The 144,179-nt window shown below is 32.9% G+C and overlaps 6 protein-coding genes, 1 long non-coding RNA gene and 3 pseudogenes across 10 annotated transcripts; 2 read left to right on the plus strand and 8 right to left on the minus strand.

Annotated features, from left to right (window-relative positions):
- The first annotated feature begins 1,863 nt into the window (after positions 1–1,863).
- On the plus strand, positions 1,864–17,671 carry LOC101250422 (uncharacterized). 2 transcript variants are annotated; one of them, XM_069286722.1, is made up of 5 exons: positions 1,864–1,999; positions 2,475–2,534; positions 3,819–4,346; positions 14,752–14,832; positions 17,263–17,671. In XM_069286722.1, the coding sequence occupies exons 1-5, from the start codon at positions 1,886–1,888 to the stop codon at positions 17,290–17,292; spliced, it is 813 nt and encodes a 270-aa protein (XP_069142823.1). In that variant the 5' UTR covers positions 1,864–1,885; the 3' UTR covers positions 17,293–17,671. The 2 variants fall into 2 exon arrangements, with proteins under 2 accessions (XP_069142823.1, XP_004243064.3); XM_004243016.4 differs by lacking the exon at positions 17,263–17,671 and having other exon boundaries at positions 14,752–15,886.
- Positions 16,115–16,996, minus strand: LOC109120657 (flower-specific defensin-like; annotated as a pseudogene).
- Positions 17,672–22,449: 4,778 nt separating the features above from the next.
- On the minus strand, positions 22,450–23,390 carry LOC101254607 (defensin-like protein). Its single transcript, XM_019214778.3, has 2 exons — positions 23,254–23,390; positions 22,450–22,886 (listed from the first exon to the last, which is right to left on the minus strand). Exons 1-2 carry the CDS (start codon positions 23,315–23,317, stop codon positions 22,669–22,671), a joined length of 282 nt encoding a protein of 93 aa, XP_019070323.1. The 5' UTR covers positions 23,318–23,390; the 3' UTR covers positions 22,450–22,668.
- A 24,794-nt stretch (positions 23,391–48,184) lies between these two features.
- Positions 48,185–59,652, plus strand: LOC101254913 (uncharacterized). Of its 2 annotated transcripts, none has more exons than XM_004242836.5 (4): positions 48,185–48,248; positions 48,726–48,785; positions 50,061–50,540; positions 58,435–59,652. In XM_004242836.5, the coding sequence occupies exons 1-4, from the start codon at positions 48,213–48,215 to the stop codon at positions 59,461–59,463; spliced, it is 1,605 nt and encodes a 534-aa protein (XP_004242884.1). In that variant the 5' UTR covers positions 48,185–48,212; the 3' UTR covers positions 59,464–59,652. The 2 variants fall into 2 exon arrangements, with proteins under 2 accessions (XP_004242884.1, XP_025887686.1); XM_026031901.2 differs by having other exon boundaries at positions 48,231–48,248; positions 50,170–50,540.
- A 6,863-nt stretch (positions 59,653–66,515) lies between these two features.
- Positions 66,516–67,455, minus strand: LOC101255212 (defensin-like protein). Its single transcript, XM_019214779.3, has 2 exons — positions 67,319–67,455; positions 66,516–66,952 (listed from the first exon to the last, which is right to left on the minus strand). The coding sequence occupies exons 1-2, from the start codon at positions 67,380–67,382 to the stop codon at positions 66,735–66,737; spliced, it is 282 nt and encodes a 93-aa protein (XP_019070324.1). The 5' UTR covers positions 67,383–67,455; the 3' UTR covers positions 66,516–66,734.
- A 2,862-nt stretch (positions 67,456–70,317) lies between these two features.
- Positions 70,318–71,079, minus strand: LOC101251302 (E3 ubiquitin-protein ligase RING1-like). Its single transcript, XM_004243019.1, has one exon. It carries the CDS (start codon positions 71,077–71,079, stop codon positions 70,318–70,320), a length of 762 nt encoding a protein of 253 aa, XP_004243067.1.
- Positions 71,080–87,889: 16,810 nt separating this feature from the next.
- On the minus strand, positions 87,890–88,790 carry LOC101255507 (defensin-like protein; annotated as a pseudogene).
- Positions 88,791–91,740: 2,950 nt separating this feature from the next.
- Positions 91,741–96,368, minus strand: LOC109120735 (uncharacterized). 2 transcript variants are annotated; one of them, XR_002028146.3, is made up of 4 exons: positions 96,127–96,368; positions 95,548–95,651; positions 93,465–93,551; positions 91,741–91,871 (listed from the first exon to the last, which is right to left on the minus strand). It is a non-coding gene; the product is annotated as an uncharacterized lncRNA (long non-coding RNA). The 2 variants fall into 2 exon arrangements; XR_002028147.3 differs by lacking the exon at positions 91,741–91,871 and adding an exon at positions 92,049–93,027.
- A 5,361-nt stretch (positions 96,369–101,729) lies between these two features.
- On the minus strand, positions 101,730–102,451 carry LOC101255807 (flower-specific defensin-like; annotated as a pseudogene).
- Positions 102,452–120,955: 18,504 nt separating this feature from the next.
- Positions 120,956–121,429, minus strand: LOC104648267 (E3 ubiquitin-protein ligase RING1-like). Its single transcript, XM_010325198.2, has one exon. It carries the CDS (start codon positions 121,427–121,429, stop codon positions 120,956–120,958), a length of 474 nt encoding a protein of 157 aa, XP_010323500.1.
- Between the last annotated feature and the right edge of the window lie 22,750 nt (positions 121,430–144,179).

Raw genomic sequence — 144,179 nt, forward strand, 5'->3', positions numbered from 1 at the left:
CACCCCCTCCATAAAAATTATGTTTATTTATTTCAAAATTTTCTTTTTACCTCATCCAGCGCTACGTCGCCCGTCCACCCCCCCCCCCCCCCCAAAAAAAATAACTTTATTTTTTTAAAAATTTAATTTTTCACCCCGATCCCCGACCCCACCACCACAACCACGCACCCCACTCCACCCCCCAAAAAATTGAGTTTGTTTCTAATGTACAAGTACCCCCTCAACCTATGCCCGAAATCTCAGAGACACACTTATACTATACTAAGGTCCTATTACACCTAAACTTATTTTATTAATAATTTTCTACCCTTTTCGACCTAACTGGCACTATCTTGTGGACCCAACGTTGGTTGACTTTTTCTTTCAAACTAGTGTAAGTTGGCCGAAAAGGTGTAAAAAATGACTTATAAAATAAGTTCAGGGGGGTAATAGGACTTTAGTATAGTATAAATGTGTCTCTGTGATTTCGGGCATAAGTTGAGGGGGGGATACTTATGCATTTTCCCTAAAAACTATATTCAACTTCAAATTCTTTTTTTCACCCTCAACTACCCCCCCCCCCCCCCAGAAAATCATTTTCGAAAAATATTTTCTACTCACCAACCAAACATGAAAAAATAAGTCAAAAATCTACTTGTTTTCGAGGAAAACATTGTCGTTCATACCAAACATAACCTATAAGAACACTCCAAAGAACTTAATTAGTTCGTAAGATCGCTCTACTAAGAAATATGGCATTAGCTACATATTTTATTTATAATTCTCATCTAGTTCGTTGTTAAATAGCTCTTAGCTATATATATGGATATAGATATAAATTGCATGTTTTTTTTTTGGGGTGGGGGGGGGGAGGGGCGGTGAACGTCCAAGGATAACCTGCGGCTACTATACCTTTTGCCACAGTGTCTGCCCTTTGGGTGAGCACTTGTGTACATTAGATAAATCCCCAATTGTGTAAAAGCTGGCAAACCACACAGGAAATATGAATTGCACCTGTATACAAGCCTAATGTGTTGGCTCTACTCAAAAGATATGGGGTTGAATTTGTAGAATATATCGTACCCTATTCTTTTGAGTTAATAACTTTGATGGTTACTTAACTATCAATTGATTTCACAGAAAGTCACTCAACTTTTATTTTCAACTCAAAAGTCACTCAACTATGATTTCTTTGCACAGAATGTCACTCAACTTTTATTTTCAACTCAAAAGTCACTCAACTATGACTTCTTTGTATAGAAAGTCACTCAAACTATTTAATTGTTTTTCATTAAAATTTTAGTCACATGAAATATTAGTTATTAACAAAAATTTTAATGACCCGGCCATTCAATCCAACCCGCTAAAAATATAATATTAAATACTTTATTTTACCATTAATTCCCTAAATCATTCCCCATTGAACATTTTATTTTACCATTAATTCTCTAAAAGAATGTGGGAGACAAGGGAGAATGATTTAGGGAATTAATGGTAAAATAAAATGTCCAATATTTTATTTTTAGCCGGTCGGGTTAAATGGAGAGGTTCATTAAATGGATATAGATATTTGATTCTTAAAATTTTAGTTAATAATTAAAATTTCATGTCGCTAAATTTTAATGAAAAAATAATTAGATAGGTTGAGTGAATTTCTGTGCAAAGAAGTCATAGTTAAGTGACTTTTGAGTTGAAAATGAAAGTTGCGTGACTTTCTACGCAAAAATATTATATTTGAGTGACTTTTGAGGTGAAAATGAAAATTGAGTGACTTTCTATGAAAATAATTGATATTGAGTGGCCATCAACGTTATTAACTACCATTAGTTTTATATAATGCATGAATAGTAAAAAGATTTTTTCAGTTTGAATAGTAAACAAATCTAAGAGTTCTATGATCTAATAAATGCATGTACAAGAGTACTTTCTATTTATGGTATCAAATCATTCATCTACTTTTTCCTCCTCATATTACTCTATCAGAATGTTTCTATCAATAATTTCTCCCTTCCATAAAATTGTAAGTACTTCTTTCTCCCTTCAAATACAGATAATAATTTTTTATACCTTGTACATATAGGGATCTCATGGTTTTGGCAAAACTATAAACAAGAAAATATTAGCAGTATAAGTAGAGTGTTTTTGTTTAATTAATTGACATTTTTATCTATTTATGCATTTGATACATATTGAAAGTGTTTTTAAATCAAAATCAATTAAAAATTGATCAGCTTTACGTATGTTTATATGATTTATAAGAATATTTTGTTTGATTTAACTTTTTAGCGTTATCTAATATTCCTTTTCTTTAGGTAATTTTTATAGTATATCATTTTTTTCATCATTCACACTTCTTAAATGCAAAATATACTTTGAAATGTATATCATTAATATGTTTATAAGGATATTTTAATAGAAAATAAATATTTATCAATATCTTTTTATCAACTACTAATCGTTTATTATCGTTTCAACACATGTATTTATATATGTAGGGCTATGGATCAACTTTTGTCAAGCAATCCATAACAAGAAGGGCCACTCCTGAGCAACTGGTTGATTGCTATTTTCCCTCTTTTATATTATTTTAGTGTTTCATATATTCTTGAGTTAAAAGTTTATGAATTTGAAAAACCTATTATAACGGAACCCAAGTCATAAATGAGGATCCACTTAAAATTCATGCCCACCTCAACTGATTGTCCATCTAAAAAAAATTATTATTTTTATTAATATAAAATTTTCTATCAATTATTCAAATGCCTTGTTCATTTTCTCTTTTATTCTCTTTTTTAAATTTTTTATTCTTAATTACAATATCCGGGACTCAAACTTGAATTGAACTCACATGTTTATATATTCTTTCAATTTGTATTATTTCTATAGTGGGATGAGGCTGGGATAAGAGAATAATTATTTTTATTCTTTTATTTTGAATTTTAGGTACACACAAAAGAAAAATGCAATATTCATACATATTTGCCTAATCATGTTTCTTTGAATGAACTAATTAGTTCTATTTGAATGCATCATTATTTTTCTCCTTTTTTTCTCTTTTGTTTGTCATAAATTGAAAAAAAAAATTAATGGTGAAAAAGATCCAAATAGAAAAAAAAACTAAAGAGATAAGAAGTGCGGGGAGGGGGTGGGGTGGGGGGCTTTAGAGAGTAGATGCCTAACCTCATTTAATTTTAATCTACAATAAATTCAAAATAAAGTCAATTATGTAAGTTTATATATTGAGTAACTTCAAATTAATTTAATGGAAAATGACCTAAAACGACCTGAAACAATGAGATTTGGTACAATATTGAAGTATAATCCTTAGACATAAAGGTATTTTTGAGTCAAAAGGTGAACGACAAGGATATTTTAAGACTGAAAGGTGAATGGAGGATGATATTGTACCAATTCAAATACTTGAGAGGTATTTTAAGCCCTTCTCCAATTAAACAAATGAAAGATTGTAGAATGAGAGAAACATCTAATTTCACAATTCTAACACACTCTACTCTCTACAATTTGAAGATTATTTCAAATACACTTTCAAGAAAAAGGAAGAAACTCATGTTATATCTTTTAATCAAATTATTTTATTTATTTTTACATAATAATAATTGACTGTTAGGGTGTGCTTGGTATGAATGAAAATATTTTCCAATTCTTCTATTTTTGGAAATTTGTTCCAAATCAACTTATTTTTCTCATTAAGATAAACACTTTTCAAAACTCTCCTCATACCTTAAATTAGATTCTTTTTTTTACTCTACCCCATACCTCCACCATCCCCATACAAAAATAAAATAAAATTTTTAAATATTATGAAAAACATTTCACAGGAGCATGATAGTTTGATCATGGGACCAAGAGAGCAGGAAGGAACAACCCTATCAGATCAAGATGAAGTCAAAAGAAAAGAAACTAAAGAACTCCCACCTTTAGTGAATGCCATAAAAACATCAGTCAAGAAAAATTCAGCACCTTTCCATTTTCAAGGTCACAAAAGAGGCATGACTGCACCATCTTCACTAGTCGATGTTATCGGTATTGGTCCATTTCTTCATGATGCAACTGAGCTCCCAGAGCTTGATAGATATGGTTATCCAACTGGTCCTTTATTAGAAGCACAAAAAATGGCTGCTGACCTCTTTGGTGCATCTCAAACATGGTTCATAGTTTGTGGGACAACTTGTGGAATTTTAGCAGCAATTATGTCAACTTGTTCACCTGGTGATACCTTAATCCTTGCAAGAAACTCACATGTTTCAGCCACTTCAGCAATGGTACTTTGTGGTGCTTTACCAAAGTACATTCTTCCTGAATATAATCTTCAATGGGATACTGCTGGAGGTGTTACCCCCTCACAGGTAATTACTTGTTCAACCTTCTACAAGTTTAGATGTATGTTTGTGCACACTAAAAATTGTAGGACATAGATATCATATTAGACAAAGTTGAAGGAAACTTTTAGAGAAAAACTCTAACGCACGAAAGAAATATGAAAGAAGTGAAGAATTTCCTAAATGTTGCAGCCTCCTAATTATAGATGTGGCGTGCTTCACACCGATAACCAGGACTCAACATACACGTCTCCATAAACTCCCTAGGATTCTTGAACTCTGTGCTCTGATACCAAGTTTGTCACACCCCGAGCCTACACCCTAGACGTGACCGACGCTCAATGACCATTGTTGGCCTCGAGTGGACCCTTTTCCTGACTTTCTTAACTCAGTGGAAGACTTAAACATAAAAAATATAGCTCGAAGATATATATATAAGTACTTAGCCCAAATAGAAACTCAAGTCTTTGAATAATGTTTCGAAAAATAGTGTAAAGACAACTGAACTACTAACTGTTTACGAAGCCTCTAAAATGACTAAGATGGATGTTGGGACAAATTTCACAACATCCAAATGTATTAACTAGAAAATAATAAAAGATGTCCTCCGGAATGCAAGGAGACTCACCCACTGACTATGGATTGCTCAACTGGATTAACGGTGCGCTAGATGTTGATTCTCGTTATGTGCGCCTGCATTATGATACGATGCAGGCCAATTGGCATCAAAACATTGAATATAAAAGTATGCCAGTTGGAATGCTAAAACAACTTATGCTTGAAAAGAGTAAGAAGCAACACTTACCTTGGATCTTCTCAGCTCATGAATAACATAACTCAATATTACTGACTCTTTTCAAAATAAAGCAATTCAAAAGCAAGTGAAATATAAACAAAAGGTGTTTAAAAACATGTTGTAAACTTTGAATGTATACAAAGATACAAAAAACTCTAATATGTATGTAAAAATACAAATAAACGGATGTATATATTTATAAATACATTAAACTTCTGTGGGAGTTTCTCTAAGCCAAAACTATGACTTAAGAGCTATAGTGATGATACAACAATCTACCTCATGCTGCCACCACATCCTATACCCGACCAAAGGTATTAGACCTGAACTGCCTAATGGATCCAGTAGTCTACTATGAAAATGGTTCATCTAAAAAGTATGACCCTCTACACATGGTGGCTACATGATTTTATTGGGAGATGTGAGTTATCTGAACTCATGCTCGTCCGTAATTTGACGCTCAATACTACTCCCAAAATATACTTGCTCTTATGTTATTAAAACTTACTACTTATGTGATTTGAGATTAGCGCTAAAAAACTTAGCTAAAAGTTTATCTTGGGAGTCTTAGTTACTCTGCTTGCGTCATTTAATAAGCTATACTCTTTTTTGAAAACTACCCCGAAGGATTTTTGGAAATCTCAATTTCCATTCTTTTTAAAGGTGAAAACATTTCATACTCTTGTGAAATAGAAAAGACTTCACTATACTCGGAACTGAACTCAAACTCAAGTCTTGAAATGACATTAATTTTTTTTAATAGACTTATGAAACTTGAAATGAACTTATTGTTCTTATCTTTAATATTTACTCAATTTGATCTTTAAGTCTTAAAATAAGTTTAAAATTATTTGTAAAAGACTTCTTGAAAGGACTCTAAGAACTTTCTAGACGTGGCTCTAAACCTTCCTTGAATTTGAGGTTATGGATTCAAGGTTGTAATTCATGTTTCTTGATGATTTCTATATGATTAGAAGTCATTTAGAGCAGTTAGAATCATTAGGAAGTATTAAAACACTTTAGAGAGGCTTAATTGTCCATTCTCCAAGCCCTAACGTGAATTCTCATTTTTCTAAACTAAATGAAGTCTTGTTTTTACCCCAATTTAATACCTAAAACAAATTAATTAAATTAGGTAGGAAAAATACAACTTTGCCATTCCTAAATCCGGATTGGACTTTTCTTGATCCATAGCCCAACTTCTGAAAGCCATAACTCACTCATACGGTATCAAAATCACGCAAACTCGGCGGCGTTAAAATGGTTATTCTAAGGACTTTCCAACCATATATTTAACTACTCCTAAATCATCATGATCTAGGAGTTACAGTAGTTTTGAAAATGATCGAAACTCACTTTTCTAACTAGGATAAATTTTCGAGATTTTCTTATTCTTTTCAAAAATAAGTATTTTCAGTTTGTATACTCTTTCCTATTTCTTTCTAGTTGCGAGGTGTTACAATATCTCCCCTTGGGAACATTCATCCTCGAATGAAATTATCCATACTAGACTAAGGGTAGTAATTTGAAGTTCAAACACTAAACAAGAAATTGCTACAATAACATGCTCACACATAACTAGATAGTACTGTCTGCATTTTCTCTGGATTTAAAGAGATGTGGATGTCTCTTATTCATGTCCTCTTCAGCTTCCCAAAAATATTCTTCAACAAATTGGTTCCTCCAAAGGACCTTGACTGATGCTACCTCTTTTGTTCTAAACTTGCAAACTTAGCGATCTAAGATCTCAACCGGAATCTATTTATAAGATAAACTATCATTGTTTCTAATACTTTCAATTGGAATTATCAATGAAGGATCACCCATGCACTTCTTCGGCATAGAGATGTGAAACACCGGATGAACTTCTGTTAACTCTTGTGGTAGCTCCAACTCATAAACTACATTGTCAATCATCTTGACTATGCGATAAGGTCCAATATACCGAGGACTGAGTTTCCGCTTCTTATAAAATCGTATAACATTTTCCATGGGTGAAACTTTTAGATACAACCAATGATCTACTTCGAACTCTAACGGCCTCCTCCTAACACCAAGGTAGGATTTTGACGACTTCTTGCCGTTTTCAATCTCTCCGTAATCACCTTCACCTTCTCCATAACTTGGTGAATAAATCTGTTCTTATCAACCCTGCTTCACCAACTTCAAACCATCGAATAGGATATTTGCATCTTCTCCCATAAAGAGTTTCATAAGGAGCCATTTGGATGCTAGAGTGGTATATTTTGTAAGCAAACTCAATGAGAGGTAGGTAATCATCCCAACTCCTTATTAAATCGATCACGCATGACCTTAATTATCTTCTAATGTCTGAATTGTACGCTCTATTTTTCTATCAGTGTGAGGATTAAAGACAGTACTTAAGTTCACCTTTGAATCCAAACCTTTCTGAAAGGGTTTCCAAAATTGTGCAGTAAATTATGCACCGCTATGTGAAATTTTGGAGACCGGAACTCCATGAAGTCTTACCACCTCTTGAATATACAATTTAGCATAATCCTCTGCCGAATGAGTAGTCTTTATGGAAAGAAGTGGGTTGATTTTGTCATTTTATCGACAATCACCCAAATAGAATCATTCTGCCTACAAGATCTGGGTAAACCTGTGATGAAATCCATATTAATCATCTCCCACTTCTATTTTGGAAGTTCTATATTCTGAGCCAAACATCTAGGCCTTTGGTGCTCTATTTTAACTTGTTGGCAATTCGAGCACTTGGCAACAAATTCAGCAATGGCGTTCTTCATACAGCTCCTCCAATATACTTCTGTCTAATCGTAGTACATCTTTGTGGAACCAGGTTAAATGAAATATCTGGAGTTATGAGTTTCCTTCATGATACTCTCTTGAAGTCCATCCATCATAGGTGCACACAATATACCTTGATATCTCAATGCACCATCTCCCATTTGTTTAAAATCCTACACTCTTTGCTCATGATCATTTGCCTTCAATTCAAGCAAAATGGGATCTTGCTTTTGCTTCTCTTTCACTTCTGGCACTTATGATGACTCAACCCTATTTGTCACCACTATTCCTCCTTTTGTGGAATCCATGAGTCGGACTCGTAAGCGTGAAAGTCTATGTACATCTTTTGCTAGTTCTTTCTTCTTCTCTTCAAGATGGGCGGTACTACCCATAGGCAACTTGCTTAAGGCATCAGCAACCACAGTAGTCATACCTGGGTGGTAAAGAATACTCATGTCATAATCCTCGGGCAATTCTAACCACCTACTTTGTGTAAGATTAAGCTCTCTCTAAGTGAACACATATTGTAGGCTTTTATGACCAGTGAATACATAAGCATGAACACCATACAAATAGTGATGCCATATCTTCAAGGCGAAAACTACAACAGCCAAATCTAAGTCATAGGTTGGGTAATTCTTCTCATGAACTTTCAACTGCCTAGAGGCATACGCTATAACTTTGTCATTCCTCATTAACACAGGACCCAAACCTACTCTAGATGCATGAAAATACACCAAAAAACCTTGAGTACCTTCTGGTAAAGTCAAAACTAGTACATTAGTCAACCTCTCCTTCAACTGTTGAAAGATTTTCTCACAAGATTCAGACCATTTAAAATTCATTGTTCTTTGAGTCAACTTTGTTAATGGAGACGAAATAAACGAAAAAAACCTTCTACAAATCTCTTATAGTAGCCAGCCAAGCCCAAAAAATTCCTAATATTAGTTGGAGATGTGGATCTAGGCCAATTCTGTACTACCTAAATTTTCTGGGTATCCACTCTAATACTAGCACCTAAAAATATATAACCCAAGAAGGCCACAGACTCAAGCCAAAATTCACACTTGGAGAACTTGGCATACAATTCTCTATCCTTCAAGGTCTGGAGAACTATCTTGAGGTGACTAGCATAATCTTCTTCATTCATTGAATAGATTAATATGTCATCGATTAAGATGATAACAAACATATCAAAATAAGGTTTGAAGAATCTATTCATAATGTCCATGAATGCCGCTAGTGCATTGGTCAACCTAAAGGACATGACCAACAACTCATAATGCCTATATCTAGTTCTGAAAGTTGTCTTTTGAATGTCACATTCCCTAACTTTCAACTGATGGTAGTCTAATTTGAGGTCAATCTTTGAAAAACAAGAAGCACCGTGACATTGATAGAAAATATCATCAATATTTGGAAGAGGATATTTATTCTTGATGGTAACCTGGTTCAATTAACGGTAATCTATACACATTCTAAGGGAACCATATTTCTTTCTCACAAACAAGACCAGTGCGCCCCTAAGGTGAGACACTTGGTCGAATAAAACCCTTATCTAACAGATCTTTCAACTTTTCTTCAATTCTTATAACTCTGTTGTAGCCATCTAATATGGCAGGATAGAGATAGAACGAGTATCTAGAAGAATATTTATACCAAAGTCTATCTCTCTCAAGAGGGTCTTCAACAAGATTATCTTGAAAGACTTCTGAAAACTGTTTTACTACTGGAACTGTCTAGGAGGAATCTCAACACTAGAGCCATTAACTCGAACTAAGTGATAGACACACCTTTTAGAAACTAACTTCCTCACCTGAAGGTACGAAATTGAACGACCCTTAGGCACTGCTGAAGTGATTTTCCACTCTAAGACAGACTCATTTTGGAAACTGAAACTTGACTACTCGAGTTATACAATCAACTGAGGAATAACAAGCTGTAAGCAATCCCGACCAAGAATGACATCAAAGTCTATCATGTCTAACTCAATTAAATCAGCCATGGTACTTTTGTGATTAACGGGAACGGGACAACCAGGATAGACTCTTTCTGATAGAATGGACTCACCAACAGGTGTGAAATACTAAATGGTTCACTAAGTTTCTTAGGAATAATATCAAAGTTCATGGCAACATATGGAGTTACAAAAGATAAACTCGCTCCTGGGTCTAGCAATTCATATACAGTAAAGTCAAAGATTTTAATCATACCAGTGACAACATCTGGCGAATTATCATGCTCTTGGTGGTTGTTGAGAGCATACAAGAAGTTTGTTCCCCTGCTAGTACCAAAAGTAGCTCCTCAAGGTGCATCCCTGTCTGGTGGAGCATCTAATGAAGATTGGGCTCTATTTCCCTACTACCATTTTCTTGCTTATTCTTTTGACACTCTCTCCTGAAATGCCCGATATGACCGCACTTGAAACAACTAGTGGAGTCCTCATGACAAACACCAGAGTGGTTGCACTTGAAACAACCAGTGGAGTCCTCACGACAAACACCAGAGTGGTTTCTACCACACTTTTGTACTCAGGAGGCTTACTACCCCCTTGCACCACACTACCCTGTGAATATTCAGGTTTAACCATGGAATTTTGACGATAGTACTCACCCTTGTTCTTAGGTGTAGGTGCACTAGCAGATGATGGAGCGGGACCTTTTGGTTTCTGTCGAAAGGATGACCGTTTGACATTACTCTTCTGCTTGCCGAACTCATTCCATGTTTTAGCTCTCTTATTCTTGAACTCCTCTCTGTTCATTTTCTTTTTCTTTCTATACCTGATGCACATAGATCATCAACCTTGAAATGTCCATGTCCCGAACAAGCATTACTGCCCGAAACTCTTTCCTAGAAGAACGACATAATCCAGTAACACACAAACTCATTCTACTCCTCATGTCCTTAACCATTTACGGAGCATAACAAGATAGTTGGGTGAACTTTAACCCATACTCATGAACACTGAGAGAATCCTACTTAAGTGTGAGGAAATCACGTACCTTTTCCTCTTTCAATTCTTTGGGAAAGAAACTCCCCAAGAAGGCCTTCTCAAAACAAGTCCAACTCGTAGGTGGTGCATTTGCATCTCTGCCATCTTTCCACTGATCAAACGGAATTCTAGCAACACCTTTGAGTTGTTAAACAGATAGTTCAACTCTCTCGGTGTCAGCAACATGCATCACTTCAAACACCTTTTACAGTTCCTTAGTGAAGTTCTCTAGATCCTCACCAGTGCTCAAACCAGTGAAACTTGGGGGATTCATCCTCAAGAACTCACGAATCCTTAAAGTGTCCGCCCCTTCTTGTCAAACTCCTCTTTCCTGAACAACCTAATTTGCCACACCCTGACTCAGCATCTTAATTGCCTCTCTAAATTCGGCATTAGTGACTTCTCCTTGGGGTTGCACTTCAGGTGCGTTGGGTACCCTTGTTCCTCAACATTCCTTCTAACTGGACGACCTCTTGTTGCTCTTCGTGAAGGCATAGTTATTTGAACACACATGCAAGCACAAAATAGAGAGAAACTTTTAGACATAAACTCTAACGTATGAAAGGAATATGAAAGAAGTAAAGAATTTCCTAAATATTGCAGCCTCCTAATTAAAGAGGTGGTGCGCTTCACACCGATAACCAGGACTCTACAGACATGACTTCATAGACTCATTAGGACTCTTGAACTCTTTTCTCTAATACCAAGTTTGTCACCCCTCGAGCCTACACCTTGGGCGTGGACGATACTTAATGACCATTCCAGGACTTGAGCGGACCCTTGGACTGGCTTACTTAACTCAACGGAAGTCTTAAACATAAGAAATATAGCTAAAAATATATATATAAGTACATAGCTCAAATGGAACTCAAGTCTTTGAACAATGTTTGAAATAATAGTGTAAAGAAAACTGAACTACTAACTGACTATGAATCCTCTAAAAAGACTAAGATGGATGTTGGGACGAACCCCACAACATCCAAATGAATTAACTAGAGAGCAATAAAAGACGTCCTCTGAAATACAATGAGGCTCACTGACTAACTTTGGATTGCTCAACTGGATCAACGGTGCGCTAGATGCCAGTCCTCGTTACCTGCTCTGCATCATGATACGATGCAGGCTAACAGATATTAATACATTGAATGTACAAGTATGAGAGTTGGATGCTAAAACAACTTAAGCTTGAAAAGAGTAAGAAGCAATACTTATCTTGTCTCTGCTCAACTCATGAATAACATACCTCAATAATATTGACTCATTTCAATACAAAGCAATTTAAAAGCAAGTGCGATATAAAGAAAAGTTTTCTAAAAGCATGTTGTAAACTCTGAATGTATACAAGGATACAAATAACTCTGGATGTATGTAAAAATAGAAATAAACTAATGTATATATAAATACATATAACTTCTATGTGAGTTTCTCTAACCGATAACCATCACTTAAGAGTTATAGTGATGATACAACGATTTACCTAACGCTTTCAGTGCATCCTATACCCGGCCAAAGGTATAAGACCTGAATTGCCTAATGGATCCAATAGTCTACTATGAAAAGAGTTCATCTGAAAAGTATGTCCATTTTCTACCCATGGTGGCTACATGGTTTTATGGAGATATGAGTTTTTTGAACTCATGATCGTCCCCAATTCGATGCTCAATACTACTCCCTAAATATACTGGCTCTTATGTTATTATAACATACTTCTTCTGTGATATGAGATTAGTACTAAAAACATAGCTTAAAAGCTATTTTGGTAAGCTTTCCCTGCTTGCTTCATTTAAAAAACTATTACTCTTTTTGGAAAACTAGAGAAAAGGATCTTTGGACATCTCAATTTCCATTCTTTTTACATGTGATAACATTTTATACTTCTATGGGAAATACTTAGTCCTCATATACTACTTTGAAGAAAAAACTTCACTATGCTCTGAACTGAACTCAAATTCAAGTCTTGAAACGACATTAAAATGGTTTTGATAGACTTATGAAACTTGAAAGGAACTTGTTCTTCTTATCATTACTATTTAATCAACCTATCTTTAAGTCTTAAATCAACTATAAAATTATTTGTGAGAGACTTCTTGAAAGGACTCTAAGAACTTTCTAGATTTGGCTCTAACCTTTCCTTGAATTTGAGGTTATGGATTCAAGGTTGAAATTCATGTTTCTGGATTATTTCTATATGATTAGAAATCATTTAGAGTAGTTAGAATCATTAGGAAGTGTTCAAACACTTTAAAAATCCTAATGAGAATGAATTACGAAAATTGAGCAAAAAACGTCAATTCAGGCGCATTTTGGGTGCGCCGCGCCAACCTCATTTGATTGAGACTCCTTTCTGGCGCACTGCTGGCGCGCCGTGCCTGGCCCTGACCAGGTGATTCTTGATGAATTTTAATCTCGCTTTCCTGACCGTAAATCGTTCTAATTCAATTTCTTTTCTAAAATTTACCTTATATCTATGTACCCAATTCATATATACAAGGATCTAATCTAAAAAACTCAAGAAACAACACTTTATACCTCAAGAAATTCATAAACTTCAACTCATATTCAAGAACGAAAGCAATTCAAGAACCACATTCAAGAAATCAAAAATTCAATCTTTTAGGATGAAATCACAGTGAATCAAACATGCTTGGCACGTGGGTGAACGAACCCAGCATTATGGAAGACTCACATACCTTTTTAGGGATCACCCCCGACGAAATCCTCAAGTTAATTCGACGATCTTGGCGAATCTTGCCCTCTTTCTTCTTCTCTTCTCTCCTCCTTTCTCCAAGCCCTAGCGTGAATTCTCTTTTTTCCTAAACCGAATAAAGTCTTGTTTTTACCCCAATTTAATCCCTAAATCGAATAAATTAATTTAGGTAAGGAATAGACAACTTGGGCTCTTCCCGTATCTTGATTGGACTTTCCTTAATCCGATAGCCCAACTTCCAAAAGACATAACTCACTCATACGAGATCCAAATCGTGCAAACTCAGCGGCGTTGGAAAGATTATAAGGTCTTTGTAACCATATCTGGAACTACTCCTAACTCATCTTCAGTTGGGAGTTGGTCGTTTGAAAATGATCAAAACTCACTTTCCTAACATATACAAATTTTCCTGATTTTCTTTTTCTTTTCAAAAATAAGTATTTTCAGATTTTAAACTCTTTTCTAGTTTTTTCTAGTTTTGAGGTGTTACCGTTCTAAGGAAAGGTGAGAAGTATATAACTTTTTCTATTCTAACGAAAGGGAGAAGGGTGTGACTTTTTCTTTTTTTAACGAAAGAGAGATGTACATATCTTTCTATTCTAAGGAAAGACATAGTATTCCTTCTCCTTGGACTAGGAAGAAATCTCTATAAATAGAGATTTTTCAATCCCTTTAAAGAAGAGAAGTTTTTCTATAAAATACTTGTCAACCCAAGTGTTAAGATATTTCAGAAGTGAACTTGAAATCACTGTAGAAGACCACAGAACTGTGGTCTAGTTCGTGGACTACCTTGTAGATTTGCTTGATGGTTGTAGTTTGCCGACTAACGTGTGGATTCACTTGAGGGTAATTTCTGAAATTAAATTCAAAAAGTTTTATATGTTATATCATGATTGTAGTTGTTCTAGCATAAACAACGTGTTGTCTATTATTCATGTAAGTTGTATGATTCTGGTATGTTTCCGTTGTGCATATAGTTTTCTAACATATAAACATTAGATACACTCACTACAAACAATAAATTAAACTGAAATGAGCTACTAACTTATTGTTGATCTGTCGTAAATTGCTCGTAACTAACATAATATAATGATAATTCATCATCAAATAAAATTAGCAATGAATTTTGCGGTAAAAATATGTTAGATATTGTTTCCATATTGTTCAGGTGAAAATAGCAATTGCAGAACTGGAACAGGAGGGCAAAAAGGCAGCAGGAGTATTTATTACATCACCAACTTATAATGGAGTATGTAGCAATATTTCTGAGATATCTCAAATATGTCATTCTCATGGTATCCCTCTAATTGTGGATGAAGCACATGGGTCTCACTTCCAATTTCATCCTAATATGCCTAAAACAGCTCTTTCTCAAGGAGCAGATCTTGTCATACAATCTACACACAAAGTTTTGTGCTCATTTTCCCAATCATCAATGCTACACTTATCCGGGGATCGCATCGATAGAGATAGAGTGCACAAATGTCTTCAATCTTTACAAACCACTAGTCCAAATTTGCTTTTATTAGCTTCCTTGGATGCAACTAGAGATGAATTAAGTAAAAATCCAAACACCCTTTTCAATGAAGTAATGGAACTAGTCCAACAAGTGAAAGAACTAATAAACCACATTCCTGGAGTCTTACTTTTGGATCTCTCATGTTTCTCCAACAATTTCTCTTTTATGGATCCTTTGAGGATGACAATTGGCGTACAAGAACTTGGCTTGTCGGGTTTAGAAGCATATAACATATTGTCAACAAGTCATGGAATTGAGCCAGAACTTATTGGAACTCAATCTTTCACATTAGCCTTTAGTTTAGGAACAAATAAAGAACATACTCAAAGACTTGTTAGTGGATTGAAATATTTATCAATCAACTTCTTGCAAGAAGAAAGAGAGATTATCAAAATAGATCATGGTACGGATAGGGTGCCATTTGGAGAAGTTTACATGAGTTGTACACCAAGAGAAGCCTTTTTTGCTAAGAAAAAGAAAGTGAATTTTGAAAAATGTATCGGGGAAGTTTGTGGAGAATTTATATGCCCTTTCCCTCCAGGTATCCCAATGCTAATCCCAGGGGAAATCATCACAAAGAGAGCTATGGATTATCTCATTCAAGTTAAGGACAAAGGAGCTTTTCTTAAAGGGGCTGCTGATCCTCTACTTAGCACTGTGGTTGTTTGTGATTTTTGAAAAATATTATGTTTCATGTCAACAAAGTTTACCATTCATGCTATGTACGTCTGCATTTGAAGGATCTTGCTTAGAATCACTATGCATTTCATTCAAAACTAGATAACTTGGTTTGTTCAGAAAATGAATCGTAACAAAAAGTGATCAAGTAAGCGTAATACATAGTTCGTACGAATAATTTTTCATTAAAACATACATAAAGTTGTTACAATATTCCAAAGGGATTAACGAGGTGTCACAACTTATTTATTGTGTCAAATGGATACTGAAGGCCAATAATAAAACATTATTAATTTTGTTTTTGACACTCAAATCCTTAGTTAATCTCACTTAATTACTCCATCATAATCTCTTATTCAAGCAAAGCTTCACTTAACCCAAAGTTGTTTTAACTTCATTTGATTTTTTATCAAATATACAAATCTTTGTGCATGGGAACTTTCTTAGGAGTTTGCTACAATGTCCATCTGTAAACTCCTCTGTGAGACAAGCTTTTGTACATGAAGAGTCGGTAAAACATAATCCTTTGAAGGTTTGGCTAGGGTATTTGCAAATTTACTGAGCTTACACCTCTGCAATCATTCACAAATGTTAGAATAAGAGAGACGTAATCGAAAGAAATATTGCTTCTATAATATTTCGAGGAATATAAACAAACAGATTATTTTAGTTTTTTTCATAGTTGTCAAATAACTTTAAAGCATGTTATAAGTCACAATCCTTTAGGTTTACTTATTTTATACTATAATTTTCAAAAGTCAATCTTTCTTTCATAAACAACTTCATGTCAAGTCAAACTAACTTATATAAATTAGAATTGAGGGAGTACTTAATATTTTGACCAAAAAATAGAGTAATTTTACACATTATTTAAGAGGAATAAATGATGAAGACAAACCATGGGAAACAAAGAGTAACATTGCCAAGACCAGAAATGCCATGAAGTAAATGGAACGAGCCATAGTCTCTTTTAATGAGTGAAAAAGATTGGAAATGTCTTTTTCTAATAATAAGAAGAATGTAATTTAGAGTTACAAATAAACCAGTTACACAATGAAGGTAATTTATAGGGAGTGAAATTGTAAGAATGGGTCAATAATATGTGAACCAATGGTTGTTGGTAGGTCATAAACTCAATTAACATGTTCTTCTTTCTTTTCTTTTCTTTTTTTCTTTTTTCTAAAAAAAATGGGGTAGGAGAATATAATGCGGGGAATCGTACACTCACCAATAAGGTAAAATTTCAGATAGTCAAATGAGTTATTTATAAGATTCTTGAAAAATTAAAAATATAATTGAATCTGCTTAAAAAGGATATATCTTGCTTAAAACGAGTTCCAAAAGCTTGGTATAGCAGGATTGATGATCACTTGTTTAGTTTGGGGTTTGAACAAAGTGTATTTGAAGTTGCACTTCATGTCAAGCGTAAAGGAACTGATGTTCTTATCGTTTCCATTTATATTGATGATCTATTGGTGACAGAAAACAATGTATTGCTGGTTGAAGAATTGAAGAAGAAAATGCTGCAAGTCTTTGAGATGATAAACCTGGGGCTGATGTCAAACTTTCTGGGAGTGGAAATATGCAAGGTTATGATGAAATTTGTATCTACCAAAAGAATGATGCTGGAGAGATGCTAAAGAAACTCCATACGGAAAATTGCAAGGCGACAAGCACACCAATGAATCAAAAGGAGAAGTTAAGCAAAGAGGGTGGAACTAATAAAATTGATGATGGAAAGTTTAGAAGCTTGATTAGATGTTTGATGTATCTTATTGTTGCAAGGTCGGATATTTCTATTTGTTGTAAGTCTTTTACTTAGATTTGTGCATTGTGCTACTGAAATACATTTGCGAGCGGAATAAGAATTATAAGATACATTAAGGGTACTGTCGAATATGGTGTCGAATTCATCAAGTGTGAGAATTTAATGTTGTATGAATTCTCAAACATGATTTGCTTGGATCCATTGAATACTTGAAAAGTTATTCATGATATTGCTTTAGTCTAGAATCAAGGATTTCCTCTTGGTGTTCCCACAAGTAGAAAATTATGGAACAATCCACAACAGAGGTTGAATTTATTGTAGCAATGGGAGCGGTACATCAAACCTTATGGCTGAGAAAAATATTTTCTAATTTGCATATGAAACAAAAGGCTAATACTAAGATTCATGCTGATAATCAAACTGCAAGAGTTATTTCGCATAATTCGATGTCCTATGGAAAGACTAACACTACAACGACAAGATTTTTTTCATGAGGAACGTGCAGAAAAAAGAGAAGTGATTCTTGTTTACTGCAAATCTAAAGAACAACTAGCCGATGTATTTACGAAATCCCTTCTTGTCAACAAGTTTGAGTTCCTAAGGCCACAATTTCGAATTTGCAGCTCCTAATGCAACAAGGAATTTTAGTTGGTTTCTTTAGGACTATAATATTTTTATATAAGTTTTCTGTATTTCACTTTTTAGTTATTTTAGGAGGTAGTTACCATGGCTAGAACCATGATTTAAAAGTAGGACCATGAACTATTTCAGTTTCTTTTATGTATGCTTATGTATCTGTTTTTCTACATACATATAAGGAGTGTTGTCATTTTTAGTGTCAGGATCTTGTCGAATTGAACCCTTGAGTTGGAAGGTCAATTGAAATTAGGTCAAGAGTTAACTTTGATCAATGTTTGGAGTTTGGGTGTTCAGATTGGAATTTCAAAGATTTCATTGGATTCGGGGAATGAGTATAGGCCCAGGTGAGGTCTTTAGTTGAATTTTAAGAGTTTCCGAGAGCAGTTTGGTATTTTCATGTGGAAATTATTTTATTACAATTTTCATGAGTTTCGGGTCACAGACAACCCGGATCCGTATTTTGATGGTTTCATTGTGTCCAAAAGTAAGGGTCTCATCCCCATTTCACCATTTTGAACTTCGGGAGCTCGATAAAGGTGATTCCAAAGGGTTTTTTCGAGATTAACTATTTGAGTATGTATTTGTGACCCTAAATCTTCATTGCCCATCTGTAATTTATGATTTTAAACATCAAATTCTTGGTTTTGAACTTCAAAAGTTGAAGATTTTTCAAGAACTTGAACTTTAAGGGAAAAGGTGAGTAAAGGTTGGTTTCAACTTATTTTTCGATGTGGTTTTCCCTATTGGGTTGCAAAAAATTTGGTCAAAATGTCTAAAGTTGGGCCAAGCCATGGACACAATTTCAGTCATATAGCTTTCATGAAACATAAATTATTCATCTTTCATTTAATTTTCCTTATCTTTGCATAACCATAAGATTTGATATAAATCCAACCACAAAAATTCGTGATATTATGTCCTCCTTTATCATCACCTAGAGTAAAGTAATATTTGCAAGAGAGAATTTTACCCTTTAATATGAAACTTCTTGCACAAATTAAATATGAATTTAACCTTAATTTGGGTGTCAAACACGAAGTACATAGAAAAACATAAAAAAGAAGTTTAATATTGACATACTTAATATATATGTACGTCTGTGTTTGAAGATTAGCTCCTGCATTGGATCACTCTTTATTTCGTTCAAAACTAGATATCCTGGTTTGTTCAAAAAATAAAAATGGAGCAGAAAGTGATCAAATAACTATAATACAGTTTATTCATAAAATTAAAGACCGTAATAGATCATTTTTCATTGACACATACATAAAGTTGATACAAGACTCCAAAAGGATTAATAATGTGTCAAAACTTTTAATGTATCAACATTATTAATGTTGCTTTTGACACTGAAATCTTAGTGCATAGGCACTTTCTTAAGAGTTTGCTACAATGTCCACCTTCAAAATCCTGTTTGATACATGCTTTTCTACATGACAAGTCGGTAAAACTCACAAATTGACAACACAAATGTATTAAAATGTGAAATGGTTCGCCTATCAAGTTAGATCTGGTGTCATTACGACTTAAGAAATGATAGATCATAAAAAATTTTAAATTGTAAAATACCCTTTTGAATGAATTGGTTTTCTCTATATATAAAGAATTTTAAAATTTTTGCTTTTTTTCTTAACAAATTTAAGAAAAACATGCAAAACAAAATGAAGATAATAACTAGATACAATTAAAATAACAACAGTTATGAAGAGTAAATCAAAAAATGAAGAATATTATTTAATTTCAAAACAAACTTACTTATTCAATATAGGAAATATAAGAGGTAAGACCACAAGTCTTCCCTCTTACCATATCTTTTCGAACATCCAATAAAATGGTAAAGATCTATCTATTTTCTTACCATATAAGTAACTTCTTCAAACAAATATAACAACAAAACAACAATTAAAAAAACAAAGCCCTCCATGGGGCATAGACTCGATCAAGTCACATATAGAATGTTGACGACTATTTTTCACTTAATAAGTGAATGAGAGAGGGAAGCAAGGCTTAGTGAGAGCTTTATAAGGCCAACCACTACATAAGACGCTTTAATTTTGTTTATCAATTGGCATTCTAAAGCGACATAAGGGACAAACATGATTTTTTTCAAGCCATTGAATAATGCAATCTCCATGAAAAACATGCTTGCAAGGCATACGAGTTAGTTTAACAATGTCCTTTGTAATCAACTTGCCAAGACATATCATACAAGTTTCACCAAAACCCTTGTCACCATTCAATGTCTCTATTTTCACCTTCTCAAGCCCTTCAATAGCATCCTTTGATGTTGGATTTACAGGCGCAAACACACGAGTTTCTTCCAAGGTCATCAAATCCATCGCGACTTGTTCTTTTATTAACCCTATCTCATCCTCATTAGCTTCCTCGTGATCATGATGTTGATAAATATTTGCAATTGTCTGAGGAATACAATGGGCTATGTCAATGATGATTGAGATATTGTTAGATGTATAATTTTCTTGAAAAATCAACAAGGCCTTATCATTAATGTCATGAACCATTTCTTGTTGATACATGAGAGGAACATATAAGCATTCAATCATTTGATTGAACTTAGAGGACCATGTTTCATGTTCTTCTATGTCAAAACACAATCTTCTTGTGTTCTCATAGATAAAATATGTTCGATCATAAAACCTCCAATTACCATCCTGTGTGAAATAGTAATTAAGATACACTTTTCGAATTCCACATACAATGAAAAGTTTGCCATTTGACAAATTTTGATCATCATTCTCCAGGAGAATCTTTTGTTGTTCAATTGTCAAACAAAAAGGATTTCTATTCAACGTACGATTCAAGTTAAAAGAGCTAAACTTAGTGAATTTATTGGGAAAGAAGGAAAAGAGTGAGCAATGTTTAGATGAAAAAGACATTATATAGATGTCTATATTTATATATCAATAATGAAGGAATCTAAAAATCTATAAGTTATAAGGGAAAAAATGGAAATAACATTAATTTTCTAATTCTTTGTATGTTAATTGTAAAGTCATAGTAGCATAAGTGGTAAATTGTATTAAATAGAACTTTCATTTTTCTCTCAAAATTTAATCATGGCAACATAGAGGGAAAATGTATTAATTGTGGAGATATAAACAAAATCAGTCAAGATTTTACTTTGAAATTACTTTTGTGATGTGCAAACAAATTTAAGTAGCTAAAATATGTTGGAAACTCAATAAAATATATAAGTTAAATGATCCCTTAACATTTAGGAGTATGCATCTACGTTTTTATTCTTGAATATATCATACTTAGTTTTCTTAATAATCATTATGTATGAAGTATATTGAGCTTGCAGTTTTATCTATAAAATCAGTATTTCTAGATAGGATTTTTTATGAACTTACCAGTATTCATCAGTTACTCAAATATCCATATTTAACTTTTGTTATATAATACTTATTTGTCACGATATCTAAAGTACACCTTAGACATTACATGAAGAAAAGGATCTCATGAGGCCCTAAACAAGCCACTTGATATAAGAATGACACTATGAATATCAAATAAAGAGATTTCAACATAAGAATGAAGTACAAGTCTCAGAATTCTTTCAACTCATACTTAAGGAAATATAAAAAGATTATATGACTAAAATAATGTAGAAATCAACTATGTCTGTCAAAGCCTCTACTACAATACATATGGTTAGGACAAACCCCTAAAGCACAAACAAAGTTTGAAAATTGAAAGGACGTCAAAAGTAATAAAATGACCATAGTCTTGTCTTCGAACCATGAGGACTCACCAATCCAAGTGCTAAGTGGAGCAATCCAACCAGCCATGACTAGCTAGAGGAGCGTCACATCCTATATGACAAAATAATATAAGCACAATATGCATCAATACATTGAATATATTAAATATATGAAACATGTGTAAACGTAAACGTTATAGTATAGTGAGTTCAAAATATGATAATACATTACCAAGTAAAGTGTAGTAAAGCTAGTCAAGCCAAAATCATGGATCATGGAACAAGGTCAATGCAACATTTGAAAAGTCATAAGAAAGCTTAAATCAAATCAATGAGGAAGTTATTGAAACACATGAAGAAGAGAAAACATAGTTCTTTTGTGAGATATTTTACCACTAACCAACATAAATAGTGTGAGCTATATATATACACATACATGTACCTCTGCGTTTGAAGGCTAGCTCTTGCTTCAGATCAATCCTTATTTTGTTCAAGAAGGAGATATCTTGGCTTGTTTAAAAAATAATCGTAACAATGATGAAAAAACATAGAACATAGTTTATACATAAATTAAAACAAACATAAAGTTGATACAAGACTCCAAAAGGATAAATCATGAGTCTCAACTTATTTAATGTGTTAACTGGCTACTAAAGGCCAATAATACAATATTATTAATTTTGTTTTTGACACTCAAATCCTTAATTAATATCACTTAATTACTCCATCATAATCTCATCTTCAAGCACAACTTCACTTAAGAGTTTTTGCTTCCCCACCCAAAGTTGGTTTTAACTTCATCTGAAATTTTGTCAAATACACAAATCTTAGTGCATAGGCACTTTCTTTGAAGTTTGCTACAATGTCCACCTTCAAACTCCTCTTTGAGACAAGCTTTTCTACATGATGAGTCGGTAAAACACAATCCTTTGAAGGTTTGGCTTGTTGATTTACACATAGGCTGAGCTTGCACCTCTACAATCATTCAAAAATAGTTACAATATTATAATAAGAGACGTAAACGAAAGAAACGTTGTTCGTATAATATTTACAGGAATGTAAACAAACAAATTATTTCAAGAGTTCTCATAGTTGTTAAACGTATAGCAAATAACTTTAAAGCATGTATCAATTCACAATTCTTTAAGCTTTATTTGAACGGTTCGCAACCTATTACATTTTTTTTTTGTTATGATTTCATAACAGAATTAGAGATCTTAACTGTGTGTCAAGTCAAACTAATTCATATAAATTGAGACGGAGTGAGTAGTTAATATTTTGAGAAAATTTTTTTTGAGTAACTTTACACATTATTTAAGAGGAATAAATGATGAAGACAAACCATAGGAAACAAAGAGCATCATTGCCAAGACCACAAATGCCATGAAGCAAATGGAACGAGCCATAGTTTCTTTTAATGAGTGAAAAAGACTGGAAATGTTTTTTAAAAAAAATAATAAGAAAGAATGCAATTTAGAGTTGTGAATAAACAAGTAACTCAATGGAGGTAATTTATAGGCAGTGAAATTATAAGAGTATGCCAATAATATGTGAAGCAATGGTTGTTGGTAGGTCATAAACACAATAAACATGTTCTATTTCATTTCTTTTCTTTTTTAAAAAATGGGGAGTTCAGTAGAGAATTGAATCCCTCCATCGATAAAGAAAGATTGCAATTTATAGTTCGAACCTCTCTCCATGAATACGAATTTGATCATGCTCTAATATGATTATCAAATATTTAGTGCGAAATCAAAAAAAGAAAATAATGTTCCTCCTAAAAATAATTATAGAGTGTTGTTAATTTTAGTGTCTGTGTCTTTTGGGGAATTCAGCCCTTGAGTTTGAAGTGTAAGTGAAATAAGGTTAAGAGTTAATTATGGTTAACATTTGGAGTTTAGAAGCTTAGATCGGAATTTCGATGATTTCATTGGATTAAGGGATGAGTCTAGGTCAAAGTGAGGCCAAGGTTGAATTTTAGAGGTTCCGAGGGCAGTTTGGTATATTCAAATGAAAATTAGTTTATTGTGACTTTTATAAATTTCGGGTCAAAAATACCTCGAATCGGTGTTTCGATAGTTCAATGGAGTTCGGAACGTCGAAATTAGTAGAGTAGCATACTTGATTTGTGTGATCAGGCTTTTGAATGAATCTGGAGGGTCGTTTTCATGTTTTTGAGTGAGTCTTGGTGTTGTTGTGTGTGATGATGTTTGTTGCCCATTACTTTGTTCATTGCGATCGCGGGACTCACTCTCATGATCGCATAAGGGTATTTTGTGTATCTTTATCATGTGGGTTATGTCGTGATCGCGTAGAGTTCGTGCTCTGATCATCGCGGTCGCATGGCTTGTGTGGTGATCGCAATTGTCAAATTAAATGAGTTGACCACTATACTCATTGTGATTGCGTAACCTTGGAGTCGCAATGGCAATGAATTGTTTTTACCATTGTTTTTTTTTTCAAAATTCGGGGTGTCATCTCCATTTCATCATTTTTTTAAAAAAATTGGGAGCTAGGTAAAGGCGATTTGAAAGAATATTTTTTGAGATAAATCATTTGGGTATGTGTTTGTGATCCTAAATCCTCATTTCCCAATTATAATTTGTGATTTGAACATCAAATTCTTTGTTTTGAACTTCAAAGTTTTGAGAATTTTTCAAGAACTTGAACTTTAGAAAAAATGTCTAAAGTTGGGTCAAGCCGAGGACACAATTTCAGTCATAAAGTTTTCTTCAAACAGAAATTGTTTTATCTTTCATTTTATTTTTCTAATTTTGGCATGACCATAACACTAGATATAAATCTAGCCATACGAATTCATGATATTTTCTTATTTTTGCATGACCATAAGACCTCACCTGGACCATAAGCTTCTATTGTATTATATTTTTCTTTTTATTGAATTAAGCACAAACAAATATACTAGTTACCATAAGGTTGGGAACATTTAAATACCTATATATTATAAAGGGAAACTTTCATATAGCTAGTTAAAAATAATTAATTACTCTCCATTAGCTATAGTTTGATAATTACAATTTGTAGCTACATGTTATATGGAGTAGGGAGAAGAGCGAGACTGGCAGAGAGAGGGGGAAAAGAGTGGAGAAAGGTGAATTGTATATATATATTTGTTAGATAACTGTATACTATACACATATATTTGTATATATGGCAAGATAGATTGGGAGAAGGAGGAGAGAGGAGAGCGAGACTAGGAGAGACCCAAGCAAGACTGCGACAGAGAGGAGAGACGTAAGCGAGATCGAGAGAGGGAGGAGAGAGGCAAGCGAGAGAGGACATAGAGTGGGAGAGAGGTGAATTGTATATGTATATAATTATATATAACTGTACATTATACATATACATTTGTATAAATGGCAAGCGAGATTGAGAGAGCGAGGAGAGAAGCGAGCGAGATTGAGAGAGGAGGAGAGAGGCGAGCGAGAGAGGGAAGAGAGTTGAATTGTATATGTATATAGGTTAAGAAATTGTATGTTATACATATTTAGTTGTATATCCTGGCAAATTATACATATACAAACCTAACTAATTATACAAACTCGAAATCAACCCACATTATTAATGTATAATGTTAGTCGCGAATGATAATTATAGCAAACTATAACAATGATGAATAATTAAATAGTATAAGTTTGCATAGCCGCGTAATTTTCCCAATTATAAATCAAATTGCGATGATAAAGGGATGAATTTTATTATTTTTCCTAATTTTACAGTGAATGGTAAATTCGTAGCATAAATGGTAAAGGATTTAGTTAACATATATTTAGCGATGTGTTCATTTTTTTTAAAAAAATATAAAATAATTAGAGCAACAAAAGATATATTTCTTAATGTCCTTTATTATACTTGAGTATTTACAAATAAAGAATTTCATTTACAAATAAAATTTATATTGTATTTTTTAATCATTTACGTGTAACTATAAAAACTAATAGAGCTTAAATAAAAATAATTTTTTCTTGCATTTGTAACAACATCTTCAAAAACTAAATGAACACATTAAAATCTAATTATAGCAGCAGGGGGGAGGGTTATTCGTGAAAATAGTCAAAAGTTCAATAAAAATCATGCATTTGACCAAATTTAATAATAGTGACATTTTGCAATAAGAATCCCATTTATCAAATCAAATATAATACCTATTATGATTATTAAATAAACCACACATACACTTTAATAAGGTGGGAAGGAAACTAAACAAATAAAATTACTAGGCGAATTCATTTATTTTTTTAAAAAATAATAATAAGAGAAATACCTCATTAATTAGCAGAATTCCATCTATCTAAACTATACAATATGTACTAAAATGTGAAATGCTTCGCCTATCAAGTTAAATAAGAAGTCATCATGATTTAAGAAATTATAAATGGTAATATTTTCTAACTTGTGAAATACCCTTTCAATAAATTGGTTTTTCTCTATTTAAAGAATTTTCAAAATTCTGTTTTTTTTTCTTTACAAATTTAAGAAATTGAACATGCAAAACAAAATGAAGATATCATAACTAGATAGAATTAAAATAACAATAATTATGAAGAGTAAAACAAAATAAAAATAGATGAACATTATTTTCAAAACAAACTTAATTATTTGATATAGGAAATATTAGAGGTAAGACCATAAGTCTTCCATCTTACAATATTCTTTCTAACATCGAATAAAATAGTAGAGATCTATCTAACCCTTACCATATAAGTAACTTCTTCAAAAAAGAAAAAAAAACTAAACAACAATTAAAAAAACTAAGCCCTCCATGGACATAGACTCGATCAAGTCGTTTATAGAATGCTGACGACTATTTTCCACTTAATAAGTAAAGGGGAGAGAGAAGAAAGGCTTAGTGAGAGCTTTATAAGGTCAAGCATATATAAGTCACTTTAATTTTCTTTATCAATTGGCATTCTAAAGCGACATAATGGACAAACATGATTGATTTCAAGCCATTGAATAATGCAATCTCCATAAAAAACATGCTTGCAAGGCATACGAGTTAGTTCAACAATGTCCTTTGTAATCAACTTGCCAAGACATATCATACAAGTTTCACCAAAACTCTTGTCACCATTCAATGTCTCTACTTTCACCTTCCCAAGCCCTTCAATAGCATCCTTTGATGTTGGAACTACAGGCATAAACACACGAGTTTCTTCCAAGGTCATCAAATCCATCGCGACTTGTTCTTCTATTAACCCTAGCTCGTCCTCATTAGCTTCCTCGTGGTCATGACCTTGATAAATATTTGCAATTGTCTGAGGAATACGCTAGGCTATGTCAATGATGATTGAGATATTCTTAGATATATCATTTTCTTGAACAATCAACAAGGCCTTATCCTTAATGTCTTGAACCATTTCTTGTTGATACATGAGAGGAACATATAAAGATTCAACCATTTGACTGAACTTAGAGGACCATGTTTCATGTTCTTCTATGCCAAAACATAATCTTCTCGTGTTCTCATAGATGAAATATGTTCGATCATAAAACCTCCAACTACCATCCTGTGTGAAATAGTAATTAAGATACACTTTTCGAATCCCACATAGAATGAAAAGTTTGCCCTTTGACAAATTTTGATCATCATTCTCTGGGAGGTCCTTTTGATGTTCAATTGTCCAACAATAAGGATTCCTAACCATCGTATGATTCAAGTTAGAAGAGCTAGACTTAGTGAATTGATGGGGGAAAGGAAGCAAAGAGTGAGCAATGTTTAGATGAAAAAGACATTATATAGATGTATATAATTATATAATGAATCAAGGAATCTAAAAATCTATAAATCAAATCTAATTATAAGGGAAACATGGAAATAACATTAATTTTCTAATTTTTGGTATGTTGACTGTAAAGTCATAGTATTATAAGTGGTAAATTGTATTAAATAAAACTTTCATTTTTCTCTCAAAATTTAATCAAGGCAACAAAGAGGAAAAATGTATTAATTGTTGAAATATAGACAAAATCTGTCAAGATTTTACTTTGAATTTTTTTTTGTGACGTTCAAACAAATTTAAATAGCTAAAACATGTTGTTGGAAACTCAATATATAAATGCATAACTTAAATGATCCCTTAAAATTTAGGAGTACGCATCTTCGTTTTTATTCTATAAAATATCATAGTTTGTTTTCTTACTAAACATTATGTATGCTACATGTCACTAAGTTCCTTAACATATAATGGAAGTTTTATTACAACAAATTCGATTATCAGGGATAAATAATTTCGTCAGTTATAAATTATATTTTGTTACTAAAAAACTTGTGAGAGGAAAAATAATTCGTCAATTAGTCGTTACTAAATGTGTGTGTCTAAAAGTAAACAAAGACGATTTAGTGCTTTGTCACTAAAAGTATTATATTAACTACAAAAAGAAAAATCGTCCCCAAATACTTAAACATTTGTGACAATTTTATTTGTCATATAATTATGTTTATTTTTAGTTAGTATTATGTTTTGTCACTAAAATGTTATCACTACCGACAAAATTATATCGTCGCTAATTATTTTACTTCAATCAGTGACGACGTCAATTATCTCTAAAGTTATATGTATTTTGTAGTTAAACTAAATCTAATTTTGTCACTAATGACTATATTTTATATATACAAAAAATTATATTTTCTTTAACCCCTCCTTAGTAGGGCCCACATTATGCTTTGTTGGAAACTCAAACCCATAACCTTCAGGTTTGAAGTGACAAGTTCTTACCATTTGATCAACTTTCTCTTATGTAGAGCCGTCAATATGGGCTAGGACTGTTGGGTCGACCTGGTCTAATCCGAAATTTCATTGGGCTGGGCTACGATTTTTTGAAACTCATATGAGAAAAGAGTTTTTTAGCCCGGCCTGAATAAGTCTGGTGATTTGTGGGGTTTGAAAAATATCGGTAGGGCCAGCGCGTAGGCCAATAAAAATCGATCAAAAAATATAATATAATATAATATTAACTTTAAAATTAAAGATAGTCCAAACTCAAAACAATTAGTTTAATGTTTCTATTTAGATAATTTATACGTTTACTTTAAAAAAAAAACTTGATAAATATTTTCAAGATAATTTTATTTGTGAATTTTATTTAAAAGTAGTATAATTAACATCATGCTATATTGTTTTGTCGATATTTATGATAATGTTTTCAATTATAGTTTATAATTTAATTTAATAATTCTAAAAATAATATAATTTTAAAAAAAGTGGGCTGGACCAGCAAGTCAGTAGCCCACGTACTTGTCAGTTGGACCGGTCATTTTCTGGTCCACACCAAAAATTAGCTAGCCCCGCCTGGCCCGTGAAATGTCGAAGTTTGTATTGGTCAACCTGAATGGGGTGACCTAGCCCGTACTGACAACTCTACTCTTATATCACATTTTTATTTTTATTTTAACTTCATTCACTTCTTTCACATTAAACTTCGGTATATATAACATATTATATGATTATTAATACATTTAAGCAAATGCATGAAATTTACCGCCCACAATTATTTAAAATGTAGATTATATTTTAAATATATTATATATTTTATAAAATACCTTTCAATATATTCAGTATGATTCGTCATTATAAATTTTAAAAATTATTTAGTACAATTATAAATTTATATAAAATTAAACTTTTGACTTTATTTTAAATAATTGAATAATCAGTTCAACTCGAGCAGTAAATCAATTGTTTTAAAAAAACATCAATATTCATATCTATAGTACTTCATCATAATATATTGGGAAAATGCACAATTACCCCCTAAGCTATAACCAACATCCTAGAGACACATTAACTAAACTAAAGTCCTATTAGCCCCCTTAACTTTTTTTTTTTGTAATTTTGTACATCTTTTGTCTTACGTGGCACACTCCGTGACTCCACACGATTGAGGCACCGAGAGATATTTGGAGGCCACATAAGCCAAAAAGTTGCACAAAATTACAAAAAAAAAAAGAAGTTCGGGAGGTAATAGGACCTTAGAATAGTTAAGGTGTGTCTTTGAGATTTCAATCATAGTCTAGCGGGGTACTTGTGCATTTTTACTAATATATATTTCTGATTGGTTCATTTCTTTCATTTGTGCTTTCATTATTTAGTTTATTTCAATTTTCACACTGATGGAAAAAAGTTAATAGAAATTCATGAAAATTTTTGCACCTTTGTGAAGTCTAAGTTTGTAAATCGATCTTATCTCTGTATAGTTGCTCTACCTACGTCTGTGGAATTACTATTAAATATGTAATTATTTTTAAATAGAAGCAAATAGATCGACTTAGTCTATGAAGTTCACCAATCATAAATCAGTAGAAACACACAAAAATTACACCAAGACTTGAGAAATTATCTTTTTCTATCGTCTTTATCGACAAATGTGTATGAAATTAAAAAAAAGTGTTAAACTAACAAATAGTAGCAATCTAGTGGTAGAACCATACACTACTCACGGTACTTATAACCTAGATTGTAGTTTTCAAATGATGCATTTTATAATCGCATTATTTATGAAAATTTATGAATTGAATTTTTTCATTTTTACAGAATCCATTGAATTCGTCGGATTTAATATTTTCCCTCACCAATGAATGAATGGTCTCTGTCTATATTTTTTATGAAGCACTTGTATTATTCTTTTTGTAAGTTGTCACTTGTGATTATGAACAACTTTAGCCAAAAAAAAGAATTTAGCTATGAATTTTTTTCGTAGCAAATAGTTGAAATATTCACTACAAATTTTAAGTCGTCACTATTTAACACCTTACATATTTTGTGATAATTTTTTTGTTACTACTAAATCACATATTGATTAGAGGCAATAAAATCTTTGTCACCAATTATTTATATTATTAGCGACGAAAATAAATGTCATAATTAAATGTAAAATTTATAATATTTAACTACGAACTATAATTTGTCGATACTGTAACAAAAAAAATTTTTGAATAAAATTTTTTTGTGTCCAAAAATTAAATTTTATGACAAAAAATAATTTGTCATGAATTAGATACACTATTAGTGATAAAATAATGTGCCACCGATAACTTTAAATTTGTGACTAACACTACTTAACAAATGACGCCAATAATATTTTTAGTGGGAAATTTTAGTTGAAATTTTTTTGCTAAAAGTGAGAATTTTGATGTTTGATCACTAAAAGTATGTGTCTCATAAATTTAAGTACGAAAAATAAATTTAGTCACCAAACCGAATAATTAGCGATGAGTTTTATGTTGGAGCTAATAATTTCGAATCTATATGTCATATTTTTATGAACTTACCCATATTGATGAGCTACACAAATATCCATATTTAGCGGATATCCAAAATACACCTAACACGTGACATAGAGAAAAGGATCTCATGAGGCCCTAAACGAACCACTTGACATAAGAATGGCACAATGAATATCAAATAACGAGATTTCAATATAAGAATGAAATAAAATTCTAGAACTCTTTCATCTCATAAGGAAATACCAAGAGAGTACATGACTAAAATAATGCCAAAATCAACTATGTCTATCAAAGCCTCTACTTAGGGTGTGCATCGGTCGGTTCGATTCGGTCTTATGTATTATCGGTTCATTTTATCAGTTTTTGATTTGTAAATATGCTAACCCGATAACAAACCAATAAGATATTCTTTATCAGTTTTTGATTTATCTATTTTTGATAGTTATCGATTCGGTTTCCGGTTTATCCAATAAGAAAATATTCATAAAATATTATAGGACTTCTTACTTATCTAATTATAATACGAAGGTTAGAATTACATTTCACCACCAAAACATAGTATGAGATTTTTTTTGTTAATTAAATTACGGATCTTTACAAACTTGCAAATGCTACAACCTAAAATTACAAACTAAAACTAAAATCAAATAGTCCTACAAGACTAAAACTAAAATCAAAAGCTACAATTGCAAACCCTTACATTAGTTTTAAGGTTTTTAGTAAACAATAAAAACTAGTCAAGCGGCCCAGTGTGAAGTGGATAGTGTACTAATAATTTGATATAATTATAGTGTCTAGTGATATATTATATTATTGATATTTAGTTATTAGGGAGGGTAAAATAGTAAATTATTACCATCTTATTGGGTTATCGATTTACTCAATAATCCAACAGTAAAATCCGATACCAAACCAATAACCCAATAACTATTTTTTATAAACCCATTAAAAATTCAATAACGCAATTACCAATAATAACAACCCAATAAAATTTTTCTCGGTTTGATTTATCGGTTAGTTTAGTTTTCGCACACCCCTAGCCTCCACTATAATACATATGGTTAGGACAAACCCCTAATTTGACCATGGTTGTCACGCCCCGAGCCTACACCCTAGGCGGGACCGACACTCGAAGACTATTGTTGGCCCCTAAGTGAACCCCTGTCCTGACTACTTAAATCAGCCGAAGACAAAATCTCAAGTTTGACATGAGTAAAACATAAGAAAAGGAAATATGCATGTCCTAACTTTGGCCAAAATGGTACTTGAGTCTTAATAACTGAAAACAACTCCAACTGAAGTACATTACTCTATGAAGCCTCTAAAGTGTCTAGAGAGAAAAGTTGGGACAGACCCCACAACATCCTAAAATCTAAGCTAATATAGAAATGAAAAGGATGTCCTCCAGAATGCAAGGAGGCTCACCACAAACTCTGAAGCTCAATCTGGAATCAACGAAGTGTTGCGTGTTGATCCTGGGTACCTGCGTCTGCATCATGAAATGATGCAAACCAACTGGCATCAGTACATTGAATGTACAAGTATGCGAGTTGGAAATCTAAACAACGACTTAAGCTTGAAGGGATTAGATGAACTTACCTTGGCTCTGCTCAACTCAAGAGTATACTTAACTCAAATGATATACATAGTAGTTTAAATCACATTCATGATGTGTGTGTGTGTGTGTGTGTATATATATATATATATATGAGTGAAGACAACTTAGTTCATTAAAGAAATGCAATAAGAAATTTTACTTATATAAGAAAGTTAACAACCATCACTATGAGCCTGAGTGATGATACAACGTCTTACCTCACGTTGCAAGAGGACCATTCTACACCTTGCCATCGGTATAGGACGTTACCCAACTTAGTGGATCCACTAGCTCTGCTTACGTGATCATCTCAAATGTATGACACGTCAATTCCCATGTTGGCTACATGGTTTACATGGAGACTTGAGTTAATATGAACTCTCATCTCCACATCGGTGCTTAATACTACTCCCAAAAATGTACTTTAGCTCATACTTTTAATAAAACTTCCTTCCGTTGGGTTGAGATAATTTACTGAACCCATTAGCTTTAAAAATCTCCTTTTTGGAATCAATGTTCCACTTTTACTTCAAAACTCTTCTGGAACTTCTAGATCCCCTCTTTACTCAAATGTGAAACATTTATAAAGCTCTATGGGATACTTAGTTACCTTATATGTTTTTGAGAATTGAACTCAACTCTTGCTCTTTATTTAACTTGAAAATTTAATTCTTAGGGAATACTTAGTTCCCTTATAGCTTTTGATATATGAACTCAACTCTTTACTTGACTTAACTTGAAACTTTAAATCTTTGGGAATACTTATTTCCCTTATAGCTTTTGAGATATGAACTCAACTCTTTACTTGATTTTATTTGAAACTTTAACTCTTAGGGAATACTTAGTTTCCTTATAGCTTTTCAGATAGGAACTCAATTCTTTACTTGACTTAACTTGAAACTCTAACTCTTCCCTGAATACTTAGTTCCCTTATAGATTTTGAGAAATGAACTCAAACTCTTTACTAGACTTGAATTTTAAGTCTTTAAAACAAAGTTAAAACATTTATGAAATACTTTAAAAGAATTTACCTTTTCTTGCTTCTTAACTTCTAGACTTGGCTATTAACCTGTTTGACTTTGACCTTACTTTCCTTGAATTGAATTATGGATTCAAATATCATGATATCATGTTTATGGATGATTTCATGATATTTAGATGTACTTTAGAGTGTTGTAAACAACTAGGAATGAGGGTCACATCACTTAGGAACTAGTACGAAAAGATAGGGAAAGAATGGGGTATCCAGGGGGTCCTGACGCTCTGAAAGGCACGGAGAGCCATAATTTGACGGGCAGAGGCTGTCCTCAGGCACTCTGAGAGGCGCTCCAAAGTCTGACGGACACACTTTGTCCTGAGGGGCTTTGGAGGCGCGGCGCCCTGGCGTTCCTCCAATGGGTTTTCCGACTTTCTTCTTTTCTTTTTCATCTCTAACCCTTTCCAACCTCCCATAGATCCCACAACTAACACTTATGATCTCTAATTAAATTTTTATCTAATGATTTAGACCTAAAAACAGTCCTAAAACATGGATTACAACTAACACCAATCAACAACAATCCAAACAACAAGAACGTCAAACTTTGTTTCAAGATTCTAACTTCTAACATAAGTTAATTCATGAACTTGACTGACTTGAATGAAATTGGTGTTGGATGAAGTAACCCAACACAAAATATCCCACATACCTTGTTAGGAGTCACCCCCGACGAAAATCCACGAAGCTAAACTTGGTGTTTTCGCGTCTTCTTCTTTCTTCTCCTCTTTTCTTCTTACTTTCAAAACCCTAGTCTATTTTTCTGTGTGTAAACTGAATGCGATCAGTTTAGCCCCAACATATTAATCCAAAACGAAATAATTTAACTTAAAGAAAAGACCAAAATACCCTTATTGAATCCGGTAGTGGAATGTTCCCTACTCAATAGCCTGTCTTCTGAGGTCATATCTCACTCATACGACCTTGGAAGTTCGTACACTTGACGTCGTTTGAAAGATCTTTCAACAATCTTTCCATCCATATAAATAACTCACTTAAAATTCTCCTGAGATGGAAGTTATGATCGTTTGGAAATGGCCAAAACCTACTTTGAAATCTGGTAATCTTTCAGATTTTCCCATTTTTTGTCCAAATTTGTTTCTCCTTACTTTTCTTAGCTAAATTTGTGTTTATTTAGAATATGAGATGTTACAATATCTCCCCCTTGGTAACATTCGTCCTCAAATGAGAATTGTTTCTCTAAGCTAAAGGATAGAAATTTTATTTCGGCACTCAACGACTCAAAGCAACTAATACATGCTAATACATAACCTCATAAAGTGTTAAGAAGAGAGTTTATTACCTGGATTTTCCTCTTCTCCAGATTCAAAGAGATGTGGATATCTCTTCTTCATATCCTCCTCTGCTTCCCAAGTCGCTTTTTCAACAAATTAGTTCCTACAAAGGACCTTGACTGAAGCAACTTCTTTTGTCCTCAACTTGTGAACCTACCGATCCAAAATCTGAACCAGAACTTCTTCATAGGATAAGTTATTCCTAATCCTAACATTCTCTGTTAGTACTACCAATGAAGTAAGATTGAAATATGGAATACTGGATGAATCGCTTCTAACTCTTAGGGTAGCTCCAACTCATAAGACACATTGCCCACTCTTTTGGAGATTCAATAAGGTCCAATATACCGGGGACTAAGTTTCACCTTTCTACCGAACCTCATAACTCCTTTCATAGGTGAAAACTTTAGGTACATCCAATCATCAACTTCAAACTCTAATGGACTTCTTCTAACGTCTGTGTATGACTTTTGGCAACTTTGCTTTGTCTTCAACCTTTCTTAAATCACTTTCATCTTATACATAGATTGGTGAACTAAACATGGTCCTATCAACTAAATTTGCACCTTCTCCCATAGAGAGCTTCATATGGAGTCAATTGGATGCTCGAATGATAACTTTTGTTGTAAGCGAACTCGACGAGAGGTAGGTGATCATCCCAATTTCCTTTGAAGTCGATCACACAAGCTCTAAGAATATATTCCAAGGTATGGATAGGTTGATCCTATTGTCCATCTGTCTGAGGATGAAAAACAATACTCAAATTCACCTTTGATCCCAAACCTTTCTGAAAAGATTTCCAGAATTGTGCAGTAAATTTTGCACCCCTGTCTGAAATAATGGAGATCGGAACTCCATGAAGTCTTACCACTTCTTGAAGGTTCAACTTAGCATAATACTCAACTAAATAGGTAGTCTTGACCGGCAAGAAATGGGCTGACTTTGTCATTCTGTCGACAATCACCCAAATGGAATCATGTTGCCTTCGCGATATTGGCAAGCTTGTGATGAAGTTCATATTAATCATCTCCCACTTCCATTCCGGAAGTTCTATATTCTGAGCTAAACCTCCTAGTCTTTGGTGTGCTACCTTCACTTGTTGATAATTTGAACACGTGGAAGCAAATTCAACAATATCTTTCTTCATGCCTTCATACCAATACACCACTCTCAAATCACGGTACATTTTGGTGTAACCTGGATGAATGGAATGTCTGGAGCTATTAGCCTCCTCCAAGATTCTCTCTTGAAGTCCATCCACCTTAGGTACACATAATCTGCCTTGGTATTTCAGCACCCCATATCACCCTTGTTCGAAAGCCAATACTCTTCAGCTATGGACACTTGCATTCAAATCAAGCAGAATGGGGTCTTGGTCTTGCTTCTCTTTCACTGATCTCACACAAAGGATGATCAGCCCCATTGGTTACCACTATGCCTCCTTCTGTGAGTCCATAAGTGTGACTCCCAAATGGGCAAGTCTGTGCACATCTTTTGCTAACTGCCTCTTTTCTTCTTCGACATGAGAAGTACTTCCCATGGAAAACCTTATTAAGGCATCAACAACCACATTAGCCTTACATGGGTGGTAAGAATACACATGTCATAATCCTTGAGTAATTTCAACCACCTTCTCTATCTGAGGCTAGGCTATTTCTAAGTAAACACATATTGGAGGCTTTTGTGTTCAGTGAATATATCCACATGAACACCATATAAATAATGACGTCATATCTTCAATGCAAATACTACTCCAGCCAATTCTAAGTCATGAGTTAGATCATTCTTCTCATTTACTTTCAACAGTCTAGAAGCATAAGCTATAACCTTGGCTTTCTGCATTAACACACAGCCCAAGCCAACTCTTGATGCATCGCAATACACCACAAAGCCTTGAGTACCCTTTGGTAAGGTCAAAACCAGATCGGTAGTCATTCTATTTTTCAACGCCTGAAAGCTTTTCTCACAAGCTTCAAACCATTGAAACTTAACTTTCTTCTGAGTTAACTTGGTCAAAGGAGAAGAGATATATGACAATACTTTAATAAATCTCCTATAATACCCATCAAAACCCAAGAAAATCCTTATATCTATTGGAGATGTGGGTCTAGTCCAACTATGAACTGCTTCTATCTTCTGAGTGTCAACTTTAATACCTTCACCAGAAATAATGTGTCCTAGGAACGCCAAAGACTTAAGACAAAACTCACACTTGGAGAACTTGGCATATATCTTCTTATATCTCAAAGTCTGAAGAACAACACTTAGATGACCAGCATGATCTTCTTCATTCCTTGAATAAATCAGTGTGTCATCAATAAAGACGATGACAAACAAATCTAAATAAGGTTTGAAGACTCTGTTCATAAGATCCATGAATGTTGCAGGTATGTTAGTCAAACAAAAGGACATAACCAGAAATTCGTAATGCCCATACCTTGAAAGTTGTCTTGGGAATATCACTTGCCTTAACCTTCAACTGATGATAGCCTGATCTGAGTTCAATTCTGGAAAAGCAAGAAGCACCCTGAAGTTGATCTAAGAGGTCATCTATCCTTAGAAGGGAATATTATTCTTGATGGTCACCTTATTTAACTGACGGTAATCTTTACACATCCTAAGGGACCCATCCTTATTTCTAACAAAAAATACAGGAGCGCCCCAAGGTGAGACACTTGGTCGAATAAAGACTTTGTCTAACAGATCTTTCAACTGCTCCTTTAACTCTTTTAACTCTGCTGGTGCCATTCTATATGACGGAATAGAGATAGGATGAGTATCTGGGATGACATCTATGCCGAAGTCTGTCTCTCTTTCAGGAGGGACTCCGGGTAGATCATTAGGAAAGTAATCTGGAAACTCACTAACTATAGGGACTCCGGGTAGATCATTAGGAAAGAATTCTGGAAACTCATTATCTATAGGAACTCACTAAAGGGAAGGTACCTCAACAATTGAGTCATTAACTCGGACTAAGTGCTAGATACATCCCTTAGAAACTAACTTCCTCTCCTTAAGGTATGAAATGAAGCGACCCTTAGACATTGTGGAACTACTAGCCCACTCTATGACTGGCTCATTTAGACTCTGGAATTTGACAACTCAAAAACTGCAATCTATTGATGCATAACAGGCATGGAGACAGTCTATACCTAGAATGACATCAAATTACACCATGTCTAACTATATTAAATCATTCATGGTACTCTTGTGATTGACGAAGACACGACAATCACGATAGACTCTTTCCTCTAGAATAACTCCCCAACAGGTGTAGAAACACAAAAAGGTTCACAAAGCTTTTCAGGGAGAATTTCAAACTGATTTGCAACATAAGGAGTTACAAAGGATAAATTTTCTCTTGGGTCAAATAAAGATTAAACATAAAATGTAAAGACTTTGATCATACCCGTGACAACATCTAGAGAGTTCTCTTGCTCTTGGTGGATAGTGAATGCATAGAGGCGATTTTCCCATCCGCCGATACCAGAAGTAGCTCCTCTGGGTGCAAACCTGTGTGGTGGAGCAACGGATGAAGATTGTTCTCTTTTTCTTGGATTTTAACCACCTATATTATTATTAGGACATTCTCTCATGAATTAATCCTTTTGACCACACTTGAAACAACCTGCCTGGCCATCACCACACTTGCCAAGGTGGATTCTACCACACGTAACACACACAGAACTTCCATTACCCCTTTGTGACACACTACCTTGAGATTGGCCGGTCTAGCATTAGAGAGTAGCGAGTTACGACCACTATAATCACCTCTGTTTTTGGGCGCATGTGTACTAGTAGATGATCGTGCATGCCCCTTTGATTTATGGAATTAGGGTCGGCTCAAATCACCTTTCTGTTGGCCAGACTCATTCCCATTCTTTGCCTTCTTGTTTTGGTACTCCTCTCTATCCTTCACCTTCTCTTCTTCAAATTTTTGAACGTATAATATCAACATGGATATATCCACGTGACCTATCAACATGGCAGCCCTACCTTCCTTGCTTGAAGCACGAACCAACCCTGTAACAAATAGACTCATTTGCTCCTCCTGTCTTTCACCATCTCAAGAGCATAGGAGATAGATGGGTGAACTTCAACCCATATCCATGAACACTCATGGAGTCCTTTTTCAGAGTAAGGAACTCCCTCACCTTGGATTCCTTCACTTCACGAAGAAAGAAATTCCCCAAGAAGGCTTTCTCGAAGAAAGACCAACTTGGATATGGTGCATCCTCAGCCCTACCATCCTTCAATTGATCGAACCATATTCTCGCCACACTCTTCAGTTGGTATGTAGCCAATTCAAACCTCTCAGCATCGAACACATGCATTGCCTCATACACCTTCTTCAACTCCTCTGTGAAGTTCTCCGGATCTTCACCAGTGTTTGATCTGGTTAAACTAGGGGTATTCATTATCAAAACTCACGAACTCTCGAGGTATCCTCCTTATTTTTTATGTGCTCTCTGTTGACCAACCTGGTTGGTCACAACCTGATTAAGCATTCGAATTGCTTCCCGAAATTCGACATTGGTAACCTCTACTTGGGTTTGCACCTCTGGTGCATTTGGAACCTCTTGTTCCTCAATATTTCTTCGTGGTCGACCTCTGAATGCTTTTCTTGGAGGCATGATAATTTGAAAATATGTGTAAGAACAAATTAGAGAGAGACTTTTAGAGCTAAACTCTTCGCATGAAATAAGATGAAAGGAGTGAAACATTCCTAAATATCTAGCCTCCTAATCATAGATATGGTGCGCTTCATAGCGATGACTATAACTCTATTGATACGGATTCATAGACTCCCTAGGACTCTTAAACTCTGTGCTTTGATAACAAGTTTACAAGCCCCGAGCCTACATCCGATGCGGGACCGGCACTCGAAGACCATTGCTGGCCCTCAAATAAACCCCTGGCCTGACTACTTAAATCAACAGGAGACAAAACTTCAACTCTGACACAAGTAAAACATAATAAAATGGAAATATGTTATGTCACAATTTCGGACAAAATGGCACTTAAGTCTCAATAACTGAAAATAATTCCAACTGAAATACTTTAGTCTTCGAAGCCTCTAAACTGTCTAGAGAGGGATGTTGGGACAGACCCCACAACATCCTAAAAGTTATGCTAATATAGAAATGAAAAGGACGTCCTCCAAAATGCAAGGAGGCTCACCACAAACTCTGAAGCTCAATCTGGAATCAACAAACCGTTGTGTGCTGATCCTGGAAGGTTAACTGGGGCATCAGTACATTGAATGTACGAGTATGCGTGTTGTAGAGCTAAACATTAACTTAAGCTTGAGGGGATTAAAATTTAGACCCTCTAAACTCCTAATCCCGACTCTACATTTGATTTAACACTTCTTGTTCTAAAATCCCTCCTCTTCCTTGTCTCAATCATAAGAGCAGTTTTTAGATGGTTTTTGGAGTAATCCCTCATCTGTTTTATCACGAAAGAGGAGGAGATATATTAAAAGATTTCACGTTTTTTAGTTTCTTCCCCGCTAACACAGTGGCGTAGACACATCCACCCCAGGGTTACAAATTAGACACTCTTCATCAAAAAATTGCACTGAATCTAAATGTCAAATTCTACATTTATATGATATATATTTAAAGTTGGACACCCTTGCAAAAAGCTATGCATCTGGCGCAATGATAATGTGTGTCCATTAGAATGAAGGAGTTTTGGGTTCAAACCCCAAATATCATAATATTTTTTTAATTTTATTTTTACAGCCACACATCATTATTCTTCGACACCCTAAATAAAATTTTCTGGCTCTGGTAGCTGACCCCTTTAAAGAGGCTAATACATCGCTACAACGGTGATGTCATAGTGGGAATATTTCTGATATATGTGATAACGTCATCTAGGGATGTAACACCTCATTCTTAGAGAGAGTTAATTTTAGCAAAAACCAATTTGGAAAGATCTAAGTATAAAATTTTTGCAAGTTAGTCTTAAATTTTGAGTTTTGGATCCATAACTTTCAGCACAGGATGAGTTATGTGGCCCATAAGATATCAAATGAAAGATCTCTGGTCTTCTTTCCAATGCTATCGAGTTTGATAAATTTCAAGTTCAAGCAAGGAAGATATGACCATCTGAGTTCAACCTATCCAGTGAGCACATTCCTAATATGTATGGGTCTAGTAGGTGTACTAGTATGGAAGCGAGGTACTGAATTTTGGCGATTAAGATAAGTTCATCCGAATTAAAGTGGAGTATTTTGGTATTTTCCTTACCTCATTATCTTTAAGTGTTTTTTCATACAAAGAGGGGTCTAAACTAATTGAGAAAAGTTTTCACAAATCTAAACACGCTTAGGGTTTTAGAGAGAAGTTCAAGAGGAGAAAAGGGAGAAGTTCAAGCATTCGTTCAAGATTCTTGCAATATTCAAGGGATTTTGCAAAGGATTTGATCATTATGAGGTATGTAAGCTTTCATGGTGATGGGTTCGTTCACCCTCACGTCAATAATGATTTTCTTGAGTTAATTTCATCTATGACAATCCATGTATATTGAGGTTCTTGGTGAGATTCTTGAATTTTCGTTCTTAAATCTTTAATAATGGGATTTGATGAATCTTGAGGTGAATGTTATGGGTTCTACAGTTATTTTTAGTATATTTTTGCTTACTTATGTTTGGTCTACGAATCAAAGTTTGGGAGAAATTAATCATTCTAGGCGAATTGAGCCTAAAAATCGATGAGGTTTGTCGAGTTTAACGGGAAGGGCCTAAGGCGCTGCGCCACCGATGCGCCAAGAGGCTGATATGAGGAGCAAGATAAGCTTGTTTACGTATAAGTTGTCTCATCTATCAAGCACAAGAGGTAATACTACTATGTTGATAGGGGATATGGACAAATCAAGGCTATGATCCATTCAGCAGGTTAAAGAGGACAAGTTGAGAGATAGAGAAGAGTTTCATGGCAAGAAGGCTAAGACAACATTTATTGAGTCGGGGAAGTAGAAGGGTAATGTGAACCGGTCATATTTTAAACAAAAGTCAAATGTACCCGCTCAGTCATCTACTAGTGCACCTGCCACAAAGAATAGAGGTGAGTTCAAGAATCATAATTCACAGAACTTCTAAGATTGACCTGCTCAATCTTAAGGTAGTGTTTCACAAGGGGCCAATTAGACTCATGCATATGTTAAGTGTGGTAGGAACCACCCAAGAGCGTATCGTGATGGATCCACTGGCTGTTTCATGTGTGGTCATACATGTCACTTCATGAAATAGTTCCCTAAGAACAAGTGAGGAAATGGTATTGAGAGCAATTGAGACCAATTTTCTTCAGCGGCTTCGGCAGACAAAATTTCACCTAAAGGAGATACTAAAGGATATGCGCCAAGAGAATTAACGTGATGTGGTCACTGATATGATCAATGCGTTTACATTTAAGTATATACAATTCTTTATCCATGTGTGATTTTATATTTTGTGACTCCATATATAGCTATGAGATATGATATCCTTCTCGAGCTACTTCTTGAGCCCGTAAAGTGTTCACACCTGTTGGTGAGTCTATTCTAACTGAGAGAGTTTATCATGATGGTACCATTTTTGCCAATCACTAGGACACCATGGATCACTTAGTCAAGTTAGATATGGTGAACTTTAATGTTATTATAAGTATGGGCGGGCTTTATATTTGTTATGCCTCGGTTGATTGTAGAACTCGAGTAGTTAAGTTCCAGTTTCCCCATGAGCCATTTATTGAGTGGAGGAATAGTTTAGTAGTGCCTAAGAATTATTTTATTTCGTAACTTAAGACCAACAACTTAGTTTCCATGGGTGTATCAATCATTTAGTTTGAGTTAACTACTCTAGTTTTAAGACACTTCTTATTCAATCAGTTCCAGTTGTCAGTGAGTTTCTAGAGGTCTTTCTAGATGATCTTCATGGAGTCCCTCCAGAGAGAGAAATAGATTACGGTATAGATATTCTTCCTAATACTAGACCTATTTTGATTCCTCCATATAGAATGGATCCCTCATAGTTGAAAGACCTTCTCGATAAATGTTTCATTCGACTAAGTCTCACCTTGGTGCGGTCCGATTTTATTTGTGAGGAAGAAAAGTGGTTATTTTGGTATGTGTATTTACTACCGCCAAATTGAACAAGGATACCATAAATAATAAGTATTCTATTATGAGAATTAATGATCTTTTTGATCAACTTCAGCATGCCACTTGCTTTTCTAAGGTATACCTCACATCAGGCTATCATCAGTTGACTATAAGGGAAGATGACATATCGGAGACAATATTTAGGACCTATTATGGTCATTATGAGTTTTTGGTTATGCCCTTTATTTTGACTAATACTCACGTAGCTTTCATGGACCTTAGGAACAAAGTGTTTAAGCCATATCTTAATATGTCTGTCATCGTATTCGTCGATGATATTCTAATTTATTTGAGGAATGAGGAGGATCATCCTAACAATCTAAGAGTATTTCTATGAACTCTCAGAGATAGAGAGTTGTATGCCAAACTTTTTAAGTGTGAGTAATCACTTGATTCTGTGGCATTGCTAGGCCACACTATTTCTAGTAATAGGATTCGAGTTGACACTCAGAAGATTGAGGTAGTGAAGAATTGACCCAGATCCACATCTCCAACTGATACTATGAGTTTCTTGGGATTGGATGGTTATAATAGAAGGTTTGTCTAAGAGTTATACTAATCCATGTATTGAGGTTCTTGATGAGTTTCTTGAAGTTCCATTCTTAAATCTTTAATAATGGGATTTGATGAGTTCTTGAGGGGAATGTTATGAGTTAAGAGTTTTTTAAGTATATTTTTCTTTACTTATATTAGGCATACGAATCTAAGAGTGTTTGGGAGAAATTAGTCGATTCTAGGTAAATTAGAGCCAAAAATTGAAGAGGAGAATTCGTCTGTTTTTCTGGGTAGGGCCTGGGGAGACGCGTCATAAATGTGCCATGGGGATGGCGTGCTGTACAACCAGTGTGCCAGAAATGGTGCTCTATAGTTTAGAGGTTGGCGGCCCGCATCACTCGGTGCGCCAGAGTCGCCTCCCCGTTCATTTTCTGTAGTTAGTTTAGTCTAAGTTCTTTTAAAATGTATCCTTTCTCTCTTACTGATTATATCTATTCAAATTACATCTAAGCATTGAGAAATTCGTATACCCAAATAATAATTCTTGAATTAACATCTCAAATTCAAGAAAATATTAAGAGTCATGTTTGAGAGAACCTTTCGAGTCAATTTTGAGATACCAACTTTTCAAACATGCTTTTAGAATTGAGTATGAGGATGAGGAGAGTTCAGTGTAATTTTTCAAAATGAATATATGGACCTAAGTAATCCCAAAAGTAAATGTCTTTACATTTAAATAAGAGGAAGCCTTGATTTCCAAATGATTTCATGAAGATGAAGATTTTTTGAGCATTGTCTCTTTTAAGAAAAACTTTTGAGTAATAATCTCAAAGTATAAGAATTAGGATATGTTTTTAAACATATGAGTATGAGTTATATTATCGAGATTAGTATTGAGAACAAATATAGGGAAAAGTTCATACAACTCAAGGTCCTCATAAACCATGTATGCCAACATGAGTAAGGGTCATGCTTTTTAGATCATCCCTTATTGCTTTTAAGCATAACTTAGTGGATCCACTTAGTTTAGGATGTCTTATACTCTGTCAAGGTATAGGAAAATTCTAATAATGTGGACGAGATGTTGTGCCATCACATAACTCATAGTGATGGTTGTCGAGTAGAGAATCTCCCAAATAAGAGTAAAAGAGTTATTATTGTATTTTAAATTCATTGAGTAATCCTCTAGTATTTTAAAAGCTTTCTTTATAATGCATGTTTATTGTTGCTTTTATATTAAACCAAGTTGACTACTTCCGAGTTTGAGTATCTTTGAGTATTTATGAGTATCATTGAGTTGAGTTGACTTGAGATGAGGCGAATACATTCTTTTTTATTATTATTATCAGTTCAAGATTATTATGTGCTTTATAGTTTCCCTTACATGCTCGTACATTCGATGTGTTAACTCCATTTGACCTGCATCTTTCATGATGTAGATATAGGTAACCAGGGTCATCAATAGGTGCTTCGTTGATACCACTTGCAGTTCGAGTTAGCATTGGTAAGCCTCCTTACTTCCGGAGGACTCCATTTACTTTTATGTTTTGTATGTCGTAGGTCTTATCATGACTTCCTCTTTTTTCATTTAGAGGCTTCACAGATAGAAATAGTATTTGAATAGTCTTTTTGTCATTTCCTTGTTGACATTTTAAAGATTGTGAGTCGAACACTAACGTTCATTTGAGTACTGAGTAAACTATTTTATTTATGATATCTTATGAGTTGAGCTTGTTTTGAGATCTCTATTGTTGATTAAGTTTTCTGCTGAGAGTTGAGTCAGGCCAAGAGTTCTCTTGGGTCTAGACATGATTATCAAGTGTCGGCCACATCCAAAGTGTACCCTTAGAGCGTAACAAGGGGCAAATTTTAAATTCTGAGATTTTCATCTTGTCACCATAATTTTAAATTGACAATGTATGTCAAAAGCTTATAGAACTTCGGATGATGTGCCTTTGTATAATGATGGATACGGTCATTACATTAATAGAATCCTTTCATAATGAACAATCACTTCCAATCGTGTTTATTTTGCTCATATATATATATATATATATATATATATATATATATATAAATTTATTTTCAAAATATCTTTATGAGTCAAATTTTATAGGCACAATACATAAATGTGCACATTGCTTCAGGTGACATCTATGCCCTCCAACTTTTGATTGTAAACAAGTGTTACTTACATGTATATAATGTTTAATAAGTAGATACATATGTTGTCCTACAAACATTCTACGTGGTGTCCTATATGCATTGTGTCATGTATGACAAGTGTCTCTACTTTTTCAACTTTATACAAGTCCAACTGTCTATTTATGTACACTAAAAAATTGAGAACATAAATGTTCATTGAGACTTACTCAAAGAACAAGTTTATGTATAAATCTAGTTTTATACTTAAAATTCCAAATTATGTTTTTCTTTGGAGAATTTAGAGTTTCAAATTATATCGTGTGTCCAAACATGCAAAGTATGCAATTGGTGCACGATATGACAACGAATTGGACCTAATTACCCCAACCCTATATAGCCCTTATTCTAAGATACCTACTCTATTATCTAATATATCATGTGCAAAATAATATTTCTATTTTTGATAGTTTGTTAGGTATCTAAGGAGTATTCGTTCAAAGATATTTATTAAAGTTCGTTAGCGTTTTAAGCAGAGTAATATTTTGATGAATTTGTTACAAAGTCTAACACTATTATTTTTAAATTGATATTTTAATATTGCATGCATTACTTATATTAGTATTATATTATACATATTTAGATGAGCTACATTTCAACAAGAATTATGGATGTGTTCGCTATGTAGGAAAACATTTTTCGGGAAATGTTTTCAGAATTTTTTTATATTTGGTTGGGACAAAAGTTTTGAAAAATATTTTTTAAATTAACTCATTTTTCTCAAAATTAAAAAAAAATGACTTCCCTTCTAAAATTAATGAAAATATTTTTCAATGTTTCTTCGAACTTTAAATTATTTTTTTTTGGAAAAATATCATTTTTTTAAAAAAATATTTTGAGTTTCAACTCTTTTATTTTTTCACCCCATTCCCGATCAATCCCCCACCCCCTCCATAAAAATTATGTTTATTTATTTCAAAATTTTCTTTTTACCTCATCCACCCCCACCCCACCCAACCCCCCACCCCATCCTACCCCCCAAAAAAATTAACTTTATTTTAAAAGAATATTAATTTCAAAAATTTATTTTTTCACCCCGATCCCCGACCTCACCACCACAACCACGCACCCCACCCCACCCCCAAAAAAATTGAGTTTGTTTTTAATATACAAGTACCCCCTCAACCTATGCCTGAAATCTCAGAGACACACTTATACTATACTAAGGTTCTATTACCCAAAAACTTATTTTATTAATAATTTTCTATCCTTTTCGACCTAACTGGCACTATCTTGTGGACCCAACGTTGGTTGACTTTTTCTTTCAAACTAGTGTACGTTGGCTGAAAAGGTGTAAAAAATTACTTATAAAATAAGTTCAGGGGGGTAATAGGACCTTAGTATAGTATAAGTGTGTCTCTGTGATTTCAGGCATAAGTTGGGGGGTACTTATGCATTTTCCCTAAAAAATATATTCAACTTCAAATTCATTTTTTCACCCTCAACTCCCCCCCCCCCCCCCAAGAAAATCATTTTCGAAAAGTATTTTCTATTCACCAACCAAACATGAAAAACCAAGTCAAAAATCTACTTGTTTTCGAGGAAAACATTGTCCTGCATACCAAACATAACCTATAAGAACACTCCAAAGAACTTAATTAGTTCGTGAGATCGCTCTACTAAGAAATATGGCATTAGCTACATATTTTATTTATAATTCTCATCTAATTCGTTGTTATATAGCTCTTAGCTATATATATAGATATAAATATAGATATAAATTGCTTGTTTTTTTTTGGAGTGGGTGGGGGGAGGGGCGGTGAACGCCCAAGGATAACCTGCGGCTGCTATCCTTTTTGCCACAGTGTCTGCCCTTTGGGTGAGCACTTGTGTACATTAGATAAATCCCCAATTGTGTAAAAGCTGGCAAACCACACAGGAAATATGAATTGCACTGTATACAAGCCTAATGTGTTGGCTCTACTCAAAACATATGGGGTTGAATTTGTAGAATATATCGTACCCTATTCAGTTGAGTTAATAATTTTGATGGTTACTCAACTATTAATTGATTTCACAGAAAGTCAGTCAACTTTTATTTTCAACTCAAAAGTCACTCAACTATGATTTCTTTGCACAGAATGTCACTCAACTATGACTTCTTTGTATAGAAAGTCACTCAAACTATTTAATTGTTTTTCATTAAAATTTAGTCACATGAAATATTAATTATTAACCAAAATTTTAAGACTTATATATATATATATATATATATATATATATATATATATATATATATATATATATATCTACTTTTTCCTCCTCATATTACTCTATCAGAATGTTTCTATCAATAATTTCTCCCTTCCATAAAATTGTAAGTACTTCTTTCTCCCTTCAAATACAGATAATAATTTTTTATACCTTGTACGTATAGGGATCTCATGGTTTTGGCAAAACTATAAACAAGAAAATATTAGCAGTATAAGTAGAGTGTTTTTGATTAATTAATTGACATTTTTATCTATTTATGCATTTGATACATATTGAAAGTGTTTTTAAATCAAAATCAATTAAAAATTGATCAGCTTTATGTATGTTTATATGATTTATAAGTATATTTTGTTTGATTTAACTTTTTACGGTTATCTAATATTCCTTTTCTTTAGGTAATTTTTATAGTATATCATTTTTTTTCATCATTCACACTTCTTAAATGCAAAATATACTTTTGAAATGTATATTATTAATATGTTTATAAGGATATTTTAATAGAAAAAAAATATTTATCAATATCTTTTTATCAAATACTAATCGTTTATTATCATTTCAACACTTGTATTTATATATGTAGGGTTGTGGATCAACTTTTGTCAAGCAATCCATAACAAGAAGGGCCACTCCTGAGCAACAGGTTGATTGCCATTTTCCCTCTTTTATATTGTTTTAGTGTTTCATATATTCTTGAGTTAAAAGTTTATGAATTTGAAAAACCTATTATAACGGAACCGAAGTCATAAATGAGGATCCACTTAAAATTCATGCTCACCTCAACTGATTGTCCATCTAAAAAAATTTATTATTTTTATTAATATAAAATTTTCTATCAATTATTCAAATGTCTTGTTCATTTTCTCTTTTATTCTCTTTTTTAAATTTTTTATTCTTAATTACAATATCCAGGACTCAAATTTGAATTGAACTCACATGTTTATATATTCTTTCAATTTGTATTATTTCTATAGTGGGATGAGGCTGGGATAAGAGAATAATTATTTTTATTCTTTTATTTTGAATTTTGGGTACACACAAAAGAAAAATGCAATATTCATACATATTTGCCTAATCATGTTTCTTTGAATGAACTAATTAGTTCTATATGAATGCATCATTATTTTTCTCCTTTTTTTCTCTCTTGTTTGTCATAAATTGAAAAAAAATTAATGGTGAAAAAGATCCAAATAGAAAAAAAACTAAAGAGATAAGAAGTGTGGGGAGGGGGGGGGGGGCTGTAGAGAGTAGATGTCTAACCTCATTTAATTTTAATCTACTATGAAATTCAAAATAAAGTCAATTATGTAAGTTTATATATTGAGTAATTTCAAATTAATTTAATGGAAAATGACCTAAAACGACCTTAAACAATGAGATTTGGTACAATATTGAAGTATAATCCTTAGACATAAAGGTATTTTTGAGTCAAAAGGTGGACGACAAGGATATTTTAAGACTGAAAGGTGAATGGAGGATGATTTTGTACCAATTCAAATACTTGAGAGGTATTTTAGGCCCTTCTCCAATCAAACAAATGAAAGATTGTAGAATGAGAGAAACATCTAATTTCACAATTCTAACACACTCTACTCTCAACAATTTGAAGATTATTTCAAATACACTTTCAAGAAAAAGGAAGAAACTCATGTTATATCTTTTAATCAAATTATTTTATTTATTTTTCCATAATAATAATTGACTATTAGGGTGTGCTTGGTATGAATGAAAATATTTTCCAATTCTTCTATTTTTGGAAAATTATTCCAAATCAACTTATTTTTCTCATTAAGATAAACACTTTTCAAAACTCTCATCATACCTTAAATTAGATTCTTTTTTTACTCTACCCCATACCTCCACCATCCCCATACAAAATAAAATAACTTTTTTAAATATTATGAAAAACATTTCACAGGAGCATGATAGTTTGATCATGGGACCAAGAGAGCAGGAAGTACTCCCACCTTTAGTGAATGCCATAAAAACATCAGTCAAGAAAAATTCAGCACCTTTCCATTTTCCAGGTCACAAAAGAGGCATGGCTGCACCATCTTCACTAGTCGATGTTATCGGTATTGGTCCATTTCTTCATGATGCAACTGAGCTCCCAGAGCTTGATAGATTTAGTTATCCAACTGGACCTTTATTAGAAGCACAAAAAATGGCTGCTGACCTCTTTGGTGCATCTCAAACATGGTTCATAGTTTGTGGGACAACTTGTGGTATTTTAGCAGCAATTATGTCAACTTGTTCACCTGGTGATACCTTAATCCTTGCAAGAAACTCACATGTTTCAGCCACTTCAGCAATGGTACTTTGTGGTGCTTTACCAAAGTACATTCTTCCTGAATATAATCTTCAATGGGATACTGCTGGAGGTGTTACCCCCTCACAGGTAATTACTTGTTAAACCTTATACAAGTTTAGATGTATGTTTGTACACACTAAAAATTGTAGGACATAGGTATCATATTAGACAAAGTTAAAGGGAACTTTTAGAGAAAAACTCTAACGCACGAAAGAAATATGAAAGAAGTGAAGAATTTCCTAAATGTTGCAGCCTCCTAATTATAGATGTGGCGTGCTTCACACCGATAACCAGGACTCAGCATACACGTCTCCATAAACTCCCTAGGATTCTTGAATTCTGTGCTCTGATACCAAGTTTGTCACACCCCGAGCCTACACCCTGGGTGTGACCGACACTCAATGACCATTGTTGGCCTCGAGTGGACCTTTTTCCTGACTTTCTTAACTCAGTGGAAGACTTAAACATAAAAAATATAGCTCGAAGATATATATAAGTACTTAGCCCAAATAGAAACTCAAGTCTTTGAATAATGTTTCGAAAAATAGTGTAAAGACAACTGAACTACTAACTGTTTACGAAACCTCTAAAATGACTAAGATGGATGTTGGGACAAATTTCACAACATCCAAATGTATTAACTAGAAAACAATAAAAGATGTCCTCTTCAATGCAAGGAGACTCACCAACTGACTCTGGATTGCTCAACTGGACTAACGGTGCGCTAGATATTGATTCTCGTTATGTGCGCCTGCATTATGATACGATGCAGACCAACTGGCATCAGAACATTGAATATAAAAGTATGCCAGTTGGAATGCTAAAACAACTTATGCTTGAAAAGAGTAAGAAGCAACACTTACCTTGGATCTTCTCAGCTCATGAATAACATAACTCAATATTACTAACTCTTTTCAAAATAAAGCAATTCAAAAGCAAGTGAAATATAAACAAAAGGTGTTTAACAACATTTTGTAAACTTTGAATGTATACAAAGATACAAACAACTCTAATATGTATGTAAAAATACAAATAAACTGATGTATATATTTATATAAATACATTAAACTTCTGTGGGAGTTTCTCTAACCGAAAACTATGACTTAAGAGCTATAGTGATGATACAACAATCTACCTCATGCTGCCACCGCATCCTATACCCGACCAAAGGTATTAGACCTGAACTGCCTAATGGATCCAGTAGTCTACTATGAAAATGGTTCATCTAAAAAGTATGACCCTCTACACATGGTGGCTACATGATTTTATTGGGAGATGTGAGTTATCTGAACTCGTGCTCGTCCGTAATTCGATGCTCAATACTACTCCTAAAATATACTGGCTCTTATGTTATTAAAACTTACTACTTATGTTGGGAGTCTTAGTTACCCTGCTTGCGTCATTAAATAAGCTATACTCTTTTCTGAAAACTACCCCGAAGGCTTTTTGGAAATCTCAATTTCCATTCTTTTTAAAGGTGAAAACATTTTATACTTTTGTGAAATAGAAAAGACTTCACTATACTCGGAACTGAACTCAAACTCAAGTCTTGAAACGACATTAAATTTTTTTTAATAAACTTATGAAACTTGAAATGAACTTATTGTTCTTATCTTTAATATTTACTCAATTTGATCTTTAAGTCTTAAAATAAGTTTAAAAGTATTTGTAAAAGACTTATTGAAAGGACTCTAAGAACATTCTAGACGTGGCTCTAAACCTTCCTTGAATATGAGGTTATGGATTCAAGGTTGTAATTCATGTTTCTTGATGATTTCTATATGATTAGAAGTCATTTAGAGCAGTTAGAATCATTAGGAAGTATTAAACACTTTAGAGAGGCTTAATTAGACTGAACTACGAAAACTAGCAAAATATGCCAATTCATGTATGTTTTGGGCGCATCGCGCCAACTTCATTTGATTAAGGCTCCTTTCATGTGAACTGCTAGCGCACCGCCCCAGGCTCTAAGGCGTAGGTGGGGTGCGCCTCACCTGGCCCTGCCCAGGTGACGCCTGACGTATTTTCATCTCGCTTTCCTGACCTTAAATCATTCTGATTCGATTTCTTTTTTGAAATCACCGTAGATCTATGTACCCAATTCATATATACTAGGATCTAACTCAAAGAACTTAAGAAACAACACTTTCTACCTCAAGAAATTCATAAACTTCAACTCATGTTCAAGAACGAAAGCAATTCAAGAACAACATTCAGGAACATTCAAAATCCAATCTTTCAGAATGAAATCACGTTGAATAAAACATGCCTGGCATGTGGGTTAATGAACCCAACATTATGGAAGACTCACATAACCTTTTAGGAATCACCCCCGATGAAACCCTCAAGTTAATTTGACGATCTTGGCGAATCTTACCCTCTTTTTTCTTCTCTTCTCTTGTCCATTCTCAAAGCCCTGACGTGAATTCTCGTTTTTCTAAACTAAATGAAGTCTTGTTTTTACCCCAATTTAATACCTAAAACAAATTAATTAAATTAGGTAACAAAAAGACAACTTTGCCATTCCTAAATCCAGATTGGACTTTCCTTGATCCAATAGCCCAACTTCTGAAAGCCATAACTCACTCATATGATATCAAAATCACGCAAACTTGGCGGCGTTAAAATGGTTATTCTAAGGAATTTCCAACCATATATTTAACTACTCCTAACTCATCCTGAGCTAGGAGTTACGGTAGTTTTGAAAATGATCGAAACTCACTTTCCTAACTAGGATAAATTTTCGAGATTTTCTTATTCTTTCCAAAAATAAGTATTTTCAGTTTGTAAACGCTTTCCTATTTCTTTCTAGTTGCGAGGTGTTACAATATCTCCCCTTGGGAACATTCGTCCTCGAATGAAATTATCCATACTAGACTAAGGGTAGTAATTTCAAGTTCAAACACCAAACAAGAAATTGCTACAATAACATGCTTACACATAACTAGATAGTACTGTCTACATTTTCTCCGGATTTAAAGAGATGTGGATGTCTCTTATTCATGTCCTCTTCAGCTTCCCAAAAATATTCTTCAAAAAATTGGTTCCTCCAAAGGACCTTGACTGATGCTACCTCTTTTGTTCTCAACTTGCAAACTTAGCTATCTAAGATCTCAACCGGAATCTATTTATAAGATAAACTATCATTGATTCCAATATTTTCAATTGGAATTATCAATGAAGGATCACCCATGCACTTCTTCGGTATAGAGATGTGAAACACCGGATGAACTTCTGTTAACTCTTGTGGTAGCTCCAACTCATAAACTACATTGTCAATCGTCTTGACTATGCGATAAGGTCCAATATACCGAGGACTGAGTTTCCCCTTCTTACCAAACCTTATAACATTTTCCATGGGTGAAACTTTTAAATACACCCAATCATCTACTTCGAACTCTAACGGCCTCCTCCTAACATCAAGGAAGGATTTTGACGACTTCATGCCGTTTTCAATCTCTCCGTAATCACCTTCACCTTCTCCATAACTTGGTGAATTAAATCTGTTCCTATCAACCCTGCTTCACCAACTTCAAACCATTGAATAGGATATTTGCATCTTCTCCCATAAAGAGTTTCATAAGGAGCCATTTGGATGCTAGAGTGGTATATTTTGTAAGCAAACTCAATGAGAGGTAGGTAATCATCCCAACTCCCTATTAAATCGATCACGCATGACCTTAATTATCTTCTAATGTCTGAATTGTACGCTCTGTTTTTCTATCAGTGTGAGGATTAAAGACAGTACTTAAGTTCACCGTTGAATCCAAACCTTTCTGAAAGCGTTTCCAAAATTGTGCAATAAATTATGCGCCACAATGTGAAATTTTGGAGACCGGAACTCCATGAAGTCTTACCACCTCTTGAATATACAATTTAGCTTAATCCTTCTACCGAATGAGTAGTCTTTATGGCAAGAAGTGGGTTGATTTTGTCATTTTATCGACAATCACCCAAATAGAATCATTCTGCCTATGAGATCTGGGTAAACCTGTGATGAAATCCATATTAATCATCTCCCACTTCTATTTTGGAAGTTCTATATTCTGAGCCAAACATCTGGGCCTTTGGTGCTCTATTTTAACTTGTTGGCAATTCGAGCACTTGGCAATAAATTCAGCAATGTCATTCTCCATACAGCTCCTCCAATATACTTCTCTCTAATCGTAGTACATCTTTGTGGAACCAGGATAAATGAAATATCTGGAGTTATGAGTTTCCTTCATGATACTCTCTTGAAGTCCATCCATCATAGGTGCAGACAATATACCTTGATATCTCAATGCACCATCTCCCATTTGTTTAAAATCCAACACTCTTTGCTCATGATCATTTTCCTTCAATTCAAGCAAAATGGGATCTTGGTTTTGCTTCTCTTTCACTTCTGGCACTTATGATGACTCAACCCTTTCTGTCACCATTATTCCTCCTTTGTGGAATCCAAGAGTCGGACTCGTAAGCATGCAAGTCTATGCACATCTTTTGCTAGTTATTTCTTCTCTTCTTCAAGATGGGCGGTACTACCCATAGGCAACCTGCTTAAGGCATCGGCAACCACATTAGCCATACCTGGATGGTAAAGAATACTCATGTCATAATCCTCGGGCAATTCTAACCACCTACTTTGTGTGAGATTAAGCTCTCTCTGAGTAAACACATATTGTAGGCTTTTATGACCAGTGAATACATAAACATGAACACCATACAGATAGTGATGCCATATCTTCAAGGCGAAAACTACAACAGCCAAATCTAAGTCATAGGTTGGGTAATTCTTCTCATGAAATTTAAACTGCCTAGAGGCATACTCTACCCAAACCTACTCTAGATGCATGACAATACACCAAAAAACCTTGAGTACCTTCTGGTAAAGTCAAAACTACTACATTAGTCAACCTCTCCTTCAACTGTTGAAAGATTTTCTCACAAGATTCAGACCATTTAAAATTCATTATTTTTTGAGTCAACTTCGTTAAAGGAGACGAAAAAACAAAAAAAACCTTCTACAAATCTCTTATAGTGGCCAGCCAAGCCCAAGAAATTCCTAATATTAGTTGGAGATGTGGATCTAGGCCAATTCTGTACTGCCTAAGTTTTCTGGGTTTCCACTCTAATACTATCACCTAAAAATATATAACCCAAGAAGGCCACAGACTCAAGCAAAAATTCAGACTTGGAGAACTTGGCATACAAACTCTCTATCCTTCAAGGTCTGGAGGACTATCTTGAGGTGACTAGCATAATCTTCTTCATTCCTTGAATAGATTAGTATGTCACCGATTAAAATGATAACAAACATATCAAAATAAGGTTTGAAGACTCTATTCATAAGGTCCATGAATGCCGCTAGTGCATTGGTCAACCCAAAGGACATGACCAACAACTCACAATGCCCATATCTAGTTCTGAAAGTTGTCTTTGGAATGTCACATTCCCTAACATTCAACTGATGGTAGTCTAATCTGAGGTCAATCTTGGAAAAACAAGAAGTACCATGACATTTATAGAAAATATCATCAATCTTTGGAAGAGGATATTTATTCTTGATGGTAACCTTGTTCAATTAACGGTAATCTATACACATTCTAAGGGAACCATCTTTCTTTCTCACAAACAAGACCATCGCGCCCTTAAGGTGAGACACTTGGTCGAATAAAACCCTTATCTAACAGATCTTTCAACTTTTCTTCAATTCTTTTAACTCTGTTTTAGCCATCCAATATGGCAGGATAGAGATAGAACGAGTATCTAGAAGAATATTTATACCAAAGTCTATCTCTCTCAAGAGGGTCTTCAACAAGATTATCTTGAAAAACTTCTGAAAACTCTTTTACTACTGGAACTGACTAGGAGGAATCTCAACACTAGAGTCATTAACTCGAACTAAGTGATAGACACACCCTTTAGAAACTAACTTCCTCACCTGAAGGTACGAAATTGAACGACCCTTAGGCACTGCTGAACTGATTTTCCACTCTAAGACTGGCTCATTTTGGAAACTGAAACTTGACTACTCGAGTTATACAATCAACTAAGGAATAACAAGTTGTAAGCAATCCAGACCAAGAATGACATCAAAGTCTATCATGCCTAACTCAATTAAATCAGCCATGGTACTTTTGTGATTAACGGGAAAGGGGCAACCAGGATAGACTCTCTCTGATAGAATGGACTCACCAACAGGTGTAAAAATACTAAATGGTTCACTAAGTTGCTTAGGAATAATATCAAAGTTCATGGCAACATATGGAGTTACAAAAGATAAACTCGCTCCTGGGTCTAGCAATTCATATACAGTAAAGTCAAAGACTTTAATCATACCAGTGACAACATCTGGCGAATTATCATGCTCTTGGCGGTTGTTGAGAGCATACAAGCAGTTTGTTCCCCTGCTAGTACCAAAAGTAGCTCCTCAAGGTGCATCCTTGTCTGGTGGAGCATCTAATGAAGATTGGGATCTATTTCCCCACTACCATTTTCCTGCTTATTCTTTGGACACTCTCTCCTGAAATTCCCGATATGACTGCACTTGAAACAACCAGTGGAGTCCTCACGACAAACATCAGAGTGGTTGCACTTGAAACATCCAGTGGAGTCCTCACGACAAACACCAGAGTGGTTTCTACCACACTTGGCATAGGCAGGAGGCTTACTACCCCCTTGCACCACACTACCCTGTGAATATTCAGGTTTAACCATGGAATTTTGACGATAGTACTCACCCTTGTTCTTAGGTGCAGGTGCACTATAAGAGAATGGAGCGGGACCTTTTGGTTTTTGTCGAAAGGATGACCGTTTGACATTACTCTTCTGCTTCCCGAACTCATTCCATGTCTTAGCTCTCTTATTCTTGAACTTCTCTCTGTTCATTATCTTTTTCTTTCTGTACCTGCTGCACATAGATCATCAACCTCGAAATGTCCATGTCCCTAACAAGCATTACTGCCCGAAACTCTATTCTAGAAGAACGACATAATCCAGTAACACACAAACTCATCCTACTTCTCATGTCATCAACCTCGAAATGTCCATGTCCCTAACAACCCAACTTCAAAAAGGCGTAACTCACTCATACGAGATCCAAATCGTGCAAACTCAGCGGCGTTGGAAAGATTATAAGGTCTTTGTAACCATATCTGGAACTACTCCTAACTCATCTTGAGTTAGGAGTTGTGGTCGTTTGAAAATGATCAAAACTCACTTTCCTAACATATACAAATTTTCCTGATTTTCTTATTCTTTTCAAAAATAAGTATTTTCAGATTTTAAACTTTTTTCTAGTTTTTTCTAGTTTTGAGGTGTTACAGTTCTAAGGAAATGGAGAAGTATATCACTTTTTCTATTCTAACGAAAGGGAGAAGGGTGTGACTTTTTCTTTTTTAACGAAAGGGAGATGTACATATCTTTCTAATCTAAGGAAAGACATAGTATTCCTTCTCCTTGGACTAGGAAGAAATCTCTATAAATAGAGATTTTTCAATCCCTTTAAAGAAGAGAAGTTTTTCTATAAAATACTTGTCCATCCAAGTGTTAAGATATTTCAGAAGTGAACTTGAAATCACTGTAGAACACCACAGAACTGTCGTCTAGTTCGTGGACTACCTTGTAGATTTGCTTGATGGTTGTAGTTTGCCGACTAACGTGTGGATTCACTTGAGGGTATTTTCTGAAATTAAATTCAAAAAGTTTTATATGTTATAACATGATTGTAGTTTTTCTAGCATAAACAGCGTGTTGTCTATTATTCATATAAGTTGTATGATTCTGGTATGCTTCTGTTGTGCATATAGTTTTCCAACATATAAACATTAGATACACTCACTACAAACAATAAATTAAACTGAAATGAGCTACTAAGTTATTGTTGATCTGTCGTAAATTGCTTGTAACTAACATAATTTAATGATAATTCATCATCAAATCAAATTAGCAATGAATTTTGCTTTAAAAATATGTTAGATATTGTTTCCATATTGTTCAGGTGAAAATAGCAATTGAAGAACTGGAACAGGAAGGCAAAAAGGCAGCAGGAGTTTTTATTACATCACCAACTTATAATGGAGTATGTAGCAATATTTCTGAGATATCTCAAATATGTCATTCTCATGGTATCCCTCTAATTGTGGATGAAGCACATGGGTCTCACTTCAAATTTCATCCTGATATGCCTAAAACAGCTCTTTCTCAAGGAGCAGATCTTGTCATACAATCTACACACAAAGTTTTGTGCTCATTTTCCCAATCATCAATGCTACACTTATCCGGGGATAGCATCGATAGAGATAGAGTGCACAAATGTCTTCAATCTTTACATACCACTAGTCCAAATTGGGTTTTATTAGCTTCCTTGGATGCAACTAGAGATGAATTAAGTAAAAATCCAAACACCCTTTTCAGTGAAGTAATGGAACTAGTCCAACAAGTGAAAGAACTAATAAACCACATTCCTGGAGTCTCACTTTTGGATCTCTCTTGTTTCTCCAACAATTTCTCTTTTATGGATCCTTTGAGGATGACAATTGGCGTACAAGAACTTGGCTTGTCGGGTTTAGAAGCATATAACATATTGTCAACAAGTCATGGAATTCAGCCAGAACTTATTGGAACTCAATCTTTCACATTAGCCTTTAGTTTAGGAACAACTAAAGAACATACTCAAAGACTTGTTAGTGGATTGAAGTACTTATCAATCAACTTCTTTCAAGAAGAAAGAGAGATTATCAAAATAGATCATGGAATGGATAGGGTGCCATTTGGAGAAGTTTACATGAGTTGTACACCAAGAGAAGCCTTTTTTGCTAAGAAAAAGAAAGTGAATTTTGAAAAAAGTATCGGGGAAGTTTGTGGAGAATTTATATGCCCTTTCCCTCCAGGTATCCCCATGCTAATCCCAGGGGAAATCATCACAAAGAGAGCTATGGATTATCTCATTCGAGTTAAGGACAAAGGAGCTTTTCTTAAAGGGGCTGCTGATCCTCTACTTAGCACTGTGGTTGTTTGTGATTTTTGAAAAATATTATGTTTCATCTCAACAAAGTTTACCATTCATGCTATGTACGTCTGCATTTGAAGGCTCTTGCTTAGAATCACTATGCATTTCATTCAAAACTAGATAACTTGGTTTGTTCAGAAAACTAATCGTATCAAAAAGTGATCAAATAAGCGTAATACATAGTTCGTACGAATCATTTTTCATTAAGACATACATAAAGTTGTTACAATATTCCAAAGGGATTAATGAGGTGTCACAACTTATTTATTGTGTCAAATGGCTACTGAAGGCCAATAATAAAACATTATTAATTTTGTTTTTGACACTCAAATCCTTAGTTAATCTCACTTAATTACTCCATCATAATCTCTTATTCAAGCAAAGCTTCACATAACCCAAAGTTGTTTTAACTTCATTTGATTTTTTATCAAATATACAAATCTTTGTGCATGGGAACTTTCTTAGGAGTTTGCTACAATGTCCATCTGTAAACTCCTCTGTGAGACAAGCTTTTGTACATGAAGAGTCGGTAAAACATAATCCTTTGAAGGTTTGGCTAGGGGATTTGCAAATTTACTGAGCTTACACCTCTACAATCATTCACAAATGTTAGAATAAGAGAGACGTAATCGAAATAAATATTGCTCCTATAATATTTAGAGGAATATAAACAAACAGATTATTTTAGTTTTTTTCATAGTTGTCAAATAACTTTAAAGCATGTTATAAGTCACAATCCTTTAGGTTTACTTATTTTATACTATAATTTTCAAAAGTCAATCTTTCTTTCATAAACAACTTCATGTCAAGTCAAACTAACTTATATAAATTAGAATTGAGGGAGTACTTAATATTTTGACCAAAAATAGAGTAATTTTACACATTATTTAAGAGGACTAAATGATGAAGACAAACCATGGGAAACAAAGAGTAACATTGCCAAGACCAGAAATGCCATGAAGCAAATCGAACGAGCCATAGTCTCTTTTAATGAGTGAAAAAGATTGGAAATGTCTTTTTCTAATAATAAGAAGAATGTAATTTAGAGTTAAAAATAAACCAGTTACACAATGAAGGTAATTTATAGGGAGTGAAATTGTAAGAATGGGTCAATAATATGTGAACCAATGGTTGTTGGTAGGTCATAAACTCAATTAACATGTTCTTCTTTCTTTTCTTTTCTTTTTTTCTTTTTTCTAAAAAAAATGGGGTAGGAGAATATAATGTGGGAATCGTACACTCACCAATAAGGTAAAATTTCAGATAGTCAAATGAGTTATTTATAAGATTCCAGAAAAATTAAAAATATAATTGCGTCTGCTTAAAAAGGATATATCTGGCTTAAAACGAGTTCCAAAAGCTTGGTATAGCAGGATTGATGATCACTTGTTTAGTTTGGGGTTTGAACAAAGTGTAATTGAAGTTGCACTTCATGTCAAGCGTAAAGGAACTGATGTTCTTATCGTTTCCCTTTATATTGATGATCTCTTGGTGACAGAAAACAATGTATTGCTGGTTGAAGAATTGAAGAAGAAAATGATGCAAGTCTTTGAGATGATAAACCTGGGGCTGATGTCAAACTTTCTGGGAGTGGAAATAAGCAAGGTTGTGATGAAATTTGTATCTACCAAAAGAATGATGCTGGAGAGATACTAAAGAAACTCCATACGGAAAATTGCAAGGCGACAAGCACACCAATGAATCCAAAGGGGAAGTTAAGCAAAGAGGGTGGAACTAATAAAATTGATGAAGGAAAGTTTAGAAGCTTGATTAGATGTTTGATGTATCTTATTGTTGCAAGGTCGGATATTTTTATTTGTTGTAAGTCTTTTACTTAGATTTATGCATTGTGCTACTGAAATACATTTGCGAGCAAAATAAGAATTATAAGATACATTAAGGGTACTGTCGAATATGGTGTCAAATTCATCAAGTGTGAGAATTTAATGTTGTATGAATTCTCATATATGATTTGCTTGGATCCATTGAATACTTGAAAAGTTCTTCATGATATTGCTTTAGTCTAGAATCAAGGATTTCCTCTTGGTGTTCCCACAAGTAGAAAATTATCGAACAATCCACAACAGAGGTTGAATTTATTGTAGCAATGGGAGCGGTAAATCAAACCTTATGGCTGAGAAAAATATTTTCTAATTTGCATATGAAACAAAAGGCTAATACTAAGATTCATGCTGATAATCAAACTGCAAGAGTTATTTCGCATAATTCGATGTCCTATAGAAAGAATAACACTATGAATGACAAGATTTTTTTCATGAGGAACGTGCCGAAAAAAGAGAAGTGATTCTTGTTTACTGCAAATCTAAAGAACAACTAGCCGATGTATTTACGAAATCCCTTCTTGTCAACAAGTTTGAGTTCCACAATTTCGAATTTGCAGCTCCTAATGCAACACGGAATTTTAGTTGGTTTCTCTAGGACTATAATATTTTTATATAAGTTTTCTGTATTTCACTTTTTAGTTATTTTAGGAGGTATTTACCATGGTTAGAACCATGATTTAAAAGTAGGACCATGAATTATTTCAGTTTCTTTTATGTATGCTTATGTATCTGTTTTTCTACATACTTATAAGGAGTGTTGTCATTTTTAGTGTCAGGATCTTGTCGAATTGAACCCTTGAGTTGGAAGGTCAATTGAAATTAGGTCAAGAGTTAACTTTGGTCAATGTTTGGAGTTTGGATGTTCAGATTGGAATTTCAAAGATTTCATTGGATTCGGGGAATGAGTATAGGCCCAGGTGAGGTCTTTAGTTGAATTTTAAGAGTTTCCGAGAGCAGTTTGGTATTTTCATGTGGAAATTAGTTTATTGCAATTTTCATGAGTTTCTGGTCACGGACAACCCGGATCCATATTTTGATGGTTTCATTGTGTCCAAAAGTAAGGGTCTCATCCCCATTTCACCATTTTGAACTTCGGGAGCTCGATAAAGGTGATTCCAAAGGGTTTTTTCAAGATTGACTATTTGAGTATGTATTTGTGACCCTAAATCTACATTGCCCATCTGTAATTTATGATTTTAAACATCAAATTCTTGGTTTTGAACTTCAAAAGTTGAAGATTTTTCAAGAACTTGAACTTTAAGGGAAAAGGTGATTAAAGGTTGGTTTCAACTTATTTTTCGATGTGGTTTTCCCTATTGGGTTGCGAAATATTTGGTCAAAATGTCTAAAGTTGGGCCAAGCCATGGACACAATTTCAGTCATATATAGCTTTCATGAAACATAAATTATTTATCTTTCATTTAATTTTCCTTATCTTTGCATAACCATAAGATTTGATATAAATCCAACCACAAAAATTCATGATATTATGTCCTCGTTTATCATCACCTAAAGTAAAGTAGTATTTGGAAGAGAGAATTTTACCCTTTAATATGAAACTTCTTGCACAAATTAAATATGAATTTAACCTTAATTTGAGTGTCAAACACGAAGTACATAGAAAAACATAAAAAAGAAGTTTAAAATTGACCTACTTTATATATATGTACGTCTATGTTTGAAGATTAGCTCCTGCATTGGCTCACTCTTTATTTCGTTCAAAACTAGATATCCTGGTTTGTTCAAAAAATAAAAATGGAACAGAAAGTGATCAAATAACTATAATACAGTTTATTCATAAAATTAAAGACCATAATAGATCATTTTTCATTGACACATACATAAAGTTGATACAAGACTCCAAAAGGATTAATAATGTGTCAAAACTTTTAATGTATCAACATTATTAATGTTGCTTTTGACACTGAAATCTTAGTGCATAGGCACTTTCTTAAGAGTTTGCTACAATGTCCACCTTCAAAATCTTGTTTGATACATGCTTTTCTACATGACAAGTCGGTAAAACTCACAAATTGACAACACAAATGTATTAAAATGTGAAATGGTTCGCCTAGCAAGTTAGATCTGGTGTCATTACGACTTAAGAAATGATAGATCATAACATTTTTTAAATTGTAAAATACCCTTTTGAATGAATTGGTTTTCTCTCTATATAAAGAATTTTAAAATTTTTGCTTTTTTTCTTAACAAATTTAAGAAAAACATGCAAAACAAAATGAAGATAATAACTAGATACAATTAAAATAACAACAGTTATTAAGAGTAAATCAAAAAATAGAAGAATATTATTTAATTTCAAAACAAACTTACTTATTCAATATAGGAAATATAAGAGGTAAGACCACAAGTCTTCCCTCTTACCATATCTTTTCGAACATCCAATAAAATGGTAAAGATCTATCTATCCCTTAACATATAAGTAACTTCTTCAAACAAAATATAACAACAAAACAACAATTAAAAAAACAAAGCCCTCCATGGGGCATAGACTCGATCAAGTCACATATAGAATGTTGACGACTATTTTTCACTTAATGAGTGAATGAGAGAGGGAAGCAAGGCTTAGTGAGAGCTTTATAAGGCCAACCACTACATAAGACGCTTTAATTTTGTTTATCAATTGGCATTCTAAAGCGACATAAGGGACAAACATGATTTTTTTCAAGCCATTGAATAATGCAATCTCCATGAAAAACATGCTTGCAAGCATACGAGTTAGTTCAACAATGTCCTTTGTAATCAACTTGCCAAGACATATCATACCAGTTTCACCAAAACCCTTGTCACCATTCAATGTCTCTATTTTCACCTTCTCAAGCCCTTCAATAGCATCCTTTGATGTTGGAATTACAGGCGCAAACACACGAGTTTCTTCCAAGGTCATCAAATCCATCGCGACTTGTTCTTCTATTAACCCTATCTCATCCTCATTAGCTTCCTCGTGATCATGATGTTGATAAATATTTGCAATCGTCTGAGGAATACGAAGGGGTATGTCAATGATGATTGAGATATTGTTAGATGTATCATTTTCTTGAACAATCAACAAGGCCTTATCATTAATGTCTTGAACCATTTCTTGTTGATACATGAGAGGAACATATAAGTATTCAACCATTTGATTGAACTTAGAGGACCATGTTTCATGTTCTTCTATGTCAAAACACAATCTTCTTGTGTTCTCATAGATAAAATATGTTCGATCATAAAACCTCCAATTACCATCCTGTGTGAAATAGTAATTAAGATACACTTTTCGAATTCCACATAGAATGAAAAGTTTTCCCTTTGACAAATTTTTATCATCATTCTCCATGAGGTTCTTTTGATGTTCAATTGTCAAACAAAAAGGATTTCTATTCATCGTACGATTCAAGTTAGAAGAGCTAAACTTAGTGAATTTATTGGGAAAGAAGGAAAAGAGTGAGCAATGTTTAGATTAAAAAGACATTATATAGATGTCTATATTTATATATCATTAATGAAGGAATCTAAAAATCTATAAATTATAAGGGAAAAATGGAAATAACATTAATTTTCTAATTCTTTGTATGTTAATTGTAAAGTCATAGTAGCATAAGTGGTAAATTGTATTAAATAGAACTTTCATTTTTCTCTCAAAATTTAATCATGGCAACAAAGAGGGAAAATATATTAATTGTGGAGATATAAACAAAATCAGTCAAGATTTTACTTTGAAATTACTTTTGTGATGTGCAAACAAATTTAAGTAGCTAAAATATGTTGGAAACTCAATAAAATTTATAAGTTAAATGATCCCTTAACATTTAGGAGTATGCATCTACATTTTTATTCTTCAATATATCATAGTTTTCTTAATAATCATTATGTATGAAGTATATTGAGGTTTGATTATTTTAGGCCCAAATATGTAACACCCTAGAAACTGAAAATCTAGATCAAATAGTGAAGACCTGTCGATAGATTTTTAGGGATATTTTGGTATTTTGGCATTCTTTTGATTCCTAGACTAAAACCTCTACCATCACACCAAACACTTAGAATTATTAGACAATGCGATCAAACTTCTCTAAAACAAGAACTAGGGTTTTTTATCTTCAAGTTTCAGTTTAACGAGTCAAGCTAGGATTTCCATTTTAGGTATGTGTTATTTCATCAATGAGTGTCCTTTCACCCATGGAGTCTCAAAGTAAACCTATTTTTTAAATTCACGATTATCACAAAAATCAGGTTTCTTATATAAAACATGATTTTTCATTATTTTGATCATTCTTCTTCATGGATAGTTTGAGCTTGCAGTTTCATCTATAAAATCAGTATTTCTAGATAATATTTTGTATGAACTTACCAGTATTCATGAGTTACTCAAATATCCATATTTAACATTTGTTATATAATACTTATTTGTCACGATATCTAAAGTACACCTTAGACGTTACATGAAGAAAAGGATCTCATGAGGCCCTAAACAAACCACTTGATATAAGAATGACACTATGAATATCAAATAAAGAGATTTCAACATAAGAATGAAGTATAAGTCTCAGAATTCTTTCAACTCATACTTAAGGAAATATAAAAAGATTACATGACTAAAATAATGTAGAAATCAACTATGTCTATCAAAGCCTCTACTACAATACATATGGTTAAGCCACAAACAAAGTTTGAAAATTGAAAGGACGTCAAAAGTAATAAAATGACCATAGTCTTGTCTTCGAACCATGAGGACTCACCAATCCAAGTGCTAAGTGGAGCAATCCAACCAGCCACGACTAGCTAGAGGAGCGTCACATCCTATATGACAAAATAACATAAGCACAATATGCATCAATACTTTGAATATATTGAATATATGAAACATGTGTAAACGTAAACGTTATAATATAGTGAGTTCAAAATATGATAATACATTACCAAGTAAAGTGTAGTAAAGCTAGTCAAGCCAAAATCATGGATCATGGAACAAGGTCAATGCAACATTTGAAAAGTCATAAGAAAGCTTAAATCAAATCAATGAGGAAGTTATTGAAACACATGAAGAAGAGAAAACATAGTTCTTTTGTGAGATATTTTACCACTAACCAGCATAAATAGTGTGAGCTATATATATATACACACATGTACCTCTGCGTTTGAAGGCTAGCTCTTGCTTCAGATCACTCCTTATTTTGTTCAAGGAGGAGATATCTTGGCTTGTTTAAAAAATAATTGTAACCGTGATGAAAAAACATAGAACATAGTTTATACATAAATTAAAACAAACATAAAGCTGATACAAGACTCCAAAAGGATAAATCATGAGTCTCAACTTATTTAATGTGTTAACTGGCTACTAAAGGTCAATAATACAAGATTATTAATTTTGTTTTTGACACTCAAATCCTTAATTAATATCACTTAATTACTCCATCATAATTTCATCTTCAAGCACAACTTCACTTAAGAGTTTTTGCTTCCCCACCCAAAGTTGGTTCTAACTTCATTTGAAATTTTGTCAAATACACAAATCTTAGTGCATAGGCACTTTCTTTGAAGTTTGCTACAATGTCCACCTTCAAACTCCTCTTTGAGACAAGATTTTCTACATGATGAGTCGGTAAAACACAATCCTTTGAAGGTTTGGCTTGTTGATTTACACATAGGCTGAGCTTGCACGTCTACAATCATTCAAAAATAGTTACAATATTATAATAAGAGACATAAACGAAAGAAACGTTGTTCGTGTAATATTTAAAGGAATGTAAACAAACAAATTATTTCAAGAGTTCTCATAGTTGTTAAACGTATAGCAAATAACTTTAAAGCATGTATCAAATCACAATTCTTTAAGCTTTATTTGAACGGTTCGCAACCTATTACATTTTTTATTGTTATGATTTCATAACAGAATTAGAGATCTTAACTGTGTGTCAAGTCAAACTGATTCATATAAATTGAGACGGGGTGAGTAGTTAATATTTTGACCAAAATTTTTTTGAGTAACTTTACACATTATTTAAGAGGAATAAATGATGAATACAAACCATAGGAAACAAAGAGCATCATTGCCAAGACCACAAATGTCATGAAGCAAATGAAACGAGCCATAGTTTCTTTTAATGAGTGAAAAAGATTGGAAATGTTTTTTTAAAAAAATAATAAGAAAGAATGCAATTTAGAGTTGTGAATAAACAAGTAACTCAATGGAGGTAATTTATAGGCAGTGAAATTATAAGAGTATGCCAATAATATGTGAAGCAATGGTTGTTGGTAGGTCATAAATACAATAAACATGTTCTTATTTCATTTCTTTTCTTTTTTTAAAAATGGGGAGTTCAGTAGAGAATTGAATCTCTCCATCGATAAAGAAAGATTTCAAATTATAGTTCGAACCTCTTTCCATGAATACGAATTTGATCGTGCTCTAATATGATTGTCAAATATTTAGTGCAAAAATCAAAAAAAAAATAATGTTCCTCCTAAAAATAATTATAGAGTGTTGTTAATTTTAGTGTCAGTGTCTTTTGGGGAATTGAGCCCTTGAGTTTGAAGTGTAAGTGAAATAAGGTTAAGAGTTAATTATGGTTAACATTTGGAGTTTAGAAGCTTAGATCGGAATTCCGATGATTTCATTGGATTAAGGGATGAGTCTAGGACAAAGTGAGGCCTAGGTTGAATTTTTAGAGGTTCCGAGGGCGGTTTGGTATATTCAAATGAAAATTAGTTTATTGTGACTTTTATAAATTTCGGGTCAAAAATACTTCGAATCGGTGTTTCGATAGTTCATGGAGTTCGGAACGTCGAAATTAGTAGAGTAGCATACTTGATTTGTGTGATCAGGCTTTTCAATGAATCTGGAGGGTCGTTTTCATGTTTTTGAGTGAGTCTTGGTGTTGTTGTGTGTGATGATGTTTGTTGCCCATTACTTTGTTCATTGCGATCGCGGGACTCACTCTCGTGATCGCATAATGGTATTTTGTTTATCGTTATCATGTGGGTTATGTCGTGATCGCGTAGAGTTCGTGCTCTGACCATCGCGGTCGCATGGCTTGTGTGGTGATCGCAATTGTCAAATTAAATGAGTTGATCACTATACTCATTGTGATTGCGTAACCTTGGAGTCGCAATGGCAATGAATTGTTTTTACCATTGTTTTTTTTTTCAAAAGTCGGGGTCTCATCTCCATTTCATCATTTTTTTTAAAAAAAATGGGAGCTAGGTAAAGGCAATTTCAAAGAATATTTTTTGAGATAAATCATTTGGGTATGTGTTTGTGATCCTAAATCCTCATTTCCCAATTATAATTTGTGATTTGAACATCAAATTCTTTGTTTTGAACTTCAAAGTTTTTGAGGATTTTTTTTTTTCAATAACTTGAACTTAAAAAAAATGTCTAAAGTTGGGCCAAGCCAAGGACACAATTTCAGTCATAAAGTTTTCTTCAAACAGAAATTGTTTTATCTTTCATTTTATTTTTCTAATTTTGGCATGACCATAACACTAGATATAAATCTAGCCATACGAATTCATGATATTTTCTTATTTTTGCATGACCATAAGACCTCACCTGGACCATAAGCTTCTATTGTATTATATTTTTCTTTTTATTGAATTAAGCACAAACAAATATACTAGTTACCATAAGGTTGGGAACATTTAAATACCTATATATTATAAAGGGAAACTTTCATATAGCTAGTTAAAAATAATTAATTACTCTCCATTAGCTATAGTTTGATAATTACAATTTGTAGCTACATGTTATATGGAGTAGGGAGAAGAGCGAGACTGGCAGAGAGAGGGGGAAAAGAGTGGAGAAAGGTGAATTGTATATATATATTTGTTAGATAACTGTATACTATACACATATATTTGTATATATGGCAAGATAGATTGGGAGAAGGAGGAGAGAGGAGAGCGAGACTAGGAGAGACCCAAGCAAGACTGCGACAGAGAGGAGAGACGTAAGCGAGATCGAGAGAGGCAAGCGAGAGAGGACATAGAGTGGGAGAGAGGTGAATTGTATATGTATATAATTATATATAACTGTACATTATACATATACATTTGTATAAATGGCAAGCGAGATTGAGAGAGCGAGGAGAGAAGCGAGCGAGATTGAGAGAGGAGGAGAGAGGCGAGCGAGAGAGGGAAGAGAGTTGAATTGTATATGTATATAGGTTAAGAAATTGTATGTTATACATATTTAGTTGTATATCCTGGCAAATTATACATATACAAACTTAACTAACTATACAAACTCGAAATCAACCCACGTTATTAATGTATAATGTTAGTCGCGAATGGTAATTATAGCAAACTATAACTATGATGAATAATTAAATAGTATAAGTTTGCATAGCCGCGTAATTTTCCCTATTATAAATCAGATTGCAATGATAAAGGGATAAATTTTATTATTTTTCCTAATTTTACAGTGAATGGTAAATTCGTAGCATAAATGGTAAATGATTTAGTTAACATATATTTAGCGATGTGTTCATTTTTTTTAAAAAAAAAATATAAAATAATTAGAGCAACAAAAGGTATATTTCTTAATGTCCTTTATTATACTTGAGTATTTACAAATAAAGAATTTCATTTACAAATAAAATTTATATTGTATTTTTTAATCATTTAAGGCGTAACTATAAAAACTAATAGAGCTTAAATAAAAATTTCTTGCATTTGTAACAACATCTTCAAAAACTAAATGAACACATTAAAATCTAATTAAAAATAGATGAACATTATTTTCAAAACAAACTTAATTATTTGATATAGGAAATATTAGAGGTAAGACCACAAGTCTTCCCTCTTATAATATTTTTTCTAACAGCGAATAAAGTAGTAGAGATCTATCTAACCCTTACCATATAAGTAACTTCTTCAAACAAAACAAAAAAAATAAGCCCTCCATGGGCATAGACTCGATCAAGTCGTTTATAGAATGCTGACGACTATTTTCCACTTAATAAGTAAAGGAGAGAGAGAAGAAAGGCTTAGTGAGAGCTTTATAAGGTCAACCATTATATAAGTAACTTTAATTTTCTTTATCAATTGGCATTCTAAAGCGACATAATGGACAAACATGATTTATTTCAAGCCATTGAATAATGCAATCTCCATGAAAAACATGCTTGCAATGCATACGAGTTAGTTCAACAATGTCATTTGTAATCAACTTGCCAAGACATATCATACAAGTTTCACCAAAACTCATGTCACCATTCAATGTCTCTACTTTCACCTTCTCAAGCCCTTCAATAGCATCCTTTGATGTTGGAACTACAGGCATAAATACACGTGTTTCGTCCAAGGTCATCAAATCCATCGCGATTTGTTCTTCTATTAACCCTAGCTCGTCCTCATTAGCTTCCTCGTGGTCATGACCTTGATAAATATTTGCAATTGTCTGAGGAATACGATGGGCTATGTCAATGATGATTGACATATTCTTAGATGTATCATTTTCTTGAACAATCAACAAGGCCTTATCCTTAATGTCTTGAACCATTTCTTGTTGATACATGAGAGGAACATATAAAGATTCAACCATTTGACTGAACTTAGAGGACCATGTTTCATGTTCTTCTATGTCAAAACATAATCTTCTCGTGTTTTCATAGATGAAATATGTTCGATCATAAAACCTCCAATTACCATCCTGTGTGAAATAGTAATTAAGATACACTTTTCGAATCCCACATAGAATGAAAAGTTTGCCCTTTGACAAATTTTGATCATCATTCTCTGGGAGGTCCTTTTGATGTTCAATTGTCCAACAATAAGGATTCCTAACCATCGTATGATTCAAGTTAGAAGAGATAGACTTAGTGAATTGATGGGGGAAAGGAAGCAAAGAGTGAGCAATGTTTAGATGAAAAAGACATTATATAGATGTATATATTTATATAATGAATCAAGGAATCTAAAAATCTATAAATCAAATCTAATTATAAGGGAAACATGGAAATAACATTAATTTTCTAATTTTTGGTATGTTGACTGTAAAGTCATAGTATTATAAGTGGTAAATTGCATTAAATACAACTTTCATTTTTCTCTCAAAATTTAATCAAGGCAACAAAGAGGAAAAATGTATTAATTGTGGAAATATAGACAAAATCTGTCAAGATTTTACTTTGAATTTTTTTTTTGTGACGTTCAAACAAATTTAAATAGCTAAAACATGTTGTTGGAAACTCAATATATAAATGTATAACTTAAATGATCCCTTAAAATTTAGGAGTATGCATCTACGTTTTTATTCTTAAAAATATCATAGTTTGTTTTCTTACTAAACATTATGTATGCTACATGTCACTAAGTTCGTTAACATATAATGGAAGTTTTATTACAAAAAATTCGATTATCAGGGATAAATAATTTCGTCATTTATAAATTATATTTTGTCACTAAAAATCTTGTGAGATGAAAAATAATTCGTCAATTAGTCGTCACTAAATGTGTGTGTCTAAAAGTAAACAAAGACAATTTAGTGCTTTGTCACTAAAAGTATTATATTAACTACCAAAAGAAAAATCGTCCCCAAATGCTTAGACATTTGTGACAATTTTATTTGTCATATAATTATGTTTATTTTTAGTTAGTAGTATGTTTTGTCACTAAAACGTTATCACTACCGACAAAATTATATCGTCGCTAATTATTTTACTTCAATCAGTGACGACGTCAATTATCTCTAAAGTTATATGTATTTTGTAGTTGAACAAAATCTAGTTTTGTCAATAATGACTATATTTTATATATACAAAAAATTATATTTTCTTTAACCTCTCCTTAGTAGGGCCCACATTATGCTTTGTTGGGAAATCGAACTCATAACCTTCAGGTTGGAAGTGAGAAGTTCTTACCATCTGATCAACTTTCTCTTATGTAGAGCCGTCAATATGGGCTAGGACTGTTGGGTCGGCCTGGCCTAATTCGAAATTTAATTGGGCTGGGCTACGATTTTTTGAAACTCATATGAGAAAAGAGTTTTTTAGCTCGGCCTGAATAAGCCTGGTGATTTGTGGGGTTTGTAGGCCAATAAAAATTGATTAAAAAATATAATATAATATTAAAATTTAAAATTAAAGATAGTCCAAACTCAAAACAATTAGTTTAATGTTTCTATTTAGATAATTTATACGTGTACTTTAAAAAAAACTTGATAAATATTATAAAGATAATTTTATTTGTTAGTTTGATTAAAAATTAGTAAAATTAACATCATGCTATATTGTTTTGTCGATATTTATGATAGTATTTTTAAATTATAATTTTTAATTTAATTTAATAATTCTAAAAATAATATAATTTTTTTAAAAAAATGGGCTGGACCAGCAAGTCTATAGCCCACGTACTTGTGGGTTGGGCCGGTCATTTTCTTGTCCACACCAAAAATTAGCTAGCCCCGCCTGGCCCGCGAAATGTCGAAGTTTGTATTGGTCAGCCCGAATTGGGTGACCTAGCCAATACTGACAGCTCTACTCTTATGTCACATTTTTATTTTTATTGTAATTTCATTCACTTCTTTCACATTAAACTTCGGTATATAACATATTATATGATTATTAATACATTTAAGCAAATGCATAAAATTTACCGTCCACACTTATTTCAAATGTAGATTATATTTTAAATATATTATATATTTTATAAAATACTTTTCAATATATTCAGTATGATTCGTCATTATAAATTTTAAAAATTATTTAGTACAATTATAAATTTATATAAAATTAAACTTTTGACTTTATTTTAAATAATTGAATAATCAGTTCAACTCGAGTAGTAAATCAATTGTTGTAAAAAAACATCAATACTCATAACTATAATACTTCATCATAATATATTGGAAAAATGTACAAGTACCCCCTAAGCTATAACAAACATCCCAAAGACACATTAACTAAACTAAAGTCCTATTACTCCCCTGAACTTTTTTTTTTGTAATTTTATACACCTTTTGTCTTACGTGGCACACTCCGTGACTCCACACGATTGAGGAATGTGAGAGATATTTGAAGGTCACGTAAGCCAAGAAGTTGCACAAAATTACAAAAAAAAAAAAGTTCAGGAGGTAATAGGACCTTAGAATAGTTAAGGTGTGTCTTTGGGATTTCGGTCATAGTCTAGCGGGGTACTTGTGCATTTTTACTAATATATAATTCTGGTTGGTTCATTTCTTTCATTTGTGCTTTCATTATTTAGTTTATTTCAATTTTCACACTGATGGAAAAAAGTTAAAAGAAATTCATGAAAAATTTCGCACCTTTGTGAAGTCTTATCTCTGTATAGTTGCTCTACCTACGTATGTGGAATTACTATTAAATATGTAATTATTTTTAAATAGAAGCAAATAGATCGACTTAGTCTATGAAGTTCACCAATCAGAAATCAGTAGACACACACAAAAATTACACCAAGACTTGAGAAATTATCTTTTTCTATTGTCTTTATCGACAAATGTGTATGAAATTAAAAAAAAATGTTAAACCAACAAATAGTAGCAATCTAGTGGTAGAACTATACACTACTCACGGTACTTATAACCTAGATTGTAGTTTTCAAATGATGCATTTTATAATCGCATTATTTATGAAAATTGATGAATTTTTTCATTTTTACAGAATCCATTGAATTCATCGGATTTAATATTTTCCCTCACCAATGAATGAATGGTCTCTGTCTATTTTTTATGAAGTACTTGTATTATTCTTTTTGTAAGTTGTCACTTGTGATTATGAAAAGCTGTAGCCAAAAAAATTAAATTTAGCTATGAATTTTTTTCATAGCAAATAGTTGAAATATTCACTACAAATTTTAAGTCGTCACTATTTAACACCTTACATATTTTGTGATAATTTTTTTGTTACTACTAAATCACACATTGATTAGAGAAAATAAAATCTTTGTCACCAATTATTTATATTATTAGCAACGAAAATAAATGTAAAATTTATAATATTTAACTACGAACTATAATTTGCCGATACTGTAACAAAATATTTTTTTGAATAAAATTTTTTTGTGTCCAAAAATTAAATTTTATGACAAAAAATAATTTGTCATGAATTAGATACACTATTAGTGACGAAATAATGTGCCACCGGTAACTTTAAATTTGTGAATAACACTAGTTAACAAATGACGCCAATAAATTTTTTAGTGGGAAATTTTAGTTGACAAAAATTTGCTAAAAGTGGGAATTTTGATCTTTGATCACTAAAAGTATGTATCTCATAAATTTAAGTACGAAAAATAAATTTAGGCACTAAACCGAATAATTAGTGATGAGTTTTATGTTGGAGCTAATAATTTCGAATCTATACGTCATATTTTATGAACTTACCAGTATTCATGAGCTACACAAATATCCATATTTGGCATTTTTTTATAGTACTTATGTACCACGATATCCAAAATACACCTTAGACGTGACATAGAGAAAAGGATCTCATGAGGCCCTAAACAAACCACTTGACATAAGAATGACACTATGAATATCAAATAAATATTTCAATATAAGAATAAAATAAAATTCTAAGAACTCTTTCATCTCATAATTAATGAAATACCAAGAGAGTACATGACTAAAATAATGCAAAAATTAACTATGTCTATCAAAGCCTCTACTTAGGGTGTGCATCGGTCGGTTCGGTTCGGTCTTATGTATTATCGGTTCATTTTATCAGTTTTTGATTTTTAAATATGCTAACCCGATAACAACCCAGTAAGATATTCTTTATCGGTTTTTGATTTATCGATTTTTGGTAGTTATCGATTCGGTTTCCTGTTTATCCAATAAGAAAATATCCATAAAATATTATATGACTTCTTACTTATCTAATTATAATACAAAGGTTAGAATTACATTCACCACCAAAACATAGTATGAGATTTTTTACGTTAATTAAATTACGGACCTTTACAAACTTGCAAATGCTACAACCTAAAATTACAAACAAAAACTAAAATCAAATAGTCCTACAAGACTAAAACTTAAATCAAAAGCTACAATTGCAAACCCTTACATTAGTTTTAAGGTTTTTAGTAAACAATAAAAACTAGTCAAGCGTCCTAGTGTGAAGTGGATAGTGTACTAATAATTTGATATAATTATAGTGTCTAGTGATATATTATATTATTAATATTTAGTTATTGGGGAGGGTAAAATAGTAAATTATTACCATCTTATTGGGTTATCGATTTACTCAATAATCCAACAGTAAAACCTGATACCGAACCAATAACCCAATAACTATTTTTTATAAACCCATTGAAAAATTCAATAATGCAATTACCAATAATAACAACCCAATAACATTTTTCTCGGTTTGATTCACCGGTCAGTTCGGTTTTCGCACACCCCTAGCCTCCACTATAATACATATGGTTAGGACAAACCCCTAAAATGACCATGGTTGTCACGTCTCGAGCCTACACCCTAGGCGGGACCGACACTCGAAAACTATTGTTGGCCCCTAAGCGAACCCCTGACCTGACTACTTAAATCAGCGGAAGACAAAATCTCAACTTTGACACGAGTAAAACATAAGAAAAGGAAATATGCATGTCATAACTTTGGACAAAATGGTACTTGAGTCTTAATAACTGAAAACAACTCCAACTGAAATACTTTATTCCATGAAGCCTCTAAACTGTCTATAGAGAAATGTTGGGACAGACCCCACAACATCCTAAAATCTAAGCTAATATAGAAATGAAAAGGATGTCCTCCAGAATGCAAGGAGGCTCACCACAAACTCTGAAGCTCAATCTGGAATCAACGAAGTGTTGCGTGCTGATCCTGGATACCTGTGTCTGCATCATTAAACGATGCAAACCAACTGGCATCAGTACATTGAATGTATAAGTATGCGAGCTGGAAATCTAAACGACTTAAGCTTGAGGGGACTAGATGAACTTACCTTGGCTCTGCTCAACTCAAGAGTATACTTAACTCAAATGATATACATAGCAGTTTAAATCACATTCATGATGTGTATGTATGTATATGTGTGTGTGTATATATATATATATATATATATATATATATATATATATATATATATATATATATATATATAAAATAGTGAAGACAACTTAGTTTGTTAAAGAAATGCAATAAGAAATTTTACTTATATAAGAAAGTAATATCGCCTCTATGGGAGTTTCTCTAATTAACAATCATCACTATGAGCCTAAGTGATGATACAACGTCTTACCTCACGTTGCAAGAGGACCATTCTACACCTTGCCATCGGTATAGGACCTTACTCAACTTAGTGGATCCACTAGCTCTCCTTACGTGATCATCTCAAATGTATGACACGTCAATTCCCATGTTGGATACATGGTTTACATGGAGACTTGAGTTAATATGAACTCTCATCTCCACATTGGTGCTTAATACTACTCCCAAAAATGTACTTTAGCTCATACTTTTAATAAAACTTCCTTCCATTGGGGTGAGATAATGTACTGAACCCATTAGCTTTAAAAATCTCCTTTTTGGAATCAATGTTCCACTTTTAGTTCAAAACTGTTTTGGAACTTCTAGTTCCCCTCTTTACTCAAATGTGAAACATTTATAAAGCTCTATGGTATACTTAGTTACCTTATATATTTTTGAGAATTGAACTCAACTCTTGCTCTTTATTTAACTTGAAAGTTTAATTCTTAGGGAATACTTAGTTCCCTTATAGCTTTTGAGATATGAACTCAACTCTTTACTTGACTTAACTTCAAACTTTAACTCTTTGGGAATACTTAGTTCTCTTATAGCTTTTGAGATATGAACTCAACTCTTTACTTGACTTTATTTGAAACTTAAACTCTTAGGTAATACTTAGTTTTCTTATAGCTTTTCAGATAGGAACTCAATTCTTTACTTGACTTAACTTGAAACTCTAACTCTTAGGGAATACTTAGTTCCCTTATAGCTTTTGAGAAATGAACTCAAACTCTTTACTTGACTTGAATTTTAAGTCTTTAAAACAAAGTGAAAACATTTATGAAAGACTTTAAAAGAATTTACCTTTTCTTGCTTCTTAACTTCTAGACTTGGCTATTAACCTGTTTGACTTTGACCTTACTTTCCTTGAATTGAATTATGGATTCAAGGATCATGATATCATGTTTATGTATGATTTAATGATGTTTAGATGTACTTTAGAGTGTTGTAAACAACTAGAAATAAGGGTCACATCACTTAGGAACTAGTACGAAAAGATAGGGAAAGAATGTGTGTGTATATATATATATATATAAATTGCAATTAGTTTATTGCAATTTTCGTGAGTTTCCTGTCACGGACAACTCGGATCCATATTTTGATGGTTTCATTGTGTCCAAAAGTAAGGGTCTCATCCCCATTTCACCATTTTGAACTTCGGGAGCTCGATAAATGTGATTCCAAAGGGTTTTTTCGAGATTAACTACTTGACTATGTATTCACATCTGTAATTTATGGTTTTAAACATCAAATTCTTGGTTTTGAACTTCAAAATTTGAAGATTTTTCAAGAACTTGGACTTTAAGGGAAAAGGTGATTAAAGGTTGGTTTCAACTTATTTTTCGATGTGGTTTTCCCTATTGGGTTGCAAAATATTTGGTCAAAATGTCTAAAGTTGGGCCAAGCCATGGACACAATTTCAGTCATATAGCTTTCATGGAACATAAATTATGTATCTTTCATTTAATTTTCCTTATCTTTGCATAACCATAATATTTGATATAAATCCAGACACAAAAATTCGTGATATTATGTCCTCGTTTATCATCACCCCAAGTAATATTTGCAAGAGAGAATTTTACCCTTTAATATGAAACTTCTTGCACAAATTAAATATGAATTTAACCTTAATTTGAGTGTCAAACACGAAGTATATAGAAAACCATAAAAAAGAAGTTTAATATTGACCTACTTTATATATATGTACGTCTGTGTTGGAAGATTAGCTCCTGCCTTGGCTCACTCTTTATTTCGTTCAAAACTAGATATCTTGGCTTGTTCAAAAAATAAAAATGGAACAGAAAGTGATCAAATAACTATAATACAGTTCATTCATAAAATTAAAGACCGTAATAGATCATTTTTCATTGACACATGCATCAAGTTGATACAAGACTCCAAAAGGATTAATAAGTGTTAAAACTTATTTAATGTATCAACTGGCTACTAAAGGCCAATAACACAGCATTATTAATGTTGCTTTTGACACTCAAATGTTAGTGCATAGGCACTTTCTTTAGAGTTTGCTACAATGTCCACCTTCAAAATCCTGTTTGATACATGCTTTTCTACATGACAAGTCGGTAAAACTCACAAATTGATAACACAAATGTATTAAAATGTGAAATGGTTCGCCTAGCAAGTTAGATCTGGTGTCATTTCGACTTAAGAAATGATAGATCATAACATTTTTTAAATTGTAAAATACCCTTTTGAATGAATTGGTTTTCTCTCTATATAAAGAATTTTAAAAATTTTGCTTTTTTTCTTAACAAATTTAAGAAAAACATGCAAAACAAAATGAAGGTATAATAACAAGATAGAATTAAAATAACAATTATTATGAAGAGTAAAACAAAATAAAAATAGATGAACATTATATTCAAAACAAACTTACTTATTCAATATAGGACATATTAGAGGTAAGACCACAACTCTTCCCTCTTACAATATTCTTTCTAACATCATATAAAGTAGTAGAGATCTATCTAACCCTTACCATGTAAGTAACTTCTTCAAAAAAAATATAACAACTAAAAAACAATTAAAAAAACTAAGTCCTCCATGGGCGTAGACTCGATCAAGTCGTTTATAGAATGCTGACGACTATTTTCCACTTAATAAGGAAAGGGAGGAGGGAAGAAAGGCTTAGTGAGATCTTTATAAGGTCAACCATTATATAAGTCGCTTTAATTTTATTTATCAATTGGCATTTTAAAGCGACATAATGGACAAACATGATTTATTTCAAGCCATTGAATAATGCAATCTCCATGAAAAACATGCTTGCAAGGCATACGAGTTAGTTCAACAATGTCCTTTGTAATCAACTTGCCAAGACATATCATACAAGTTTCACCAAAACTCTTGTCACCATTCAATGTCTCTACTTTCACCTTCTCAAGCCCTTCAATAGCATCCTTTGATGTTGGAACTACAGGCATAAACACACGTGGTTCTCCCAAGGTCATCAAATCCATCGCGACTTGTTCTTCTATTAACCCTAGCTCATCCTCATTAGCTTCCTCGTGGTCATGACCTTGATAAATATTTGCAATTGTTTGGGGAATACGATGGGCTATGTCAATGATGATTGAGATGTTCTTAGATGTATCATTTTCTTGAACAATCAACAAGGCCTTATCCTTAATGTCTTGAACCATTTCTTGTTGATACATGAGAGGAACATATAAAGATTCAACCATTTGACTGAACTTAGAGGACCATGTTTCATGTTCTTCTATGTCAAAACATAATCTTCTTGTGTTTTCATAGATGAAATATGTTCGATCATAAAACCTCCAATTACCATCCTGTGTGAAATAGTAATTAAGATACACTTTTCGAATTCCACATAGAATGAAAAGTTTGCCCTTTGACAAATTTTGATCATCATTCTCTGGGAGGTCCTTTTGATGTTCAATTGTCCAACAATAAGGATTGCTAACCATCGTATGATTCAAGTTAGAAGATCTAGACTTAGTGAATTTATGGGGGAAAGGAAGCAAAGAGTGAGCAATGTTTAGATGAAAAAGACATTATATAGATGTATGTATTTATATAATGAATCAAGGAATCTAAAAATCTATAAATCAAATCTAATTATAAGGGGAACATGGAAATAACATTAATTTTCTAATTTTTGGTATGTTGACTGTAAAGTCATAGTATTATAAGTGGTAAATTGCATTAAATAAAAATTTCATTTTTCTCTCAAAATTTAATCAAGGCAACAAAGAGGGAAAATGTATTAATTGTGGAAATATAGACAAAATCTGTCAAGATTTTACTTTGATTTTTTTTGTGACGTGCAAACAAATTTAAATAGCTAAAACATGTTGTTGGAAACTCAATATATAAATGTATAACTTAAATGATCCCTTAAAATTTAGGAGTATGCATCTACGTTTTTATTCATAAAAATATCATAATTTGTTTTCTTACTAAACATTAATGCTTGTGATAAATAATGGAAGTATTATTACAACTAATTCAATTATCAGGGATAAATAATTTCGTCATTTATAAATCATATTTTATTACTAAAAATCCTGTGAGACGAAAAAAATTCGTCAATTAGTCGTCACTAAATGAGTGTGTCTAAAAGTAAACAAAGACAATTTAGTGCTTTATTGTTAAAAGTATTATATTAACTATTAAAAGAAAAATCGTCCCCAAATGCTTAAACATTTGTGACAATTTTATTTGTCATATAATTATGTTTATTTTTAGTAGTAGTATGTTTTGTCATTAAAATGTTATCACTACCGACAAAATTATATCGTCGCTAATTATTTTACTTCAATCAGTAACGACGTCAATTATCTCTAAAGTTATATGTATTTCATAGTTGAACAAAATCTAATTTTCCCACTAATGACTATATTTTATATATACAAAAAATTATCTTTTTTAACCCGTCCTTAGTAGGGCCCACATTATGCTTTGTTGGGGACTCGAACTCTCAACCTTCAGGTTGGAAGTGAGAAGTTCTTACCATCTGATCAACTCTCTCTTATGTAGAGCCGTCAATATGGGCTAGGAGTGTTGGGTCGGCCTGGTCTAATCCTGAATTTAATTGGGCTGGGCTATGATTTTTGAAACTCATATGAGAAAAAAGTTTTTTAGCCCGACCTGAATAAGCTTGCTGATTTGTGGGACTTGAGAAATATCGGTAGAACCAGCGCGTAGGCCAATAAAAATTGATTAAAAAATATAATATAATATTAAAATTTAAAATTAAAGATAATACAAACTCAAAACAATTAGGTTAATATTTCTATTTAGATAATCTATACGTTTACTTTAAAATAAAACTTAATAAATATTATAAAGATAATTTTATATGTGGATTTGATTAAAAATTAGTAAAATTGACATCATACTATATTGTTTTGTCAATATTTATGATAATATTTTTAAATTATAATTTATGATAATATTTTTAAATTATAATTTAAAAAAAGTGAACTGGACCAGAAAGCCAGTAGCCCACGCACTTTGGGTTGGGACGGTCATTTTCTGGTCCACACCAAAAATGGGCTAGCCCCACCTGGACCGTGAAATTTTGAAGTTTGTATTGGTCAGCCTGGATGGGGTGGCCTAGCCCATATTGACAGCTCTACTCTTATGTCACATTTTTATTTTATTTTTAACTTCATTCACTTCTTTCACATTAAACTTCGATATATTTAACATAGTATATGATTATTAATACATTTAAGCAAATGCATGAAATTTACCGCCTACAATTATTTCAAATGTAGATTATATTTTAAATTATATTATATATTTTATAAAATACCTTTTAATATATTCAGTATGATTCGTCACTATAAATTTCAAAAACTATTTAGTACAATTATAAATTCATATAAAATTAAACTTTTGACTTTATTTTAAATAATTGAATAATCAGTTCAACTCGATCAGTAAATCAATTGTTTTAAAAAAAAAACATCAATACTCATAACTATAGTACTTATTCATAATATATTGGGAAAATGTACAAGTACCCCCTAAGCTATAACCAACATCCCAAAGACACATTAACTAAACTAAAGTCCTAACAGCCCCCTTAACTTCTTTTTTTTTTTATAATTTTGTACACCTTTTGTCTTACGTGGCACACTCCGTGACACCACACGATTGAGGCACCGAGAGATATTTTGAGGCCACATAAGCCAAAAAGTTGCACAAAATTATTTTTTTAAAAAAAGTTCAGGAGGTAATAGGACCTTAGAATAGTTAAGGTGTGTCGCTGGAATTTCGGTCATAGTCTAGCGGGGTACTTGTGCATTTTTACTAATATATAATTCTGGTTGGTTCATTTCTTTCATTTGTGCTTTCATTATTTAGCTTATTTCAATTTTCACACTGATGGAAAAAAGTTTAAAAAAATTCATGAAAAATTTCGCACCTTTGTGAAGTCTTAGTTTGTAGATCGAGCTTATCTCTATATAGTTGCTCTACCTACTTCTGTAGAATTACTATTAAATATGTAATTATTTTTAAATAGAAGCAAATAGATCGACTTAGTCTATGAAGTTCACCAATCAGAAATCAGTAGATACACACAAAAATTACACCAAAACATGAAAAATTGTTTTTTCTATCGTCTTTATTGAGAAATGTGTATGAAATTAAAAAAAGTGTTAAACCAACAAATAGTAGCAATCTAGTGGTAGAACCATACACTACTCACGGTACGTATAACCTAGATTGTAATTTTCAAATGATGCATTTTATAATTACATTATTTAAGAAAATTGATTAATTGAATTTTTTTCATTTTTACAGAATCCATTGAATTCGTTGGATTTAATATTTTTCCTTGCCAAAGAACGAATGGTCTCTTTCTATTTTTTATGAAGTGCTTGTATTATTCTTTTTTTAAGTTGTCACTTGTGATTATGAACAACAGTAGCCAAAAAAATTGAATTTAGCTATGAATTTTTTCGTAGCAAATAGTTGAAATATTCACTACAAATTTTAAGTCGTCGTTATTTAACACCTTACATGTTTTGTGATAATTTTTTTGTTATCACTAAATCACACATTGATTAGAGACAATAAAATCTTCGTCACCAATTATTTATATTATTAGTGACGAAAATAAATGTCATAATCAAATGTAAACTTATAATATTTTACAACGAACTATAATTTGTAAATACTATAATAAAATATTTTTTAAAATGAATTTTTTTTGTGTCCAAAAATTAAATTTTGTGACGAAAAATAATCTGGCATGAATTAGATACACTATTAGTGACGAAATAATGTTTCACCGATAACTTTAAATTTGTAACTAACACTACTTAACAAATGACGCCACTAAATATTTTAGTGGGAAATTTTAATTGACAAAACATTGCTACAAATTTTGATGTTTGATCACTAAAAGTATGTGTCTCATATATTTAAGTACGAAAAATAAATTTAGTCCCTAAAGCGAATAATTAGCAACGAGTTTTATGTTGTAGCTAATAATTTCAAATCTATATGTCATATTTTTATGAACTTACCGGTATTCATGAGCTACACAAATATCCATATTTAGCATTTGTTTTATAGTACTTATTTGCCACGATATCCAAAATACACCTAACACGTGACATAGAGAAAAGGATCTCATGAGGCCCTAAACGAACCACTTGACATAAGAATGACACAATGAATATCAAATAAAGAGATTTCAATATAAGAATGAAATAAAATTCTAAGAACTCTTTCATCTCATACTTAAGGAAATACCAAGAGAGTACATCACTAAAATAATGCCAAAATCAACTATCTCTATCAAAGCCTCTACTTAGGGTGTGCATCAGTCGGTTCGGTTCGGTCTTATGTATTATCGGTTCGATATATTGGTTTTCGATTTTTAAATATATTAACCCGATAAAAAACCAATAAGATATTCTTTATCGGTTTTTGATTTATCGATTTCGTTTCCAATTTATCCAATAAGAAAATATCCATAAAAATATTATATGACTTCTTACTTAGCTAATTATGATACGAAGGTTAGAATTACATCTCACCGCCAAAACATAGTATGAGATTTTTTATGTTAATTAAATTACGGACCTTTACAAACTTGCAAATGCTACAACCTACAATTACAAATTAAAACTAAAATCAAATAGTCCAACAAGACCAAAACTAAAATCAAAAGCTACAATTCCAAACCCTTACATTAGTTTTAAGGTTTTTAGTAAACAATAAAAACTAGTCAAACGGCCTAGTGTGAAGTGGTAGTGTACTAATAATTGGATATAATTATAGTGTCTAGTGATATATTATATTATTAATATTTAATTATTAGGGAGGCTAAAATAGTAAATTATTACCATCTTATTGGATTAACGATTTACCCAATAATCCAATAGTAAAACCCGATACCGAACCAATAACCCAATAACTTTTTTTATAAACCCCTTAAAAATCAAATAACGCAATTACCCAATAATAACAACCCAACAACATTTTTTTCGATTCGGTTTATCGGTCGATCCAGTTTTTGTACACCCCTAGCCTCCACTATAATACATATGGTTAGGACAAACCCCTGAAATGACCATGGTTGTCATGCCCCGATCCTACACCCTAGGGGGACCGACACTCGAAGACCATTGCAGGCCCCCAAGCGAACCCCTGGCCTGACTACTTAAATCAGTATAAAACAAAATCTCAACTTTGACACGAGTAAAACATAAAAATAGGAAATACGCATATCATAACTTTGGCCAAAATGACACTTGAGTCTTAATAACTGAAAACAACTCCAACTAAATACTTTATTCTATGAAGCCTCTAAACTGTCTAGAGATAAATGTTGGGACAGACCCCACAACATCATAAAATCTAAGCTAATATAGAAATGAAAAGGATGTCCTCCAGAACGCAAGGAGGCTCACCACAAACACTAAAGATCAATCTGGAATCAACAAAGCGTTGCGTGTTGATCCTGGGTACCTGCGTCTGCATCATGAAACAATGAAAACCAACTGGCATCAGTACATTGAATATACAAGTATGCGAGTTGGAAAGCTAAACAATGACTTAAGCTTGAGAGGATTAGATGAACTTACCTTGGCTCTGCTTAACTCAAGAGTATACTTAACACAAATGATATACATAGCAGTTAAAATCACATGCAAGATGTGTGTGTGTGTGTGTGTGTGTGTGTGTGTGTGTGTGTGTGTGTGTGTGTGTATATATATATATGAACCAATAAAACAGTGAAGACAACTTAGTTTGTTAAAGAAATGCAATAAGAAACTCAAATTTACTTATATAAGAAAGTAATATTGCCTCTATGGGAGTTTCTCTAACCGACACCATCACTATGAGCCTAAGTGATGATACAACATCTTACCTCACGTTGTAAGAGGACCATCCTACACCTTTCCATCGATGTAGGACCTTACTAAACTTAGTGGACCCACTAGCTCTCCTTAAGTAATCATCTCAAAAGTATGACACGTCAATTCCCATGTTGGCTACATGGTTTACATGGACACTTAAGTTAATATGAACTCTCATCTCCACATCGGTGCTCAATACTACTCCAAAAAATGTACTTAAGCTCATACTTTTAATAGAACTTCCTTCCTTTGGGATGAGATAATTTACTGAACCCATTAGCTTTAAGAAGCTCCTTTTTGGAATCAATGTTCCACTTTTAGTTCAAAACTCTTTTGGAACTTCTAGTTCCCCTCTTTACTCAAATGTGAAACATTTATAGAGCTCTATGTGATACTTAGTTACCTTATATCTTTTTGAGAATTGAACTCAACTCTTGCTCTTTATTTAACTTGAAAGTTTAACTCTTAGGGAATGCTTAGTTCCCTTATAGCCTTTGAGATATGAACTCAACTCTTTACTTGACTTAACTGGAAACTTTAACTCTTTGGTAATACTTAGTTCCCTTATAGGTTTTGAGATATGAACTCAACTCTTTACTTAACTTAATTTGAAAGTTTAACTCTTAGGTAATACTTAGTTCCCTTATAGGTTTTGAGATATCAACTCAATTCTTTACTTGACTTAACTTGAAACATTAACTCTTAGGAATACTTAGTTCCCTTATAGCTTTTGAGAAATGAACTCAAACTCTTTACTTGACTTGAACTTTATGTCTTTAAAACAAAATGAAAACATTTATGAAAGAGTTTAGAAGACTTTATCTTTTCTTGCTTCTTAACTTCTAGACTTGGATCTTAACCTCTTTGACTTTGACCTTACTTTCCTTGAATTGAATTATGGATTCAAGTATCATGATATCATGTTTATGGATGATTTCATGATGTTTAGATGTACCTTAGAGTGTTGTAAATAACTAGGAATGAGGGGTACATCACTTAGGAACTAGTACGAAAATATAGGGAAAAAACAGGGTCTCCAGGGGGTCCTGATGCTCTGAAAGGCACGGAGAGCCATAGCCTGACGGACAGAGGCTGTCCTCAGGCGCTTTGAGAGGCGCTCCAGAGCCTGACGGATAGACTTTGTCCTGAGGGGCTTTGGAGGCGCGGTGCCCCAGCGTTCCTCCAACGGGTTTTCGACTTTCTTCTTTGTTTTTTCATCTCTAAACCTTTCCAAACTCCCTTAGATACCACAAATAAAACTTAGGATCTCTAATTAACTTATTACCCAATGATTTAGACCCGAAAACAGTTCTAAAACATGGATTACCTCTAACAGCGAACAACAACAATCCAATTAACAAGAACCTCAATTTTTCTTTCAAGATTTCAACCTCTAACATGAGTTAATTCATGAACTTGACTGATTTGAATGAAATTGGTGTGTGGGTGAAGTAACCCAACACAAAAGAGCCCGCATACCTTGTTGGGGATCACCCCAACGAAAATCCACGAATCTAAACTTGGTGTTCTTGCGTCTTCTTCTTCATTCTCCTCTTTTCTTATTGCTTTCAAAATCCTAGTCTATTTTTCTAAGTGCGTAAACTGAATGGGATCACTTTATACCCCAACATATTACTCCAAAAAGAAATAAATTGGCTTAAGAAAAAGACCAAAACACCCTTACTAAATCCAGTTTTGGAACTTTCTCTGCTCAACAATCCATCTTCCGAATGTCATGTATCACTCATACGACCTCAGAAATTCACAAACTTAGTGTCGTTGGAAAGATCTTCCAACAATTTTTCTGTCCATGTAAAGAAGTCACCCAACCTCCTTCTGATCTGGAAGTTATGATCATTTGAAAATGGCCAAAACCCACTTTTAAAATATGAAAATTTTCCAGATTTTCCCATTTGTTTTCAAATTTGTTTCTCCTTGTTTTTTTTATCAGCTAATTTTTGTCTGTCTAGAATAAAAGATGTTACAATGGTCCCATGAGAAATCACCAATCCAAGTGCTAAGTGGAGAAATCCAACTAGCCACGAATAGCTAGAGGAGCGTCAGATCCTATATTATAAAATAATATAAGCACAATATGCATAAACATATTGAATATGCAAAACATGCATAAAGGTAAACGTGATAATATAGTGAGTTCAAAATATGATAATACATTACCAAGTAAAGCTAGTCAAGCCAAAATCATGAATGATGGAACAAGGTCAATGCAACAATTGAGAAGTCATAATAAAGCTTATTTATCACTAACCGACATAAACAGTGTGAGATACAAAATATATATATATATATATATATATATATATATATATATATATATGCTCGCCCGCGCGCCTCTACGTTTAAAGGCTAACTTGCTTCAGATCACTCCTTATTTCGTTCAAGAAGGAGATATCTTGACTTGTTCAAAAAGTGAATCGGAACAGAAAGCGATCAAATAAACATAGTACATAGTTTATACATGAATTAAAACAAATATAAAGTTGATAGAAGATTCTTAAAGTATTAAACAATGTGTTACAACATATTTGATGTGTCAACTTGGCTACTAAAGGCCAATAACACAACATTATTAATTTTGTTTTTGACACTCAAATCCTTAATCAATCTCACTTAATTACTCAATCATAATGTCATCTTCAAGCATAGTTTCACTTAGAGTTTTTGCTTCCCCACCCAAAGTTGGTTTAACTTCATTTGGATTTTTCTCAAATACACAAATCTTAGTGCATAGGCACTTACTTTGGAGTTTGCTACAATATAATATCCACCTTCAAACTCCTCTTTGAGACAAGCTTTTCTACATGATGAGTCGGTAAAACATAATCCTTTGAAGATTTGGCTTGTTGATTTGCACGTGTTGAACTTGCACCTCTACAATCATTCAAATATAGTAAAATATATTATAATAAGAGACATAATCGAAATAAATATTGCTCGCATCATGTTTAGAGGAATATATAAAAACAAACAAATTGTTTCAAGAGTTCTTCATAGTTGTCAAACGTATAGCAAATAACTTTAAAGCATGTACGAATTCACAATTCTTTAGGCTTTATTTGAACGGGTCGTAGCCTGCTTAGTCACATTCTTTTTATTTATGATTTCATAAAAAAATTAGAGATCCTACCACTGTTTTAAGGTCAAACTAACTCATATAAATTTGAATAGAGGGAGCAGTTAATATTTTGAAGGAAAAAATAGAGTGATTTTGCACATTATTTTATTTTGAGGCTTAAGAGGAATAATGAGGAAAGACAAACCATAGGAAACAAAGAGCATCATTGCCAAGACAACAATTGCCATGAAGCAAATGGAACGAGCCATAGTTTCTTTTGATGAGTAAAAAAGATTGGAAAACTTTCTTTTTAATTAATGAAAGAAAGCAATTTAGAGTTGTGAACAAACAAGTAACACAATGTGGAGGTAATTTATAGGCAGTGAAATTATAAGAGTAAGCCAATAACATGTGGAGCAATGGTTGTTGGTAGGTCATAAACACAATAAACATGTTCTTGTTTCTTTTACATTTTTTTTTTAAAAAAAAAGAGGTAGATCAGTAAAGAATTGAATCTGTCCATCGATAAAGAAAGATTGCAATTTATAGTTCGAACCTCTTTCCATGAATACGAATTTGATCATATTCTAATATGATTGTCAAATATTTAGTGCGAAATTAAAAAAAATATGTTCCTCCTAAAAAAAAATTATAGGAGTGCTGTCAATTTTAGTGTAAGGATCTATTTGTGGAATTAAGCCGTTGAGTTTAAAGTATAAGTGAAATTAGGGCAAGAGTTAATTATGGTTAACATTCGTAGTTTGGAAGCTTAGATTGGAATTCGACGATTTCATTGGATTAAGGGATGAGTCTAGGCCTATGTGAGGACTTGGTTAAATTTTCAAGAGGTTTCGAGGACAGTTTGGTATGTTCCGGTGAACGTTAGTTCATTGTGATATTCACAGATTTGGGGTCAAGAATACCTCGAATCCGTATTTCAATGGTTCCACTGATTTCGGAATATCGAATTTAGTAGAGTAGCATACTTGATTTGTGTGATCGGGCTTTTGAAGGAATCTGGAGGTTCCTTTCCGTGTTTTTGGTTGAGTCTAGGTGTTTTTGTGTGTGATGATGTTTGTTGCCCATTACTTTGTTCATTTCTATCGCGGGATTCACTCTTGTGATCGCATAAGGGTATTTTGTGTGTTGTTATCATGTGAGGTCGATCATGATCGCGTAGAATTTGAGCTCTAATAATACGATCGTATGGATAGTATCGCGATTGCGATGGCCAATATAAGTGAGTTGACCACAATATTCATTGTGATCCGGTGGCCTTGGAGTCGTCGCAGTCAGGATGAGTAGTCTCATCTCCATTTCATCATTATTTTTTAATTTTCGGAGCTCGGTAGAGGCAATTTCAAAGAAATTTTTTCAAGATAAATCATTTGGATATTTGTTTGTGATCCTAAATCCTCATTTCCCATTAGTAATTTATCTTTTTTGAACTTTAAAGTCTGAGGATTTTTCAACTACTTGAACTATAAAAAATGATACTTTAAGATAGATTTCAACTTGTTTTTTCGATGTGATTTTCACTATTGGGTTCTAAAATATTTGGTCAAAATGTCTAAAGTTGGGAAGAATTTCAGTCTTAAAGTTTTCATCGAAAGGACATTATTTATCTTTCATTTTGTTTTTCTAAATTGTGCATGACCATAAGATTAGATATAAATCCAGCCATAAGAATTCATGATATTTTCTAATTTTTACATCACCATAAGCTTAATTGGCTTCAAGGAAAATGCAAATAAGTATACTAGTTACTATAAGGTTGGGAACATTTAAAAACCTATATGTTATAAATCAGATTGCAATAATAAAGGGATGAATTTTATTATTTTTCCTAATTTTACAGTGAATGGTAAATTTGTAGCATAAATGGTAAAGAATTTAGTGAACATACATTTAGCGATGTGTTAGTTTTTTTCACAAATAAAAAATAATTAGAGCAACAAAAGGTATATTTCTTAATGTCCTTTATTAAACTTGAGTAATTACAAATACAAAATTTCATTTATTTATTCAAATGTATGAACGTATAATAATCTTAGTTTCAGTGTGTGGATAAAATTTATATTGTGTTTTTTAGTCAATCACACATAACAATACAAATTAATAGAGCTTAAATAAAAATAATTCTTTTCTCAGTTGATATTACAACTTATTTACTCTAAATTTAGAGATGTTAATGTCAAAATTAAATTATAAAATTTCTTGGATTGTAACAAAATCTTCAATTATTAAATGCACACATCAAAAGTTCAAAAAAAATCATGCATTTGACCAAATTTAATAATATTGACATTTTGCAATAAGAATCTCATTTATCAAATCAAATATAATATTATGATTATTAAATAAACCACATATACTATATAACTCACATATTAATAATACAAATGTATTAAAATGTGAAATGGTTCACATATCAAATTAGATACGGTGTCATTACGATTTAGGAAATTATAGATTGTAACATTTTTTAAATTGTAAAATACACTTTTCAATGATTGATTTTCTTTCTATATAAATGATATTCTATACAATCTAGTAATTTATTGAGTTTCTCTTTTCGCCTAAGTGTGAAACAGGTTGCCTAATGTATTCCAACAAAGTTGTAAGGATAATAGGTATACACTACTAGAAATTTTACTTACTGCCACAATTCACGAACCGTTGCAATAGACATTCCTATCGTAGCCACAGGTCTAAGGCTACGTTACGTCAACCGCTACAACAGATCGCGTAGCAGTAGATCTATTTCAGTGGTTTGGTACGACGGTTCATATAATTGTAGTCATATATGGACCTATTGCCACGGTTCTCGCTTGAATTACTTGCCGATGGTTAGTGTCGTATTGGTACGGTTATGAACCGTGGGAATGAGGTTTATGCATCAGTTCTATTGAGTCTATGACTACTATTTTTCTTTCGATTCAACATACAATTTCATTATATTGCGACAGTTTTTATAGGGTAATGCAACAGTTTTCAACAATTATAAAATTGTCGCTCAATGGCTATTGCTACAAATAATACATGGTATTGCAACAATTCTTACATTCAGCAACAATTATAATTAAGCTATTGATTCCTATATATATTATTGGTCCACTTCCACAACATTTTGTTATATTGAGCTATTGCAGTAATTTATAACATAAAAATACCCATAAATCGTTCACGAGAATAAATGTTCATTACCAAAATTAGAATTCAAGATCTGTAATTCTAATATCAATAAAAGCAAAATATACAAATATTTTTATAGCATTCATAAAAAGGTGAAACACATGCACCACACAGTTTTCAATCTTCAAATATAACATTTCTAGAACATCAAGAATTCAGCTCCTATGCAAAGTCTTCACTACTGCTTTCATCGCCTTCTTTGATTTCATTACCTACATACAATTAAAAATATATATAAATAATTTAGCAAATCTTTTGCAAGATCTTAATGGATCCACAATAGCCATATATTACAAAATTACTACTCTATATATAAGACATACATATATAAACTCAATTAACTCAAATAACATTAAACTATTTGGAGTATGGACTAATCTAATCATGATTATTTCATGTTTCACTGTGATGACTTTCATTAGATGGGAGGATTTGAGATTTAAGTATAGTAACCTCCTTGGGAAGGCAGCCCAGAGAAGTGATTAATCTAGAAGGTTACACATTCAAACTAGATTTAGTATTGACTACACATAATGTGATTATGATAGAAGTGATTAAGCCTTAAGATCTTTTCAAGCTCGCATTCAATATCTACGATTTCTACTTTCATCTTATCAAGATCGCCTTTTCTTATAACATTGCTAAATATGGATCTAAATGCATTATGAAATGAGCATCATGACTTTTTTATCCTGATACTTTCATCTCTTCAATTTGTACACGACTTGATATATTAGACTCACACCCTTTTGGTAATTTGGCATCTTTTAGGACGGTGCAAAATTAATTTTTCTCATCTGGTGTCATAGAGAAACAAGTTTTAGCTAGATGGATATTTCTTGTATCACAATCTTTTAGAGGTTGAAGCTTATCCCCATTTCATACAAGTCATAGAGAGAATTTATATGATCTTTGGACTTTTCAAGTATATCCAATAAAGACTCAAGCACACTGTAATAAATATTCTTCTCTATGTGCATCACATCAAGATTGTGCCTCAATTTATTTGTTGCCCAAAACGGCAACTCAAAAAATATGAATTTTTCCATACACCATCATTCTTCCGTTTTCTTTTCTTTTTGTTCTTTTCAAATACGTTATTGAATACACAAAGCTCTTCAAGAATTTGTGCACCTGATAATGGAGTAGGTGCAACTTTATGCTCCTTTTTACCATTAAATGATTTTTTATCTCTTCTGAATGGATGATCAGGAGGTAAAATGTCCGATGACCTAAGTAATACATCTTACGACTATGTTTGAGATATTGGGATATTATGATTACAGGTGGTGCATGACCATCTCCCCTTGGTGCTCCATCCAAAAAGCATTGCTAGAGCTAAAAAATCACTAATTGTCCACAATAAAGCTGCACACATTAGAAATGTTTGATTAGTTAGAGCATCATATGTTTCAACTCCTACTTTCCATAGTTCCTTCAACTCCGCAATCAGTGGTTGCAAGTATACATCTATATCATTTTCTGGAGAAGATGGACCTGGAGTAATCATTGAGAATATAATATCTCACACTTCATGCAAGTCCATGGTAATAAATTATAGTTCATCAACATAATTGGCCATGTGCTATGGAAAATGCTCATAGTTCAGAACTTAACCTTTTGAACTTTTAGATTCATCGAATCTCAAACCTTCACACCAATTCAACACCAAAAAATGACAGCATTAATAGTATAACCCAATTGATAAGTTACTAGAAGATTCCACCATTTAAGAAACTTTATACACATAAAAGACTAAAGGCACGCTAAAACATATTTCGAAGCAATAAGGGCAGATTTCTCACCTTTGAAATTCCAGCTGCAGAAAGTGTACAATCTGATTGGTCGTGCTCTTGAACAAAACTTAAGTAGTGACACCACAATGCAACAGACTGCATCAAGCAAATCAAATAACTATCAATACATTTATTTTGATTCTAGCAAACAATTACATGTATTCTAAAATAGTAACAGAGTTGATTGTTCACATGAACAATGTGATTAGGACAAACAGTAACAACTGCTATCTCATTATAAAAAAAACACACAAGGGTGTTTGCTAATCAGTTTAACAACTACTATACATATAAAAGTATTCAATGTATTACTGATTCTAGAGCTAATGAGCAACAGTAGAATAAATCTAGTGACTTATCTATTGAGTGGTTTTTAACAATTAGAGTCTTATATTTTATCATCTTTTAAATAATATATTTATTATATGTTATGTTACCTTTTCAAAAATATATATATTCTTTCAAGTAAACACCCAATTCTAGATAATATATGAAATGTGAAGTGCCTTATTTTCGTGAAACAAATTTGTGAACAAGGATCTTGTATATATATTCTTAGCTTTTGACTTATAAATTACTTTTACAAGCCTATCTAAAAAATAATCTTCCCAATGAATGAATAACACCGAGAAAAAATTCTATTCTACTAACAAACTCTTGTTAGTATCAAAAACAAGGTTTCAGTTGCACTTGCACAGAGACTACAAGAACAATTTAAGCAATGAGTTGCACATCTTTTTTATGTATTATCTTTTTGTTTAGGATAAGAGTTACCCCATCTTAGTTTATGTTAAAGGATTGCAAAGTGTTTAACTAATGTAATTTTAGTAATATTTTACATTTTTACTAGCTTAGTATCAAAAACAAGGTTTGTTGTGACTAGATTCGACATGCAGTGTCCATGTGGTGACAGTGAGACAGAGAAGCATGAACAAGGCCCACTACTACACCAATAGATTTTGGACCAGACCAGTTCAGATTCTTTCTAGTTGAAATCCATATATGACAAGAAACCAACACAAAAATATTCAAAAAGCCTTATCTTCAGACACTAGAGATCATAGATACACAACAATATAAAAGATGATTGTAATATACACATTCTTAAGTCCTGAGTCACTTAATCTCCAGCTATAAATTAAGATAGCAGAAGTTGTATCGTGGGCTTCCTTTATGCTGGATTCTACTTAATTTTGTCTAAACATAAAAAAAAATTCTAAGTTAGCCAATCAAACATGAAAAATATATGCATCCTGAATAATAATACTTCCCTACACAAGAATGAAAAACTTATATTATACTTTTTTAAGTGAAAAATTATAACTTTCGACATACAATCACAATAGAGAATAGCTACTAAACAGTCTTGTTGGTTGCCTCAGATCCTCCCTACCCATCTTTCACTTCTTCAACTATCACTTATTTCTTATCCTCGTCCACCTTTAAACTAAAACAACAACCCATGACTATGATAAGTCAAGTTCTCCCATTGTAATGTAGAAGAAAATAAAATAACAACCTCAAATTCTAACATCAGGAAACAAACCAACAAATAAAAACAGGTACCTACCTAATTGAAGTATGCAGTGTTGTAGGTTTAATAAGAAATTGTTGTTGCTGCAGAGTATGGATATGTGATCCCTAAGAAAATTGGGCTAAGCATTCAATTGTTCTCCAAAAACAAAAAAACACAAATAAAACTACTGGAAGATCAAGACAAATAATTTCCGGTATGTAAAAGGAAGCAAGCACACAAGTTAAACTATATGAATAGTAAAGCAACTAGAAAACTAGAAACCATGCTAAGCAAACTTAAATAAAATTGATAGATAACTCCTAAAATATAATTGGCTAGACAATTCGACGGAACCAGTAATTAAAGCCATATCACTCACGAACAAAACAACAACAAACACAAGAGCATAACTTATACCTCCATCAACTCAGACACACTCAATTTGAAATCAAACAGTCCATTATTAGACATTAACAGTAAATCAAAGAAGAAAAGAAGCATTGGAGCAAAGGAGAATAAGCTTCATATTATCAAAACAAAATGTTAGCTTAAACAAGTAGAGGTCAAAAAGATTACCTTTTTGGGGCAGCGACATTGAGACAAGAACACAGAGAGGTTTCTAACCGATTCTTCTACAGTTATACTTTACCAAGAGTTGACTTCTTATATCTTTGTGTCTTCTGCAATACAAATAAATATTATATAACCATACCACAAAGATTTTCCATCAAATTCATCTCAATAAAGACAAGGAAACTCTTAAACAATAAAGAGGGCATATTCAATAGTAATCTAGCTTATCTTAAAGTCATTAGGCATAGTGAGTCAGCTTACATATAGCACAGACAATCAAAAAGCATTAATGTTTTGAATCTAGAGCATTACTCAATCTCAAAGTCTCTTCAAGTTTAACCCTAAATCCACTTCATGTTTAACCCTAAATACTCAACTCTAACTTCAAATTCGGAGTGTTTTCTTTTCTAATTTCACTATACATCATAGAGTAAAACAGGGGAAGTCTATACACTACCTATATTAGAGCAAATAACATTGATTTAAGGATAACTCATATATTATTTTTTAATATTCTTCAAAAATAATTCAATGGGGACTTAGAAATCATGAACTAGCACAGAAACCTTAAACATTATTCACCTTTAAGACGAATTCGTGGTCGAACCTCAAAAACTTCACCAAGAAGAACGAGCTTGTTGTTCGTTATTGTTTATCTCAACGAGCTTCACCAACAGCTTCTTTATCCAAGAGATTCGTAGTCCTAGAGATTTTGTTTTCCTCAGTAAAAGCTTCGCTGAAATTTCTTGAATCGCTCTCTGTTCTTAGTTGCTCAACAAAAGTTCCATAGCTCACATCGCTGAATGAAGTTTCTGAAAATAAGGTTTTGTTCTTTTTCTTTTAGATTTTTTAATAAGGGATTAATATATCTTGCCAAATTATTGGAGGGAAATATATTTTTAGGATGGAAATATATTTAGGGATAAAAATCAGAATTATTTTCTAAAAAGGGAAAAGGGTCTGATATACCCCTCAACTTTGTCATTTGGAGCTGATATACCCCTCGTTATAAAAGTGGCTCATATATGCCCTTACAGTTATACAAACGGCACACATATACCCCTGCCGTTACAAAACGGCTCACATATACCCTTCATTTAACGGAAGTTAAAAAATTAGTTTTAAATTTATATTTATTACTCTTTTTTTAAAAAAAATTATTTAGGGGTATATATGATTCTTCTATCAAAGTTTAAGGTATATTTTAATTTTTTTTCATACATAAACTATTTTTTGACTTCTTTTATTAATTTGAATTTCTTATTCTTATTTTGTTGTTTTCTTTCATTCCTTAGTTTAAAGAATAAAAAATTAAACTATTTTTTTTGTGTGTATTGTAATTTAATTTCGTATTCGAAGAAAAAAATTGGTCATCTACAATAAGTTTTACAAGAATATTAGTGAAACATAAATAAATTTGATTATCAAAATAATAATTATAAATTAGTCATTGAAACAAAAAAAAAGTCAAAAAAAATATGTTTGACAAAGATTAAATTTACTCATATGAGACTATATTTTTTAGAAAAAATAATAAAAATTTAGATTAAAATTATTATTTTTTTCATTTCCGTTAGGGGAAAAGGGTATATGTGAGCCATTTGTTTACAAGTAGGGGTATATATGAGTCACTTTCATAACAAGGGGTATATCAGCTCTAAATGACAAAGTTGAGGGGTATATCAGACCATTTTCCCTTCTAAAAATAACCGTTACCATAGAGTTATCTATCGCGATAAATCTAAAACTTGTTGCTATAGATTCTCTATAGGGACGGTTATAGGGATGATGCAACAGTTTATTTTAAGAATTATTCTATTAGATTCAAGGATATTTGGCCACAATTATAACCGTTGTAATAGGTGAGCTATTGCTACGATAGTATAACCATTGCTACATAAGCGTTTAAGTCAAATTTGTACTAGTGGTAAAAATACAATATTTTTATGTGGAAACACACGGCTCAAAATGTGTAAGAACCACGACCTGTATCTTTATAAGATTTAACTCCAACTTCACTAAATCAACTCAAGCCTCCACAATAGATAGATTACAAACTGTGCAACCTACCTTAACTTCACGTTATGGATTCGGACTACAACTCTTGTAATTGTAGGAACTAACTCTAATTCCTAAGCTTCAAGACAAACCTCCCAAGGTATGTGTTCCAAACTCTTCAAGTTATCACAACCTGAAGACAACGCTTCTAATTCAGTTTATAGCTCACTGAACTACGATTACATCAAGACTCATTCACAAATAAAAAAAAACACATAAACCCTGTAAAAGGATCAGTTTTTCGATGTGTTCCTTTAGTTCGCTGGTAGCACTTGCTTAGTGAATTTCTCAATTGCTCTTTTGCTCTGCAAGTGCACCAGTATTCTGAACGACTTCACTTCTATTTAAGCACAATTCCTCATAGAGTTATTTTTCACTTCAAACTCCTTATTGACTTGAACTCTCTTAACTCAAAGTTCTACTTCAAGTAAGACTCCTTCTTTAATTCAAACTTCTAGCTTCTTTGGACTTCTTCTTGAAATGATATTCATTGATTCTTTTGTATTGTAGTTGAACTCCAACACTTCAATTCAACAGTAACTTTTAGAGTTCTACTTTAAGTGAGACTCCTTCAATTAAAACTACTTGCCTCTTTAGACTCCTTCAAATCAAACTCATTGATTCTTTCTCTTCAATTCATCACATGTTTATTTTCTTAGGGTTTCTCACGAAATTAACATTATCCATCCCTTAATTTCTGCATTCTTGTCTTTATTCATTTTAGAAGCTTTCTCGAATTCTACTGCTCGTGACAATGCACCTTTGGACAATGTTGACTGACTTGTTTCATCTTTCTTTGTCAATCATCAAAACTGCATAAATCACAACAATAAAGAATTTTCAAAATTTTGTTTTTTTTTCTTTACAAAGTTGATAAATTGATCATGAAAAAAAATGATGATAAAAATGATAAATTATGAGAACTACACATGAGAGGCATTTAAATACATTTTCTTGAACAATCAACAACGCCTTATGTTTAATGTCTTGAACCATTTCAGGTTGATACATCAGTGGATCATATAAACACTCAACCATTTGATTGAACTTAGAGGACCATGTTTCATGTTCTTCTACTTCAAAACACAATCTTATTGTGTTTTCATAGATGACATATGTTCGATCATAAAACCTCCAATTACCATCCTGTGTGAAATAGTAATTAAGATTCACTTTTCGAATTCCACATAGAATGAAAAGTTTGCCCTTTGACAAATTTTGATCATCACTCTCTAGGAGGTCCTTTTGATGTTCAATTGTCCAACAATAAGGATTCCTAACCATCGTATGATTCAAGTTAGAAGAGCTAGACTTAGTGAATTTATGGGGGAAAGGAAGCAAAGAGTGAGCAATGTTTAGATGAAAAAGACATGTGAAGACATTATATAGATGTATACATTTATATATCATGAATGAACCAATCTAAAATATATCAAATTTAATTATAAGGGAAACATGGAAATAACATTAATTTTCTAATTTTTGGTATGTTAATTGTAAAGTCATAGTATCATAAGTGGTAAATTGTATTAAATAAAACTTTCATTTTTCTCTCAAAATTTAATCAAAGACAACAAAGAGGAAAAATGTATAAACTGTGGAGATATAGACAAAATCTGTCAAGATTTTACTTTGAAATTACTTTTGTGATGTGCAAACAAATTTAAATAGCTAAAACAAGTTGTTGGAAACTCAATATAGAAATGTATAACTTAAATGATCCCTTAAAATTTAGGAGTATTCATCTACGTTTTTATTCTTAAATATATCATACTTAGTTTTCTTACAAATATTCATTATGTATGCTACACGTCACTAAGTTCGTTAACATATAGTGAAGTATATTGAGGTTTGATAAATTATTGAAGATAGTTTTTCAGGGATGTTTTGGTGTTTTCGCACTCTTTTAACTCCTAGACTGTGTAGTTTTAGTCTATCCTAAGTGGTACTAAGTGGAAGTTAGTTGACTAAAACCCCTACCATCACACCAAACACATAGAATCATTAGACAATGTAATCAAACTTCTCTAAAGCAAGCACTTGGGTTATTTATCTTCAAGTTTCAGTTTAAGGAGTCAAGCTAGGATTTCCATTTCAGGTGCGTTATTTCATCAATGAGTATTCGTTAATCCATGGAGTCTCAAAGTAAACCTATTATTTGTTGGGGTTTAGCAAGTGTAAATAGAAAAAGAAAAGAGAGAATATTAAAAGTGAGGGAACTATTTTGGAGGGAAAATGAATAGTCATTTGCAAAGCATAAATGAAAAGTCATTTATCCCATATCGGCAAAAGAAAGGGAAATTGTTGTCCTTATATAAGGAAACACTTCCATTACTTCTTAAAGAGCTAAGAAGAAGATGTCCCCTCGCGTTTTCGTCGTCGTCGCTCGGCTTCGGCCTTGGCTTTGGCTTCGGCAAATGATTTGATTGATAAATTTTTTGGACAAAATTTATTTAATCAACTTTTGTTAAATCAAATAAAACCTGTTAATATTATCTCCTACAAATTTGCGGGTAACGGTAACATTCCGAAAAATAGTTACTCTTTTCGAAAAGTCCTTACTTTCCAAAAAGCCGTTATTTTCCTAACAGACATATTTTTTTCAAAAAGTTGTTATTTTTTCCAAAAGACATAACTTTCTGGATAAAATGGGTCTGAACAGATTTCTTTGAACAGACACGTTTCTTGCTGAAAATGGCTATAAAAGGAAGTCAATTTTCGATTTTCAAACACTGAAATTTTCCTTCTCTGCATATATATTTTTCTCTCAAATAAATCAAAGTGTCGATCGACTGAGTCTGTGTGACTTGTTGCTGTTCTGAACTTCGCTGAAGTTAAAGAAATTTGAGGTACCGCTATTTCTTTAACAGGTTTAATCCGTTTTATCTTAGGAGAAATTAATCCATAACCTTGGGTACACTGAGGGGATTAAATTTCTTAAGGACACACAATAGTTTCTGTGGACTCGGATTACTTCTTGTATTTTATGTATTTTCTGTTCGTCTTATTTCTGTTTCTGTTTATTTGTTAACCTTATAAATACAGGTTAATATAACATTATTTAAATTCATGATTTCCATAGAAGTTGGAGTTCTTATATAAAGCATGATTTTTCATTATTTTGCTCATTCTTCTTCATGGATAGTTTGAGCTTGCATTTTCATCTATAAAATCAGTATTTACAGATAGTATTTTCATGAGCTACTCAAATATCCATATTTCTCATTCTTTTTGTAATACTTATTTGACAATATATCAAATGTACACCTTAGACGTGACATGGAGAAAAGGAATTTATGAGACTCTAAACAAGCCACTTGACATAAGAATGACAATATGAATATCAAATAAAGAGATTTCAAAATTAGAATGAAATATAAGTCTCAGAACACATTCATCAAGAGAGTACAAGACTAAAATAATGCAGAAATCAACTATGTCTATCAAAGCCTCTACTACAGCACATATGGTTAGGACAAACCCCTAAACCACGTACAAAGTTTTAAAATTGAAAAGACATCAAAAGTAATAAAATGACCATGGTCTTGTCTTCGAACCATGAGGACTCACCGATCCAAGTGCTAAGCAGAGCAATCCAATAGCCACGACTAGCTAGAGAAGCGTCAGATCCTATATTATAAAATAATATAAGAACAATGTGCATCAATACTTTGAATATATTGAATATGTGAAACATGCATAAACGCGTAAACGTGATAATTCATAATATGATAATACATTACCAAGTAAAGTGTAGTAAAGCTTGTCAAGCCAAAATTATGAATCATGGAACAAGGTCAATGCAACATTTGAAGTCATAAAAAAGCTTAAATCAAATCAATGAGGAAGTTATACACCTCTGTGTTTGAAGGTTAGTTGTTGCTTCATATCACTCATTTCATTCAGGAAGGAGATATCTTGGCTTGTTCAGAAAATGAATAGTAACAGAAAGTGATCAAATAAACATAATACATAAACTAAATCAAAATAAAGTTGATAGAAGATTCTAAAAGGATTAAGTGATGTGTTAAAACTTATTTAATGTGTCAACTTGGCTACTAAAGGCCAATTATACAAGATAATTAATTTTGTTTTTGACACTCAAATCCTTAATTAATCTCACTTAATTACTCCATCATAATCTCATCTCCAAGCGCAGTTTCACTTGGAGTTTTTGCTTCCCCACCCAAATTAAAGTTGGTTTAACTTCATTTGAAATTTTGTCAAATACACAAATCTTAGTGCATAGGCACTTCCTTTGGAGTTTGCCACAATATAATGTCCACCTTCAAACTTCTCTTTGAGACAACCTTTTCTACATGAAGAATAGGTAAAACATAATCCTTTGAAGGTTTGGCTTGTTGATTTGCACATGTGTTGAGCTTGCACCTCTACAATCATTCAGAAATAGTTACAAATATTATAATAAGAGAGATGTAATCGAAAGAAATATTGCTCATATAATGTTTAGAGGAATATATATAAACAAACAAATTAATTCAAGAGTTTTTCATAGTTGTCAAAAGAATAGCAAAAGATTTTAAAGCATGTATCAATTCACAATTCATTAGGCTTTGTTTGAACGGTTCGCAGCCTACTTTTTTACCATTTTTTTATCATGTTTCATAACAAATTAAAGATTCTAACTTCGTGTCAAGTCAAACTGACTCATATATATAAATTGGAATAGAGGGACTAGTTAATATTTTAAAGGAAAAAATAGAGTAATTTTGCACATTATTTTATTTTATGAGGTTTAAGAGGAATAAATGATGAAAGACAAACCATAGGAAACAAAGATCATCATTGCCAAGACCACAAATGTCATGAAGCAAATGGAACGAGCCATAGTTTCTTTTAATGAGTGAAAAAGATTGGAAATCTTCTTTTTTTTAATTAATAATAAGAAAGAATGCAATTTAGAGTTGTGAATAAACACGTAACACAATAATGGAACGAGCCATAGTTTCTTGTTTGAACTTTCAGAGGTTCCAAGGGCAGTTTGGTAAATTCATATGAAAGTTAGTTTATTGTGACATTCTCGGATTTCGGGTCAAGAGTACCTCGAATCCATGTTTCGATGGCTCCATTGAGTTCGGAACGTTGAATTTAGTAGAGTAGCATACTTGATATGTGTGATCGGGCTTTCAAATGAATCTGGAGGGTCCTCTCCATGTTTTTGGTTGAGTCTTGGTGTTGTAGTGTGTGATGATGCTTGTTGCCCATTACTTTGTTAATGGCGTTCGAGGGACACACTCTCATGATCAGATAAGGGTATTTCTGTGTCTCGTTATCAAGTGGGTCTTTCGTGATCGAGTAGAGTTTGTGCTATGATCATCACAATCGCAATGGTCAACTAATTAAATGAGTTGACCACTATATTCATTGTGATGGCCTGGTCTTGTAGTCACGATTGCAATGAATAAATTTTCCAGTTTCTTATCCAAAAGTCAGGGTTTCATCTCTATTTCATCGTATTTTTAAAATATAAAAATTAGGAGCTCGATAAAAGTGATTTCAAAGAAGTTTTGGAGATAAATCATTTGGGTATTTGTTTGTGATCCTAAATCCTCATTTCCCAGTTGTAATTTATGATTTGAACATCAAATTCTTTGTTTTGAACTTAGAAGTCTTGAGGATTTTTCAAGAACTTGAACTTTTAAAAAAAAACTTTAAAGTTGTTTAAAATATATGGTCAAAAATGTCTAAAGTTGGCTCAACCCAAGGACACAATTTCAGTCATAATGTTTTCATCAAAAGGACATTATTTATCTTTCATTTTGTTTTTCTAAATTTTGCATGACCATAAGATTAGATATAAATCCAGCCATAAGAATTCATGATATTTTCTAATTTTTACATGACCATATGCTTTTATTGTATTATATTGTTTTTTTTACTTGATTAAGCGTAAACAAGTATACTAGTTACTATAAGGTTGGGAACATTTAAAAACCTATATATTATAAACAGATTGCGATGATAAAGGGATAAATTTTATTATTATTCCTAATTTTATAGTGAATGGTAAATTTGTTGCATTAACGGTAGAGAATTTAGTGAACATACATTTAGCGATGTGTTCATTTAAAAAAATAATAATAATAATTAGAGCAACAAAAGGTATATTTCTTAATGTCCTTTATTATACTTGTGTAATTACAAATACAGAATTTCATTTATTTATTCAAATGTATGAATGTATAGTAATCTTAGTTTCAGAATGTGAATAAAATTTATATTGTGTTTTTTAGTCATTCATACGTAACAATACAAATTAATAAAGCTTAAATAAAAATAATTCTTTTCTCAGTTAATATTACATACTTACTTACACTAAATTTAGACATGTCAATGTCAAAATTAAATTATAAAATTTCTTGCATTGTAATAAAATCTTCAAAAATTAAATGCACACATCAAAGGTTCTTTGACCAAATTTAATAATATTGACATTTTGCAATAAGAATCTCATTTATCAAATCAAATATAATATTATGATTATTAAATAAACCACATATACTATATGACTCACATATTAATAACACAAATGTATTAAAATGTGAAATGGTTCACCTATCAAGATAATACAGTGTCATCACGATTCAAGTATTCTAAATCGTAATATTTTTTAAATTATAAAATACTCTTTTCAATGAATTGGTTTTCTCTCTATATAAAGAATTTTCAAATTTTTGTTTTTTTTTCTTTACAAAGCAGAAACTGGCATGCAAAATAAAATGAAGATAAATATGATAAAAGTATGAGAACTATGCCATCAAATAATAACTAGATGGAATTAAAATAATAATAGTTATGAAGAGTAAAACAAAATAAAAATAGATGAATATTACTTTCAAAACAAACTTAATTATTTAATATAGGAAATATTAGAGGTAAGACCTCAAGCCTTCCCTCTTACAATATTTTGTCTACTATCCAATAAAATAGTAGAGATCTATTTAACCCTTACAATATAAATAACTTCTTCAAAAAAAATATAACAACTAAACAACAATTAAAAATACTAAGCCCTCCATGGGGCATAGACTCAGTCAAGACGCTTATAGAACATTGATGACTACTTTTTACATAATAAGTGAAGTGAAGAGGAAAGCAAGGCTTAGCGAGAGCTTAATAGTCCCAAATTAAATTTTTTTATCAATTGGAATTCTAAAGCGACATAATGGACAAACGTGATTTTTTTCAAGCCATTGAATAATGCAATATCCATGAAAAACATGCTTGGAAGGCATACAAGTTAGTTCAACAATGTCCTTTGTAAGCGACTTGCCAAGACATACCATACAAGTTTCACCAAAACTCTTGTCACCATTCAATGTCTCTACTTTCACCTTCTCAAGCCCTTCAATAGCATCCTTTGATGTTGGAACTACATGCATAAACACACGTGTTTCTTCCAAGGTCATCAAATCCATCACGACTTGTTCTTCTATTAACCCTAGCTCATCCTCATTAGCTTCCTCGTGGTCATGACCATGATAAATATTTGCAATTGTCTGAGGAATACGATGGGCTATGTCAATGATGATTGAGATATTCTTAGATGTATCATTTTCTTGAACAATCAACAAGGCCTTATCCTTAATGTCTTGAACCATTTCTTGTTGATACATGAGAGGAACATATAAAGATTCAACCATTTGATTGAACTTAGAGGACCATGTTTCATGTTCTTCTATGTCAAAACACAATCTTCTCATGTTTTCATAGATGAAATATGTTCGATCATAAAACCTCCAAATACCATCCTATGTGAAATAGTAATTAAGATACACTTCTCGAATTCCACATAGAATGAAAAGTTTGCCCTTTGACAAATTTTGACCATCAATCTCTGGGAGGTCCTTTTGATGTTCAATCGTCCAACAATAAGGATTCCTAACCATCGTATGATTCAAGTTAGAAGAGCTAGACTTAGTGAATTTATGGGGGAAAGGAAGCAAAGAGTGAGCAATATTTAGATAAAAAAGACATTATATAGATGTATATATTTATATAATGAATAAAGGAATCTAAAAATCTATAAATCAAATCTAATTATAAGGGAAACATGGAAATAACATTAATTTTCTGATTTTTGGTATGTTGACTGTAAAGTCATAGTATTATAACTGGTAAATTGTATTAAATAAAACATTCATTTTTCTCTCAAAATTTAATCTAAGGCAAAAAAGAGGGAAAATGTATTAATTGTTGAAATATAGACAAAATCTGTCAAGATTTAACTTTGAATTTTTTTTTTGACGTGCAAACAAATTTAAATAGCTAAAACATGTTGTTAGAAACTCAATATATAAATGTATAACTTAAATGATCCCTTAAAATTTAGGAGTATGCATCTACATATTTATTCTTAAAAATATCATAGTTTGTTTTCTTACTAAACATTATGTATGCTACATGTCACTAAGTTCGTTAACATATAATGGAAGTATTACTACAACAAATTCGATTATTAGGGATAAATAATTTCGTCATTTATAAACCATATTTTGTTACTAAAAATCTTGTGAGACGAAAAATAATTCGTCAATTAGTCATCACTAAATATGTGTGTCTAAAAGTAAACAAAGACGATTTTGTGCTTTGTCGCTAAAAGTATTATATTAACGACAAAAAAAAAATCGTCCCCTAATGCTTAAACATTTGTGACAATTTTATTTGTCATATAATTATATTTATTTTTAGTTAGAAGTATGTTTTGTCATTAAAATGTTATCACTACCGACAAAATTATATCGTCGCTAATTATTTTACTTCAATTAGTGACGACTTCAATTATCTCTAAAGGTATATGTATTTCGTAGTTGAACAAAATCAAATTTTGTCACTAATGACTACATTTTATATATACAAAAAATTATCTTTTTTTAACCCCTCCTTAGTAGCGCTCAATTATGCTTTGTTGGGGACACGAACTCACAACCTTCAGGTTGGAAGTGAGAAGTTCTTACCGTTTGATCAATTCTCTCTTATGTAGAGTCGTCAATATGCGCTAGGACTGTTGGGTCGGCCTGGCCTAATCCGGAATTTAATTGGGCTGGGCTACGATTTTTGAAACTCATATGAGAAAAAAGTTTTTTAGCCCGACCTGAATAAGCTTGCTGATTTGTGGGGCTTGTATCGGTAGGACCGGCGCGTAGGCCAATAAAAATTGATCAAAAAATATCATACCTATTAAAATTTAAAATTAAAGATAGTCCAAACTCAAAACAATTAGGTTAATATTTCTATTTAGATAATTTATACGTTTACTTACAAAAAATTAAATAAATATTATAAAGATAATTTTATATGTGGATTTGATTAAAAAGTAGTAAAATTAACATCATACTATATTGTTTTGTCGATATTTATGATAATATTTTTAAATTATAATTTATAATTTAATTTAATAATTTTAAAAATAATATAATTTAAAAAAATAGACTGGACCGGCAAGTCAGTACCGCGTACTTGTGGGTTGGGCCGGCCATTTTCTGGTCCACACCAAAAATGGGCTAGCCCCACCTGGCCCGTGAAATTCTGAAGTTTGTATTGATCAGCCCGGATGGGTGACCCAGCCCATATTGACAGTTCTACTCTCATGTCACATTTTTATTTTATTTTTAACTTCATTCACTTCTTTCACATAAAACTTTGATATATTTAACATATTATATGATTAATAATACATTTAAGCAAATGCATGAAATTTGGCCGCCCACAATTATTTCAAATGTAAATTAGATTATATATTTTATAAAATACCTTTCAATATATTCAGTATGATTCGTCACTATAAATTTTAAAAATAATTTAGTAAAATTATAAATTTATATAAAATTAAACTTTTGACTTTATTTTAAATAATTGAATAATCAGTTCAACTCAATCAGTAAATCAATTGTTTTAAAAAAAACATCAATACTCAAAACTATAGTACTTCATCATAATATATTGGGAAAATGCACAAGTATTCCCTAAGCTATAACCAACATCCCAGAGACACATTAACTAAACTAAAGTCCTATTACCCCCCCCCCCTAACTTTTTTTTTGTAATTTTGTACACCTTTTGTCTTACGTGGCACACTCCATGACTCCACACGATTGAGGCATGTGAGAGATATTTGGAGGCCACGTAAGACAAAAAGCTGCACAAAATTACCAAAAAAAAAAGTTCAGAAGGTAATAGGACCTTAGAATAGTTAAGGTGTGTCCTTGGAATTTAGGTCATAATCTAGCGGGGTACTTGTGCATTTTTACTAATATATAATTCTGGTTGGTTCATTTCTTTCATTTGTGCTTTCATTATTTAGTTTATTTCAATTTTCACACTGATGGAAAAAAGTTAAAAGAAATTCATGAAAAATTTTGCACCTTTGTGAAGTCTAAGTTTGCAAATCGATCTTATCTCTGTATAGTTGCTCTACCTACGTCTGTGGAATTACTATTAAATATGTAATTATTTTTAAATAGAAGCAAATTGATCTACTTAGTCTATGAAGTTCACCAATCAGAAATCAGTAGACACACACAAAAATTACACCAAGACTTGAAAAATTATTTTTTCTATCGTCTTTATTGACAAATGTGTATGAAATTAAAAAAAGTGTTAAACCAACAAATAGTAGCAATCAAGTGGTAGAACCATACACTACTCACGGTACGTATAACCTAGATTGTAGTTTTCAAATGATGCATTTTATAATTACATTATTTAAGAAAATTGATGAATTGATTTTTTTCATTTTTACAGAATCCATTGAATTCGTTGGATTTAATATTTTCCTTCGCCAAGGAACGAATGGTCTCTTTCTATTTTTTATGAAGTGCTTGTATTATTCTTTTTGTAAGTTGTCACTTGTGATTATGAACAACTGTAGCAAAAAAATTGAATTTATCTATGAATTTTTTCGTAACAAATAGTTGAAATATTCACTACAAATTTTAAGTCGTCATTATTTAACACCTTACATATTTTGTGAAAATTTTTTTGTTATCACTAAATCACACATTGATTAGAGACAGTAAAATCTTTGTCATTAATTATTTATATAATTAGCAACGAAAATAAATGTCATAATTAAATGTAAAACTTATAATATTTAACTACGAACTATAATTTGTCGATACTGTAATAAAACATTTTTTTAAATGAAATTTTTTTTGTCAAAAACTTAAATTTTATGACGAAAAATAATCTGGCATGAATTAGATACACTATTAGTGACGAAATAATGTGTCACCGATAACTTTAAATTTGTGACTAACACTACTTAACAAATGACGCCAATAAATTTTTTAGTGGGAAATTTTAATTGACAAAACTTTGCTACGAATTTTGATCTTTGTCACTAAAATTATGTGTCTCATATATTTAAGTACGAAAAATAAATTTAGTCACTAAAGCAAATAATTAGCGACGAGTTTATGTTGTAGCTAATAATTTCGAATCTATATGTCATATTTTTATGAACATACTAATATTCATGAGCTACACAAAAATCCATATTTATCATTTGTTTTATAGTACTTATTTGCCACGATATCTAAAATACACCTTACACGTGACATAGAGAAAAGGATCTGATGAGGCCTTAAACAAACCACTTGACATAAGAATGACACAATGAATATCAAACAAAGAGATTTGAATATAAGAATGAAATAAAATTCTAAGAACTCTTTCATCTCATAATAAGGAAATACCAAGAGAGTACATGACTAAAATAATGTGAAAATCAACTATGTCTATCAAAGCCTCTACTTAGGGTGTGCATCGGTCGGTTCGATTCGGTCTTACGTATTATCGGTTCGATTTATCGGTGTTCAATTTTTAAATATATTAACCCGATAACAAACCAATAAGATAGTCTTTATCGGTTTTTGGTTTATCGATTTTTGATAGTTATCAATTCGGTTTTCGGTTTATCCAATAAGAAAATATCCATAAAAATATTATATGACTTCTTACTTATCTAATTATAATACGTAGGTTAGAATTATATTTCACCGCCAAAACATAATATGAGATTAACCTTTACAAACTTGCAAATGCTACAACCTACAATTACAAACTAAAACTAAAATCAAATAGTCCAACAAGACTAAAACTAAAATCAAAAGCTACAATTGCAAACCCTTACATTAGTTTTAAGGTTTTTAGTAAACAATAAAAACTATTCAAGCGGCCTAGTGTGAAGTGGTAGTGTACTAATAATTTGATATAATTATAGCGTCTAGTGATATATTATATTATTAATATTTAATTATTAGGGAGGGTAAAATAGTAAATTATTACCATCTTATTTGATTACCGATTTACCCAATAATCCAACAGTAAAGTCTGATACTGAACCAATAACCCAATAACTTTTTTTATAAACCCATTAAAAATCCAATAACGCAATTACCCAATAATAACAACCCAATAACATTTTTCTCGGTTCGATTTATCGGTCGGTCCAATTTTTGCACCCCCTAGCCTCCACTATAATACATATGGTTAGGACAAATCCCTAAAATGACCATGGTTGTCATGCCCCGATCCTACAACCTAGGGCGACCGACACTCGAAGACCATTGCTGGGCCCTAAGTGAACCCCTGGCCTGACTACTTAAATCAGTAGAAGACAAAATACCAACTTTGACACGAGTAAAACATAAAAATAGGAAATACGCATGTCATAAATTTGGTCAAAATGACACTTGAGTCTTAATAACTGTAAACAACTCCAACTGAAATACTTTGTTCTATGAAGCCTCTAAACCGTCTAGAAACAAATGTTGGGACAGACCCCACAACATCCTAAAATCTAAGCTAATATATAAATGAAAAGGATGTCCTCCAGAACGCAAGGAGGCTCACCACAAACTCTGAAGCTCAATCTGGAATCAACAAAGCAATGTGTGCTGATCCTGGGTACTTGCGTCTGCATCATGAAACGATGTACACCAACTGGCATCAGTACATTGAATATACAAGTATGCGAGTTGGAAAGCTAAACAATGACTTAAGCTTGAGAGGATTACATTAACTTACATTGGCTCTGCTCAACTCAAGAGTACACTTAACCCAAATGATATACATAGCAGTTTAAATCACATGCAAGATGTGTGTGTATATATATATACATATATATATGTGTGTATATATATATATATATATATATATATATATATATATATATATGTATATATATATTTATATATATGTGTATATATATATATATATATACATATATATATATATATATAACTAATAAAACAGTGAAGAAAACTTAGTTTGTTAAAGAAATGCAATAAGAAACTCAAATTTACTTATACAAGAAAGTAATATCGCCTCTATGGGAGTTTCTCTAACCGACACCATCACTATGAGCCTAAGTTATGATACACTGTCTTACCTCACGTTGTAAGAGGACTATTCTACACCTTTCCATCGATATAGGACCTTACTCAACTTAGTGGATCCACTAGCTCTCCTTAAGTGATCATCTTAAAAGTATGACACGTCAATTCCCATGTTGGCTACATGGTTTACATGGAGACTTAAGTTAATATGAACTCTCATCTCCACATCGGTGCTCAATACTACTCCTAAAAATGTACTTTAGCTCATACTTTTGATAAAACTTATTTCCTTTGGGTTGAGATAATTTACTGAACCCATTAGCTTTAAAAGCTCCTTTTTGGAATCAATGTTCCCCTTTTAGTTCAAAATTCTTTTGGAACTTCTAGTTCCCCTCTTTACTCAAATGTGAAACATTTGTAAAGCTCTATGGGACACTTAGTTACCTTATATCTTTTTGAGAATTGAACTCGACTCTTGCTCTTTATTTAACTTGAAAGTTTAACTCTTAGGAAATACTTAGTTCCCTTATAACTTTTGAGATATGAACTCAACTCTTTACTTGACTTAACTTGAAACTTTAACTCTTTGGGAATACTTAGTTCCCTTATAGATTTTGAGATATGAACTCAACTCTTTACTTGACTTAATTTGAAAGTTTAACTCTTAGGGAATACTTAGTTCCCTTATAGCTTTTGAGATATGAACTCATTTGTTTACTTGACTTAACTTGAAACTTTAACTCTTAGGAAATACTTAGTTCTCTTATAGATTTTGAGAAATGAACTCAAACTCTTTACTTGACTTGAACTTTAAGTCTTTAAAACAAAGTGAAAACATTTATGAAAGACTTTAGAAGACTTTATCTTTTCTTGCTTCTTAACTTCTAGACTTGGCTCTTAACCTCTTTGACTTTGACCTTACTTTCCTTGAATTGAATTATGGATTCAAGTATCATGATAGCATGTTTATGGATGATTTCATGATGTTTAGATATACCTTAGAGTGTTGTAAAAAACTAGGAATGAGGGGTACATCACTTAGGAACTAGTACGAAAAGATAGGGAAAGAACGGGGTCTCCAGGGGGTCCCGATGCTCTGAAAGTCACGGAGAGCCATATCCTGACAGACAGAGGCTGTCCTCAGGCGCTCTGAGAGGCGCACCAGAGCCTGACGGACAGAATTTGTCCTGAGGGGCTTTGGAGGCGTTGTGCCCCAGCATTCCTTCGACGGGTTTTTCGACTTTCATCTTTGTTTTTTCATCTCTAAACCTTTCCAAACTCCCATAGATACCACCACTAAAACTTAGGATCTCTAATTAAATTATTACCCAATGATTTAGACCCAAAAACACTCCTAAAACATGGATTACAACTAACAACGATCAACAACAATCCAAACAACAATAACGTCAAACATAACATGAGTTAATTCATGAACTTGACTGACTTGAATGAAATTGGTGTTGGGTGAATTAACTTAACACAAAAGAGCCCACATACCTTGTTAGGAATTAGCCTCGATGAAAATCCACAAAGCTAAACTTGGTGTTCTCGCGTCTTCTTCATCCTTCTCCTCTAATCTTCTTGCTTTCAAAACCCTAGTCTATTTTTCAAAGTGTGTATATTGAATGCGATCAGTTTAGACCCCAACATATTAAGCCAAAACAAAATAATTAATTGACTTTAGGAAAATACCAAAATACCCTTACTAAATCCGGTATTGGAATTTTCCCTGCTCAATAGCCCATCTTCTGCGGTCATATCTCACTCATACGACCTTGGAAACTCGTACACAACGTCGTTGGAAATATCTTTCAACGAGCTTTCCATCCATATAAATAACTCACCCAAACTTCTCTTGAGATGGAAGTTATGATCGTTTGGAAATGGACAAAACCTACTTGGAAATCTGGAAAATTTCCAAATTTTCCCATTTTTTGTCCAAATTTATTTCTCCTTGCTTTTCTTAGCTTAATTTTTGTTTTTCTAGAATACGCAATGTTACAATATCTCCCCTTTGGAAACATTCGTCCTTGAATGAGAATTGTCTCTCTAAGCTACAGGATAGAAATTTCATTTCGGCACTCAACGACTCAAAGCAACTAATACATAACCTCATAAAGTGTTAAGAAGCGAGTCTATTACCTTGATTTGCATCCTCTCCATATTCAAAGAGATGTGTATATCTCTTCTTCATATCGTCCTCTGCTTACCAAGTCGCTTCTTCAACAAATTAGTTCCTCCAAAGGACCTTGACTGAAACAACTTCTTTTTTTTCAACTTGTGAACCTGCCGATCCAAAATATGAACTGGAACTTCTTCATAGGTTAAGTTATTCTTAGTCCTAACATTCTCTGTTAGTACTACCAATGAAGGATCACCCAAGCACTTCTTCAACATTGAAATATGGAATATCGGATGAATCACTTCTAACTTTTAGGGTAGCTCCAACTCATAAGCCACATTTCCCACTCTTTTAAAGATTCTATAAGGTCCAATATACCGGGAACTAAGTTTCCCCTTTCTAAAAAATCTCATAACTCCTTTCATAGGTGAAACCTTTAGCTACACCCAATCATCAACTTCAAACTCTAATGGCCTTCTTCTAACGTCGGTGTAGGACTTTTGGAAACTCTGTGTTGTCTTCAACCTTTATTAAATCACTTTCACCTTATCCATAGATTGGTGAACTAACTGGTCCTATCAACTAAATTTGTACCTTCTCCCATAGAGAGCTTCATTGTAGTCATTTGGATGCTCGAATGATAACATTTGTTGTAAGCGAGCTCGATGAGAGGTAGGTGATCATCCTAATTTTCCTTGAAGTCGATCACACAAGCTCTAAGCATATCTTACAAGGTATGTACAGGATGATCCTATTTTCCATCTTTCTGAGGATGAAAAGCAGTACTCAAATTCACCTTTGAACCCAAACCTTTCTTAAAAGATTTCCAGAATTGTGCAGTAAATTCTGCACCCGTGTCTGAAATAATGGTGATCGGAACTCCATGAAGTATTATCACTTCCTGAAGGTACAACTTAGCATAATCATCAGCCGAATAGGTAGTCTTGACCGGCAAGAAATGGGCTGATTTTGTCATTCTGTCGACAATCATCCAAATGGAATCATGTTGCCTTCGCGATATGGGCAAGCCTGTGATGAAGTTCATATTAATCATCTCCCACTTTCATTTCGGAATTTCTATATTCTGAGCTAAACCTCCTAGTATTTGGTGTTCAACCTTCACTTGCTGACAATTTGAACACTTGAAAACAAATTCAAAAATATTTTTGTTCATGACTTCCCACCAATACACCTCTCTCAAATCACGGTACATTTTGGTGGAACCTGGATGAATGGAATATCTGGAGCTATTAGCCTCCTCCAAGATCCTCTCTTGAAGTCCATCCACCTTAAGTACACATAATCTGCCTTGGTATTTCAGCACCCCATATCCCCCTTGTTCAAAAGCCAATACTCTTTGGCTATGGACACTTGCATTCAAATCAACCAGAATGGGGTCTTGGTCTTGCTTCTCTTTCACTTCTGACACCAAGGATGATTCAGCCCCATTGGTTACCACTATGCCTCCTTCTATGAGTCCAAAAGTCTAACTCCCAAACGTGCAAGTACGTGCACATCTTTTGCTAACTCTCTTTTTTCTTCTTTGACATGAGAAGTACTTCACATGGACAACCTGCTTAAGGCATCAACAACCACATTAGCCTTACATGAGTGGTAAGAATACTCATGTCATAATCCTTGAGTAATTCCAACCACCTTCTCTATTTGAGGTTAAGCTCTTTCTGAGTAAACACATATTGGAGGATCTTGTGATCAGTGAATATATCAACATGAACACCATATAAATAATGACGTCATATCTTCAATGCAAATACTACAACCAATTCTAAGTCATGAGTTGGATAATTCTTCTCATGTACTTTCAACATTATGGAAGCATAAGCTATGACCTTGCCATTCTACATTAACACACAGCCCAAGCCAACTCTTGATGCATCGCAATATATCACAAAGCCTTTAGTACCCTTTGGTAAGGTCAAAACAAGAGCAGTAGTCATTCTCTTTTTCAACTCTTGTAAGCTTTTCTCACAAACTTCAGACCATTGAAACTTGACTTTCTTCTGAGTTAACTTGATCAAAGGAGAAGAGATAGATGAGAATCCTTCATGAAATCTCCTATAATAACCAACCAAACTCAAGAAACTCCTTATATCTGTTGGAGATGTGGGTCTAGGCCAACTCTGAACTATTTCTATCTTCTGAGTGTCAACTTTAATACCTTCACCAGAAATACTATGGCCTAGGAACGCTAGAGACTTAATACAAAACTCACACTTGGAGAACTTGACATATAACTTCTTACCTCTCAAGGTCTGAAGAACAACCCTTAGATGACTAGCATAATCTTCTTCATTTCTTAAATAAATCAATGTGTCATCAATGAAGATGATGACACAATCTAAATAAGGTTTGAAGACTCTGTTCATAAGATCCATGAACGCTGCAGGTACATTAGTCAAACCAAAAGACATCACCAGAAATTCATAATACCCATACCTTGAAAGTTGTCTTGGGAATATCACTTTCCTTAACCTTCAACTGATGATAGCCTGATCTGAGGTCAATTTTGGAAAATCAAAAATACACCCTAAAGTTGATCGAAAAGGTCATCAATCCGTGGAAGAGGATATTTATTCTTGATGGTCACCTTATTTAACTGACGCTAATCTATACACATCCGAAGGGATCCATCCTTCTTTCTAACGAAAAATATCGGAGCGCCCCAAGGTAAGACACTTGTTCGAATAAAGCCTTTATCTAATAGATCTTTCAACTGCTCCTTTAACTCTTTTAACTCTGTTGGTGCCATTATGTATGAAGGAATAAAGATAGGATGAGTATCTGGGATGACATTATGCAAAAGTCTGCCTCTCTTACTCTTGAGTTGAGGAGAGCCAAGGTAAGTTCATCTAATCCCCTCAAGCTTAAGTTGTTGTTTAGCTCTCCAACTCGCATACTCGTACATTTAATGAACTGATTCCAGTTGGCCTGCATCGTTTCATGATGCTGACGCAGGTACCCAGGATCAGCACGCAGCGCTTCGTTGATTCCAGATTGAGCTTCAGAGTTTGTGGTGAGCCTCCTTGCATTCTAGAGGACATCCTTTTCATTTCTATATTAGCATAGCTTTTAGGATGTTGTGGGGTATGTCCCAACATCCCTCTCTAGACAGTTTAGAGGCTTCGAAGACTAAAGTATTTCAGTTGGAGTTGTTTTCAGTTATTGAGACTTAAATGCCATTTTGTCCAAAGTTATGACATGATGTATTTTCATTTTATTATGTTTTACTTGTGTCAAAGTTGAGGTTTTGTCTTCCGTTGATTTAAGTAGTCAGTCCAGGGGTTCATTTGAGGGTCAGTAATGGTCTTCGAGTGCCGATCCCGCCTAGTATGTACGCTCGGGGCTTGATAAAATTGTTATCAGAGCACAGAGTTCAAGAGTCCTAGGGAGTCAATGAAGCCGTATCAATAGAGTCTTAGTCATCGGTGTGAAGCACGCCGTATCTATGATTAGGAGGCTGTGATATTTAGGATTGTTTCAATCCTTTCATCTTATTTCATGCGAAGAGTTTAGCTCTAAAAGTATCTCTCTAATTCGTGCTAACACATATTTTCAAAGCATCATGCATCCTAGAAGAGCATTCAGAGGTCGACCACAAAGAAATATTGAGGAACAAGAGGTTCCAAATGCACCAGAGGTACAACCCCAAGGAGAGGTTATCAATGTCAAATTGCGGGAAGCAATTCGAATGCTAAATCAGGTTGTGACCAACCAGGTTGGGCAACAGATAGAAGCTCGACAAGAAGGAGTTGATACCTTAAGAGTTCGTGAGTTTTGAGAATGAATACCCCTAGTTTCACTGGATCAAACATTGTTGAAGATCCGAAGAACATCATAGAGGAGTTGAAGAAGGTGTATGAGGTAATGCATGTGTTCGATGCTTAGAGGTTTGAATTGGCTGCATATCCACTGAAGAGTGTGGCCAGAATATGGTTCGATTAATGGAAGGATGGTAGGGCTGAGGATGCACCACATCCAAGTTGGGCTTGCTTCAAGGAAGCCTTCTTGAGGAAGTTCTTTCCTCGTGAACTGAAGGAATCCAAGGTGAGGGAGTTCTTTACTCTGAAACAGGACTCCATGAGTGTTCATGAATATGGGTTGAAGTTCACCTATATATCTCGCTATGCTCTTGAGATGGTGAAAGACATGAGGAGCAGAATGAGTCTATTTGTTGCAAGGTTGGGTCGTGCTTCAAGAAAGGAAGGTAGGGCTGCCATGTTGATAGGTGACAAGGATATATCTATGTTGATAGTATACGTTCAAAAATTTGAAGAAGAGAAGGTAAAGGATAGAGAGGAGTACCGAAACAAGAAGGCTAAGAATGGGAATGAGTCTGGCCAACAGAAAGGTGGTTCGAGCCGACCACAATTCAAGAAATCAAAGGGGCATGCACCATCATCTACTAGTGCACATGCGCCCAGAAACAGAGGTGAGTATAGTGGTCATAACTCACAACACTCTAATGCTAGACTGGCCCAATCTCAAGGTAATGTGGCACAAAGGGGTATGGGAGTTTTTGTATGTGTTACATGTGGTAGAATCCATCCTGGCAAGTGTCGTGATGGCCAGACAGGTTGTTTTAAGTGTGGTAAAGAGGGTCACTTCATGAGAGAATGTCCTAATAATAAGCAAGGTGATTAAAATCCGGGAAATAAAGACCAATCTTCATTTGTTGCTCCACCACACAGGTTTGCACCCAGAGGAGCTACTTCTGGTATCGGCGGAGGGGTAAATCGCCTCTATGCATTCACTAGCCGCCAAGATCAAGAGAACTCTCTAGATGTAGTCACGAGTATGATCAAAGTCTTTACTTTTGATGTTCATGCTTTATTAGACCCAGGAGGAAATTTATCCTTTGTAACTCCTTATGTTGCAAATCAGTTTGAAATTCTCCCTTAAAAAGTTTGTGAAACTTTTTGTGTTTCTACACCTGTTGGGGAGTTATTCTAGTAGAAAGAGTCTATCGTGATTGTCGTTTCTTCATCAATAACAAAAGTACCATGATTGATTTAAAATAGTTAGACATTGTGGAATTTGATTTCATTCTAGGTATAGACTGTCTCCATGCCTGTTATGCATCAATAGATTGCAGTTTTTGAGTTGTCTAATTCCAGAGTCTAAATGAGCCAGTCATAGAGTGGGCTAAAAGTTCCACAATATCTAGGTCGCTTCATTTCGTACCTTAAGGAGAGGAAGTTAGTTTCTAAGGGATGTATCTATCACTTAGTCCGAGTTAATGACTCAATTGTTCATAAAATAGTGGAAACAACTTAGTTCGTTAAAGGAAATGCAATAACAAACTCAAAACTGTACTTATATAAGAAGTTAATATTGCCTCTATTGAATTTCTTGAACCGACAACCATCACTATGAGCCTAAGTAATGATACAACGTCTTACCTCACGTTGCAAGAGGACCATCCTACACCTAGCCATCGGTATAGGACCTTACTCAACTTAGTGGATCCACTATCTCTCTATATGTGATCATTTAAAAAGTATGACATGTCAATTACCATGTTGGCTACATGGTTTACATGGAGACTTGAGTTAATATGAACTATTATCTCCATATCGGTGCTCAATACTACTCCCAAAATGTACTTTCGCTCATACTTTTAATAAGACTTCCTTCCTTTGGGTTGAGATAATGTCATGAACCCATTAGCTTTATAAAGCTCCTTCTGGAATTAATGTTCCCCTTTAGTTCAAAACTCTTTTAAAACTTCTAGGTTCCCCTCTTCAATCAAATGTGAAACATTTGTAAACATCTAGGGAATACTTAGTTACCTTGTATCTTTCTGAGAAATGAGAATTGAACTTTTGCTCTTTACTTAACTTGAAACTTTAACTCTTAGGGAATACTTAGCTAACTTATAGCTTTTGAGAAATGAACTCAACTCTTTCTCATTGCTTAACTTGAAACTTTAACTCTTAGGGAATACTTAACTCCTTATAGCTTTTGAGAAATGAACTCACTTGAAATAAAGTGAAAACATTTGTGAAATACTTTAGAAGACTTGACCTTGTCTTGTTTGTTAACTTCTAAACTTCGCTCTAAACATCTTTGACTTTGACCTTACTTTTCTTGAATTTAATTATGGATTCAAGGATCATGATCTCATGTTTATGGATGATTTCCTGATGTTTAAATGTACCTTGGAGTGTTGGAAACAACTAGGAATGAGAAGTACATCACTTAGGAGCTAGTACGAAAAGATAGGGAAAGAACGGGGTCTCGAGGGGGTCCTGGCGCTCTGAGAGGCGCGGAAAGCCATAGCCTAATGGAAAGAGTCTGTCCTCAGGTGCTCTGAGAGGCGCGGCGAGCCAGAGCCTGACGGACAGACTCTGTCCAAAGAGGCTTTGGAGGTGCAGCGGCCCAGCATTCCCCCAACGGGTTTTCCAACTTTTCTCTCTGTTTTTCATCTCTAAACCTTCCCAAACTCCCATGGATCCCACCTCGAACACTTAGGATCCACAGTTAACTTATTACCCAATGATTTTGACCTAAAAACAGTCCTAAAACATGGATTACCACTAACAGCGATCAACAACAATCCAATCAACAAGAACGTCAAACTTTCTTTCAAGATTCCAACCTCTAACATGAGTTAATTCATGAACTTGAATGATTTGAATGAAATTGGTGTGTGGGTGAAGTAACCCAACACAAAAATAGCCCACATACCTAGTTGGGGATCACCCCAATGAAAATCCACGAATCTAAACTTGGTGTTCTTGCGTCTTCTTCTTCCTTCTCCTCTTTTCTTATTGCTTTCAAAATCCTAGTCTATTTTTCTAAGTGTGTGAACTGAATGGGATCACTTTTTACACCAACATATTACTCCAAAAAGAAATAAGTTGGCTTAAGGAAAAGACCAAAACACCCTTACTAAATCCAGTTTTGGAACTTTCTCTGCTCAACAATCCATCTTCCGAATGTCATGTATCACTCATACGACCTCGGAAATTCACAAACTTAGTGTCGTTGGAACAAGGTCAATGCAACAATTGAAAAGTCATAAGAAAGCTTATTTATCACTAACCGACATAAACAGTGTGAGATACAATATATATATGTGTGTGTGTGTGTGTGTGTGTGTGTGTTCGCCCGCGCGCCGCTACATTTAAAGGCTAACTCTTGCTTTAGATCACTCCTTATTTCGTTCAAGAAGGAGATATCAATCGGAACAGAAAACGATCAAATAAACATAGTACGTAGTTTATACATAAATTAAAACTAACATAAAGTTGATAGAAGATTCTTAAAGAATTAAATAATGTGTTACAACTTATTTAATGTGTCAACTTGGCTACTAAAGGCCAATAACACAACATTATTAATTTTGTTTTTGACACTCAAATCCTTAATCAATCTCACTTAATTACTCAATCATAATACCATCTTCAAGCATAGTTTCACTTAGAGTTTTGGCTTCCCCACCCAAAGTTGGTGTAACTTCATTTGGATTTTTCTCAAATACACAAATCTTAGTGCATAATTATGAAAAGTAAAACAAAATAAAAATAGATGAAAATTATTTTCAAAACAAACTTAATTATTTGATATAGGAAATATTAAAGGTAAGACCACAAGTCTTCCCTATTACAATATTCTTTCTACATCGAATAAAATAGTAGAGATCAATATAACCCTTACCATATAAGTAACTTCTTCAAAAAAAAACAACTAAACAGCAATTAAAAAACACTAAGCCCTCCATGGGCATAGACTCGATCAAGTCGTTTATAGAATGCTGATGACTATTTTCCACTTAATAAGTAAAGGGGAGAGAGAAGAAAGGCTTAGTGAGAGATTTATAAGGTCAACCATTATATAAGTCGCTTTAATCTTCTTTATCAATTGGCATTCTAAAGCGACATAATGGACAAACATGATTTATTTCAAGCCATTGAATAATGCAATCTCCATGAAAAACATGCTTGCAAGGCATACGAGTTAGTTCAACAATGTCCTTTGTAATCAACTTGCCAAGACATATCATACAAGTTTCACCAAAACTCTTGACACCATTCAATGTCTCTACTTTCACCTTCTCAAGCCCTTCAATAGCATCCTTTGATGTTGGAACTACAGGCATAAACACACGTGTTTCTTCCAAGGTCATCAAATCCATCACGACTTGTTCTTCTATTAACCCTAGCTCATCCTCATTAGCTTCCTCGTGGTCATGACCATGATAAATATTTGCAATTGTCAGAGGAATACGATGGGCTATGTCAATGATGATTGAGATATTCTTAGATGTATCATTTTCTTGAACAATCAACAAGGCCTTATCCTTAATGTCTTGAACCATTTCTTGTTGATACATGAGAGGAACATATAAAGATTCAACCATTTGACTGAACTTAGAGGACCATGTTTCATGTTCTTCTATGTCAAAACACAATCTTCTCGTATTTTCATAGATGAAATATGTTCGATCATAAAACCTCCAATTAACATCCTGTGTGAAATAGTAATTAAGATACACTTTTCGAATTCCACATAGAATGAAAAGTTTACCCTTTGACAAATTTTGATCATCATTCTCTGGGAGGTTGTTTTGATGTTCAATCGTCCAACAATAAGGATTCCTAACCATCGTATGATTCAAGTTAGAAGAGCTAGACTTAGTGAATTTATGGAGGAAAGGAAGGAAAGAGTGAGCAATATTAAGATGAAAAAGACATTATATAGATGTATATATTTATATAATGAATCAAGGAATCTAAAAATCTATAAATCAAATCTAATTATAAGGGAAACATGGAAATAACATTAATTTTCTAATTTTTGGTATGTTGACTATTAAGTCATAGTATTATAACTGGTAAATTGTATTAAATAAAACTTTCATTTTTCTCTCAAAATTTAATCTAAGGCAAAAAAAAGGGAAAATGTATTAATTGTTGAAATATAGACAAAATCTATCAAGATTTAACTTTGAAATTTTTTTTTGACGTGCAAACAAATTTAAATAGCTAAAACATGTTGTTAGAAACTAATATATAAATGTATAACTTAAATGATCCTTTAAAATTTAGGAGTATGCATCTACATATTAATTCTTAAAAATATCATAGTTTGTTTCTTACTAAACATTATGTATGCTACATGTCACTAAGTTCGTTAACATATAATGGAAGTATTACTACAACAAATTTCGATTATCAGGGATAAATAATTTCTTCATTTATAAATCATATTTTGTCACTAAAAATCTTGTGAGACGAAAAATAATTCGTCAATTAGTCGTCACTAAATATGTGTGTCTTAAAGTAAACAAAGACGATTTTGTGCTTTGTCGCTAAAAGTATTATACTAACGACAAAAAAAATCGTCCCCAAATGCTTATACATTTGTGACAATTTTATTTGTCATATAATTATGTTTATTCTTAGTTAGTAGTATGTTTTGTTATTAAAATATTATCACTACCGACAAAATTATATCGTCGCTAATTATTTTACTTTAATTAGTGACGACGTTAATTATCTCTAAAGGTATATGTATTTCGTAGTTGAACAAAATCAAATTCTGTCACTAATGACTACATTTTATATATACGAAAAATTATCTTTTTTTTAACCCCTCCTTAGTAGGGCACAATTATGCTTTGTTGGGACTCGAATTCACAACTTTCAGGTTGGAAGTGAGAAGTTCTACCATCTGATCAACTCTCTCTTATGTAGAGCCGTCAATATGGGCTAAGAATGTTGGGTCGCCTAGCCTAATCCGCAATTTAATTGGGCTGGGCTACGATTTTTGAAACTCATATGAGAAAAGGGTTTTTTAGCCCGACCTGAATAAGTCTGCTGATTTGTGGGGCTTGAGAAATATCGGTAGGGCCGGCGCGTAGGCCAATAAAAATTGATTAAAAAATATAATATAATATTAAAATTTAAAATTAAAGATAGTCCAAACTCAAAACAATTAGGTTAATATTTCTATTTAGATAATTTATACGTTTACTTAAAAATAAAACTTAATAAATATTATAAAGATAATTTTATTTGTGGATTTGATTAGAAGTACTAAAATTAACATCATGCTATATTGTTTTGTCGATATTTATGATAATATTTTTAAATTATAATTTATAATTTAATATAATAAGTCAAAAAATAATATAATTTTAAAAAAAGTGGACTGGACCGGCAAGCCAGTAACCCACGTACTAGTGGGTTGGGCCGGTCATTTTTTGGTTCACACCAAAACTGCACTAGCCTCGCCTGGCCGGTGAAATGTCGAATTTTGTATTGGTCAGCCCAGATGGGGTGGCCTAGACCATATTGACAAATCTACTCTTATGTCACATTTTTATTTTATTTTTAACTTCGTTCACTTCTTTCACATTAAACTTCGATATATACAACATATTATATGGTTATTAATACATTTAAGCAAATGCATGAAATTTACCGCTCACATTATTTCAAATGTAGATTATATTTTAAATTATATTATATATTTTATAAAATACCTTTCAATATATTCAGTATGATTCATCATTATAAATTTTAAAAATTATTTAGTACAATTATAAATTTATATAAAATTAAACTTTTGACTTTATTTTAAATAATTGAATAATCAGTTCAATTCGATCAGTAAATCAATTATTTAAAAAAAACATCAATACTCATAACTATAGTACTTCATCATAATATATTGGGAAAATGTACAAGTACCCCCAAAGCTATAACCAACATCCAAGAGACACATTAACTAAACTAAAGTCATATTACCCCCCTTAACTTTTTTTTCCGTAATTTTGTACACCTTTTGTCTTACGTGGCACACTCCGTGAATCAACACGATTGAGGCATGTGAGGATATTTGGAGGCCACGTAAGTCAAAAATTTGCACAAAATTACAAAAAAAAAAGTTCAGGAGGTAATAGGACCTTAGAATAGTTAAGGTGTGTCTCTGGGATTTCGGTCATAGTCTAGCGGGATACTTGTGCATTTTTACTAATATATAATTCTGGTTGGTTCATTTCTTTCATTTGTGCTTTCATTATTTACTTTTTTTCAATTCTCACACTGATGGAAAAAAAGTTAAAAGAAATTTATGAAAAATTCCGCACCGTTGTGAAGTCTAAGTTTGTAATCGATCTTATCTCTATATAGTTGCTCTACCTACGTCTGTGGAATTACTATTAAATATGTAATTATTTGTAAATAGAAGCAAGTATAGTCTATGAAGTTCACCAATCAGAAATCAGTATACACACACAAAAATTACACCAAGACTTGAGAAATTATTTTTGTATCGTCTTTATCGACAAATGTTTATGAAATTTAAAAAAAAAGTGTTAAACCAACAAACAGTAGAAATCTAGTGGTAGAACCATACACTACTCACGGTACTTATAACCTAGATTGTACTTTTCAAATGATGCATTTTATAATTGCATTATTTAAGAAAATTGATGAATTGAATTTTTTTATTTTTAAAGAATCCATTGAATTCGTTGGATTTAATATTTTTCCTCGCCAATGAACTAATGGTCTCTTTCTATTTTTTATGAAGTGCTTGTATTATTCTTTTTGTAAGTTGTCACTTGTGATTATAAATAAATGTAGCCAAAAAAATTGAATTTAGCTATGAATATTTTTCGTAGCAAATAGTTCAAATAGTCACTACAAATTTTAAGTCGTCGCTATTTAACACCTTACATATTTTGTGACAATTTTTTTGTTATCACTAAATCACACATCAATTAGAGACAATAAAATTTTTGTCATCAATTATTTATATTATTAGCGACAAAAATAAATGTCATAATCAAATGTAAAACTTATAATATTTGACTACGAACTGTAATTTGTCAATACTGTAACAAAATATTTTTTACATGAAATTTTTTTGTGTCCAAAAATTAAATTTTATGAAAAAAAATAATCTGGCATGAATTAGATACACTATTAGTGACGAAATAATGTGCCACCGATAACTTTAAATTTGTGACCAACACTACTTAACAAATGACGCCAATAAAATTTTTAGTGGAAAATTTTAATTGACAAAAGTTTGCTACGAATTTTGATGTTTGATCACTAAAAGTATGTGTCTCATATATTTATGTACGAAAATAAATTTAGTCACTACAACAGATCGCGTAGTAATAGATCTGTTGTGACGGTTTGGTACGACAGTTCATATAATTGTAGTCATAGATGGACCTATTGCCACGGTTCTCGCTTGAATTACTTGCCGACGGTTAGTGTCGTATTGGTATGGTTATGAACCGGTGCGAAAGAGGTTTATGAATCAGTTTTATTGAGGCTATGGCTACAATTTTTCTTTCAATTCAACATACAATTTCATTATATTGCGACGGTTTTATAAGGTAATGCAACAGTTTTCAACAATTATAAAATTGTCGCTCAATGGATATTGCTACGGTTAATACATGGTATTGCAACAATTCTTACATTATACAACAGTTATAATTAAGCTATTGATTCCTATATATATTATTGGTCCACTTCCACAACATTTTGTTATATTGAGCTATTGCAATAATTTTATAACATAAAAATACACATAAATCATTCACAAGAATAAATGTTCATTACCAAAATTAGAATTCAAGATCTGTAATTCTAATATCAATAAAAGCAAAATATACAAATATTTTTATAGTATTCAAAAAAAGGTGAAACATACAGTTTTCAATCTTAAAAAATATAACATTTCTATAACATCAATAAAGTTAACATCACTAATTCAGCTCCTATGCAAAGTCCTCACTACTGCTTTCATCGCCTTCTTTGATTTCATTACCTACATACAATTAAAAAATATATAAATAATTTAGCAAATTTTTCGCAAAATCTTAATAGATCCACAGTAGTCATATATTACAAAGTTATTACTCTATATATAAGACATACATATATAAACTCAAATAACATTAAACTATTTGGAGTATGGACTAATCTAATCATGATTATTTCAAGGGCAAACCCATTTCCTAGTCACCGGGCTGGGAGGCTTTGGAATTTAAGTACAGTAACCTCCTTGGGAAGGCAGCCCAGAGAAGTGATTAAGCTAAAAGGTTACACATTCAAACTAGATATAGTATTGACTACACATAATGTGATTAAGATAGAAGTGATTAAGACTTAAGATCTTTTCAAGCTCGCATTCAATATCTACGATTTCTGCTTTCATCTTATCAAGATCGCTTTTTCTTATAACATTGCTAAATATGGATCTTAAAAAGTTCCCCAACCTAATCAAAACCATAACTACATTCTTGGGTAACACTTTTCTGACTGCAACCTTGAGCAAGTAATGCATTATGAAATGAGCATCATGACTTTTTTATCCTTATACTTTCATCTCTTTAATTTGCACACGACTTGATATATTAGAAGCACACCCTTTTGGTAATTTGGCATCTTTTAGGACGGAGCAAAAAAACTTTTTCTCATCTCGTGTCATAGAAAAAAGTTTTAGCTAGATGGATATTTCTTGTATCATAATCTTTTATAGGTTGAAGCTCTTTATGTATCCCCATTTCATACAAGTCATAGAGAGAATTTATATGATCTTTGGACTTTCCAAGTATATCCACTAAAGTCCCAAGCACACTGTAATAAATATTCTTCTCTATTTGCATCACATCAAGATTGTGCCTCAATTTATTTGTTGCCCAATATGGCAACTCAAAAAATATGAATTTTTTTCCATAGACCATCATTCTTTCGTTCTCTTTTCTTTTTGTTCTTTTCAAATACATTATTAAATTCACGAAGCTCTTCAAGAATTTGTGCACATGATAATGGAATAGGTGCAACTTTATGATCCTCTTTACCATTAAATGATTTTTTATCTCTTCTGAATGGATGATCAGGAGGTAAAATGTCCGATGACCTAAGCAACACATCTTACGACGATGTTTGAGATATTGGGATATTATGATTACAGGTGGTGCATGCCCATCTCCCCTTGGTGCTCCATCCAAAAAGCATTGCTAGAGCTGAAAAATCACTAATTGTCCACAATAAAGCTGCACACATTAGAAATGTTTAATTAGTTAGAGCATCATATGTTTCAACTCCCACTTTCCATAGTTCCTTCAACTCCCCAATCAGTGGTTGCAAGTATACATCTATATCATTTTCCGGAGACGATGGACCTGGAATAATCATTGACAACATAATATCTCCCACTTCATGCAAGTCCATGGTGATAAATTATAGTTCATCAACATAATTGGCCATGTGATATGGGAAATGCTCATAGTTCTAAGTAGATTGAAACCATCACTTGAAAGACCCAATCTAACATTACAAGTATCATTAGTAAAGTCAGAATGCAATGAATCAAAATCCTTCCAAGCTTCACCATCTGTGGGATGTCTTAAATTTTCATCTTTAAGTCGTTCAGTATCATGTCATCTCATAGCTATAGATGTATCAGAATGCAATGAATCAAAATCCTTCCAAGCTTCACCATCTGTGGGATGTCTTAAATTTTCATCTTTAAGTCGTTCAGTATCATGTAATCTCATAGCTATAGATGTTTCAGAACACATGAATATCCTCTAAATCCTAGGCTTTAAAGGAAAGTACCTTGAAACCTTTACTGGGATTTTAGTAATCTTATTAATTAAGTCATTACGAACAGTCTTCCATCTTGAAGCTTCACACACAGAGCAATTATCTAACTTTGCATTGTCATTCCAAAATAACATGCAATCGTTAGTGCAAGCATGGATTTTCTCATAATAAAGACCCAAATCTTTTATGACCTTTTTTGCCTTGTAGAACGACTCGGGTATCTAAGCAAATGGAAATGCCTCTCTTATCAAGTCCAACAAATTTGAAAAGGTCACATCAGTTGACTTGTGAATGCATTTAACAAGTATAGCCAGATGGTAAAACTCAACTTAGAAAAATTTGTACACCCCGTATACAACTCTCAACTCTTATTTCCCTTCCTCCACTAATTTAAAAAATCTCTTTGCATCTTCACGTGGCCCCTCTCTCACTCCTTCATGTCTCTGATCATCTAGTGCATTTTAAAAGTATCATGAAATAATCTATCAATGTCGTCATACATGTTAGAAGTTTCTTCTTCATTGGTTGGATGTGGCGTATTTGTTCAGGAAAATCCTTCTCCATGAAAAACCCATTTGGTGTATCCATGAACAAATCCATGACAAATCAAATAATCCTCTACCATATGTTGACAGCGTCAATTACGATTGAAGAACTTCTTACAAGGACACAATAACTTTGGGAAGCTCGTTCAAATGATTTATCAAGAAAATCATTAACTCCATGAATATATTCATTGGCGGATCTTCGGAGATTCATCCAACTTTTATCTCCAAAATCCATTCAATATATATCCTGCATGACCTGAGAAAAACATTAAAGCCAATAAATTCATGAGTACAAGCAATATCGGCAGAACTTAACCTTTTGAACTTTTAGACTCATCAAATCTCAAACCTTCACACAAATTCAACACCAAAAAATGACAGCATTAATAGTATAACCCAATTGATAAGTTACTAGAATATTTCACCATTTAAGAAACTTTATACACATAAATGACTAAAGACACGCTAAGACATATTTCGAAGCAATAAGGGTAGATTTCTCACCTTTGAAATTCCAGCTGCAGAAAGTGTACAATATGATTGGCCGTGCTCTTGAACAAAACTTAAGTAGTGACACCACAATGCAAAAGACTGCATCAAGCAAATCAAATAACTATCCATGCATTTATTTTGATTCTAGCAAACAATTACATGTATTCTAAAATGGTAACATAGTTGATTGTTCACATGGACAATGTGATTAGGACAAACAGTAAAAATTGCTATCTCATTATTAAAAACACACAAGGGTGTTGGATGATCAGTTTAACAACTACCATACATATAAAAGTATTCAATGTATTACTGATTCTAGAGCTAATAAGAAACAGTAGAATAAATCTAGTGACTTATCTATTGAGTGGTTTTTAACAAGTAGAGTCTTATCTTTTATCATCTTTTAAAAGATATATTTATCATATGTTATGTTACCTTTTCAAAAGTATATATATTCTTTCAAGTAAGCACCCAATTCTAGATAATATATGAAATGTAAAGTGCCTTATTTTCGTGAAACAAATTTGTGAACAAGGATCTTGTATATATATTCTTAGCTTTTGACTTATAAATTATTTTTACAAGCCTATCTAAAAAATAATCTTCCCAATAAATGAATAACACCGAGAAAAAGTTCTACTCTACTGACAAACTCATGTTAGTATCAAAAACAAGGTTTCAGTTGCACTTGCACAGAGACTACAAGAACAATTTAAGCAATGAGTTGCACATCTTTTTTATGTATTCTCTTTTTGTTTTAAGAGTTACCCCATCTTAGTTTATGTTAAAGGATTGCAAAGTGTTTAACTAATGTAATTTTAGTGATATTTTACATTTTACTAGCTTAGTATCAAAAATAAGATTTCTTGTAACTAGATTCGACATGCAGTGTCCATGTGGTGACAGTGATACAGAGAAGCATGAACAAGGCTCATACTACACCAATAGTTTTTGGACCAGTCCAGTTCAAATTCTTTCTTGTTGAAATCCATATATGACAAGAAACCAACACAAAAATATTCAAAAAGCCTTATCTTCAGACACTAGAGATCATAGATACACAATAATATAAAAGATGATTGTAATCTACACATTCTTAAGTCCTGAGTCACTTAATCTCCAGCTATAAATTAAGATAGCAGAAGTTGTATCATGGGCTTCCTTTATGCTAGATTCTACTTAATTTTGTCTAAACATAAAAAATTTCCTACGTTAGACAATGAAACATGAAAAATATATGCATCATGAAGAATAATACTTCCCTACACAAGAATGAAAAACTTATATTATACTTTTATAGGTGAAAAATTATAACTTTCGACATAAAATCACAATAGAAAATAGCTACTAAACAGTCTTGTTGGTTGCCTCGGATCCTCCCTACCCATCTTTCACTTCTTCAACTATCACTTAATTCTTATCATCGTCCACCTTTCAACTATAACAACAACCCATGACTACGATAAGTCAAAGTTCTCCCATTGTAATGTCGAAGAAAATAAAATAACAACCTCAAACTCTAACATCAGGAAACAAACCAACAAATAAAAACAAGTACCTACCTAATTGAAGTATGCAGTGTGGTAGGTTTAATAAGAAATTGTTGTTGCTGCAGAGTATGGATATGTGATCCCTAAGAAAATTGGGCTAAGCATTCAACTGTTCTCCAGAAACAAAGAAGCACAAATAAAATTGCTGGAAGATCAAGACAAATAATTTTCGGTATGTAAAAGGAAGCAAGCACACAAGTTGAACTATAGGAATAGTAAAGCAACAAGAAAACTAGAAACCATGCTAAGCAAACTTAAATAAAATTGATAGATAACTCCTAAAATATAATTGGCTAAACAATTCGACGGAACCAGTAATTAAAGCCATATCACTCATGAACAAAACAACAACAAACACAAGAGCATAACTTATACCTCCATCAACTCAGACGCACTTAATTTGAAATCAAACAGTCCATCAGTAGACATTAACAGTAAATCAAAGAAGAAAAGAAACATTGGAGCAAAGGAGAATAAGCTTCATATTATCAAAACAAAATGTTAGCTTAAACAAGTAGAAGTCAAAAGGATTACCTTTTTGGGGCAGCGACATAGAGACAAGAACACAGAAAGGTTTCTAACTGATTCTTCTACAGTTCTACTTTACCAAGAGTTGACTTCTTATATCTTTGTGTCTTCTGCAATACAAATAAATATTATATAACCATACTAGATTTTCCATCAAATTCATTTCAATAAAGACAAGGCAACTTTTAAACAATAAAGAGGGCATATTCAATAGCAATCTAGCTTATCTTAAAGTCATTAGGCATAGTGAGTCAGCTTGCATATAGCACAGACAATCAAAAAGCATTAATGTTTTGAATCTAGAGCATTACTCAATCTCAAATCCTCTTCAGATTTAACCCTAAATCCACTTCGTGTTTAACCCTAAATACTCAATTGTAACTTCAAATTCGGAGTGTTTTCTTTTCTAGTTTCACTATACATCACAGAGTCAAACAGGAGAAGTCTACACACAACCTATATTAGAGCAAATAACATTTATTTAAGGCTAACCCATATATTATTCTTTAATATTCTTCAATATAATTCAATGGGGACTTAGAAATCATGAACTAGCATAGAAACCTTAAACATTATTCACCTTTCAGACGAATTCATAGTCGAACCTCAAAAACTTCACCAAGAAGAACGAGCTTGTTGTTTGTTGTTGTTTTCCTCAACGAGCTTCACAAAAAGCTTCACCAACAGCTTTTTTATCCAAGAGATTCGTAGTCCTAGAGATTTGTTTTCCTCAATAAAAGCTTCGCTGAAATTTCTTGAATCGCTCTCTATTCTTAATTGCTCAACAAAAGTTCCATAGCTCACATCGCTGAATGAAGTTTCTGAAAATAAGGTTTTGTTCTTTTTCTTTTAGATTTTTTAATAAGGGATTAATATATCTTGCCAAATTATTGGAGGGAAATATATTTTTTAGGATGGAAATATATTTAGGGATAAAAATCAAAATTATTTTTCTAAAAATAATCGTTGCCATAGAGTTATCTATTGCGATAGTTCTAAAACTTGTTCCTATAGATTCTCTATAGGGACGGTTATAGGGATGATGCAACAGTTTATTTTAAGAACTATTCTATTAGATTCAAGGATATCTGGTCACAGTTATAACCGTTGTAATACGTGAGCTATTGCTACGATAGTATAACCATTGCTACATAAGCGTTTAAGTCAAATTTGTACTAGTGGTAAAAATACACTATTTTTACGTGGAAACACACGGCTTAAAAGGTCTAATAACCACAACCTATATCCTTACAGGATTTAACTCCAACTTCACTAAATCAAATACAAGCCTCCACAATAGATAGATTACAAACTTTGCAACCTACCTTAACTTCAAGTTATGGATTTGGACTACAACTCTTGTAATCGTAGGAACGAACTTTTTTTCCTAATCTTCAACACAAACCTCCCAAGGTATGTGTTCCAAACTCTTTGAGTTATAACAACCTGAAGACAACGCTCCTAATTCAGTTTATAGCTCATTGAACTACGATTACATCAAGACTCATTCACAAAGAAAAAGTCCTAACACATAAACGTTGTAAAAGGATCAGTTTTTCGATGTGTTCCTTCAGTTCGCTGGTAGCACTTGCGTGGTGAATTTCTCAATTGCTATTTTGCTTTGTAAGTGCACTAGTATTCTAAATGACTTCACTTCTATTTAATCACAATTCCTCATAGAGTTATTGTTCACTTCAAACTCCTTATTGACTTGAAATCTCTTGACTCAAAGTTCTACTTCAAGTAAGACTCCTTCTTTAATTCAAACTCCTAGCTTCTTTGGACTTCTTCTTCAAATGATACTCATTGATTCATTTGTATTGTAGTCGAACTCTAACATTTCAATTCAACAATAACTTTTAGAGTTCTACTTTAAGTGAGACTCCTTCAATTAAAACTACTTGCCTCTTTAGACTCCTTCTTCAAATCAAACTCACTGATTCTTTCTTTTCAATTCATCAGATGTTTATTTTCTTGGGGTTTCTCACGAAATTAACATTATACATCCCTTTATTTCTGCACTCTTGTCTTTATTCATTTTAGAAGCTTTCTCGAATTCTACTGCTCGTGGCAATGCACCTGTAGACAATGTTGACTGACGTGTTTCATTTTTCTTTGTCAATCATCAAAACTGCATAAATCCCAACAATAAAGAATTTTCAAAAATTTGTTTTTTTTCTTTACATAGTTGAGAAATTGAACATGCAAAACAAAATGATGATAAATATGATAAACTATGAGAACTATACATTAGAGGTATTTAATACATTTTCTTGAACAATCAACAAGGCCTTATCTTTAATGTCTTGAACCATTTCAGGTTGATACATGAGTGGAACATATAAAGACTCAACCATTTGATTGAACTTAGAGGACCATGTTTCATGTTCTTCTATGTCAAAACACAATCTTCTCGTGTTTTCATAGATGAAATATGTTTGATTATAAAACCTCCAATTACCATCCTGTGTGAAATAGTAATTAAGATTCACTTTTCGAATTCCACATAGAATGAAAAGTTTTCCCTTTGACAAATTTTGATCATCATTCTCTAGGAAGTCCTTTTGATGTTCAATTTTCCAACAATAAGGATTCCTAACCATCCTATGATTCAAGTTAGAAGAGCTAGATTTATTGAATTTATGGGGGAAAGGAAGCAAAGAGTGAGCAATGTTTAAATGAAAAAGACATGTGAAGACATTATATAGACGTATATATTATATATCATGAATGAACGAATCTAAAATATCTATAAATCAAATCTAATTATAGCGGAAACATGGAAATAACATTAATTTTTTAATTTTTGGTGTGTTAATTGTAAAGTCATAGTATCATAAGTAGTAAACTATTTTATTTTAAACTTTCACTTTTCTCTCAAAATTTAATCAAAGACAACAAAGAGGGAAAATGTATTAATTGTGGAGATATAGACAAAATCTGTCAAGATTTTACTTTGAAATTACTTTTGTGATGTGCATACAAATTTAAATAGCTAAAACATGTTATTGGAAACTCAATATAGAAATGTATAACTTAAATGATCCCTTAAAATTTAGGAGTATGCGTCTACGTTTTTATTCTTAAATTATCATACTTAGTTTTCTTACAAATATTCATTACGTATGCTACATGTCACTAAGTTAGTTAACATATAGTGAAGTATATTGAGGTTTGATTGATCAAATACTGAAGATAGTTTTCCAGGGATGTTTTGGTGTTTTCGCACTCTTTTAACTCCTGGACTATGTAGTTTTGGTGCATTCTAAGTGGTACTAAGTGGAAGTTAGTTGACTAAAACCCCTACCATCACACCAAACACTTAGAATCATTAGACAATGTAATCAAACTTCTCTAAAGCAAGCACTAGGGTTATTTATCTTCAAGTCTCAGTTTAAGGAGTCAAGCTAGGATTTCCATTTCAGGTGTGTTATTTCACCTATGAGTATCCTTTCACCCATGGAACCTCAAAGTAAATATATTTTTCTAATTCATGATTTCTCCAGAAGTAAGGGTTCTTATATAAAGCATGATTTTTCATTATTTGCTCATTCTTCTTCATGTATAGTTTGAGCTTGCAGTTTCATCTATAATATTAGTATTTACCAATAGTATTTTTATGAACTTATCGGTTCTCATGAGCAACACAAATATCCATATTTCGCATTTGTTTTACAGTATTTATTTGTCACGATCCAAAGTACACCTTAGATATGACATGAAAAAAAGGATCTCAGAAGGCACTAAACAGTCCACTTGACATAAGAATGACACTAAAAATATCAAATAAAGAGATTTCAACATAAGAATGAGATATAAGTATCAAAACTCTTTCAACTCATAAGGAAATATAAGAGAGAGTACATGACTAAAATAACGTGGAAATCAACTATATATGTCAAAGCCTCTACTACAATACATATGGTTAGGACAAACCCCTAAACCACGTATAAAGTTTGAAAATTGAAAAGACATCAAAAGTAATAAAATGACCATGGTCTTGCCTTCGAACAATGAGGACTCACCAATCCAAGTGCTAAGCGGAGCAATCCAACAAGCCACGACTTACTAGAGAAGCGTCAGGTCTTATATTATAAAATAATATAAGTACAATAGGCATCAATACTTTGTATGTATTGAATATGTGAAACATCCATAAACGTAAGCGTGATAATATAGTGAGTTAAAAAAATGACAATACATCACCAAGTAAAGCGTAGTAAAGCTTATCAAGCCAAAATCATGAATCACGGAACAAGGTCAATGCAATATTTAAAAAGTCATAAGAAAGCTTAAAACCAAATCAATGAGGAAGTTATAGAAACCCTTGAAGAAAAAAATAGTTCTTTTGTGAGATATTTTATCACTAACCGACATAAATCATGTGAAAGAGTTAGTTTTGGTTCTTGTGGAATCAAACTAAATGGAAGATGAATTAATATGAATATTTGGTAGGAAGATAATTAGTAGGAAATACAAGTCAAAGATTGTATCTTGGTAGGTGAAAGTTAGGCAAACCATATAATGGTTTGCTATCTTAACCTTGACAATTTTGACACATAGCGATGTCATGGATGACATCAATAGGATGAATTTATTCCTATAAATAGGTAGCTCTTAATTCATTTTCAAATCATCCTTTCACTTGCCTTCTCACCTTCTAAGGCATTGTGTTCTCTCTCTTGTAGTATTTCACTTATATTCTTTGTATAGTGAAATAAATATTGGTGCAGTTGTTCTTTGGTGGATTTAGGATCATTTTTATCCGAACCATGTTAAATATTGTTGTTCTTCCTTGTTCTTTAGTTTCACGTTTCCGCTAACAATCAGAGCAAGGTTCTGTCTGAGTATGCTCTGTGGTTGCAGCACAGTCTGAACTTCCACATCAGAAAAGGATTACTTTGGTTTTCTGTAGTTCCAAATACATTGTAGTAGAAAAGGAAGAACAAGTAAAAAAAAATGAGTTCCATGAAGTTTGAAATTGATAGATTTAGTGGGCGCAACAACTTCAATATCTGGAAAATCCAGATGATAGCGTTACTGCGGAGGGAAGGTTCAATCCATGCTATTGACGGAAAGTACCCCGATAAGATATCGGAATCCGACAAGGAAAAGATTGAAGGAGATGCATTGAGTGCAATCCAACTGTCCCTTGCACCTAACGTACTTTGTGAAGTGAGTACAAGTACCGAAGAGACGGCCAAAGAGTTATGGGAAAAGCTGGAAGGGCTTTACCAGGACCAGTCAGTGACAACAAGGATGTTGTTACAACGGCGTCTTCATACATTTAAGATGGATTCAGGTACTTTGTTGCAAGACCATCTAGATGCGTTCAATAAACTTGTGATGGACTTACAAACTGGTGGAATTAAAAAGGACGAGGAGAAACTTGCATGTTCTTTACTATTTTCATTGACTTCAAAATATCGTGATATTGAGAATTCAATGATGTATAGCAAACAACCTATTAAACTTGAGCAAGTGCGGCAAGCACTAAACTCTTGTGATGTGCGGATGCATTTTGAAGGAGACAAAAGTGACGAAGCTAGTGGACTCTTTGTAAGAGGTCGTACTATCCAAAAGGGAAGGAGCAAATGAAAGTATAGATCAAAGTCTCGTGTGAACAAAAAGAATGCGGAGTGTTGGGGCTGTCACAAGAAAGGGCACTTTGAACGAGATTGCCCTATGTCGAAGTCCAAAGAAAAGGCGAGTGCATCCATTGTTGAGAAAGTACATGATAATGATGATGATTATGTACTAACAACATCATGCAATAATGGAGTCTATAACAACAAATGGATCTTAGACTCTGGTTGTACTCTGCATATGACATTCCGAAAAGATTGGTTCAGCAGCTATGAAACAAGCAGAGGAACTGTATTAATGGGCAATAATGCAACTTGTAAAATAGTTTTCATTGGTTCAGTTCATGTTCGCTGCCATGATGGAATCATGAGGACTATTACAGAAGTCCGTCATGTTCCTGATCTAAAGAAGAATTTGATCTCCCTGGGTACTTTAGATAAACAAGGCTATAAGTACATGAATGAAGGAGGAACTATGAAAGTGATTAAAGGGTCTTTAGTCATGTTAAAGGCCAAGCTGGAGGATGGCCTCTACACACTTGCGGGAAGCACCATTATTGGCTCTGTAAATGTATCTACAGTGCAGTTATCTAATGATGACAAGGCAAAATTATGGCACATAAGACTAGGCCATATGAGCGCACGAGGATTGGAGACGTTGAGCAACTGCAACCTTTTGAATGGTGAGAAGATCAGCACACTTGAATTTTGTGAGCACTGCGTCTTAGGGAAGCAGAAAAAGGTCAGCTTCAACACTGGCAAGCACAAGACGGGAGGGGTGCTAGACTACATCCATTCAGATTTATGGGGTCCCTCTAAGCTTCCATCAAAGGGAGGAAAGAGGTATCTTCTCATATTCATTGATGATTTTTCACGAAAGGTTTGGGTGCGTTTCCTGAAGACAAAAGGTTATGCTTTTGAAGCATTTAAAGAGTGGAAGATTTTGGTTGAAGATCAAATTGAGAGGAAAATCAAGTATCTTCGCACGGACAATGGCTTGGAGTTTTGCAGTGAAGAGTTCAATGATTTCTGCAAGGTTCATGGGATCGCAAGGCATAAGACGGTCAGGCACACACCACAGCAGAATGGAGTTGCCGAGAGAATGAACAGAACTCTTCTTGAGAAGGCTCATTGTATGCTCTTACAAGCTAAGATGTCCAAAGTATTTTGGGCTGAAGCAGTTCATACTGCTTCTCATATTGTCAATCGGTCTCCAGCATCAGCGATTGACTTTAAGACTCCGAATGAGGTTTGGTCAGGTGAACCCTCTAACTATTCATACTTGCGAATATTTGGGTGTCCAACTTATTATCATGTTAATGAAGGTAAGCTTGAACCAAGGGCTAAAAAGGCCATATTCGTAGGGTATGTTGATGGAGTAAAAGGGTACAAACTATGGTGTTTGTCTTTACTCAAATTTGTAGTTAGTAGAGATGTTACCTTTGATGAATCCTCTATACTTGATCCTCGCAAAGTTTCTATGGAGTCATCTAGAAACGAGAACAATAAGCAGGTGGAGCTACCAGTGGAGCTTACCAAGAAACGGGATCAAGAGACTCAAAGTGATGAGTCAAAAGATGCAGAAGAACTTGCTTCCAATAAACCATACACAATTGCGAAGGGAAGGGACAAAAGGCAGATACGGAAACTGGAACGTCTTATAGAGCAAGAAAATCTGATTGCACAAGCGTTCGTAGCTGCAGAAGAAGAGATTAAGGATCTCGAGCCCTCTTCGTATATTGAAGCAACTTCTTGCAAAGATGCTGCACAATGGCAGTTGGCCATGATGGAAGAGATGGAGTCTCTTCACATAAATGAGACATGGGTCTTAGTTAAAAGGCCAAAGGGGATAAGGACAGTTGGATGCAAATGGGTCTACAGAAAGAAAGAAGGTATTCCAGAAGTGGAAGCTGCTAGGTTCAAGGCGAGATTGGTTGCAAAGGGTTTCAGTCAGAAGGAGGGAATTGACTACAATGAGATCTTTTCTCCAGTCGTGAAACATAGCTCAATTCTCGTGCTGCTAGCATTGGTTGCACAATTTGATTTAGAGCTTCAACAGTTTGATGTCAAAACTGCTTTTTCACATGGTGATCTAGAAGAGACAATCTATATGAATCAGCCTGAAGGTTTCCTAGCTGAAGGAAAAGAAGACCATGTATGCCAACTGAAGAAGTCTTTGTATGGTTTGAAGCAATCCCCTAGACAGTGGTACAAGAGGTTTGATGCATTCATGACTACACATGGATTTTCGAGGAGTGCATTTGATAGTTGTGTGTATCACAAGAAGATGTCTGGTAACTCTATGATTTATCTTTTGTTGTATGTTGATGATATGCTTATTGCTGCTAACAACATCACAGAGATAAATATTTTGAAGAAACTGTTGAGCAAGGAATTTGACATGAAGGATCTAGGAGTTGCAAAGAAAATCCTTGGAATGGAAATTTCAAGAGAAAATGGTGTTGTACATCTTTCTCAGAAGAGGTACATTCGAAAAGTTCTTGAAAGATTCAATATGGATACGAGCAAGCCTGTAAGTACACCTTTAGCTTCTCATTTCAAGCTTTCAGAGTTACAAATGCCTCAATCTATGGATGAGGTGGAGCATATGTCAAAGGTTCCTTATGCGAGTGCAGTTGGTAGCATTATGTATGCTATGGTATGCACACGTCCAGATATTGCCCAATCTGTAAGTGTAGTAAGCAAGTACATGGCAAATCCAGGAAAAAGGCATTGGGAAGCTGTCAAGTGGATATTGAGATATCTCAAAGGAGCTCCTGATGTTGGCCTAACCTTTCGGAAAAGTAAAGGTATTTCAATTCTCGGTTATGTTGATTCTGACTATGCAGGGGATCTTGATCAAAGGAGGTCCACAACTGGATACATCTCTACTCTCGTTGGCAGTGCCGTTAGTTGGAAATCGACTTTACAGTCGATTGTCGCTTTGTCTACAATAGAGGCAGAATATATGGCAGCAACGGAGGCAGTGAAAGAAGCTATATGGTTGAAAGGTTTGGTGGCAGAATTGAGTTCAGCTCAGCTTAAATCAATTCTAAAATGTGATAGTCAAAGTGCTATTCATTTGATTAAAAATCAAAGATTTCATGAGCGCACCAAACACATTGATGTCAGATTTCATTTTATTCGAGATGTCGTAGAAAAGGGAGCTATCAAGGTTGAGAAGGTTATCACAGACGAGAATGTTGCAGACATGTTGACCAAAATAGTCCCGCTTGTCAAGTTTGCACTGCAAGGACTTGGCGGGAGTATGCATCAATTGATGCAACTCTAAGAGAACAACTGCTAGGTGGAGCTGGTATGTTCAACAAAGGTTTGATTCTTCTTATTTCTTACAATGGGATTGCCCAGTAAGCTTAGATGTTTTGGCCGGAGTTGTTTATACGCATGCTTGGAACACAAACCAAGGTGGAGATTGAAAGAGTTGGTTTTGGTTCTTGTGGAATCAAACTAAATGGAAGATGAATTAATATGAATATTTGGTAGGAAGATAATTAGTAGGAAATACAAGTCAAAGATTGTATCTTGGTAGGTGAAAGTTAGGCAAACCATATAATGGTTTGCTATCTTAACCTTGACAATTTTGACACATAGTGATGTCATGGATGACATCAATAGGATGAATTTATTCCTATAAATAGGTAGCTCTTAATTCATTTTCAAATCATCCTTTCACTTGCCTTCTCACCTTCTAAGGCATTGTGTTCTCTCTCTTGTAGTATTTCACTTATATTCTTCGTATAGTGAGATAAATATTGGTGCAGTTGTTCTTTGGTGGACGTAGGATCATTTTTATCCGAACCACATTAAATATTGTTGTTCTTCCTTGTTCTTTAGTTTCACGTTTCCACTAACATCATGTGAGCGATAATATGAAGTTTGATGTCTTTTATACACCGAAAAGAGATTGTCCTACTTGTCAAGATAAGGACCATACATTTTAACTTATTTGGATCCACAAGTTATGTATTTCTAAGATCAGTCCTATGAACTCACATAGTTAGATACAAGAAATTGCTTCTAAACACCAAACTTGTACTAACAATAGGGCCTTTATTCCAAAGTCCTCGCAATGCTAAATAAAATTTCAACGAAAATAAGAACAATTATAATCATATCATAATACTTATAAAAGTAGGGATTTAGCCATCCATTCCAATCATAACTTCATATCATAGAAAAACTTCTTTCAAAATCATGTTTTTATAACATATTCATAAGACACTTATCTAAGCATCAAATTCATGATTATCTTTCATAGTGAGAAAATATTTCACAAATCATTTCGATACTTTATCTAAAGCATCATTTATTCATAAATTCCTCAATTCGATGATGCATGCATAATTTTATAATTATAGTTCATTATCATACTAGCTAGCATGAGTTCGAATGAAATTCATTGAAAATATATATGTAATTGAATCAAATCATACATAAATAGATCAATTATAGACAACTAAATTATAAACCAATGAACCCATGAAGAATCACATGAAGTCCTAGAAAATTAGGTTGAAATCATAATAGAAATTGAGTTTCTTTTGGAACTCAATGGATAAAAGGAATTCATTGGTGAAGTTCCCACATATGAATAACCAAGGCCCTAAAATGCAAGAGGAATAGACCTTAAAGCTTGAAACCCTTCCTTGGAGTCTTGAGAGAGAATTCACTACTAAAAAACAACTGATAAAAGACACCTACAAAAAGAGACCTCAAAAATAGGTGCTTAAAAGAGACTTCATAAGGTCACTATTTGCATCTATAGTTTTTATTTATTTATTTTTTAAATAAGAGACCTCATGAGGTTGATTATATATATATAATTTAATATAGATCGATTGTTTTAAAAGTTATTTTTGCTGCTACTTTGCCTAAATTATATCATCTCAAAAGGTCTCTATTTGTGAAAATAAAAAATAAAAAATACATGTTAGAGACTTCTTAAGGTCTCCTTTTTTTTAGTCAAATTTGGTCAATAATATTTTAAAAATTATTGACCAAATTTGACTAGAAAAAGGAAAAAAAATAAAATAAGAGGCATTATTTATTTTTTAACTTAGCGCTCCACAATTTTATATCACCTAAAGAGCCATTACTTGTCTCTATATCTATTTTTTCACGGACGATTGTGTAGCTTCAGAGACGACAGTGCGTCTCCGTTGAGCCTCCGATCGACCACTCATTCACTCAGTTTGAAGCCCTAGTTTCCGTCGTCATCGATTCGTGAGAACTTCATCTGTCGATTTTGAACAGGTAATTTTGGAGCATTTTTCAGTTTTTAATTTGAAAAGTTGTAAGCATGTGTATAGCTAGTTAAGAAGTAATGTTTTTTGATATTTAATCAAACCTTAGGAATTAGCATTAATAGTTGAATGTGATATAAGAAATTAACAATAAGATTTTTTTTTGTTTTTGAAAAAGATGCAGTAGAGACGTCATATGTTATTGTTGTGTATTAAACATGACCAAATCAATTCCATGTATGATTCTGCCTCTTTTCCTCCTTGTGTTAATGCATTTTGTTTTAGTATATGATTCCTCTCTTTGGAATAGGAAAATAATATTAAAGACCATATTGAATTAAAAGATGAATTTTAAGGAATATCATAGCATAATTATCTATTTTATCAACTCGAGCAACTAAAGGATTAACTAAAAATCAAGAGATTTTTCCATCGATGATGTTTTGATTTGTACTCGTATGATGTGATTCAAAACAGAAAAGGCAGGGCATAGCGGATCATGTTGTGTATATAACGTTTGTTAAAACTCAAATCTTCTTTATATTGTTGATTTTGTTTGTGATGATAGGATACGAATTGTCTTATAGATCTCTGCTTTTGTATGGTGAATGAGATTCTATATAATTTCTTATAGGCATAAAGAATTATTGTTTTACATTGTTTGTTGTTTTACATATTTTATTAGATCTAAAATTAGTCAGATGAGCCTTAAATCTGAATTGACTGTTTGATATTGTGTATCATTGCAACTCAATTTATAGTCCGTCTCTTTTTTATAAATTGCTAAAGATAAAGATTTAAATAGATAAGTAAATAAGTTCAAGAAAAGAAACAAAACGTTTTCCCTTTGGCTTGGTAATAAGTGAACAACTAATTTGTATAACACTCAAAATATAGAGGTTATGACTTTCTAGTGATGCAAAGTAGGATGACTTTAAGATTGTAAATGTTTAGGTAGAATGATATAATTTGATTTCTAGGATTGTAAATTACTACTTACTTTAATGTTTAACAAAGTCAAATTTTAAAATATTTGTGTAGATGGATTGTAGTTGTATGTATAATATGACTAATTTTGGTCGAGTGGGGCTAAGACCTGAATTTGTAGAAGGTGTCACTGGTTTTATGGAGTATTCAAAGACACTAGAACCTTTTCAACGTAATGGTGTGGTTAAGTGTCCTTGTAATATGGTGTGATTTAGTGTCCTTTTCAACGTATCAGTCGATTGTTGGAAGCTCTTTGAGCTTGATTTAGCTATAAGAGAGGTATTGAATTAATATGACAAGTGATGAGCAGCTGCAAAAACAGTTACAAGCTGCTAGTTTTTTTTCAGAAAAGAGATCTCATGCATTTTATTTTTCAGAAATTTCATAAAAGAGACCCCATGAGGTCTCTTTTCTACATTTTAGTTTTTTAGAAACACATAAAGAGACCTCATGAGGTCTGTTTTCTTCAGTTTATTTTTTAGAAATGAGGTAAAGACTAAAGAGACTTCACGAGGATTCTTTCTTGCAATTTTATTTTTAGACTATGAGATAAAGCGGCCTCGTGATGTCTCTTTACATATTTGTTTTTTATTTCTTTCATAAAAGAGACTCATGAGGTCGCCGTTTTTTTTATAATTAAAGCAACCTCATAAGGTCTTTATTCAGAAATTTAAATAAATTTAATAAACTGCATGAACCTCACGAGGTTTCTTTTTTAAAATAAAAAATAATAATAATAATATAATAGTGGCCTCACCTTTATTAAAAATAAAACAAAAGTAAATTATGAAATTGCGACCTAATGAGGTCTCTGTTTTATGTGTCTTACTGTCTTACAAGATTTAGGTAGGTCCAGAAATATTCACTTACATCTTGATACATGTATTTTAAAATATATGGGGTCAAAAATATAAATTTAATTGTTGTAGATACATTGTACGCAAGTGAATTTGCATGTATTCCGGATGCATAACAAATTTTGCACATGTGAATCACGCTAGATACATATAGATACATGTATTTGGCATGTATCTAGTGTGATTCGCATGTATCTGGGATACTTAACGAATCTCGCTCGTCTCCTACTCCATCTTGCTCGCCTCCCTTCTTATTCTAGCGTATCTTGTAGCCAAAAAAATATAATCAAGTATATCTTCCTCAACATATAGTAGATAACTTTTAATAATGTATATGATAGTGAAGTATGTCTAGTTACTAATATTTCGTCGGCGAACTTACAGAAATTCCATACGTTTAGGGGTTAATTAACATCTTATATCTTAAAGTTTCCCAATAATAAAAATTCTAAGTTTTTCATTGCTTGGATATATTCTTTGATTGTTCTATACATTGCAAATTATACATAACTTAATGAGAGGGACACATCTGGGAGGGAATAGAGATGTATCCGACATGTGATTTTTGTAATTTCTTAAAAGAGAAATTAGCAAACTAGTCAAAAAATCTAAGTTAATTAGTAAAACATTCATACTTTATAAATAAAAATTGGTATCTTACTTTCATAGTGAAA

The sequence above is a fragment of the Solanum lycopersicum genome, chromosome 7, assembly GCF_036512215.1.
Source record: "Solanum lycopersicum chromosome 7, SLM_r2.1".
NCBI lineage: Eukaryota > Viridiplantae > Streptophyta > Magnoliopsida > Solanales > Solanaceae > Solanum > Solanum lycopersicum.

Bases quoted from the DNA above. Each gene is read 5' to 3' on its own strand.
- LOC101250422 (XM_004243016.4), top strand. From the start codon at position 1,886: ATGCATGTACAAGAGTACTTTCTATTTATGGTATCAAATCATTCATCT. The intron at 2,000-2,474 runs GTAAGTACTTCT...TTATATATGTAG, and splicing joins TTTCTCCCTTCCATAAAATT to GGCTATGGATCAACTTTTGT. The intron at 4,347-14,751 runs GTAATTACTTGT...CATATTGTTCAG, and splicing joins GAGGTGTTACCCCCTCACAG to GTGAAAATAGCAATTGCAGA.
- LOC101254607 (XM_019214778.3), bottom strand. From the start codon at position 23,317: ATGGCTCGTTCCATTTGCTTCATGGCATTTGTGGTCTTGGCAATGATG. The intron at 22,887-23,253 runs GTTTGTCTTCAT...GAATGATTGTAG, and splicing joins GATGCTCTTTGTTTCCTATG to AGGTGCAAGCTCAGCCTATG.
- LOC101254913 (XM_004242836.5), top strand. From the start codon at position 48,213: ATGTTTCTATCAATAATTTCTCCCTTCCATAAAATT. The intron at 48,786-50,060 runs GTTGATTGCCAT...AACATTTCACAG, and splicing joins GGGCCACTCCTGAGCAACAG to GAGCATGATAGTTTGATCAT. The intron at 50,541-58,434 runs GTAATTACTTGT...CATATTGTTCAG, and splicing joins GAGGTGTTACCCCCTCACAG to GTGAAAATAGCAATTGAAGA.
- LOC101255212 (XM_019214779.3), bottom strand. From the start codon at position 67,382: ATGGCTCGTTTCATTTGCTTCATGACATTTGTGGTCTTGGCAATGATG. The intron at 66,953-67,318 runs GTTTGTATTCAT...GAATGATTGTAG, and splicing joins GATGCTCTTTGTTTCCTATG to ACGTGCAAGCTCAGCCTATG.
- LOC101251302 (XM_004243019.1), bottom strand. From the start codon at position 71,079: ATGGTTAGGAATCCTTATTGTTGGACAATTGAACATCAAAAGGACCTC.
- LOC104648267 (XM_010325198.2), bottom strand. From the start codon at position 121,429: ATGGTTCAAGACATTAAGGATAAGGCCTTGTTGATTGTTCAAGAAAAT.